This window comes from Corvus kubaryi, unplaced genomic scaffold, assembly GCF_017639235.1.
Source record: "Corvus kubaryi isolate FWS band 111438036 unplaced genomic scaffold, C.kubaryi_AGA036_p1.0 37322, whole genome shotgun sequence".
Classification (NCBI taxonomy): Eukaryota; Metazoa; Chordata; class Aves; order Passeriformes; family Corvidae; genus Corvus; species Corvus kubaryi.
Genome location: NW_024581101.1, coordinates 5,924,665 through 6,068,843, shown reverse-complemented (window position 1 = coordinate 6,068,843; position 144,179 = coordinate 5,924,665). Strand labels below are relative to the sequence as shown.

Here is a 144,179-nt window from a genome sequence, read left to right as displayed (position 1 = left end):
TGCAAATTCTTCTCTCCAACCAACACAATCCATTACTTACAAACTATTTTTGAGATACAGAACTGAGAGCAAGAAAGTTCAGTTCTCTCATCTGTGTGCTTTCCTGTGTATTAGCACTTCACTTTTGGTTGCCAGCAGTATTAATTTGATTTTGATGAAAGACTTTCCTTTACATTGGTATGAGTTACTTGAGTTAAAGACTAAGAGAGAACTTCTTCCCTCCCACCCCAGCTCCCCTTTTCTGTACAATGCAGAACATTGTGTATATTTATAATTGGTTCTGTTCAATAACAATATTTCTACATCTTGACCTGAAGAGGGAAGTTGGAAGCTCACAGGACGTGATATGGAGAAATAGCTTTGTTTAATGCCCTCATTGTCACTGGATGGAAATCAAACTTACACTATATTTTATTGATTTGACTCTTAATAACTATGGACAGTTTTAGGAAGTTCATCCTAAGAGCTCCAAAAAAGAAAAATAAAAGGGCCAAAAAGCCATCTGAAGCTGCAGTTTAAAACTCCTCTAAAAAGAAGGCAAATAATGACCCATTTGGAAAGTATCCCTACAACAATTCATCAGGCACTGGTTGAAGATAACAGAATATGCACTGAATCTCAAAAGGGAGACAGTGTGGATCTGCTGTCTGAGTTAACAATATTCCTTTTGAACCCTGTTTCATGGCCACAGGCAGTAATCAAATAAATATTGATATTTGTTTATTCATGGTTGAAAACCAGAACAGGGATTGCAAACATAATTTTTAGGAGCAGAAAAGAAAAAAGATTTTTTGCAGCAGTGTTAATTATACTGAATTCAGTGTGCATTAATACACAGGTATTTGAACAGATATTTTTTAATAAGAATAAAACAACATTAAATCGGTGATCTCCAAAGCTCTGTTTGGAGCATACTCCCATAATTCTTTTATGGTTAAGGGCTACTCCCATGACATGGAGTTCAATAAGAGCAAGATAAGGGCATACATGAAAATTTTCCTCTCCTTTATGTTCTACAAAAGCTTGCTGAGCATCTTTAAAACAGGCAGTGAATACATCTGTCAAAGTTCAAATACTTCTGGAAAGCATCAGATACAATATTTGCTTAACAATCCAGGAACAGGTTTCTCATATTCTGACAAAAGAACCCCAAACTAATAAAACCCAAAACCCACTAACCACCCCCCAAAAAACCCCAACAAAACTCGCCCAAAATAAAAATGTATAGCAATTATCTAGTAAAAAACCCCTAAACCTGAGAATACAATAGAATAAATTTGGTGTAACAGGAAATGTCTTTTACATGTTCTCTACTCTGGGGTACAACTTTGGCAGGTAAAACACCAAGCTTCTTCAAGCACTGTAGATAGAAAAGAAGCACGCAGACAACCAGAAAGTGCAAGGCAGTAGGGGTAGGCTGGATTCAGTCATCCCTGTTAATATCCTTACTGGGAGCAAGCAGTGACTGCTCCACTCTTCCTTGCACAGCCTGGCTTTTGAGGGCCCACGCTGCTGCCCAGCAGCTTTTTCACCAAAATAATTTTCATGTGTAGGAAACGGCACATCACAAATCTTTCAACTTCCCCAGTCTTAGCAAGACAAGCACTTACTTCCCCTCTGCTTCAAACTGTGTAAATATACTTCCAGAAATTTTATCTAAACCAGTGGGAAACATTTCCTTTTCCACTGTTACCTAAGAAACCACATGTACCTGGGCACGTGGTGAGCATGCTGCTTTTTAACGGATAACTTTCTATGCTGTTGACACTACGATCTAATTCAGAAGGCATTCTGAGACTGGGAGACTTTTACCTTGATGGAAATAAACACACAAGTCAGCGCAGATGTTCCTCATCACTGAGTGTGAGAGGCACAATGTAGTGCAGAGGTTTCCACCAGTGTCCACTGCTGAAACAGGAACAGGCATGTGCAGCATCAGGTCACATCACCTCTGTAACATGCAGAGCTGTAAGAACCACTGATTTCTGTCTGCCATTCAGACTGATCTGCTATTATTTACCAATTCTTTTTCTCTCTCCTTACATAATGCAGAGGATTGTCTTGGGAAATGGCTTTCTTCTATTACTAAACTTTTTACATCCCTCAGTACCAGTTATTCAGCTATCAGAATCTTGTATTTATTTCTTCCCTGCCTGTCCCCCAGAGGCCTTTGCAAGCAGGTAGGGAACTGAAGAAAAACCCCACTGATTTATAAATCAAACATGCAGCACAAAAGCAGAACATCAGCCCAGGGAAGTCACTGCTTAAGGCAGTCAAAGCAGCTCACAGGTGTTCTCCAGCAATGAACACTTTCACAGGCACTACAATGGCTCTGGAGCACATAAAGTTAAACACTGGTTAATTCTCTAACAAATATCCACTTGAACAGGCAGTTCCTGCTATCAATAAAATCTTTTCAGTGAATAGGGAAGGCTGAGTTTTGCTGCTCCAAGAGTAAAGGACTGGGCTCAGCTAGGGAAGGGCAGTGACAGGAAGGGTCAGGCTGGAGGGACCTCAGAGCCTGACTCGTCCTCACCACCAACACAGGCAGAGGGTGAGGTGATGGTGCTGCTCCTCCAGGAGCACACAGCCCACGCTGGAAAGAGCCTGCTCCCCTATATGTTGACCTTTCCTGCTGTACAGCAGCAGCAGCTCATCTCTCCACAGCTCTAATGCAGCCAAATTAGTCAGAAAAACCATTCTGCTGCTCTAGGCAACTACATGCATGGCTTTGTTTTTTGCAGCCATGAAACTTCCTGTAATGCTTCTTTCTGTTTGGGTGCATTGCAAAGTGCAGCTCCATTCTTGAAATCCCACCATTAAACAGCATTTCTCCTTAGCATCAGCATCCACTTAACATAAAGGTCACAACCACATACAAGTCTCTTTTATTGTTAAAGACAGGAAAATTCATTTCTACAGGCCTTTTTTTTCTACAACCTACAATCATATTTCAGAAACTATCCAGTCTGCAGTCAAAACAAAAGTTTATAGTCCATTCTTATTTTCATCCAGTACTGAATATTTAGATGTTAACAGTGTTACATTTTCACAGCTTTTTTAGTTCTGCCCCCCATCTGTAAATAAGTCATGGGAAGAAAAAAAATGTGATTTTCCCTTTCAAGCTGAGCTGTCACATAATAAAATATTTCATCATATTTGATTACATTAAGAATCTAACTTTCAATGCATATCCTCACTTCCAAAATTTCTGAATATATGTATGTTGAAATTAAGCAAGTGTGACATAGTTCTTGGTTCCCTTGGGAACAATATTCAGAGCTCATTTGAGTTGTGACCTGCTTATGCTGCCAGGGAGTATTAGTATTTTTGCTGGATCTTTAGAATAGAGATATGGAGTGAAGGACAAAGGCAAAAAATAAGACTCTAAATTCACAGATGAAAAACAGATGAGATACTGCTCTATTTCAGAAGGCAGTGTTGGCTTTTTATAGAATCTGCCCCATTTCAAGAGCTCTGTTGAAGAGATTACTCTTTTTCATAGTAAAATGAAATTTTAGATGAATGTTTTATTTAGATGCATGGAGAAACTTACAGCACAATTTATGGTCCAAGATGTCTAAATAGGTTTCAATGGAAGAATTAAGAACGCAAATTAACTGTAGAAATTATTTTGCAAAATGGATGGCAGTTAACAATGGAATATAACCACAAATCCTGCAATGTTGCCTTTTGTCTCCTGACACAGCTCAGTCATGAGGAGCATCCACTCCACTACAAATGGAATTTCTGCTGTTGTCATTTCTGCTCCAGCACAGGGCTGCACACAGCTTACCCATGGCCTGGCCCCTGTTCGGTAGAGCAAGTAGTGCTTCTATATCCTTCCTTCGTCTAAACCTGACTGCTAAGCTTTCCATTTAACATGTCACCCTCTCACTCCATTGCCAATCACTAAATCCATACTTCTGGACACAGTTCACATGTATATTACTCATATTCTCCTCCTGTGAGTTCCAGGTAGGATTGGGCCAGGCAGTAATTCTCCATCCCTCTTCTTCAACCTGCCATGGGTTCCGTTTCCTCTCTTCCAGTCCTTTCCTCACAGCTCATGGAGAGCTGATCTGAGCTCTCTAAGACACGTATGTAGTTTCAATTAGTGCCATTTGATGTAGTGACTCACTAGAGTATTTATGCCATTTCTGAAGTAAATAAGCACTTTCCACTTTCCAATTGTAAGCGCTGCCATAACAGAAATTACATTTCAAAATCTCTTCCTCTCTTCGAGCTGGCCTGGAAAGGTTTGAGGCCACACCTGACTGACAGTACAAACCTTGGACCTATCGAGCACATGGTCACAGGGTCACCAAAATAAACTTTCTCTGAGCTGCAGCTCACTGAAGCCTTCCTCAGTTACCATTTGTTTCTGGGTCCAATAACAAAAACCAGCTGACAGGTCAGAAAAAGCTGTTCGACTCTGCTTGGGTACAACAGAGTTTTCCTCCAGTGCAGATCATCAATACTTTTCTGTTCAGGCAGCTTCATTTTCAACACTGCACTGAATAGTCTTAAGCTTATTAAACTGCCTCATGTTACAAGCCTGAGACAGCTGTACTCAAACATGAAAACGAGTCAAGGAAGAAAACCAAACCTGTTCCTCATAAGACCTTCAAATATGTTCCTAGGAATGTGTTCCTATTAGTTTTCACTACATATTTAAGTTTGCCTTTCTTGTCTTCATTTTTTCCCCGCAAAGAGGCAACACTGAATTTGTTCCTCCTGAATAGGGATAATTTATGATCACCTTGTTTAATTTTATTATTTTGCTACCTTAAGTTCTTGTTTACAATGCCTTTTCTGCAGCAGAACAAAAATCCCTTTAAAGTTCAACCTGCTACATTAATAAACTGTGTTCTCAGTTTTAGCTCCATGTTAAATGGAGCTGCATAAAATTGTTATAACACACCCATAAAACAGCAGCAGATGCAATATGCTCAAAACGATTATTTTCTTTTAATTTTGTAAGCATACAGAAAGTCTGCATTATGGTCTACCCTTAAGCACATCCCTGCTGTAAATTAAAGATGTGCCAAATCAGCTCCAAACACATTTTGCAGTAAACAAACAATGAGACGTGGGACACTGCAAAATGAGAGCAGCAAGACATTAAGGCAGAGTTAAAAGCAGTGGCCAACGCAGAGCAAAGCATTTGACAAACCCAGAAGTGGTTCTGCATCTCTGTATATTTGAGCACCACAGCCATGTTTTGATCAAGGTTTTGTACAATGTGGATAAAGTCCATTAAGACAATAAGCACATTATCATTTCACTCCCCAGTGTTATCCTCTGTGACTACAGTGAAGGGTCTCAAAGGCTCGGAAAATATCTCAGATGTCAGGGTACAAAATAAAGCGGAATTGACCCAAAGAGGATTGTGTTCCAAAGAATGAAGAGTTGCGTGCTTTTCTTAGCAACAGTAACAAAGTTTCTGCGTGATAGACAGTTCTGTCAAAAGTCCATTAAAAAATCCAGGACAAGTTATCTGCTGATCAGTAGAAAACTGAGTAAACTAATACAAAACCTAAGTATTTTATAGATTATATACTAAATACCAAGGCACAAACCAACAAAACCTCTAAAAACGTAGAATCAGATCTAAAAGAAAAAAATATCCAAAGGTAACAACAGAACATTCACATTTCTGCTTTTGTGCTTTCAAAACAAGTCCATATCTATAGATAACATTTGCATGTGTTTTTCAAAAGATGCATTCACTAACCTAATCTGCTTTAATTTAGCATTGAGAAAGCGTTCAAAATTCATGTAGTGTTTCATAAATTTGACAACACTAAAAATTGATCCAAGCTTCAATCAAGGTAACAGGAGATTGTACACTGACCTCAATTAGCTTTGGAGCAAGCCTTAGGAGAATAACAAATCCTCTAAACAGTCATCATCCGTGGGTACATGCACAGAGAGTAAAGCATAAGCACCTCTAGAATGGGCAGAGTTACTCTAACTGAACACAAGACCAGCCACATCTTTGTCTTTTTTTTTGTTAAACAATGATTTCATTAAAAGTCTGCTAAGTCAGGCTTGCCCTATTGCTGAACTAAACCTCAAGGTAATCTTAAAAAAATTACACACCAAGAGAAGGAAAACAGAGCTGGTGACCTGGAGCAGCTGCAAATGCAACAAAAGGCTCTGAGTCGGGCTGATCTCCATCCCCCAGGGCTGGAGCTGCAGCTCTGCCTGGAGAAGGTCGTGTGAAGAATGGCAGTGACACCAAAGCACAAGCACGCCTTCCTTCTCCTTCACACCAGCTCCTCACTGATGATTTGTGAGCTCCTGGGACCCTGGCTCTCCACGTGGGCAGCCACGGAGGTGGTGCAGACACTGAGACACAAGTGGGACGGTGTGGGGGTGCTGGGTGCTACACCCCACTCCAGAAACCACACTGGACCCCTTAAAAAAGAAACACCTCCCTCGGTAAGCCTTGGTACACACCTTATCAATAGCCAATAAGCAGTGTTTGATCACTGCCTGCTCTCTCTGGGTACAATCTGACATTGATTAAGACTCTAATCCAGAGTTCCAAAATTCAGCTTGAGTAACCACAGACAGCTGTCAAAGGCACCGAGGAAAGCAGAGCTGTCACCACGACCAAGAGCAACAGGGAAGAGAAGAAAATTGAATGCTAATTATTTGTCATTAGTTTCTCCTTTCAAAGAAAAATTGCTGACTTGTTGGGATAGTTAAAACAGCAGGAGCAGCATGTGGTTCTAGCGCTTTATACGAGCTACATTACCTCGAGTTCAGGGTAGTTACCTGGTAAAGGAGGTTAAAAAATCCTGCTTAATCAGATAAAGAGGATGTGGACAAACTGTCAATAATTTTTCTATATGTAAGTCCTCTGTACCATTCAAAAGATGCCAGTTCTAAACAGTACCTTCCATCTTTCTGACCCTCTAGGCTCTTAAAGAATCTTTCAATGGAAACAGGAGTTTCTTCCAAGGATGTGCTCTTAACTTCCTCTTACACTAATTCTTCCTGAGTAGTGAAAGTGCTACAACCCCTCAAATACTTCACACTGCCATCTAAAGAGATCACTTTTAAGACGCCAGGCCCAAGGAAAGTCCTTGGAATTTCTGATGAGACTTCCATAAATTTACAAGTTAAATCAGTTATGAAGAAATTGTTCCACTCACATTTCAAAGACTATTTTTTATAGACACACACACACACACCACAAAAAGAATGTAATGAGAATTTCTTTTATTCATGAAGAAAACAAAAGCAGAAAAAGTCACATTTGAAAATATAACCAGTTTGAATCAACACATTAAGGAACTTCTGGCACATACTGGGAAACTGAGGGGAAAGAGGGGGAAAACAAGAGAAACATCAAACCTTCAGCATATATAGAGCACTAAATAGCTAAGCAATGTAAAGCCTCAACAACACTAATAAAAACAGGCCTTGTGAAACATGATGTATAGAGTGAAGTGAATTAGAATGTGAGCATTTGTAATTTGGTGTAAGAAGAGTGAATAAAATGCAAACTGCAGCGGAAGGAGAGCACACAGCTACCCCAGCAGGTGTGTACAGTCACATCCATGCTTTTTGGCTGCGTTAGATTTCAGTCAGCTCAGAATGAATCCCTACACTCACCAGTGGAATCCCTAATTTCTGACAACTATAATGGACAGAATATTATAATACGCTCAGTAGTTTGCAGGGAAAGAGGAGGGAAGCTCCACCTTCTACACCACGTGTGAGTTATTTTAACCAGCCCATACCGAGGTCCTTGAGCTGCCAATTGTCACAACACAAACTATTGAAACCCCAAGCTATTCCTCCCTAATTTACACCACAAGGAACCCTAAGTACTAAAATTCTTCTAGCATTTAACAGAGGCTGAGGCTTTCATCAGCTGGAAGGTTAAATACTGGACAGCAATGCCATTGGTAGGGGATTAGATTTAATCACCTTATACTGAAATCTTCGTGTTTTAGAGTTTGAGGGAAGAAAAAGCTCCACATCTCCACTGAACTCCAAAGTACACGTACATTAATCATAGCTTATTTTTTTAAAATTTCTTCTGGATAAACAAAGGTTTTAATTATACAGGTCCCGGTTTGTTCTGTTTGTTTTCTAATTAGAGAAAAATGGCAAGGCTCCCAATCTAAGCTCTTTCCCTCTGAAGAATTTAACAATACATTTGGACAGGCACATATATTTATTTGGAGACTGCACAATGAATAAAATCCCACTTGCACTTAACAGAGCAAAGTTTGCCAGAATTCAGTATGTGAGCCGAGGCTCCACACTCTGCTAATGGCAAAAATAGCTCTCCCTGCAGTCCAGTAGTGGATTATGTACATTCCTGTATGTGCCTGGAAACACCCACAACACCTGTTGTTTATTATAAATGGCTGCATTGAAAATAGACACGTTTCGACTGTGAAAGGAGGAAAAAGAAAAGAAACAGGAAAAAAGAAAGAAAAAAGTTTGTGTGCGGGAAAATAAGGACAAAGATGGTAACTGTGAATTCAGAAGTGTTTCTGCTGGAAGTACTCAACTGCAAAGTGCAGCATCCAATAACTTTCACCTAAACCCCTCAAAACACAAAAACTTTCTGTGGAGACATTTAAAGATTATTATTAAGGCAGGTTATCAAGCAAAAAGAGGTGAGGAAACTGAAGGAGGCCAGGAGCAAAGCCAAGAAATCTCAATTCTAGTGACAAGGCAAATGACCAGAATTCTGTACTCAGTTAAATCCGGACTAACACATGCTGTGCAGAGAAAATTCTCTCTGTATATTTAACCAGTGTAGAACTAAAGTCAGTCCTCTTTCCTCCAAGTCGCATGGAATTGCTTTTCCGATTCTACTTGCATGAGAATATTGAAACACTACCAAGTAACAGGATATGGATGTGAGCACCTTAAATGATTATTTACTCAGAAAGAAAAAAGAAACCAACCCAAACCCCACAAAACACTGAAAATCTCCTACAGTTTTTACCAGTCAGTACAATGAGATCTAACTCTGTGGCCTTTTCCTACCCCCATTTGTTTAGGCTGAGTCATTTTCCTGAATGATCCCCTCCCCTCTACCCTCTCTTCATCTCCAAGCTTTTCCTCGAGAAAATGTCTCTGCAACTGACACAAGCACCTGCATTGTTTTTCCTTTGTCTAAGCTTGTGAGGTGATAATGGAAATTATGCCAGCAGGAATTTTGACTTGATCCATTCCTACCAGCAGGACACTGGTCTGATCTCAGATCCTGATCTGGCTCACCCCTTCTGGTGAAATAGGTCAGTGAGTATCTCTCACTCAGTCTTTGCATAAGAAGTAACACCAATAAAATTACACCACAGATTGGACAGTGGTTATTTCTTTTTCCTGAGAACAGCCAGAGCAGTCCACAGCTCCTCTGCACACAGTGAGCCCCTCACAGCACTCATTCTGCTCCCCCAGGATCTTTGTGATCCAGCCAGGTGTTGTTACCATCCTCTTGGAACTGTGAGAAACAAAAGCCTGGACAGAAAAGACATTCATAGGAAATCTGCATGGATCCAGACATTAAAATGAGACCTCCAAAGCCTCCCAAAGATCCAGCCTGTAAGGTTTTCTCCTCCCTCTCTTGGCAAAGGTCCTCAGTAAAAGGAACTTGCCTGGTTTTATTAAGTGTCATGACATACTTAATGTATTAAAAAGGTCCTGTCTGTTTGTACTCAGCCTGGGACAGGGTCTGTCAACTCCAACCCTCTGCACATCAACCTGGGCTCCTACTTCAGCCTTTCCTTTTTCCAGCCAGCTTTCCTAACATTCTTCCAAATTAAGCCATATTTTTCCCATTTCTTATACCCTACAACCAACCATCACATCAGAATGTCACCCCTCAATACATTTTTAATATTTTGTCTCTCCTACAGTGCACTCTGTGTACTTTCCCAATTCTAAAATTGCCTTTGCACTTTTCTAACCCATCATAACAGGAAGCAAACCTATTTTATTTGTATTTTTGTATAACTTGGCTTTGAGTCTGGCTTCCACACTCATCAGCTGAAAGGCAGAGCTGCTCAGAGCTGTCAGCAGAACAAAGTCAAGCTGAGCTGTGCCGTGATTTATGCAGGTAGGGCCAGAGCTGTCAGTTCCACTGGCGTGACAGTGGGGAGGAACGGAGGGGTAGAACTCTCACTGCTGAAACTCCACATTCACTACATGACAAACCCAGCTCCGGTCCCAGAATGACAGAATGCAATATGTAATTCCAAAAACACATTTCAGTAGCACAACAGCCGGATGAGTAAATTGGGAGACAATCTATATTAATATAGGAAGCCTGAAAGCAGACTGTTTATTTCTCCCATTTAGATTCATAACAGAGGCTAAAATATTTTGCTTAGAGACACAATAACAAAAAAATGCAGTTTGATTTATGATTTAAAGAGATCACATGCATTCTAATGTTACTATTTATTAGAATTTCTCACAACTGTAACAGAATCTAATACCTTCAGAACACCAAAATGCAGCTTGACAAAGCTACCTCCATTTCATCCCAAGCAGGATTTATGTGGCTGAAGTTGCACTTAGGTTATGAAATGATTGTTTTGCCAGCAATTCCTCAGCATTACCCCAGTCATCTGATGAAAATCAGTATTTAAATATTATGGTGGCCCATACTCCAGCTCCTGTAACTGCTGATCAATCATCTCATTCAGTGAGGGAAATGGAGAGTCCAGAGCTGCCAAGGTGAGACACTCTAAATACAGAGTTTTGTACTGGGGATGCATGCCTGCCTACTCTCCCAATTAACACACACAAAGAGAGCAAAGTGGATCTGTGGATTTTGATTTCAGACACCTTGGAACCGGACTAAAATCTATCGTTCAATTCAATCAGGCAACATGTAAATGCAGCCAGTATTTCAGGGCTGAGAAACCCCTGCACAGGCTGCTAACCCCCCCATTTGTACTGGTGTGTGTCCACTGCAGGACACTTTTCTGAGGAAGACTTGAAAGATGCCCACGTCCACCTGTGCTGACCAAGCTTCTGTCTGCAGCAGGAAGAACGTGTCCCTGGCACTGTGGAGAGTCACTGGCAGTGCCAGCTTCTTCACTAAGCTGTCTTGAGTTATTTCTGTTTCCTTAAAGGTTGCACTGCAGCTGTAAAGCTTTGGAATGGATGACTGGCCCTTACCAGGTTCCAGCACCGTGCCCAGCATAGCTGAATCCTAATCTTGCTTGGGGCCTCCAAATGCTACTGCAGTAGCTTCTTGCTGACACTACCAGAACTATCTTAGAGGATTCTTAACTTTGAGCTTTAGTAGGTATAATTCTCATATGATGCAGGTTATAATGCTTAGAAATAGTATTTTTGGCACTCTCTTAAGTTTACAAGCAAGATATCCATAGCAGCTGCTTGAAGAACTGCCCAAATCAGCTTAATATAAACTGACCTTAATACAAGGGAAAGGATGGGTATTAATCTATTTGAAGAAATCCAGGGAAGATTCTTTAGCACAGTCAGTTTCCCTAACATGATCTGTCCTGAAGCTTCCTTTTCTCAGTTTATAAGGGAAATAAGTCACGCACACAAGAACCACAGACAATTAAGAAGAAAACTAAAATGACTGGTTTCAAGTTCCCTAAATGAAGAGGAACAACAATTTCACCATCATCTCTAATCTTCCCTATCAAGGGATCATGTCCCTGCAGCTCTCTTCATCAGCATTTTCCTTCCAGCTACTTGCTCCATTCCTGCCCTGTCCTACAACACACAACCCCTCTATCAGACTGTAATTCTAAAATGAGAAGTCACTGTGGGAAAAAAAGGGCATTTAATTGCTTTTTTCTTGGAGGTGCCTCGCCCAGTTCTCTGCTGCGATGGATACAACCTGACATGAGCACTGTGAGTCAGGACATCAGCTAGAAAATGTACAAAGACAGCTTTTCTGAAAAGGCAACCTCATCTTCTTTCAGAATGTAAGAAGGGAATCGTAAGCAAAGCTCAGGTATGTGTTATATATTCCTCCTGTCCTGACACAGGTAAAACGTGCAACAGCGAGCAATGTTGTGGATATCATTACACACACAAATTTAGGCACCTATAAATGTGGACAACAGTCTGATATCCTGTCAGAGTAACAAACCTGGATCTTAGACAATGTGTAGTGGAGTTGCTTTCTATTTTTTTAAATGAATGATGTGGAGATTATAAATAAAAACCAAGGAAGAAGTGCTTTTCTGCAAATGGTAAATAAGTATTTCTTATAATATTTGCTGAAGATTCTGCTTTCATACAAGCAATTCACTTTTAATCCATTTACTCCACGTTCTGAATAACATCAGACCTACAGGCAGGCTCTCAATCACTAACACACAGACAAAAGCACTAAGTTGGCTTGAGACATTTAGGATTTTCTCTCATTTTATCCCTAACCTTCCTGTTTCAGGGATTTCTGAACTATATAGGTGTCAGTGAAATACCAGTACATGCCATTCCAACCTGTTTTGCTAACCAAACTAAAAACAAAATTCCCAAGCAAATAAGTAACTATCTCTGAGACAGAATGACAGGATTTTTGTTCCCTAGTAGAAGACAAAGTAGGTAACAGTTGCTTGGGTTTTTTTTTATGGACATGTTCACTGACATGTTTATGAAAATTAGATATTAAAAGCTCAGCACCTAATTCCTCATCCTAAATAAATTCTCACAATTCTCAAGAAGAGTCACGGAATGTTCTGCTTCCTTGAAAAACAGCCCACTAATCAAGCCAGCTTTTTTTATTAAGAATATGTATAAGTTATATTCGACCATTTTTCAGGATGTGACTACAGGATGCTTCCTCCTTTTCCATAGCTCAAAACAGCTGATAGCAGTCCTTCAGTGTTTCAGACGAAGCTAAAGGAGCTTTGCACATGGACAAGCTGATACTTCATTTTACACATACCTGAACTCTTACAGTACAGGTAAAACAACTCTTGTATTTATTTACTTCTCCTCTGAAATAAGCACCAGGCCATGAATGTGCAAGCAAACAATCAATTATTATTCCTCAGCTAATGCAGTAAGTCCTCAGCATTTCATTTTATTGCAAACTATAATGATATGGAAAGGTCAAGTGCCTACTGTCATCCCTCAGCCTGATCAAAGAAATCAAACCTGGGTGCAATTGAATGACAACACTCTCCAGTTCATTCCTTCCTTGGAACCCATTAACCTCTTCCTTTTGAGAGCTCCAACAGATTCTTTTTTCTTTTAATTTAGATCCAAGGTTCTTTGATTACAAGTTACTCTATCACATGCTGCTCTAAAAATGTACTCACCACACAGCCCTCAGTGAGAGAGCTCACAAATTAAACAACAATCTTGTATAGTGGGGATAAAATATCACTATGGAAAATAAGGGGGTCATCAGTGATGGAAATATAATTTAAACAGATTCCTGTCCACTGTAATTGATAAAGGCTTAAAATTCACACATGACAGGAACAAAAAAACCCATCAACTCCTATTTATAATCAAAAGCAGTATTTTGCTGCCTTTGTAACGCTTCAGGAGCATCTTCCTCCACAAGAAATCCAACTGAACTGAACAGAGGAGAGCAACATGGAGTGCAGGTGGTGCAGAGCATGTAGTGCAAGCAAGGGTCAGAGAAGAGAAATTGGAAACGAATACTGAACTAGGAAAAAACTACAGCACCATGTTGTGCCCGTCTTTGCTGACATTCTGTGTCTCTGGAGAAAGACTATTTACAGAAGGATTTACAAGAACATGTAGGGACAGGACATGGGGCAATGGCTTCAACCTTCCACAGGGCAGCACTGGATTAGATATTACAAAGAAATTCTCCCCTGTGAGGGTGGGGAGGCCCTGGCACAGGGTGCCCAGAGCAGCTGTTGCTGCTCCTGGATTCCTGGAAGTGTCCAGGTTGGACAGAGCTGGGACCAACCTGAAACAGTGGAAGGTGTCCCTGCCCACAGAGGAGGGGCTGGAACTATATGGTCCTTAAGGTCCCCTCCAACCCAAGATGCAATTTCAGGTGTTCAAATTAGTGATGCCTTAAATTTACTTTCCTACATCATTTATTATGAATATTTAGCATCTCTGTATTCCTCCTTTTCTTCACTCTTCACACAATACACACAATTTCATTTGCCCCTCCATTATTCTAAAACTAAAGGGAGAAGAGTCTGCCCCAAAGTATGCAAATAACAGCACAACTATGCTTATCTATTAATAAAAATTAAGGAGAGGCAATATGATAGAGTGAACACGATGTTTTAATAGAGGAGCCTTAGGCAGCAGCAGTACATGAACAGAGTACCCTTCTTTTAGTCAAGCAATCCATAATACATTGCACAGGCCCTGTGGGAACTCACAGCAGCTTTTCACTGTCAGTTCAGGGGAAGGAAATACAAATGCTTTTTGCAGATGTCTGTCTGTAACACTCCTGTGAGTCCTATAGTGGTAAAGTTCTCTGTTTATCCCTCCGAAACAAGATTAAAAACAAAAGCAAACCAAAAACCCCAACCAGGGCAGCAACTGGAAACTGGTGGTGTTGTTCCCCTGACTCTCCCTCCCCAGCCAGCTGCAGAGCCCATTTTCCTGGCTGGCACTCAAGCCCCTGAGGGCTCCGAGGCAGAGAACTCTGCTGTCCAGCCTCTCCTGTTCCCTTGTGCCAGGAAATGCAGGTGAGCATCACCCCGGCTACTTCTGCTCCTGGGCTCTGCTTGCTCTGAATTTTCCTTCATTACACTTCTTCAGTGGGTTATCATGGGAAACAGCACACGAGGAATAACTGAAATTTAAGAGTTTTGAGTTAGAACTGGGGATAAAGGACTGAGCAGTGCATTCACAAAAAAAGAGAAATCTGTTCCTACCTCCAGCAGACCCATTTTGTAAAAGCAGTAACAGCTCACCTCAGAGTTACACGGATTTCCTGCCTCTCGCTGTGTCCAGCTGGAAACAGGACGAGGACTCTGTTGTGGAGCACACAACTTTACTGGACTGAGCTGTTCCATGGCACTCAAGGCCTGGGAATGAGCAGTGCCCTGTTTTATTTACCCACAGAGTTGCATTCTCATGGTCTCTGGGCAGTAGATTGGCTACTGCAATAAGATTATTTGGAATTATGAGTGGCTACCTCCATTTATTTTAGAGGATTTAAGACATGCCAGAATCTTCTGATGCATAAAGGACTGGGAAGTTACAAGTTTGTATTTCAAAGGGATCCTTGCTTAAAATCCTCCCTTTACAGATTGACAACAGCTTAAATATTTGATTTTGCACTACTTAAAAAAGGTCTGTTGCTAATAGCAATATAATCACTAAAGCAGCTACCAACCACTGAATGTATGGAAGAACATATATGATAGCACATAAGCAAAAGTTGCAGAACTGAAGTTCCTTAGAAATTATACAGTCCGAAATGAAAAAAGTAGTATTTAATAAATTTTATTTTCAGGTTAACCGATTTTATAACCTAAATTATTTTCAAACAACAAAGCTGAAGAAAAGAAAAAAACAGAAATCAAGGCTTAATTTGATCATTTCTCCAAATTTCATTTGACTTTGAGCATGCTAAAAAGGAAAGAACAAAGATGCAAATCCTGATACTATTTCTTTGTAAAACACAAACAAAAATATTTTGTATTAATAATTTAACTAAAATATTCTTCATCTACTCTAAAGCAAGAAACACTATGATGCCTTTTTCAGTGGTATAGTTGGCAATTAAAATTACTCTTCCCCAAAGCCTTAACGATTTCTTTGTTTCTCCTGTGCACGTGAAATTCCCCTAAGGAAAATAGTTACCACCAAAATTCAAGATGCTCTGTCTCATATTCCAGAGACACTGATAAATTTTTTTCATTAAAAAGAATTCAACACTTTGTACATCCAGTACAAACAGAAGCTGGGTTTCACATATCAGGTTTTGATCGAAATTTATGCATCGACTTTGCCTATTGCAACAAATCCATGCTAGAAAGAAATGAAAAAGCCTTGCAAGGTGGAAAATGCTTCATTTAAATACTGCAACCCACAGGATCAGACCTTTAGCAGCCCTAACATGACTTTGGTCCTTTGGTCTGTTTAGGAATATAGAAGTTTGTATCTTTGCCTCTATAAAGTTCTTTTTTGTAAATACAAGGTCAAGTAAGAGTAGAAAGCTTCAAATTCAAATAATTTGCATAGAAACAGCAATATTGTATCAGGGTACTTCAGCCATGGCAAGATAAAGAAACCCCCACACCTTGGTGATTGAACCACAATGTCAACATTTTTGAGTCCTGACAAATACAATTCCAGTCTTCTTAAGGAAAAAGAAAATGACTACAGAGATAATAAGCAAGATAATTGTGCTTTAAGACATCTTAGTCTACGTAATCTACTGTCAATGTTGTTCAAGTGTGATGATAGCACCTACTTGTCTCTAAACAGCAGCTACAGGTTTGCCATCACCGTCTCCTCTGCTGCCTCCTTGTTTCACCAGCTGCGCTCCTGATTTCTCCACACAGTGAGAATATTCTCTGGGTACACCAGAGACAGGAACTGGGAAATGGCACTGATTGAAACAGCTGCTGGGGGATATCCAAGGAGAGCTTCTAAACCATTTCCAGGGCCTGACTTGACCAACTGGAACCATCATCTTTCAGACCCACACCAAACCCACACTTGCTGTCACTTAGTCACAGAGAAATAAATGAGTACTCATGCATGAATTCTTTGCAGAAGCAGCATCTTCTAAGGCAGTGGTTCCAGAGCCACGTTGAGCTCATAAACTTCTCTAAAGAAATTCTCTAAGGAGTCTCCATCAGCTGAAAACACAAGACCCTGTAAACATCCGTGACCAAGGAAGTCCACAGGTGCATGAAGAGACTGCACAGATTTACCTCTGTCCCATAGCTCCTAACTATTGAAAAAAGGAAATTTGTGTACAGCATTTCTTTTTAAAGCTCCTGAGAGTGTTCAGCATCTTAAAACCCACTGCCAGATTGTTGTTCACTGCGAAAACCAGCAGGTCTCTCCCTTCATTAAAGCACACTGATGCTTCAGCAGGGTGAAGAAAAGTAAGGAGTTAAAACGTTAAAAAAATCAGCATTCAGAAAGGATGAAAAATGATGAAATGCTGTAATAATTTAATGAGCTCACCTAGGCATATATAGCATGTACAAAACCACAGATTTAAGTGTGCCCTCTTGGATATTCTCTTCTACCAGTACCTGGTGTGTGCTAGTATGCCCCCCCACCAAATTTCCTGTTTCTAATGGAAGCAGATTTCACTTTATGAATATATTTCTGGAACCGGAAAAAGGTAAAACATCAAAGACCTCTCATGTCACTAACCTGTCTGTTAAAAGAGGATGCAGGAATTCTTATTAGAGTGCATTGGCCTGTTTAGCTCAGCTATAATGAGATGAGGCTTTCATCATTTCCCTTTTGGAATCAGTTTCATTATTTGCTGAAATTCACCCTTAAGATATTTTTGATCCTAAAATACAACATTAAGTCATCTTTTTTTTTTTCCAATTTTTTTTCCTTGCTGCTTTCAGGGTTTACCTTTCACGTTACTGCATACAATCACTGTCCTTCTCTGGTGTTTGCACCACTCAGTCACTTGCATCTGGTTTTCCACCAGACTTAGAGCAAATATCTCAACTACCATAAGTATCTATGGAAAAGTTTAGAGCGAGGTCGTTAAGTATCTAACTCATTTGGATATATATCCCTTTTACAGTTTTTTATCACACAACCAGTCAGGAAATCAGATTAATGCAGTCATTTGGTTAAGTATGGCAATATTAAGACTAATATTGCAGCATTTACCTTGAAGAGATTTGTGATAATGAAAACTTGTCTATTATGATCCACCATTTCCTAGCACTACCTACTGCAAAATCTGCTGTTCTGAACAGCAGCAATTAAAGGCTGCAATCTTCAGCATAAAAATTTTATCTGAAGAGCAGCACATCTACTGGTTCCTAGCTCCTCAGCAGACTCACATCAGCATTTCCAGGATTCACTTTTATATGCATTATCTAGGAAAAGACTTTGCCAAACTTATGAGACTTTGCCATAACCTGTCTGCCCCTTTTTGCAAGGCTGTCTTCAAACCCTAATATACAGAACTATTAATTTTACCAAGGACATTTAAGTGCTTATATATGAGCCTTGATTTTTTTTTCCTTTTTTTTGTTAGTCATCATCTGAATGTCATAAAAATAAAAAACAACAACAACAAAAAAAACGTTCATCAAAAGAAAAGTTTTTCTTCAAGGAAAAGGTTTTTATCTCTGTAAATACTATTCTTTGATCTCTAGGCTACTGGTGTAATCCAACTCATCAGAAGCAATCAGGAGAAGTCCAATGGAAACTCACTCACTACTACATGAAGAAAGGAGCTTTGTACTCAGTTTCCCACATTTCTCAAAACAAGGCAAAGCAGAACAAGTACCAGGTCCAGTGAGAAGGGTTCACTGATTCTTCAGAAGAGAAAACCTGATACAACAACAGAAGCGACAGTGCTCCAGGCACTGAAGGTATGCAGAGCTTCCAAGGAGCACTGGCAGCTTCCAACCATCCCTGAGCACAAGGCTGGACTCTGCACCTGAATCAGTAACCCCTGGGAATGCTCTCCTGCAATGGTTTATAGGAAAATCTGGGTGTGGCCACGTTCCTGTCCACAGCCAAGGGACAAAGGCTCCTGGCACCCCCTCAGCTGTGGGAGGCCTTGGTTCTCCCACATCCCAGAGAGCCTCCAACATTTCCAATTAAATGCCCCTGCCCTTCACATGGTTAGCTTGTTGTACACTCCTTGGAGTATTGAGCTGCCCTTTTTTTTTGGAACTTTGAAAGCATCTCTCATGCTTTGGCAAGTATTACAATAAATTATAAGTGGCCTGAGAATTTTTAAATGTACATTTTTTGGCTGTCCCCATCCACATTAAGTAACTGCAGTCTATCATGTTCATTTCATAGCATCTGAGCACCATGGACAAGTGAATAATTAGCTTTAGCAAGAATAGCCAGATTTATGTTAGGAAAAATTTAACTCCTAGAAAGCTCAGCAACTCGAGATGGATTTCTCTCTTCATGCAACACTAATCTCAGTTCATATTTCCCTTGTACTTAAGACAAATTGGTGAAAACGGACATGATTTAATTAAAATCTGAAGCCTTCACAGTGCTTGTCTCCTAAATGAAACTTGTAATGAAAATGAAAAAGACTATTTCTAAAAATTGCAAGCACTAGGATTTTTTTTTTTTTTTACGTTAATAAATAACTTATGAATAGATTCTTCCTGGTAGTAATGGAGGTAGGTAAGAATCAAAAACTTTCAGGCTTCTACTCACCAAATAGGAGATGCTTCAGCAGAGCATTGCTCCATGACTCCCCCAAACCCACCACAGGAAGGGTCACAGTCACTCCAGGATTCCCACAGTACCTGCCCAACACAGCCAAAAGGAACAGGCCTGCAAGGGGCGTGCTGCTCTCAGCATTTAATGGAACAAACCACCAGTATCCCAGCAAGGTGAAAATTCACCTGTCCTGTGAAAATTCAGAAGGTTGGGATGTTTATTTTCCTGCCTGTCTCCTTCCCTGAGGGATACTCAATAAAAATCAGATGGCTAAAAATATTTTTTTTTTTCCCCATGTTGACCATTGTTGAATTTCAGATGTGAATTTAAATTTCTTTTAGCACACAAATACAAGCAGGTGATTTCTGGCTTGCTGTTTTCTTTTAATGCTTGTACAGACATAAAATCAAGTACCTCAGGGTTTGGCTTTTGAGCAGCATATTTTTAAATTTTCTTCTTTGGTATGGATTCTCTCTTTGACTTTGTAAAACATCTGTTAAAAAGTGCACTCCCTGGACCTCTGCAGAATGCAGCACTGTGCACATTTACACAGAGAGCATCTGAGAGGAAAACACCTCCCCCCTTTGCCTGCACCAGCACTCCCAGATTTATAGCCAGGTTCAAACGGTGTCTCCTACAGGGATATGTGTGGGCCATCCAAGTTAAAGCATAAACTTGAAATAAAGACAAAAAGAACCCCCAGCATCACAAGCTTTTTATCATAAATCATCTGCAGCAAGAATATGCTACAAAATCTCCTTTTATTAAAAGTCTCCCAGCATTTGCAACTTCATGGCTGCAGTAAACTGTGTAAGAAAAGGGCATTGCTGAAAGGTCACCTAAGTATGCACATAAAGGTGGTTTCAGAATGCAGCATGCAGCCTCTGCAGAACTGAGGGGGAAATCATAAGGAAATTATAAATTGTAAGAAATCATAAGGCTGACATACATCGCCAGCAACCACGCTCGCTCGCTCTCTCACTCATCTCAGTAAGCATAAACTGGAAGAAGGGTCTGCTTAAAGAAAACCTCCTGGTTTCTGTTAAGTGTCAACAGAAGTTCCCAAAGGGACTGTCATCTGTCCAAGGCTCAGGTCCAGTTATCTCTGGGCCACAACTGCATCCCTGTTTTCCAGCCTTCCCATCACAGCACGTGAGAACGTGCCAGCAGACAGCCCTGAAATATTCTCCTGTGCCAGTCTTTCGTTTCCTCCTTTAGCCATAATCTCTCCCTTTTCCTCCTCCTTCCCTGCCAGATTGTTTTTCCCCTTTCTTCTCTTCCACTATGAACAGCATTTTTTGTGTCCTACTTACTCTGTTCCCTGTTGCAAACAGGTTTTTGTTTCCAGCCATCCTCTACCTCAATTTCATTCAAATATTTTGCTTTTCCATCCTCCAGAATCCCTCTTTACCAACTGCCTGACCAAACTCCAGGAGCGTTTGGAAAACACTCTCAGGCACACGATGTGGTTTTTGGGGCTGTCCTGTGCAGGGCCAAGTCTTGCACTTTGATGATCCTTATGAGTCTCTTCCAACTCAGAACATTCTATGATTTTAACTAATCCAGCACACCCTATGCCTCTCAATCCCTCCTTCCATACAAAATCCGGTCGCTTATGTGGAATTTCTTTCTCTTCCTACTTGTCAAAGCAGTAATAGCCTCAGATAAAGTTCAAAACAGGCAGGCAGTCTTGCTCAAAATAACCGAAATATTTGATTCTTCACACAACTTTAAATAAAGTATTTAATTAAGTACTTCAGCACACAGTTGTGTAGCTGCTAAAAAGCTTACATGGGCTCAACTGCCTTTTTCCTTCTGTATATTTTCCATTAAGGGCTATTAAATACAAATGCAAAACCTCTAAGTAAGTCCTGAAGCCTAAAGTTACTGAAATTAAAAAGTATTATGGAGAAACAGCTCTGCAGTCCATTTCATCCTTACACTCCTCTTTGCCATCCACAGCACGCTGTACCAGACACAGGTTGGTCTGATCCAATAAATACACACAGTTGCATGTTATTTTAAGTTTTGTTTCCAGAGGAAATGCCAATTAAGCAGTGACATTCTCCATCTGCCTGCCTGCCAGTACTTCATGTCCCAATACAGTTTTGGAATCAGTAAATTAATTTTGACAAAGTTTTAAGAGATTATTTAATTCCAACGGGCCCTGTGAAGTTTGGCTGCTGGTGAAGTGAGTCCCAAGCCCACTGGAGCAGTGAAAGCACATGCTGTGTGCAGCAGCATGCTGCCCACCCTGCATGATCCCTTCTTTAAGATATCTATATCCACTTCCAGCAGCCCAACTAAAGAGCTGTTTCAGAGTTCCTAAGCCACTTGTTATTAAAACCAGGAAAACAAAGATATTTGCTTTTTTCCCAGCTAGTGTCCTTACAAAACAGAAATGAAACAAAAATCATTACAACAGAAAGTGGCACTTTCAACAGGATCTTGACTCAAAGTGTGTAAAAGATTACATAGCTTAAATCTGAATCACCATAAATAATAAAGCAAAAGTATTTTATCTAAAAAAACCCCAAAAAACTCCCGTCTGTCTTTGATACTGATGTGTATTATAAAGCAGAAAGCCAAAGGAGTAAACGGTTTATTTAATGATGATGCTGTACTTTACATGCAAAAGCAGACTTCTGGTTTTTTCAACCTACCAATAGCAAACAGAGAAAACATGTATTATTGATTAGTTGTCTTCTTTTGAATTAAAAATAAGTGTTGAGATTGTCCACACTGTTACTATGAATTTGAAGCTTTCTCAGGCAATTGTAAATACAAATCTGATTTCTAGAATGGAAAAGCAAGATCTCTATTACAATTAAATTTTCATGGTTAAAAAACCAAACCTCGAACTTAAACACAAAACCAACTGCCAGAAAGAGGCGGACAGCAAGTGCTGTAGCTTCTGGTGATAAATTAGCGGGTTTCACACACAGGTAGCCAAGGAGGAAGAGTTACACACATGAGAAAGATTTCAGAGAGCACAGGCATTCATTCCACAGCCTCCCAAAGCTGCAAAATATCAAGCTGTACTTCTCAGCAGAACATTTGCCAGCTCTCCTTTTTTTCAAACCAAATTTCTCCTTTCATGGGAATTTCCTGCTGTCAAATTATCCAGCCCCTGGACCACCCTCTTGGTTCCAGCAGCACTCAGCAGATAAGTGCTGCTCGCTCTGTGCATGCAGAGCCTGGGCTGCTGATTAAGGACACTCAGCTCAGTCTCTTGACGTGACACCCACAAGTGTTAAACTGCTTGACCTTAATCCCTACTAAGGGCTCTTGAATCTGGGGCCAGTTCCTTTGCTAAATGCAGCTGCACTTGATTAGCCCCAAATGTAGTTCTTCCAACTGAGTTACAAAATACTTTTTGCTTTCCCTCCTTCCTTTCTCTCTCCTGCACCTCCACCTGCTCCAGTCATTGCTCTCTCTGTGGTTCCCCTTTTGCCTCTTAAATTTCCTCCTCTCTTCCTTCAGAGCCCATGTCTGAGATCTCCCCACTCCAACCCTGTGAAATCCCCCCTCTGTGAACCACTTCACTGCACCCAGGCTTTCTCCCTCTCACCTGAAGATTCCCCTCCGACTGTAGTAATACCTTTTTAAGCTTTTTCTCACTCCTCTGCCCACAAATTAAGGCCTTTTTTAGTATCTTGCCTATTATTCTCTCTCCACTGAGAAACGAACACATTTTAACAAATCAAGAATGCATGAAAAATTCATTCATGTATTTGTACAAGTCTTTTAAGACACAATTATGAATCCTTGATTTGCCATACTTTAGAAACTGTCCAATTAATAGCAGAAATCCTAATTTGTAAAAAGCAAATTGACCTACTGTACTGTTCAAGATGGTATCTTCATTTAGAATGAGTTTAGAGAGGAATCCAGAAGGATGTTTAAAAAATAGACAATATACCATTGGGAGATGTTTTATTCATAGAGACATTGTGAGAAAAGGATTGAAAACATTGAAGATGACTTAATTATAATCTTGAAATTAATGAAACAATTATGTCTGTTTCTCTAGGCAGTGTATGAACTTTTAACATAGGCTGCGATCAGTACCAGGCTACAGATTTTGGGGGAAGAATTAGAAGTAACAAGGTTTCAGATCTAGTCTGCTGTTTTCTTCCCCCTTGTACTTGTCTGGTTTGTTTGTTTAGAAGAAAACTGTAAAACAGTAAGAAAAAATACATCCTTTTTTCCTGAGAATCCCCTGCAATTCTGGAACAGGCTGTGTTGCTCGACCTTTAGGCAGCAGTACAGAAATTCAACAGAGCACCAACTGTGGAAATGCATTTTCCACATGAAAGGAAGGACTTGAAAATGAGGGGCAACCTTTTCCAAACCCCAGCGAGGGCGTGCAGGGAGCAGGGAGGAAGAACAAACCCCTCCATCCCGTGCCTTCCTGTGAGGCACAGCTGTGAGGGTGCAAAGAGCAGCAGCAGATGGAGCAGCACTGACCTGGCACAGGAACAATTATTCCATATAAAGGAGTGGCCAGGGATGGACCAGTTCAGTAAAGGGGGTCAAAGGCTGCTGCCCAGCAATACCTGTGAGGGGCAACATGAAAGGCACTTCCAAGGACTCTCATAATACATTTGGAAATATTTGCTAAAAACACTGTAGAGTTGTGATTGCTCTGAAAGCTGCGACAAATCTGCAATTAATACCTTCTGCTTTTTAATTAAGCAAGGATGTAGTGAGGTGATGTAGTGCAACTGGAGCTAGTATGTTATGTTCTTCATCTCACTTCTAGGCACAAAACCAGTGTAAACAGATTGATTGGAAATACAAAAATAATGTAATATGTATGATTAATGGCAAAAGAAATTATACATAGATATGTATGGTTTATTTTTCCTTTGTTCATTTTCTTCTTATTTACCATTGAATGCAGCACTGATGAAAATGAACCAGTGGCTTAAATTAAGTCAAAGTTTTCACGGTCAGGGTATGGCCAGAACTATGGAGCCCAATGAACATATCATGGCTGCTCCTGTAAGAAGACCATGTGTTAAGTTAACAAAGGTCTTGGGTTTTGTCTGATCTGTGTTGGACTGACTAAAAAAAAACCCCCTGGTTTTGACTGTTAAGCTACAGCAATTGTCTGAAGACCACCACCTAAATTGTGGTGTTACTTCTATTATTAGATATATTTCTGTAACTCTTTGATGGTAATAACAAATACTTATTCTGTGCAGAATAAACCACCTATGATCCCAGTATAATAATGCAATGTAAAGGAGCACAGGCACTGGCCCTCACACAGGAGGATGGCAGCTGTCAGCCATCGAGCTCTGGTTAAGTATTGCTCAAATGGCCTCTCTGGCAAAACCCCATCATTACTCTGCTTCTGTTCTTGGTCAAGGAAAGAAAGAGAAAGAAAAGGGAGAAACAATAAAGTATCTATTCAAAATTTCAGCATTTGAGTCTGTCATGCATTAGTGAAATGCAGAATTATCTTTTTCTTCATCAAGATCTCAAAAAGTTTATACATGGTTTCAAAGCAGAGAGTGGAGGAAGCTGTTTGTTTACTGACTTCTGCTGTATAGTGGACATTTGGGAATTTTTTATTATAGTTTTGGCCTAAGCTAGCTGACCTGGAGCAACTAATTAATTATTCCATGCCTTAGTTTGCCCATCTAAAAGAAATATATTATCACCTGAAGAGCCTTGGGAGGTGACTTTGATATTTTTTAATAGAAGTGCAAATTCATATGGCAGGTTTACAAATTGCAATACATTTCAAACAACTGGAATTTAAATAAGTCTTCTTTGATCGTCCAGAGAGAGTTCTGGAGGTTCTCAATCCCTGGTATTAAAAGTAGATTTTCATATTTAAAGAATCAGTTTAACAACGATTCCCATTATAATGTGAAGTGTCTTCTGTCTTTACTATTTGTAAACAAGCAATTTCTTTATTAAGAGGAAAATGACTCTCCAGCTGCTTGAGGCATGTGATAACATTGTAGATGAGTTTTGTTTCTCTTTTATTCATGTTAGGGTTTATAACTGAGCAAGACACAGCTTCACTTTTTTAAAAATCGTGGTATCGTATAGGAAACGATTTCAGAAATTCTCAAGATGATTCCTCACTTATTACTTTGCAGAGGGGAAACAAACAAGAACCACAATACACCAGCTGGGCTAAAATCTCTTCAGCTTATACTCTGACCCAGATGCAATTTCTTTTTAAATGGGGTGGGAAAAAACCCACGCAATTCGCAGAGTTACCTAAGTGTTAGAAACATAAGTAAATAAAATGTTTCAGCTATTAGATTGTGCCTCAGACGTGGTTTCCAAATTAATATGCCTTAAAAGGATGTTTGAAATAGCAACATGTGCCTGGCACAGTGAAAAAAGTGGTTTTTAAGCAGAGAAATAATGAAGTGGAAATAAAATGTAAGGTCAGTCCAGTATTTTGTATTGAATCACTTCCATGGACAAGGATATTGAGATCGTTTTGGGTGCCCTGATCCTCAAAGCAAATCTGGTCCTTTGCAATTAGTGCAGGAAGTCCATTTTCCCAAGAGGAAAGAAAAGGTGCAAAATAAAGGGAAGTAGTAGTCACTGTCTCTTATTATTCTCTTTAAAAAGATCTGCCCTAATTGCAATTCAATAATCTCAGCTGTCCTTGAACAGAAAACATAAAAGGCACGCTGCAGCACATACACTGCGTTTCCCAGAGCCCCGTGGGACCAGCAGTCACTGCAGGGCAGCCAAAGCCCAGCAAATTGCTGCTTTTACTGAAATCTGTCCCACAGAGGTGCTGGGTACTGAGATTTATGGTCACAGGCTCCTGATTTACACTGAGCAGACACCAGAACCCCAGCCAGGCAGCACCTGGAGAGCCATTAAATGGCCAGGGCAGTATTCATGCAGTCCTGACAGCCCTTCAGTGTTTACTAATCCTGGGGCCTGCCTCATCACTTTCTTTCAGCCACCACATCAGTAGAAAACACACAGCTGAGAGAAGTTAAAAATTTAATGGATACATCTCCATTTAAAAAATCCTGTCATTTTAAAAAGGTATCATCATCCCATCACCTTCATCCCATCCACTCAGACCATCTGCAGATTCCATTGCTCCACAAATTCTCACATAAACACCCTGAGTGAAATCCCAGAGAGGGTTTCAAACCCTCTTCACAGAGATGATGCAGCACTGTCAAGGCTGCTGCTAAAGGCACAGCTGTACAGGGATGACTGGCAGGAAAATGAGGCCTTTAGAACTAGGGAGAAAAGTTTTGTCTGTTTTGGCATGTAATAATTATCACTAAAAATATTTTTCAAAAGCAATGTCATCTTTCATATTTAATGATATTCCTCCAAACTCAGAGCAGTGGAGCATTGCAGCGAGGGTTGGGTTTTGCACAAAAACCAGGTGAAGTTTGTGCCGTTTTAAAGCAAAGTTTTATTGGAGACTAATTACAGAGAGCTGAGCATGCTTCCAGTTTAAAAGTTACTTAATCCCTCATGGAGACCTGTGCGTGCTGACTTTCTTACCTTCTTTCTAAAGTGCAAGCTGTTAAAAATGCTAATTGTCTGAACTCACAAAACTCTCTCTTAAAAGAGAAATAGCACTGTTTTGAAAGGCAGCTTTTGAATATGACTTTGATTGTAAAGAAGCCTATTTAGAGAAAATGGGATCCATAAATGTCAACACCACCCGTAGTCCGCTTGATAATATGCCTGCTTTCTGACACCAGCATTGATAAGCCACAGGCACACCAAAACAAACATCTCTTTCTTTATCTGTTAGATAGAACTTGAAGGAGGTGGTGGTTACCAGGAAACTTTCTGTTCCTAATTTGTTTCAACAGAAATCTGCAAATGTGAGTTTAAGCATCAAACAATGCTAAGTAAAACTCAGCAGATAAGCATTTTCCTTGAAGGAGGCAGGGAGGTTATGAGAAGCCTCCTTGGGTTTGGGGACAATCTCTGTACAACAGCGCAAAAAACATGGAATTTAGAGGCAAACTGTCCTTGGAGCCTGTTGTGACCACGAGAAAAAGCTGTGTGACACATTAAATGAGAAATAAGCACTCTGACAACGCAGAACCCAATCTTCTGCCTTCTGCTCATAGAAAAGACATGACAGAAACAGCCTTCAGGCAGGCAGAGCACCTCAACAGGTTATGAAATAAATGCACTGAGACAGTATTTTACATTGAACTACTGGAGGTAAGTTATGGTTATTCCAATTACGAAGAATGAATTTTTGGTATTGTGATAAGCGCAGCTAAAAAGAACAAAGGAGGAATAGCTATAGCTAGCAAATTTTTTGTCTGCTAGAAGCTTCCTGGGGAAATTTTTAATAATGGATGCCATTCTTCTACAGCAGTTTTTGTCAATCTATTATGATGACACAAAATGGTAGCTTAAATCCAAGAAGTCACTAAACACTTAAAAGCACACAAAGTTGTAAAAATTTTGTAATCATTTTTGAAATGAAAGGTGATCTTAACAACAGAAAGGTATCAAAATGTTAGATTCTAAAGAACCTTCTTTTTATATTATTTGTTTCTTATTTTGATTGCCAGGTTATTTGTAGGCAGAGAAAAAGACACAGGGGAATGAGAAAGGAAATCTGAAGTCAAGCAGCATCACAGTCCTCTATGAAATATTCATTAGTACTCGAACAGGACACTTTCAATGTTGTTTTGCATTAAAATCTTTTAAAGGGAAGAAAAAAAGGAAAAGAAAACACACAGATCACAGGAGTTACCATGCAAAAAGTGAGGTCAATGATCCGTTTAGATCCAGATCTCACTAACAACGGCCAGGACACACCTGGACCCAGGGCAGAGAACACGCAAAGGGTCTCCCCACCAGGCACCACTCTCACAATCCCAAACTGGGAAATCACCCACATGCTGTTTTGTTTCATATTTCCCCCCACCCTCCCCCTACAAAAGTCAATATATCTCAGCCAGGCCAAGCCTGAACATTCAGGGACATCTTTCCTTCAGACTCTAGGAACTCCTCTGTGGTTGCAAGAGTTGAGTGAACGAGAGATCTAACATCCAATTTAATAGTTCCCCACACCAGTTCAAGATCGTTTCCCACATATGTTAAATGTACTGTCCAATTCAGCTTCAAATAAAATCAAGGCAAAGGGCTTCAAAACCACTTCAGACAGATTATTGCAAAGTCTAATATGTTTTATTGGTTCTAAATAAAAGGCTTTCTTTCATTAGCCTAATTTAATTCCCTCAGTGAGTTTCTACTTTTTTGAAGCAACCAAAATACTCACAATTACTCCATGGTGGTTATAAAAGAGCCTTTGAATATGTACTGATATTTCCTTCCAGTTAGCCAGCTTTTAAAAATCCAAGCCAAACTCTCTGTTACTGTAAATCAACACAGCCAAATTGAAATTAATGACAGCAAACATGAACCTGGCCCACTGCAAGGATCCAGGAGGAGGTGGGATGGAAAACATGGCCTAAACAGGAAACACAAGTCCTGTGCCTCCCCTGCTCCTTTTGCTGTCAAAGGATGGCAAGAGATGGAAATCCAGTTCCATATGAAGAAATCACCTGGGGAATATTTCCCAATTTCCTTGGGTCACTCACGATTGAATATGGAATTCCCCCCCTTTCTCCTTATGGTTAAAGTGGTGGCTGCCTAAGTTCCACACAGGTGCTCAAAGGTGAACTATTGCTGAACTTCAGACAGGGATTTATAACCTGCTTTCAATGATCTCAGAGATGAAAACTGGTAGAAATAATTTCTTCACACGTTTATTTTATGTCCTCCTTCAATTAGCAGAGGTGCCAACACTCTGCATGCACCAACTGAACTCCCTTTTACCTCTTCTCTTTTTACTTAATAAGAGAATTGTAAGATTCTCTGGAGCCTTGAAACATGCATGAAATGAGACACTACTTGGACATGAGTGAAATTGTCTTCATTTGGTTGTGGTTTTTTCCCCCCCTAAATGATTCTTTGATGAGTTTTTTTTTAATAACCATCACATATGATCATTAACAATATTGATTTAACCACAAATGAAACCAAACTCTTATTAAACAGCTACTGAGCAGGCAGAAAAGAGGCAATAGAAACAAAGCCTTCCCCTGGCCAAAACTGCCCTACTTACATGACTTAACAGGTGCTGAAAAACCTCATCATTTGTAGACACAGTAGAAAAATTCAACCTGTATCATTTGCTTTGAGACTACTATAACAGACATAAAACAGTGGCTGAAAAAGATGGGAATCCTTGATTTTGATAAAGGAAATGAAGACATTTGCCTGAAGTGTTAAATATTCTGACACCAGCTTCACAGACACATATTTCAGCTAATCTAGAATTGAAATTGTGCTAATACAGTGCAACTTGAATCCTATTGAAATAATTACTCTGTGGAGTTCTACAGAAATGCCAGAATCATACTAAGATTGATAATTATTTTTCTGAAGCTTCCCACATAATTCCATTTGTAGAATCCCTGAATAAAATTGGACAAGATTGTTTATACTTTTTTTGGTAACCTAATTTTCCATGGAAATGGTTGCTTTACCTTCTAACTTGGATTTTGCATAATATCAATCTCTTCCCTTCTTCTGACATTCCCTCTTAGATGAAAGTCAGACAAAGGGCAAAAAAGGGAAATAACTTCTCAATCTTCCTTAGCTGAAAGGTCCTGCCAGGACATGGATGAGCAAAGATTGCCTTCCTCAGCATGAAGAAAAGACAGATGCTCAAGACAGAGATTTTCAGTGTAGACAGTCTGGCTCAGAACTGAGGCTGTGACACTGCTTCAGCTGCCAGTGGCTCAGAGCAGGGGGCTCTGATCCTCATCCCGGAATCACCTCTACAGTTTTTGGGTTAGGGTACATTTTTCCATGGTTTTGACACCAAAATGTGTTTGTGTTTGCAAAATCACATAATTGAGTTTATTGGTTCCATGAACAAATCATTGGCTGCCTTGCACATGAATCATCTCATAAAGACTGGAGAAGAAGCTTATGTTGAAAGTCATTTCTTCTGGTGTCACTTGCAGAAAGTTGATTTGTTCTTAATGCAGAAAGTTCATTCAAAAAACATGCTGCTGCCTAAGAAAATCTGTGACTAATGAAAAAATCCTTAAACGTGCCTGGTCAAACTAAAATCGACCTTTGCTGCTAAATTCTCACAGACAATGCAAAATAGATGTGACTGCTCGCACTGAAGAACACTCCCAAAGTATAGAGAGACTGACAGCACGGCCAACTTCTTTTTAAATTGTGAGAGCCAAACAAGAAAGATCACATTCAGTAGTTAAAAGCATTTTTCCACTTAGTCATATATTTATATGACACTTCGGATAGAAACCAGGCCTCTCAAAATTCTAGATAAGAATATCTCATGAGAATGAATATATTTTCAGCTGCCATCTGTGATGTCATTACAGCTCCAATCTGTTCAAAACCAGAAAGTCAGGCCTGAGTGAAAGTGTCTCAATCTGATTTTCATACACCTTGGAAATAGTTGCCCAGATTTCCAATTTAATAACGTTTTGGGTCAGCTATAAATGCTACATTCTGTAATTGTCAGGCTCGTTGCCTGCATGATGGACCACGAGTCAGGTTTCAAATGTTTGCTGCTGTAAGTTCTTCAAAAACAGGGTGTTTGCCCAAGTCCACTTCTGCTTAGAAAAAAAAAATTAAAATGCACCAAGTGGCCAAAGGGCAGAGATAAAATCCCCAGCCCTGCTGCAGAAGTGTCTGGGTCCAAGAAGCAGAAGATTCCAGTCCACACAGTGTCAGGCTTGCCCTGGCACACTCTGTTCTGATTTCCATTTCCAGAGCTTTCAGGCACAGGGCTCTTCACACTGACTTGTCCTTGGCTCTTCCTAACTTAGCCAATTAAAGACAACAAAGCCTGCTCATTTAAGAGAAGATTTGGGCAAATTTTCGTGCTTCAGGACTGTTCCCCTCCCTTCATTGTCTCCCAAAGCTTCAACTTCCTTTCTACAACTTTTTGGACAAAATAAACTTTAGTGGATTTCTTATAGAAATGTCAAAGGAAAGGTTAAACTGCTCCTGTCGCGTTCATCAGAATTATTTTCTTCCTCCTTTCATACTTTTTCTGTGGTATGAAATAAAGAAGCAGATCATTTGAAATAGTACTGGATGACAAATAAAGGAGTTTTATATTAACTCAGGGAAATCTGAAGTTAGATCATGTACAAAACCCCTAACAGTTGACACTAGAATTTTCTCCTTATCTATCTGATTTCTGACATTCAAGAACGTGGCCTTCAAAATTAATTTCCTTTTGAGCCTGATTTTTTTCTGTTCCTTCTTGTTTAACAGTTATTAACTATCTCATAAGCACACACTGTACATCAAAGTAGAGAACTACCATAACACAGACCTTTATTTTTCTCCATTTGTTCTACTCTGTATTTTCATCTCATCTGATGCATATGCTGCCAGGTGATGCTTAAACAAAATTCTTTCAAGTTAATAAAATTTTCCCGTATTTATTTATTTTAAACCAGCACCAGTTATCTCTCCAACTCCCGCTGCTTGCTGTACCCTCTGTGATTTCACAGCAGCTGACTGGAGTCGAATTTGGCATTCCTAAGCTTCTAAGGCAATACTCATCCTGCCTCGTTCCATTTAATTGCACCTCACGTGCGAGGGAAAGAGTTGTAGAATTTAGGAAGAAGGGAATGGCATCTCTTCTGATGCTGCTGATTTCAGGCAGCTTTCTGTTGTGGTTTGGGTTGGTTTGTTTGGCATGCTGAATCAAGACAATATAAACCAGGCCCATGATGAATTACAGGAATTTCCTATCATGAAACTGGACAAATAATCACTGAAAAGGAGCTTTTCTACCTGAAGCAGAAGCACAGAAGATACTACAGGTGTCAGGAAGTGCCTTTAGCCACCCACTTGCCATTACTTCTTGGGAGAATTTAAGTACTTCCCGTTCCCATCTGGAATGCAATTCCAATAGAAAAACTAGAGGCAAACAGGAGGGATGAAAACATAGCCAGCCCACACTAGCTTTTGAGTCTCCTAAATTACTGAGAATTCAGATCCAAACTCATGAGTTAGTGACACAGGCTATGACTAAAACATACATATTACAGTCAAAGGATTCTGAAAATGAATAAGCCTAGTATCAAATAGCTTTAAACATTAGGAAATCAAAGGGAGTTTTGCTCTAAGTGCCCTTATCAGCAGAGGGGGCAGTTTGCCTTTTAGGCTTTTGATTTTTCTACCAAGGAAGTGATTTGCCTCTAAGCTGGATGAAAGAAGAAGGTGCATGACTTTGAAGCAGGTGTCTGAATACGTCCTCTGGCACTACTCAGCTTAGGAGATGCACACTTCTCTCTAAATTCACCCATCCAAATATTACAGTGTCATTTCTGCCCAGGCTTTGCTCACAGGGATCCTGGCAGTCACACCTACAGGAGCAAGAGCTGGCAGATGCTTTTTATTTGTACCCAAAAGGACTAATGACAACAAACCTCTCCATTTTTACACCTACAGCCCTGAGTACCTTCCATTAGAAATTTACAGCACACTCCATTATCTTAGCTTCTTTCAAAGTACTCTAAACCCACCACAGAACTGTTTTACTTTTATGAGCCGGATAAAAGTGAAGAACTAGGAAACACCACAAAGAAAATACAGGCATATTAAACCCAAAAGTTAGTAGCCATTAACATCCAATATTTAGCCTTGAGAGAAGTGACAAAAGGCACTGAGTCCTAACTCTCTTCTGTCTTCTTTTTCTCTCTTTTAACACTTCTCCCTTTACCTTGAAGGCTTTCTACCTCTGCTTGCAAAGCTCAGCAATTGAAAGCAGAACTTAGGGACTCCATTCTTTCCCCAAAGTGAGCTCCTGCAGCTGGAGCAGGGAGGTTGGTCCAGGTGACCTCCAGGGGTCCCTTCCAACCTGAACCACTCTGTGATTTTGTGAGGGGAACCCTTTCCTGGGGCTCTTTGTGTTTTGGAAAAGCACAGATGCAGCCTTCACACAAGTCAGGTTTTAGGCATAATACTCCACGCATAAAAAGCTGATGCAGCTTCTAATTCACTGAATTAAAACAAAATGAGAATATCCATGGCCCTGAGGAGTGGGCACAAAGCACACAGTGAACTTAAGCCTCACCTGCACCTATAAACCTTGTCTACATCCAATGCCACCAGGGCAACAAAGCCGGCTCTTGGCAAAATTATTTCCAAGGATTTACAAACAAAATGGAAGGAAGAGGCTTTCCATCTGCAACTATAAAAGAAACAACTTCATTTTAATTCTTGAAAGTCACAGAGGCAAACTGGCTCTTGATTAAACCAGCAGAAAGGTATCCCAGACAGAAAACTCCAGCACCATTCCAGTGATCCCTGACAGCATGTCCTGCCCACTCCATTCCAAAAGTCCTCTGGCCACCCCATTTTGTAAGAAAGAATGCTGGGATAAGGCAAAGAAGCAGCACAGAAAGAAACCTACCTCAATAGTTTTGTTGTGATGGGGCTTAGTCCCACAAAACCAAGTTTTGTGAGACAGAAAATTAGGAAGAAATATATTAAAGTTCTCTACTCCCCCCAGTTTTACATTTCTTACCTGCATTGCAGTAATGCCCATGTCCATCAGTAAGACTAAGGGTTGTAGTAGCCACTGTTAAATATTTATGGGCACTACCCAAGGATTAAAACACTTGAAAAACTACAATAACTTACCCTACTCTCAGGTACAATCTTTGAAAGCTGAATTATAAACATAAAAGCACTTTCAGCTACTTGAATAACATACAGAGACGTGAAAAGCACCATAACCCAGATGAAAGATGTGTTGCTTGTCAGTACCATTGGCTTTTTCTTTTTAATCCCTACAACTTTTCCTACCTCTCTCTAGGAAATAGAAGAGAAAGGTGCATGCTAAGGGGCTAAGAGACACTTCATCTTGCCTTCCCACTCATAATCTGAAGATGACTGTCAAAGGATTTTTAATTTCCTGTGCTACAGAGATCAGGTTAATCTTCAGTGATAGGTGTTAACAAAATCCTATAAGCAGAGCTAAGTTCTATGCACTGAAACCTAAAACCATTGGCATCCATCATCAGTAATTACTCCTATGCCCAAGTAAACCTTTTTATATGACAATCACTGCAAATACTAACTCTTAAGTCTGAAGTGCATGTGTGGCTACTGAACTAAGAGTGTTATATACTTACAATTTGTTCTGAACAGGTAGCAAGACCTTTGCTTTTAGAAACTTCTGGGTTGTTCCAGAATCTAAATCCATCTGTAATATGCAAGAATTCTTGAGGTGAAAGACACTTGTACCAGAATACCTAAAAATTATTACCATGAAGACCACTGATTAGATCCAATGAAGGCTTTACACATCTCTCTGCCTACACAACATTCACTCTTGAAGTTATTTACACTTGTACAGACTAAAGCAGCACCTCAGAGTCTGCTGAATCCTCCAAACGTGCTACTTGTGACCATTAAGGGACAGATTTCAAAGCTGATAATACTACAGAAACTTTTAGCCAAGTATTTGCTAATAAGTGCATTTTCCAGCCTGCGTGTTATCTGCTTGTGATACTCTACTACCTGAAAATATTCTTCCTTGAGATGCTGGTCAATTGTGCTTTCTGCCTGAACATTTAAATGTGAAGTCTTTGCTTTGTCTTGATTCTTGATGTCTCATTTGTTGCTTCAGGTGCACATAACAAGTTTACTATGAACATTTGCCAAAGTCAAAAATTTACTGTACAACCTAATCAGGAAGGAGTAACTGAACACAAGAAAATCATGCCCCATGTAGAGGTAATCACAGAATTATTGTAAATGCTCTTCTGTCCCTAATGGTCAGTATTCCAAATATTCCTCTTGAACAAAGTTCTGCAGAACCCTGAGTAGAAGGGTATCAGGGACCACAAAGTCAATTTCTCATTCAGCATTAGTCCCATTATTGTATTGTGTTTGATACGTGGATTTAAAAAGTGTATCTGCTTCAGCATTCTAGGACTTTAGGAAAAAAAAAAATCTCACATTTGTAGCCTTCTTTTATATGCTGGTTGGCCCTGCAGAGTGATCTAAGAGCGTAGTGTCAGATCCTGAGTACCATCATTTTTAAGAATCTAAATCCTCTCCTGTGCTGTATTAATTTGAAAGTCAGCTCTCATGTCAGCTGTGAGCTCAGTGTTTGAAATAAATGTTCCCATGCTGACATTCATAATGACACAACACTGAGCAATGGCTGGCCCTTTGTGAGAGTTGTCCAGAGAACTGCTTGCCATGGTACCACTGAGCAATGGTACAACCAAAACAAATCTCATTTCCTTTAATAGCTCACACAATTTTTGGCCAAGGAAGGTGCATTAGGAGCACCTGCTTCCAATTCTTGGCACCTTTTCCTGCGGCCTTGCAATGGTCCCCCCTGCCTTCCTGCAGGTTGAATTCCCTCTGAACTACAAATGTCTGCAGTATCAGCAACAAGAGGAGCTAAAGCAGTGGGAATCAGAGGCCAATTCGCCAGTGAGGGGCAATGGTAGACAGGCTCACACCAAAACTGAAACCAAACTCTATTTTCAGTGTCTCAACAACAACAAAGAAACCCCCACTGTGTAGGAATCCAGAATTCCCTTTTATCCACAGTTTCTACATTCACCACTATTACATCATTTCTCATCTCGTGTTATATCATCCATCTGGAAATCCCAGTAGCTGATATCTCCTGTAATGCTGTACAGCCATTTCTGGCACTGATAAATCACACACTGCAATGCTGAAGCACTGCAATGGCAGCAGGAAAGAGATTAAGAATGTAGATTACTAAGGGATTGGATTGTGTCTAGAATCTTCCGTCACTCTCTGGGAAGGCTTCAAGCTCACGTGGCTTTTTTTGGCTCAGTTTTTGACATTTAATGTTTTCTAGTAGCCTTTCTATGCCACTCCTCTGCAAAACAAGTCGAAAGAGAGTGGGGAAAATTATTTATTGGGCTGCTTGGAGGAAGTTGATTTTCTTTTAGAGCATTTATCAAATTCTTTCAAGTCTCTGTGGTTCAACATATTTAGCTACATCAAAGCCAAAGCATACACTTTTGAGCTATTCATTTTCTGTTAAAATCCACATTCTTGGATGCTGAAGTGTTTACTGCCCTTTTTCCAAGCTTAGGAGTTAGTGGTCTACTGGCTGTATCAGTACCAAAACTATTTTGGATGACTGCAGTCTGCAAGAATATTTACTGAAATTATGTACTAAGGGAACAGGTTCATTGTTTACACTAGGAAGATTAAATTAAGGCTAAACATTTACAGGAAAGTTCTTTTTATTCCTTCTAACTCTGCAGCCGTATTCTCAGTCACACATCAGCTCTCAAAATCTGAATTTATAACAAGAAATAAAGCTGGTGTCATTTGCCATCATAGTAAAACACCAGGGTTCACACTGTACTTTGAAGACAATGGAAATGTTCCCTTCCAGGTGTCGAGGTTTCCTCACGCCAGTCTTCTAAACCAGCAAACTGCACCCCAGATGCCCATCTCTCTACTCTCAGCTTGTCTCAAACATCTGAGATATATCACCAGATGTCAAGCTGGGACCTAACAGCAGCAAAATATTGCTCACCACGCTGCACATGGAACGCAGACCTGCTGTAAATTTTTCCACTGCTGTTGATTACTCATTAGTACTTCAGCTGATTAGAGAAAGCATGAGCAGGAGTTGCTGGTGGAATCCTTATTCCTCAGGGTTGCTGTACTCAGGTTTGATAGACACATTTCCAAAAGGCTGTGCATGAATTGAAAGCAAACAACAGTGGATGAAGCAGGAGATGAGAATTTCAAAGAGAAAGGTTCACCTTGAAAACACTATGATTCCTTCCACTTGTATCTGGGATCAGTCTCTTACCACTTACCTCACTTACACTTAAGAGTACTTCATGTTCCACATGCTCACGTTGACAAAACTGAGAGTAAAACGTCTACTTTCAGAGGCTACAGAAAAGCAGAATGAGCAGAGAGCAACTTTCCCAACTTCCTATTTCCAGAGATTCCAAAAGCCCAAGTCATGAATTACTACTGTGGCTACAACAGCACAGAAAAGTTCAAATGTGACGTGTCTGACAGCTTGATACACACACGTGGCCAAATCAGCACTCAGCACCTCCAGGCCACTGTTGGGTGGGTTTCTCCTCCTGCTGAGCCACTCTGTGCTGAGGGGTTCCTGTCACCAGCAATCCCTTTCCTCTTTCAAAGGCAGGCTGATTACACAGAAGCCTGATATTAACAGAGCTAAACAAGCAGCCTGCTGCACTAGTTCACATGCAGCCATCACATTTACAGCTCTACCTCGCAGTTTGGGGAGAGCCAGAAGAGTTCCCACCTACTACACTGGGAAAGTAATTCAACAGGCTTCAGTCCTTTTTACAAACTAGCCTTCAGCTGGCAATTTTCACTGCAAAACTATTATAACAATTTTCTAACTGGGTCGGTTCAAATAACTGTTCAAAACATTTTCCAAGTAAGAAGCATGCAGATTTGTCAGTTTGCGTGTCTAGGAAGGTTTTTATGGGCTATTACTGTATTTCTGACTCTGTGTATGGACGATACGCCACCAAAAAATCCACTTGCTTCATTTGTTTCATCACAAACCACCATACACACCCTCCCCACCATCACTGACACCCAAAAAACTCCCCACAGAACTGAGAATAGAGGAAATATTTAGTCCCTAAACAAGCACTCACCACTCACTGTGAAAGAGGTGTTAAAGGTTTTAAAAAGAACTCGTTAAAGAAGAGAGAGCAGAATTAATGCCCAGTTACTGAGTACAATTAAAGCCATGAACGTTCTTTCTGTGACCAAAAGGACAAGTCAGTCTTCTCACCCAAAAATACATCAACAATTCAGTGGGATCTGGTCACAAAGACAAAATAAGTTATGGCAAAGCAGGTTATTGCTTCAATATTTAATACATCATAGAAAAATATACCTAATCTAGCGTGCTTCTCACCATGTAATAATGAAAATCACTCTTGGAGAATCCAACAGAAAAGCCATAAATCTGCATGAAACCACAATTACTAAAGATGCAAATTAAGACTTAAACTGGAAAGCAATAGAATTCTAGTCCATTTAGAGTGTTGTGGACACTCACTGACAAACAACCTTCCTTACTGGGTGCTGTGTTTGGCTCTGTCAAACAGAAAAGACAATCTGGGGGGAAAAATCAAGTGAATGGTAATTTCCATTCAGAATACAATAATCAAATTCATTCTACAGTATAGAAGACCTATATATCTTTTTCCTATATTTCTGTGGCTGCTGTACAACTTTGGTCTGCTTGTTGAAAGAAAATAGTTATAATAACTTAAGGGCATTAAACTTCTTGGTTCTCCTTTTATTAAAAACTTCTCATCTATCATGAGAATTCTACTCACATTCTCCTAATGTGCCTGAAACATTTTTTTTTTTCTGGGTTCTTATTCCAGAGGTCTTGACTTGTTCTGGTAATTTGCAAATGCTGCCAATCCCTAGCAACAACTGTGTTGTAAAGTTGTGTATTTTTTTCTTTTATCATCAAGTTACATTACAGAAATTTAGTACCATTCAAAGGATGTGTTTAATATCTTTCAGAGGTACAACACTAACAACAATGCAGCTATGATTTTTTGTAATTCCTTATTTAAATTTTGGCTGGCTAGAAAAAGTACACAAAACATTATCCAAGTTGACAAAGGCCATTTATCACTGACTTTATTCAAGAGTAGAAAGAATGAATTTTTTAGGTATTATACTAATTACTATTTTCTGAAAAAAAGAAAAAATAAAATATTTCAGTGAATTAAAGTACAGAACAGTGAAGCAATGTGATCAACAGCTCCAGCTCCAAGAAATATGAATTAACAATAATCTAAAAATTTATTAAGAAGCTGATGCAAAAAACCAGTTCCCAAGAGTTTCAGTAAAAAATATTCTATGATTTCCAAATTAGATATATGTTCCATTAGTGGTTGTACTAAACTCCCATGGCTTTTGGCTCTGCACATTTTACTGTAATGTATAATAGAATAAACTATGTAGAAACCTGTTAGGAGTCAATGGTGGTAGAAACTGTATTAAAAAAATAGATGAAGAAAAAGATTACTGTATAAGGGTTTGGCATAAAAGGAAGGAAAAAGCCAATGAAAATTGTACAAATTCCTGATGAAGGAATCTGATTTTGTAGCCTTCTCATATATTGAGGAGCTATTTGGGGGTGGAGAAAGGGAGGGTTTGGTTTGAGGTTTGGGGGTTTATGTTCCCTCTGCCCACAGTGGTAGCCACAAATCAATGCAATGGAAACTAAAAATAAACAGAAATAGTGACATCAATTCCCTTGCGTCGCAAGGCATTTCTCTTCTTAAACATCTCAAGGAGAACAGGTATTTGCAACTCAAGATGAGGGAAAGCCATGCAGAACTGACAGGCGTGTTCCCCGGGTCTGAGTGCTGGAGATGGGCGAGCTCAGGGGCTGCTCTCACTCTCACACCTGCTCGGAGCTGGGCAGCTCCCAGTCCCTGGGGGCAGCGGCAGGAACCCAAACAGGCTGACAGGGAAGGCTCTGGCACGTGGCCCCTTTTCTCCTGACCCTCTCCTACCCTGGACATGCACGGCATGGGCAGAGCCAGTGCAGGAGCTGCTGCTGATCCGTCAGGTCCTAAACCCTGAACTTTAAAGGCCGTTTGTCAGGGGGATATGAACAAATAAAATGCACCATAAAGTTCACCCCCTTCTCCCATCTCTTCAAAACTTTGCTTCATGAACTTTCAGAGACTGTTTTGCTATTCCTGCATAGGAAGGCAAGTACAATAGCCGCAAGGTCTTTTGAAGAATGGTGAAAGAAAGCCTTTTGAATACCTCTGTGGACTGCAAGAGATCTTTCTCTTCCCAGGAAAGTGCTGAATATACAATCAAATGCTAAACAGTGCTACAGACACGCTTATATTCAGAACTGTTCCATAGAGAACATAGAGAAAAATTATCTCTTTCACAGGTCTGAAAACTGTAAACTCTAATTTTACACAAGAGCTCAACATCTTTGTTAATCAAAAAGACTGACTTGTAAGACACACACATGTATAAGTCTGCGTGAAATAGATCATGCTCCTCATCAGAGACCTTGGTACCACTTGCCCTGATACACCACAATTCCATAAGTGTAAATAAAGCACATGGTAAATGTGTTACATTGTCTGTTCTTTGATTTGTCTTGATTAGAGATTATCACAGAGTTCTCAGGTTCTGTCAGAAAAACAAAACCACTTAAGTGAGGACAGTGCTCCCAGTTAATCTACTGTGGCACCCCAGTCTGAGCTGCAGCCTTCATTTTGCCCAAGAAGTCAGAAACAAGCAATCACAAGATGTACTGTGATTTTAGTTACTAATTTATATTTATATTTGGAAGTAGATGTAAGCCCTTTCCCCTTTTGCATTTTTAAAAGTTTGTTACTTATTTTTTTGAAGCAGATACACATGAGTAATCTAATTTGCAAGAACAGAAATACGGGGTCAAACCAAAGATCCCTCCAGTTCAATACTCCAGCAGCTGCCAACAGGAGATGACTGAGGAAGCTTGTGGGAACACGACAAGGATCCAGGGACAGAGTGTACACACTGTTCTGTGGGAATGTTCTACAATCCAAAGAACCAGGGGTCAAGAACTTCTTGAAGAGAAATAATCTTTTTTGAATACAATAACTCTTAATAATTTGAATTTGTTACCTCCTGTCCAACTGCTTTGAACCCACACAAATTTTATTATCTACACACAATGCACTGGATCAACAACTTCCACAGCTTAACTCCATGCTGGGTGAGGAACTGTTTTCTTTAATCATACTGAGCCAACCACTTGCTGGGCTTGATAGATCTTAATTCTCATACTGGAAGAGACAACTCTCCCTGTTCTCTTTCTCCAGCTAATTCATACTTCCTCTCTGTTTTCTTTTTCTCAGCCTAAAAGCTCCCAGCACGAGCTGCTTAAAAACAAAAGTTCCACTCTTCTGATTATCGTGCAGCACTCTTTTCTAGATCTTCTGCAGTTCTACTACACCCTGAGACAAAGATAAATCAGCAGACACTACGAGATGCCCATGTAGGAGATAATCACGTTATTTTCCCCTCTCTATCAATTTCCTAACATTCTGTCTTCCTGGATTTTAACCACTCTTCTCCATTATTTCCATAAGCCATGAGAAATATCAAGATGTTGTTTTGGACACTGTAATTTTTGTTTATAAATTTAGGGCTGTCCAGGATACCTGGAATGAATGTGGGGAAAACCATGACATTTTACTTTTCAGGCACATACTTTTCACATCATTACCTATCAGACTTCAAATGTGCTTTGCAGGTGCATTTGCCAGCATTTCACAATAAATACATTCATCATACTTCGTCTTCCTGGAAGAGTAATTCTGCTCTGAAGGAAATACAAGACTAACAAAAGCAGTTATTTCTTTACTCGTGTTTTTAGATCTGTGTGAAAATGGGTCCCCAGCCAATACAGCCAATGCTAGACTGCACAGAATGTGAGAGGCAAGCTGAAATCAGAGCGTGCTGCTACCAGGGGCTGTACTGCAGCATCTCCTTTGTGGTATCAAATAGTTCCCTGTAATGCACGGCCCAATTCCATAAAAGACATTGGCATTTTGACTGCATGGAAAGTTATTAAATCTCAAAAAAAAAAAAAAATTAATAAAATCTTGTCTAAGTCTTCTAAATTCAATAGTTTGCAGTTTTAGACAGTCTTGAAGTCCTCCACAACTTGCTTAACCATGGCAAGTTATCGATGCAGGGTTAATTATAGGCAGTAATATGAACTATATTTAAAATACTGGGTTATTTAACTGTACACTAATATTTAACATATAAAATAGATGTTGAAACATATTATGGCCAATAACTGTATCAAACTCAATGGAACCCAATGCCAAATTTGATTGGCATCAGTTAACAATCCCCTGCTTTCCAGACAGAAAATATCAACAAATGCAAATGCTTTATTTTATTTTCACCCCATAAACAGTCATTTTATAGCATCTATTAAGCATTAAAAGTAAACACAATCACAACTCTGGAATTTCCAGAAACATGTGGAACACATTTAGGCAGCTCCCGAGCAGAAAAAGTGCCATATTACTAAACAGTTTGCATTTTTATGTATTCCTTCGAGAATTTTCTGTACAGGCTTCTGTTATCAGAGTGGCAATTCCCATCTTTGTTTTGTCTCTAACAACCTGCCAGGATAATTAAACTCACAACTCAGCATGTCTCAGTGCCTGCGGAATCTTCTGGACAGACATCAGAAGACTGGCATGGAAGCAACTCATGTCCCTTTAACGAAGAGGAGAAAATCTCCAGCACCAGATGTCCAGTTAATCCAGCCTCAAAGGCAAGAACAAACGCCAGCCGCAAAAAGAACCAAACCAAAGCAGAAAAGAGCACGTCCCCCTACCCCAAAAAAGGAGAAGGTCTGCTGGGCAGATCCATCTATTCTATTTGACCTCACCCAGCACCAAGTGCAAATCCTCAACAAAAATGCAGAAGAAAGAAAGTCTTTGCAGCCTTCATTTCAAGCCCCTTGGTCCTCACAGAAGTGACCCCCAGCTCATGATGAAGGCGCCCACACAGCAACACAGCTGTTGCAGATCTCCACTGCTATTTCACCACGTTCCCAGTGTCCCTCCCAGTGCACCACCTGTACAAATCGCAGAAGTTTAGCCGGGGAATCACTTTAGACACTGGAATCTCCCAGCAGCAGTGTCAGGTAATCACCAAGCTCTACTGCTTGAGAAATCTCCCATTCTCTCATCTGGTCTATGCTCTAGTCTACTCCTAGGCACAAGGAAACTCTTAAACTATGAGTTCCTCCCTTGCAAGGCCCATTTTGTCAAATATTCTCATAAAATAAAAATTTGGCTGAAGAAATGGAGTTTTATATAGATTATCAGCACAAGAGCAGGGAAACATTTGGGAGCTGTTTGGCCAGCATGTGTGTCTGCCTGTTCAACAGCCCCCTGAAGACACTCAGCAAGGAGGGTATCTATTTTCACCACTTCTATCAGACTCATTTAAGGACATGTTTTGACTCAGCTCTTTCACACTTAGGTCATTCTCCAGGAATAAACTGACTGGATTTTCAAGTTTTTCTTGAAGAGATTTGCTCAAACTGTTTTGTTCTGTAGAATTACCCACAGTAATCAGCTAAGAGTCTGCCCAGCTGACCCCTTGAGCTTTTCCTTGGCTCTTCAGAGTGCCCATTTTAGGTAGCTCCCACTCAGACTATTGGCTTTTGCAAATTAAACACATGGAACTCAACGTTTACTTGATATTTTATAGAAATACTGTTTCTTAATCCACAACTAGGTATACTTCTAGCACTAACCAGTGGCACAACAATGAGGAACCAGGCAGATTTGTCATTCACTGAGTAAAAACAAGGACAATGCAACTCCCCCCACCTGAAGGGGAAATGTGCAGCTCAATTGTTGGGAGCGTGCTCTTCATCCAGTGCAAAAAGATGCTCAAGATACTTATGCTGAGGAGGTCCATTATAAGGGGAACAAACTTTAAAGCCAGAAAACTCAACCTTGTAATAGAATCGGAACTAGATATTATGGAATTTAACAGAACACTAAGGAGCCTTTTTTGTGTATTTGGGTCTTCTATCCTTTTTTTTTTTTTTACTTTTTTTTTTTAACAGAAAAAAAGAGAAATTAAAGCCACTAAGAAGTTTGAGCAGCTGGATGTTGATCAAAACTGTCATCCATGGTGCTGAGAAAGTCTGGAAGATTATCCTTTCCCATATTACTGCTCAAAACTTAAAAATACTTAACAAACATGCTCAGTAAAACTCACAGAAGAACAGGTACTGCTGGAAATAAAAGGTCTATTTGGGATAATCTCCTACTCTGTGACATTGCCCAGGACAAAAAGCAGCCATAAATAAAGTTAATATAAGATCCATTTGCATCTTCTCCATCCAAACAGCCCACTACAAACTACAGGATGTGACCGTGTGTCTATACAGAGCTGTTACATTTCACAGATTCTTTCCCAAAAGAGGCTTATGAGTTTGAACAGAACAGCAAAGACCATCTGTGGGGCCCAGACTGGTGTTTCCATGTGGCACTTTCTGTGCTGTGCACAGCATCCAGGCTGATGCAGGAATTAGAATACCTAGAACCAAGGTTGGTAATAAGTATCCTTAATTAGCTCCTAATGATTTTTTCTGTAATGGACAGGAGGAAGTTCCAATGACATCGTGAATGCTTTCCTCAAGAGGGAAAGAAAGGACTGCAGATTTTACACCTGGAAAATGGGATATAGCTCTTTTCTCTCAGCTGGTGTCATGTGCCAAGAGATACTTAGTAAAAAGTTTTAAAAGCCAACAGATTCCTTATTTCTGTATTTCCAGCAAGGCATCATTATTTCTACTGTTCTCCAGGGTAAACCTCACTTAAGCTTCGCCCATTTAATATAACAGCCAGAAGAATAACCAGAAATCATTTAGAACTTTGTCTGTGACTTGCTCAACAGTGTTAAATAACAGCAAAAGTTTGAGTGCTTTGGTGGCAAATTGCCATCTGCCCTGAGCGTGTCCCAAAGGCTCTGGGAAGTGATAGCTGATTTTTCAGTGCTCTGAACTTCTCTTAAAAGTCTTTCATCCCTTATTTCACAAACAGTAGTAGGAGTCAGAAAAAGTGTATTGTAAACAGCTGTACAGTCAGATCCCCTGCTTGGGTCACACATTCCCAGCATCTCCTCAATAATATCAGGACAGAAAGGAAATAAAATAGCCTGGAACAAATCCTCACTCTCAAAACACTGAAAATTTAAGAACAGTGGAAGAGCAATTCTGATTTCAAGAACTATGTACTAGCTGCACGTAAAATAAAAGGTAAACTAAAGCTCTCTCACAGTGAGACACACCCACTAAAGCTGCATGGGTCAGCATTTGCAATTATATTTTTTAAATATTTTAGGCAAAAGTAATAACAAATATTTTCTTTCTTTCAATCTTGAAGAAGTCTTTTTTGAAGATCAAAGGATATGAAGTTAATTAATTTTGATAATAAGCTCTGTTTGGTATTTTGCAAATTTAAACAGCATATTTTCCAAAAGAAAAAAAAATATAGATTTTATATAGGCAAGTATAAGAAAAGCAACAAAAAATGGTGTTTTGGTTATGAAAAAGAGGGAAGATATCAAAGGTTTGGAGTTTTTTGAGGGGCATTTCTTTCTAAGTATGACCTTAATTTCAGGGAAATAGTTGGTCTTGAACATGAAGATTCCCCTCATCTTTTAAAGCAGCCATAAGACATTTTCTGAACGCTTGTCAGAAATTCCTGCTGGTTGCCCATTTGTAATCCTGCAAGTTTCCACTGCATCCTTACACAGGGATTATTTTGAAGCTCTCTAATTAGAATAAAGAAGGCCTTGATTCAGTAGAGTGCTTAAGCCACCAAGTGATCATATTGTTAAGATTTAACCTTTCCCACGAGACCCATCTTCTGGCGACAAAAATAGAAACTGTAGCAAGATTTGTTATGTTATATTCATTACTCAAACATATTGTACAACAGTTTATTTGATAAAACAGCAGTGGGGATAAAAAAAATCTTCAGTATCAGCCCCTTCATTAGTGCCCAGCTCTGTGCACTACAACATCAAGGGACTAATGCCTTTCATTTGGATACAAAATCAAACAAAGGAACAACTTTCATACCAAAATATCACCCACGGGCTGAGGATGGTGGGCAGTCCATAATGTATAACTGCTACACACCAGGGTGCAAACCAGCACTCCAGGGGAAAAAAATAGAGTGAGGGCTTGCTGAACCCAGTCTCAAGCAAAGAATCACACTGCCTTACAAACATTTTTGCATTTCTGAATTATATAAACCAAGTGCATTCACCAAACCTATTCATGAGTGCATTCTCTTACTGTCACCTAACAGTTTAAGAATTTTCAGATGCACAGATTATTAATAGCAACCTTCATCTACAAAATATCATGTAACAAACTGCTTACTGAGTGAAGTCCACTGGTGATAAAAATAATGGGGAAATACGCCCTGGTTTGCATTCTAATATTGGTTCATTCAGAAGAGCTCTGAAAATGCCACACATTGAAAAAAAAGAAGATAAAATAACTATAAATTCCAGTGAAAGATTAGTTCTGCTATCTGGTGCCAGAGCCTCTTGGCTTTGTCAGGATGTGTCATGTTTGCATTTGCTGCTCAGTGTTTCAGTCATCTTCTCCCATCAAACACTGCACAGTAACAGCATCCAAAGGGTTATTCTATGATGGAATCCACAAGAAGTATCCCAACCCGACTTTTTTGATGAAACCCATCTATTGACATTAAAAGCTCAGTACTAGATTAAACCAAAAGCACCAGCCACATTCCAGGCCGATTGTTAATTTGTTCTCAGCTGGAGTCTCCATCCAGAGCTATTTGTCTGATAGAACTGGATGCCTTTCAAATGCATTCTTGCATCTTTTGAAACATGTGATGTTTGCCTGCACGCTTGTTCAGCGAGTGTAATGACCATGGAGCTGCCTCTTGTACACTTTAAAGCCTGACTTTGCTTTCCAACACAATTTGTAACTTTTGTCTCTATTGAAAGTTTTTAGGAGAGGAACATTCCACTACATAAGATCAGCTATCATTAATTTTGTTCTTTTGCATTTAGTTATTTTAATTTTTATTATCTTCAAAAAAACAGATGATACAACTTCACACACATTCCCATTCGGAAATGTCCATTTTATTTTCTCCAGCAACGCTGCCTTCAGTTAACAAGTAAAGTGTAAATGAGATGAGCTCACAAACAATTGAGAAAAGTTACTGCTGTGCTCAAGATATTAAAAACTTTATAAAAGGCAATAAAGGTCCTGCCAAAGCAAAAACATGCAACTCTGATAAATTCCTTTGCAGTAAGTGAGAAACTGTCTCATACATACATATATATAGATATAATATATATATAAATATGAACGAAGATCTTGCCTGAAGCTACTTATTTCCATTGTTAATTACAAAACTTACTGTGGAAAGCAAGGAATGACAATCTGACTCACAAAAATGCTTAGTAATTGTTAAGAATTAAGAAAAGAACTCATTTAATTTTAAGATGTATCTCTCAATTAGTGTTATTTTTGTGCATTATGTTTAGCGTGCAGAATTTTCTCCACAAGGAATCAGATCATATACATCAGTTATCATTTTGCTTTGCTACATATCTGTGACAGAGTTACACTATGAAGGAAAAAAATAGACCCTTTCGGCTCCAGGGGAAAAGGAGAGCAATCAGTTAAAAAAAAAAAAAAATCAAGGATGACAACATTTATTCAAAGAAGTCAGTCTTCCTACTCCATTTTGACCTCATGCACAAGTATTTTGGTTTTGCTTTCAAAAGTCCCTAATTTCAATGCACCTCAAAACAAAATTAAAGTCAGGTACTTGCACTGTGTTTTTATTGTGGTCATTAATGGATGGATCAAGCCTCAGCAAAGCTTGAGGCTCCTGCAAGCAGATAATATGATCTGGTGTAAGAACAGAGTAATTATAAATTGTGGGATTTTAGCTACATGCTCTTCAGCCACTTCTATGAATTTACACTGAAGATTTTCAGCTTTTATTAACAAGTAAAATTCCACAGCCATCTCACCACTCTTCAGTGCCAGAGTAACATTTATATTCCCTTTTCGAAATCATAGCAGGTGAGCAACATAAAATAAAGTCAAAGTGAAGGCCAGTGAAAAATATTAACTGCCTGTGATTCAGGAAGCTAACTCACATTTGTAAGTAGATTAATCGAAAATAGCTCAAACATTATCATCCTCAGCTGCCTACACTGCCCCTCTCCAAGATTACTGCCAACCCATCAGCAACAACAAGAAATGTAAACTAGAGCAACTCAGTTGTTAATCTAACACATAATGATGAACTGAAGCTGGCATTAACATCCATAAGCTATACCCCAAATCCATTTTTTTTCAAAACAGTTCTTTAGAGAAGTTTTCAATAAGGAAACAAACATTGTGCCAACCCTCAAATGCCAAAGGACCACTCAAGCTGCAGGACAAAGCACCTGCAACCCCCCACAAACTCATCCAGGTACTCCCAGGACGTAGCCCCTCTACCCCTCTCATCCCAGCTCCGAGGGCAAGGCTGAGAGGGGCAGAAGGGCAGGGTAAGGATGGGCTCCCAGAGGTGACCACACCACAGAACCCCTCACACCGAGGGTGGCCACACAGCTGGAACCCCTCACACCATACCTGCTCTGCAGAGGGAAGAGAGGGCAGCAGCTCCAGCAAGAGCCCAGATCCTCTGGCAAACCCGGCGGGATGAGGCAGAGCCAAGGCAGGAAGTGGAGATGGGTTTGGGAAATGGGCATAGAGTGCCATGGTTGGGTTGGGTTGGGTTGGGTTGGGTTGGGTTGGGTTGGGCTGGGCTGGGCTGGGCTGGGAGGGCAATGCCCCAGCTGGGGCAGGTCAGGGCAATCAACACCTACCACCACATTCAAACCCCCACTGGGAGTCTTTATTTCCCAAAGGTAGGAGCACAGAAACACAAACCAATATCCATTCCATTGCAGAGGGAAGCAGCAGCTAATGAATAGTGACTAAGCAGTCTCCTCGTGCCACACCATCACATAACTGGAAATCTGCTCCAGCTGAAGTTTTTCATTTGTTTCCATCTGCAGCCCACCCTGGGAAGGCTGAGATTACAGATCAAAATGCACAATCTTTTTCCAGAGCAGATAAAAGAAAAATAATATTCTGTGGTCATGTCACAACATTGAAAGCCAGGTAAAGATGAGCGTTACTAAGAAATTACAAAATGAGTCAGAAAACAGAAGCTGGAAAAGGGAGAGATATTAGCCCTGGCTTTAAATTAATTGACTCTTCCACCACCTACTAATAATATCCAGGTTGTACAGAATCAATTTACTGTCCTCCAAGGACCAATCTCAACCAAATTTCTTAATAATAAAATAAAGGGAAGAAGAAGAGGGAAACAAATAAAACCAAAATGATGCTACTTAAAAACAAGCAGTATGATTTTTTTCTTGACTAATTCAAAATTGGAGCTCCCTGTCTTAAAAATTAAGTTAAACCAAGAAATAAGGACAGTTCAAAAAAATAATTAGACATTTCAAAGAATGAGACCATCTCCATAATTACATAACGTTTTTCCTTTATCTCAAAAAGGAGTGAAGATTGTATTACAAGGTATAGGTCAACAACTAATGAACAAGATGAAGGATAAATGTTTTTAGAGAGACTCAGGCAGCCATTTGCAAGGGGAGAAAAAAGGAAATGGCAAGCCTCTTAACCTTTGCAGTTTTAGCTCACAATTAATCTGGTAGGAGATAAGAGGCCCATAATCCTTTTACGGGTTTTATCAGAAATAATAAGCCAACAAATTTACAAAATGCATATGCAAACCAGTGCATCCTAAGCTTATTAAAGAGGAAGCAATCCCACAAAAGAAGGTCATAACTGAAACATCCTGTAACAGATGCTTAGAGAAAGGAGACGAGAAACAGGGCAAGCAGAGAACCACCCTTTCCTCGTTCATCCCTCCCAGGTACAATCCATAATTTTAGAATTCCTGTGCTACAGGTTGCTTTAGAAAATTATTTCCAGCTGCTCCCAGTGGACCATTCTTCCATAAGGGCTGTGTATAATCCTTTTTTGAACCCATTTATAATTTGGCCTCTGCAATGCCAAAGTGCAAAGTCTTCCATCATTTATTTACATGTTGTATGAAAAAAAATACTTTTGTTTTCTTAAACTTCCACATGACAAATTTATTGAGGTAGAGATTAGCTCTTAAAACAGAAGATAGTTTAAATGGCAAAAGTGCTAGGGACAAGAATACTTAGGAATAATCAATAGCACCTGTGCCAAAACAATAATTGAATTGCAGTAGTTTGCCTAAAGACAGAAAAATGACACAACATTATAGCAGTCATCAGGAAAATGAAAAGCTGTTGCAAAGGGGAATGGAATTATCTGTTCCTCATGGCCACAGTGAATAAGCAATAGGTTTAAAAGGCATAAGGAAGCTCAAAGCTGGACATTAGAGGAAAAATATCCTAATAGCACCACCATCCTAATAGCAAGGCTAATCCAAGGGACTGCTCTGATAGTTTCCCTAGTAGCAAACTGGACGAGAACCTTTCAGAAATGACACAGATCTGTTCAGCTTGTTGTAGCAAGGAGAGCTGCACTAAATGACCTCTTCATGTCCCTTCCAGTGCAGCACTACACAATCAGAAAGAAAGGAAGTCGATACACATCTGGTTCCGTGGTTTATTTCACTCGCTCTCAGAGTCGTGTTCAGTTGCTGACTTTATTTATATCACCAGTGAATACCCAATTTTCGGTGCTGTTCACAAATACCCAGCACTGTGAGTACCTGAAACACAACAGAGCAGCAGACAGTGAGGGTGCACAGAATTCATCACGGTGTTACACAGTCCTACAACCACAGCCAGGCTGCTTTTGCACTGGCAGTTCCCAGACACTGCAGCAGCACCTGCTGGAATCCAGTTTTCTGTACTCTCTAACTTCCTAACACACATTTGAGAGCAGTAATCTGGCTTTCTGACAGGTAGGACACTTTTCCCTTCTGGACAATATCACACCGGTCATGATAAAAACTGTAGTTCTCAGGGGAAAAAAAGTCATCTAAAACTAAAGATCCTGTGGCCATCTAAATCTAAATTCCACGTTTTCCTGCAAGGAATGGAAATTGCTGAAACCATGTCTGTTTAACACAACATGCAGTAAGAATGGAGCTTTGGGGCTTAGCCTTTCTAGTTACATATAGTGAAGAGAATCAGATAATTCTGTATAAAACAGGGTTCAGTTTAAATGGATTAATATAGGTAAAGCTGTTTGCTTGCAATAAAAGAGTACTTTTAATCCAAATACCTTGTTTTGCTTTTCATTCCTGACCATATTTCACATCAAGGTATCTCAGAGGCCAAAATTATTTACAGAGTTAGTTAACAGTAAATATCTTACCTCGTTGGTATAAATCAGGGATATAATGAAACATCAGCTGCTACTTAAAGTGCTTGGCAGGAGAGTTCATCTCATATTTATGTGCAAGCATAAACTTTGTGTATAATTGCAGTAACAATTCTATTGAATTTATCACTGCAAAGCCACAGATAGAAGTGTGCAGCAAATCTCATAATTCTCATAGTAAATGTTTTATATGTTTTCCAAATTGTTAGTATTTTTCCAAATCTTCCAAGCTTGGAAAATACATTCAAAAAAATTATTATAAGAATCTTGAAAGAATTGAAACACAAGTCAAGAATTTACAATAATCTTATCCACAAGCCTTTCAATATACTATATTCTGAGAACTGCTTTTCTTACCTCGCCACTGAGAAAGAGCAAACAGATGCTCAAAGGGCTGGAGCACCTCTCCTGTGAAGACAGGCTGAGAATGGAGGTTGTTCATCCTGGGGAAGAGAAAGCCCCAGGGAGAGCTCAGAGCCCCTTCCAGTGCCTAAAGGAGCTCCAGGAGAGCTGGGGAGGGACTTGTGCAAGAGCCTGGGGCGACAGGACACAGGGAATGGCTTCAGACTGAAAAGGGGCAGGGTTAGACAAGACTTTAGGAAGAAAATCTTCGCTGCGAAGGTTGTGAGAAGCCCTGGGAGAGGCGGCCCAGAGCAGCTGGGGCTGTCTCACCCCTGGCAGTGCTCCAGGCCAAGGTGGATGGGGAGCACTGAGCAACCTGATCCTATGGAATGGGAGAAATCATCCTTCTCTACACACAGAAACCCAAATGCTGAACTTGAGCAAGGGCTCTGCAAAAGTAGGAGCTCTGAGGCACTGAATATCCCTTCACTTTTCCAATGTCCTTATTGTCTCCTTGTCTACCAGCTATGTGTTTATTCATTATACATTGCTTCATTTGTTATTTTCCTTTATTCCATTTCCTATTTCAGTCTCCTCATTAATTTTTATGCACTTTTATTTTCATTTGTATACTTTTCATCACTTCAATATCCTAATATTTCAGCAGTCCAATTAGCTACTTCCATATCTTAATCACACTGAGACTCCTTATTCAGCTATAAATATAATTTTATTACTGCTGTTTTAATGACTAAGTGTTATAATAACTATTCTATATAAAACAATTTCTCTTAAAACTTTCCCCATTTCCTTCACTTGTCTATAATTCATTTCATCTCTCATCATACTTTCCATTTTGTTCAGTAAATCCTATATCATCCCCAAATATTTCCTGCATCGAAAGCTAATTACCTGGGGAGATGGTAAACTTTCACTGTTTCACCATAAACATAAGGAGCAAATATTTTCTCCACATTTATCAGACTGTCCTAAACTTGCTAAACAAACCCAAACCTGAAGACAGAGACCATTTCCACTTTAAGAGGCACAATTAATGTCTCTCAATTAACATGAAAGCACAGCCCAGATGGGCATTATGAATATAATACACAGCTCTGTTCTGAATATCAATATCATAAATAAAGAATGGATCTTAGGAATATATGAAACCATTACTTCTGAACTGAAAATCCAGCATTATTCTCATCTTTAATTTCAGAGGGAGCATATACTTGCAGTGAAATAGTTAATATTTATTATATTTATTAATTTAGTAACATTCAGTCTTCTACAATCCCCATTATTTAGGCAGATCATTAACTTCTGAGATGCTGATGCTTCTAACTATCAAATAAATGGCAATGAAAGTCTCCAAGTCAAAACTGATTGATCCAATTCCTTGCAAACCATAAAAATTTCTTCCATTCTAATTATCCCCATTCTGTGAGCTGGAAGATTTGTCTGTGGCACGAAGGTGCAGGAGCGAGCAAAGTCCTCTGCAGGAAACACGCACAGAAATGCTCATTCCATGTTATCCTGGGTATGGAAACAAAAAAGAAAGAGTATTTTAGGTCATTCTTATGCAACCCATTCAGCTTCAACAATCAGCCTTATTTGGTGGTAATTCCTCTTCAGCTGCTATACTTTTTAACTTTAATTTGCTTTGATGAGGGAAGGATTAAAAGCCTTAAAGGAAGTACAAAGTTATGCAATTTTAACAGTCTGCATCTAAGTAGCCACATCTATTTATGAAGCCCCATCACACCGAACTCCTTCCCAGGGGGCAGCAGGACCTGCCTGCAATATTTTTTTTAAACCTGCTTCATTCCTTCCCCAGTCCACTGCTCCTGTGTGCTGAGGTGGCTGTGGTTGTTCAGTGCCACACTTTCAGCAGTTTACTCCCTGCAACCCAAGCCCAAGCTCTTGTGAGTGCTACAGCCTTCTGCACTGCTGCAACCTCCTGCAAAGTCATCTCTGCTTATCAAACAAATCTTCCTGTGCAGATGCTTTCAGCTCCTCTTGATATTTTGTCATCTTTCATCAATATTTCATCAATAGAGGTCTGTGTTCCTAGGGGATAGTATCTTTATGATTTTAATTACCCAAATTGGAGACCTAAATCTGGTATTATATAATATATTGAATTATTTCAAGACAAGCCAGGTGGACATTAGACTTACTGATGCATTTTAGACTCAGAAGCATAAAATCTTGATAAACCAGATCTAATTGCATTAATATCACCCTCAATTTCTATCAGCTGAACATGTGATTGTGTTTTACAAAACCAAAACTCGGTTGCCATCCCCAAAGGATACCAGAAAAATGGTCTTGTCAAGTGTATGCTTCCTAAAATCAAATTCCGTAAATCCTACACAGATTTAAGATATAAATTGATAATGTAATTGATAATGTAATTGTCTATATCTGATAGCTTGTATAATAGATCACCTGCAGATCTAGCAGCCATGGAACAGTTACCTTTCAGAGGTAAATAAAGTAACTTTATCCACTGCTGAGACAGTATGATTTAATTTCACAGAAATACACAAGCTCATGCTTGTTTACACTATGTTAATTGACATATCTAATCACTACTGATGTCTACTTTTTAAATGCTTTTCTACTTTCTACTGAAGTGTACCACTGAATATCTTAATTTAAAAATTCTTGGCATACAGATTTTGGTCCTATTACAAAAAAATTTAGCACTGATACCAAGAGATGTTGCTCAAATCTGTTTCAATAATAATTTTTAAAATGGCTATTGTTAAAAAATGAGAGATGTGTTATTTTACAGATGTTTTTCTTCACTTCGGTGGTCTTCTCATCCATCAGAAAGGTGTCTCCCCCTCCAGCCTTGTTAGGAAACTTTAGTGTCTTAACCTAACTTATTATCAATACAATTACACTTGTCTTGATTTGATACTTTCCATTACTCTTGCACGTTTGCATGGATCCGTTTTTTTAACAATACACAATCCATTTCCTTCTTACTATCATCACTCTTCCTGTATTCTCTACAGACTTTTCTCCTGTTTCAAATTCAAGTAGTTGGCAAGATGCTGTCAAAACCTGGATGTTTCAGTATTGTCTCAAAACCTTTTGAGACATAAAAATATCATTTTTTCATGCTGTTTGGGACTGTGAAGTATTACAAGTCAAAATTTAAAATTTCTCGAGTGAAATGCTTGTTCTGTTCATCAGAGTTTCTCTGTTTCAGGACAGTCTTTTCAATCTCAGGGTACAAAAGGCAGAGCAGAGGTCAGCTGAGGAGGAGAGAAACCTCTAACAGGAGGTCATCAAAACCATTCAGTAGGAGAATAAACAAACGTTTTAGGTCACCCACTTCCTCACCACCCAAGAATCACCCAAACCTGTGCTCCACTGAGCACATTTCCTTTCCACAGAGTGGAACCCAGACCTTCCACATGGCACTCCCAAGGCACAGCACTGACACTGGGAATTGCTCGTCCAGCCAGTCTGGGATGCCATCAGTGGACTGATCCCAGTGTGTCCATCTCAGTGTCCCTGAGCTGGGGGCTGCAGAAATTCCCTTGCTGCAGCTCCACCACAGCCCAGACACGCTGGGCTCCTCATAAAGGGCTGTGCAATGACTCTTTCTGTGCACTGCACCCAATTCTGTCAAGTTTCTCATGTTCTGAAGCTCACCAGGAAGAGTAGATTTTGCACTGGTTGGACATCACAAGAAACATTCTACATGCTAGGATAAAAGATTATGTCCAGAAAAATCTGAGTGATTGAAAGGCCTAGGCTGAAAAAATCCCCAAAAGAACAACTTCAGAAGAGCTAACTAAAATTTTGGAATTTTTAAAGTCTTTTCCTGGAAACTCTGCAAGTACTTATCCTTCAGATACAAAGAAATTTCAACAGACATTCTAACTGCACTCATCAAAACTTACTACTGCTTCCTGCTCTTCCCACAAGGAATGAGTGCCAGTGCACGCATTTTGTTTCTATTTCGTGATTATAACTGTGCAATAATTGGTTATACTTCCCATCATACAAAGATAGAAGAATTGTAATTACTTCATAGATGGAGTGGAAAGACACACTGCTCCACTGCTTACAGAGTACCTTGGTCTCTCTGTACACATTCCTCAGAGGATAATAAGGCTTAGGAGTTGAAAGCATGTTTGTATTCTTGGGTCAACAGAAGTACCATATGAAACTGAAAGAATGGAAATATATTAATCCTGATTTAGGGATGAAACCCTGACAGTGCTGAGATATTTACTGAGAAAGGCAATGAGGTGTTGGCAGGAATGAAAATAGATACAAGTTTGCTTCTCAACTTTCTCTGTTTTGAAAGACAGAGAACTTTACCTGTCCCCTAAATCTGCTACTCTACCAGACCCAAAGTACCTCATGCATTTAGAATAACAAAAGCAATGATAAAGACCAATCTCCTCACATTCTCTGTGGTTCTTGCCATGGATTCTCAAAGCAATATCCATTACTTTAGGATGTCACGTTTCATGGGGCACGTTCCAGGGCACGGAATTCTCTGCCATCAGACTCTGCTCTGTGGAGCCCTGGCGGAGCTTTGGGTTTGGTGCCAGGCTGCAGGAACAATGCCTCTTTGCAGGAAACAGTTGTCACCAACAATGACAACAGAAAATACCCACAACACCCTTGCTCCAGCAGTATCTTATTTCTGACTGCAAGGAGTCATTTCCTCCATGAGATTGTCTGGCAGTATTTACAAGATAACAGACAATAACTGTTCCGTGCTGCTCAGGTGGAAAGAAAGGGGTTATAGAAATTTCAAGGCCAAGTCTAGGTAAATATGATCCTTGTATTTCCACTACAGACATCTAGACACTTCCAGCTGTTGAAATTATTGCTAAATATATTTACAGTCTTTGTACAATAAAAAGCTTTATTACTTTTACTACAGGCAGAAGAAAAAAGCTTTAAATCTTTAGTTCTGAAGCAATATCTCCTGTCTTAAAAGCAATGAAGCCTTTCAAGGGGAAAAACCAGCACACTTTAAAAAAGGTGGTTTATGATGTTGTATCTTTGTTGCAATTTTGGTTCATATATTTTTATTAAGTGTAACCTTTATATGTAAATGAAATGATTATCCAACACGAAGTATGTTTTCATAAAGTAAGGATAGGTTTTATGTCCTCAAAGATAAAGCAGCATAAACCAGTCAGGCAGCCCAGCATGTACTTGATGGCTGTGAAATGAACTATTTGATTTCCTATTACGGCCTTAACACTCTGCACTGTACCACAGCTACCAAACCCACGCCATTAGACAGCCAGCCTTTCATCAGGGAGCCCAGGAATATAAATCAACCTCTGTATTTCTAATAGGCAAAAAACCTCATTTTAAAAGGCTTGGAAAGAAACCCTACATTGTGAAAGGTAGGGAGAGGGAAATGAAAATCATATTCTAAAAACCCAGGGAGAGATGAATGTCCTCAGCACAAACAAAAGGGTTCAGACCCACTGTGCTCAGTTTATATGTTTGAGGTTTTATTCTCTCCATTTTCAATTGCAGCAGGCCACCTCTAGGAATAGAAAGGAAACTTTACAGCTTCTCTCCCACATGACTGGACTGGGAGGCAGCACACAGGGCTCTGCTCCTTGGCTGGCAGACAGATCTGAGGACATTTCACATTTTATCATCACTCAGGACAGGGGTTTCTGCAGTGGCAACCTGTCACTGACCCAAAGAAGGGCTTTACAGGATCAAGGGAAATAGAGGGAGTCAAATTTCACATTTCAATTTTGTGTATGGCTCATATGCTATGAAAAAGACAACTAGAGCCATCAGTTCAATCAACAGCATAAAATTATTTTGAGTGAGAGAGTAGGGTGATTTTTAGGATTCGTTTTTCTAATACTTACCATGACAAAAAGCATGGCAAGCTTGGCATAAGCCTTCCTCACTTCAGTTTGGATGCAGGATAAAGGCTGCCAAGGAATGCTGGATGTCCAGTCTCCTCTGGACAAGAACCTGACCACTGCTGGATTTACTGAGAGAAAATTATAAAATTACAAATCTAAAAATCATGCATGTCTTCACTGTTCTCTAAAACTCCTCTTTGGTTCTGAGGATAAAGTCTAATTCACTATGGGATCACCTGGCAAGCCCATGGATGCATCTCCTTCTAACAGGAGTGAAAGTGGCTAAAAGCCAAAGAATTCAGGGCACTCCAATCCCAGATGGCAAACTGAACCCATCACTGAACATCTTTTTGGGTAAGCAGCTGTCATAAAAGTCTTTATTAATAAATTGATGAATAAAATTGTTCTGCTCCTAAGCAAGGTTGCTTATTCCTGAACCAACAACTCCACAAAAGAGTTTATACAGAAATCCTGCTACTTGTTATATAAATCTGATCTTCACAGATTTGTTACCTCTTTATTTTCTTGTTAAGCAGGTGTACAGTGCTGAGCACAATGACTCCTCATTAGATCCTGTAAATGCTACAAGAACAAAAAATAAAACTGCCACATGGTTTAAAAACAACTGACTGGGTCAGACCCTGTATTTTTTCTGATTTTACATTTTTGTGGTCTTGGGCACTCCTTTAATTTACCATCACAAGAGAATCTGTCAATAGAAAGAGTTATGAAAATAAGATAGGATTGGAGAAAAATAACATAGATTTTTTTACTTTGGGTGATTAAATTCTAACTGACATTAACATATGACAACCTGTTAGAATTATTTGTAAGTCTTTACAGTTTTATAAATAGCTTTATCTCTTCATTCCACACGAGGAAAAAGAGAAATATTATTTATTGTACCTTTCTACCACCACAGCATGGAATAGTTCAAAGACTTATTTTAAGTTTTGTGGAAGTCCCTTGATATTAAAGGGCTGCAGATACAAGATGATGAAACCTCCTTTCTATCTGCTGGCCCCCCGCTGTACATGTGTTCCGGAGCGTTTTGTAAAAGAGCTCGCTCTAATCCACACAAAGGAGCACTTCCCTTTCATTGTCATGCAGTTGGAAAGCTGAAGCAAGCCATCATAATTTCATTAAATAGTGCTGAATTCCTTAGAAATGCTGAGGATGGCTTGTAATATGGAATGTTTGCTTTATGAATGGGCTGAATATTTATAATATTTGGTTTACACCATGGGTTTTTTTTCTCTTAAAGAATGAAATATTTGGTTTTGTTCTCTTAGTGGAGCACAAGGCAAATTATATTAATTAGTCTATTTACATGATTTCCTAACTTGGAGCGGTGAAAGTTGCCTTTAGCTAGCAAATAATTGAAATTACAATTGCTGGAGATATCACAAGTTTGTTTTTTTTAATTATATCAAGCCCCATCAAGCTCTGATAGGACATTAATAGCTACTTCCCTTCGCTGCTGTTGTTTTTTCTCCCCACTAAGCCATTCCAGCATACTCAACACCATAAAACAGAAATATATGACAAGAAACAGTAATCTTCCAATTTTATTCCCCAGACTTCAGGTTTACTAGTACATCCCTTTGGGAACATAATGACAGAGCTTTTCTTTCATAAAGACGCTGGAAATAGATTGTAGTCTAGAAGTTATCATAAGATTTTGGGTAAGCAACCAGTTTTGTTAGAAACAAAAGAGAAGCATGAAAAATACAGAAAAGCCAACACAGCACAAATATATTTCAGTACTGCGGGAAATTCTTGGGTATGGATATTGTTTTCTTCTTTGCTTTTGGGACTCCAAGGGGAGGAAGAAGCTCATTAATTCAACATTTCATTTCTAAAATAGAGGGAAAACACAGTCAAACACAACAGTTTCTATGATAAGAGAATTGTAGACCGTCTCTTATCAGGCAGATGCAATCTAAGTTTATATCAGGCTTGATTTTAATTAAGTAATAGGCATTGCATATTTTTAATAAAGCTGTGAATGACATTTCTTCCTCCCAGTCTAACGGGAAGTGACTCCAGGAACTTTAGACAAAAGACTTGGGAGCACACTGCAGAGCTTTTGAGGGAGAACATGGAACTGGGTCCAAATGGCCATATGAAGAAAAGGGAATGCAGACATTCCTCTTCCAACAAAAACTCTCATGATAAAGATTCTCCCATGTCTACCTGCTTTCAGCATTTAGCCATTTATACAGCAGATAGCAAATGCATACAAAATTTAAGTGAAAATAGATCTCTTACCCCACCAGACAGAAAAGCAGGACAGGAAGGCAAGGGCACCGTCCTTTCACCACAGAATGCCATAGGCTAAACACTCGAATGATTTAACATTCACACATGTGGGCAGCTTTTAGGATTTTTTTGCCTGTTTCTCATTTTGTATTTTTTTCAGGCAATTCCAGCTCCTGAAATGACACTAATATGTAAGAATTTCAGTTTGGTTGGAGGTGTGATATGCTGCATTTTTCAGATTAAGTTTCTAGCCAACTCTAATATCTGGGACAAAAATAGTGAAACGTAAGAGTTAAACAGTAATGACCAAATACAAACAAGTGAAGTTATTTCTGTCTTTAGAACACCATAGTCATGATGCCTTTAAAGAATTGCAAATAGAAATGTCCCTTCCTAAAGTGTTATCTGCTAATGATGTTAATGCAGCTGCATCATCCCCAGTTCATAACCTTCAGTGTTCACCATCTCCAATTTTATATTCCCACCATCTATATGCCTCATCACAACTTTATTTTCTCACTTCAAACTTTTCACACAAGGCCCTGCCTTGACCCTGTGGTTTGCTCTGATCATAGATGAGGAGAGAGCACAGAAAAAACAACTGTGATGTTTTTGTTTTAAAAAGAGAGGCAGAGTTGTGGATTATTTTTTCATCAAAATATGTCTAGAAGCTTCAGAAAACAACATTCAGTGGGTGTCTATGAACAATCGTCTAAACTCACTAGATCATGATGAATGCAGAGAAATACACTTGTGCAGCTACTACCGAATGTTCAAAAGTTTTCTATTTCTCAGATGCTTGGCAGATGTTTAAAACTTCACATCGGGCTGAACTATTTCAGAAAATCCATGAAACATGAGAAAATCTGAGCAAAATTCCAATAAACATTTTAAAGACTTCTGTTTGGTGAACTGAAAATTCAGTTAACCTCTCAGGAGTTACTGTGCCAAATTTGGAGATTAAATTCAATTATAGAGTGAAATGGGCATTTTTATTTCTGCTTTGAGTGCAAGTTGCACCCCATTGTTGAAAATTAAGTTGCTTCCAAAGCCTCCGTTACAGTTTCAAGGAGAGAAATAATGGCTGAACTTTTCTGTACTTGTTGCCTATTAATTATGTGAGTGGCTCAGAAGGAGGCTGACAGAACAGGGACTCAGATATGAGGCAGGTCACCAATGAAGATAAGACACAAACCCAGACATGTGAATGCACAGGAGCAAAACTCATTTTAGCCTTTCAAGCCTACAGTAAATCCATACCTGTCCATTTAGATACAATAAATCCCTTCCAAAGAGCAGAACTTTCATTTTCAACAATAGACTATACAAATTTGAATGTTCTAAATAGACACTGTTCATGACTTCTTCGCTGCAGTAATATCAATGTTCTTTTTTTATCTCTGTCCTTTGCCTTGTCTGTTCCGTGTCTCTGTCACTAACACCGGGCTAAGGAAAAGCTCTGCAGAGCAGCAGAGGAACTAAAAAGCAGTCTTGGAAGACAACTGACAACATAAACTAGAAAACCACTGCTGAGTATGAGTGTAACTGCACATTTCAAGTTCCGGAAGGTCATTCAGTGGAGAGACTTTTAACTCCAGGCAGTTTGCTGTAGACACCAGACATTTCTTATCACTTTGAGTTAATCAGCAATTTCTCTGTTTTTAAGGATTACAGACACTGATTAGCACAAACCTCTGGTTTTTCTCCAGCAGTCTGCCTCCAGAGCCACGAAAGCACATTAGTGTGGAATACGCACAGCTTTTTACCGGCTAGGCTCGTAGTTCAACGCCTTAGAAAGCCTCGAGCAGCCCACAGAGGCAGCACGGGCAATCCAGCATTTCAGTAGCTGTGAAAGAGGCAAATGGTAGCTGCAAAGCTGATACCACCAGCAGAAGCAAAGAGGGAGAAATATAGTCTTCGGTTTGGCTAATTCCTGCAATTAGAAGCTTTCAAACAGAAACACACAAACGTTCACAGAAGGATTGCAAAGCCAAAGAGGGCAGGCCCCGTCGCAGGCCCTTCCTTTATTGGGAGAAGGGGAAAGGGGCGGACTGGGGGTGGACCCGGGGTGACCGGCCAATCAGACACTGCTAAAGAGTTTGGGTAACATTTGGCTTTGCCCACGCTTGGAACAAAGGAGCTCAGAGCACATGGCTGGGACAAGTCCTGGCTTGTCTTGGGGAGGGGGAAGGGAAGATCAGAGCAGGCAGCATCACATTAGCACAGGAGTATTTCTGTGAAACAGCATCGTCCCACAAGTGCAACCTCAGCAAGGCAGGAGCCCAAGGCATGTGCCCAGTTTTTCACAAGCATGGAAGCATTTAATGCAGGATATTCCAAAGGATGAGCAAAGGAAAATGAGGCCTGAGTTCCTTGTTTCCAGCTCAAAAGAGGATTATACACTCTGCTTATGTCTTAATCAGAGATACTTTTAAAAGATATTTTATGTTATTGTATTATTTTGTATTCTTTCTGCTGGGAAATAAAAACTGAAAGTGATACACTTTTTCACTCATCTGCATGTTCCATCCTCATTAAGTGAACTCTGCTGTATTCTGTGCATTACTCTTGCGTAAATTAGAGTGTGAGGAGGTATGACCTTTGTTTCTCTTATCATTGGGAAGAAAATCAATGTGCCTTTTTGCCTTCATGCACACGTGCATACATGCAAAGGAGTTAAGCACTGGGTATTCTGATGCAGTCATTCCACCGTGAGCTGAAAGACTTGAATCAAGAGACCATTAATTTTGATAAATAAAATTAAGTAAAGGAATAAAGAAAAACCGCATTCAGTAAGAATACACCGATTGTAGGATCCTAGTGATCGAAACTCACAAAAGTCAGCAAAACTCTCAGCATTCTTCTGAGTGTGACATTTCAGCTTGAAAATTTTACCCTGAACAAGCTGACTTAACAGCATGAAAAATTTAGAGAAATGTAGCAGTAAATGTTTTGGACTCATTTCAGTAAAAACACCATCAACAAAGTAGAGGCAGAACAGAGCCCCAGGTAAGGGAATAACCAAGAACTGTGTTTGTATGACACTGGCAAGAATGGGAAAGTGTTTCAGTAGGGCCAGCTGTAAAAAAGCCCAGTTTAGTAGCCAGGATATTGGCCAGGCTTTGGGAGGAAAAAATGCCTGAAACCTTCCCAATTTTACTAAAGAGTCTATAGCAACTTGAAGGCACCATGTTTCTCTGTGCCCCAAACCACACCTGGAAAACAAACACAGCACTTCCCTACCACAAGAGGTTGTTGGGAAGGGAACACGTATTGAATAAATGGTTCCAGCTTTAGGGAGACAGAAGAATAAGGAATGGACATGCCAAAAGAGGGAAAAAAAAAACCCAATTCTGACTAGAAGTCTTAAGTATTACAATTTATAGCATGAGTAGGCAATAAAACAGAGAGGGAAAGAATGTATTAAATAGGGAGAGAAAGTTTATTTTGACTGGCATGTTCCTCTGCTGTAAGAAATAAATCTGGTTTTGTGAGAACTAATCCTGCTATACTGTATTTTTTGCCTCTGCTGCCAGTCTGCTGTTCCTTCACTGATATAATTAAAGAGGTGTCATAGGACCTACTTGCTTTCATACTGGGAATAAGGAATAACTGCTGATACAAGCTAACAGCTGGAAGCATGTAAAATAAACATAAGCTAAGCTACTGAAATCGCGGATCCTTTTAAAGAAAAATATCTGTCTGCCAATCACAATTTAAACTCACATGCCATACAGCCCTAAAATAACACTTAGGAGGAATAATCAGGACTATATGTTATTTTGGGAAGGTAATGGATTAGAAAGATGCATTGTTTTAAATCAGTCATCAGCTGAAGGAGTGGCAAATCTTTAATAATGCCAAGATTGGTTTTGTAAGTGAATAAACCAGCAAAAAGCTGGCTGGGTGCACTAGTAATCTTCAAAGCTTGATTGCTTTTTCTGATAGCTTTAGAAAATTAGTGGATGAAAGCATGTGTAATATATCTGGTCTGAGTAAAACACTTGATGTAGTGTCTTACAAAATCTCTACTTGCAAAATTAATTCAAATTGGCTTGGACATGGAGTACTGTCACTTGGATTTAAAAATGGCTGGCTGAGTGCAAATAAAGGGTAATGAAAAATGGCAATGTATCAAGTTGGTGGGAGGTGTCTGGTGGGGCTCTGCAGGGATCACTGTTTGGTCCTGTTTATTTAACATCTTCATTAACAATCTGGAAGAGGGAGTGAAACAGCATGTTAATTAAACTGACACATAATAATAAATCAGGAATTGCTCCTAATGCCAGCACTAATACTTCACAAAAACACAGCGTACTACCAAGGTTTCTGGAAAGGTTAAACGTGGCAATACAAAGACTTCGCTAAGCTGTTCTAATTGCATTCTACCTTTTAAAGAGAATAGTTTAAAATACACACTAAGTGGGAGTCAGAAGCCTGCTAGCAATCCAGTAATTTAGAGCGTGATTGCAGTGTATACAAACTCAAGTAACTGGAAACTTCCATGGAAAGACACAGTTTCTTTTTTCCCCCGATGCTTGCAGTGCATTACATTCAATGTTAAAGATTAAGTCAGTTCAGTTCACTCATCCGATGGAAAACCAGTATTTGGGGGGAGGGTTGTTAAATCAGTTTTGAGTTTTTTCTACATTTCATGTTTTACATGACTGCTAAATAGAATGTAATAGAGGATAGAGAGGGACAGGAGGAGCTGGTGACAGGATTGCATCTTCTCGTATCAGTTAAATTGGGTGAGATAAAGCATAAACCAGCCCTTTAGGTATAGATTTATAGTTTCATAAGACAAAATTCAGCATTTTAAAGTAGTGTTTCCACAATGGCAAGACACAAGTCTACTGTTAAAACATACTGGATTTACTTTAATTATAAATACTTCTAAAAACCCCTTCAGATAAGTAAACATAAAGTTGTTCACTGAACAGTGATGAAAATTGATCAAAGACTACATAAGTCACAGAAAAGTGTTTTGAAAATAGGTTGGGATGTTAGTGCTCAGTCAGAGACACTTATTTCTGTTTTATAAACATGCATAATATAAAACGAGATCTTAAATAAGAGTGTTATTATCTCCCTGCTTTGAATGATTTATAGCAGCTTCTCTGGGCTGGCCCTTGGGCTGCTGCACTGCATTGAATCATAAATGTAGACTCATTTTTAAAGGACAGTTTGATGCTACTTCCTGAAAGGTAAGAAAAAGGAAGAGAACTTTTAAATCTCCTTTACCGTACTGAGTTTAAATTGTTCTGGGAACTTGTGAAGTCCCAGAAAACACAAGAGCAGTTTAGAGCTGTGAGAGTCTCACAGCCATAAAGAGACTTCCTGCATTAGCAGGAAAGGATTGTAAAACAATAAAGGGAAGGAGAGGAAAGCTCTGCAGTCCCCACACTAAGTGCTTTGTCTCCTCAGCCTGTTGTTGCAGCAGAGCCCTGCAGTCAGGCAGGGACAGATGGAAGCCAACTTCACCTGTGTGGTAGAGCTCTGCTCCACAAGGGAGCTCTGGGAACTCCTCTTCTTCACTGACTTGAACCCGTCAGGCTTTTCCTTTAAACCAAGCACAAAGCTTTGAAGGCAACCAGAGCTGCTGCAGTGTTTTGATGCCATACTCATTAGGTGACTTTTGTCCATGAGCTAGACACTGACCCTCATTCATTCAGAGGGGTAAAACCTGAACCAGCTGAAGTCAATAGCTACACCAGTGTAAATGAGAACACAGAAACCCAAGTTAATTTGTCAATATATAATAAAATATAACGGACATACAAAGGCATTTAATGTGCTTTAGCTGCAGTATATGGAAATTCTCTTGGCAGCTGTTATACACCCCTACAACTCTCTTGCAAAAGTATAGTGAAAAGCCACAAAAACATTGAGGGTTGTTTAGGTGTCAGCTATTGTATTACACTTTTCTCAACTAATTTATTCTCCGTGGTCTTGACCTGATTGCCCCTATCCATTAATGGCACTAGTCTTTAGTTTTATTTTTAATCTTCTCTTTTAAACATCTCTTTTCTCTTGTTGTTTGGTTGGGTTTTGGTTGGGTGGGTTTTTTTATTATTTCCTTACTTTTTTAACTCCAGTAATTTGTGAAGCAGCTGCATTGGTCATGAACTACTTGCATTTTATTACACCTACAATGATTTTTGAACAGAAAGAGTCTGCTCATGGGAACACTAATCCTTTCATTATAGAAATAATTAAGCTCTTTTATTTGCAAGATGAAAATCTTTAGGGAACATATGAAAACTAGCAAAGAGCAATTTTTTTCCTTTTTTTAAGAGAGAAAAATGATGATATAAACAGACCTGCTAGTGTCTGTTAAACTGTGGCATATGGAAAGGCACACAAACTCTTAGAGAAATCTTTCTTCCACTTGGCTCAGGAAAAAAAGGATAACCTATAGAACTTTCAGTATAAAACCACAATGGCACATTCTTGTGAGGTGTTTTCCAAGCCTTTTCAATAGTAATATGCTTCTGTTCTTTTATGGTAAATGTTAACCTAAATGTTGTTATTCTTATTTTTCTATAATTATCTTTAGACTGTTCTTGTTTGCAAAACATACTCTTCCTCAGTAAACAAAGCTACTTAGATTAGATTTTTACTTGCTTCCTGTAGGGTTTTTTGCAACGGTGCATTTTACATGTGGCAACTTCTGTTCCTAAGCCTCCCATATGATTTGGTGCTGTGCACTGCACTAGATTCACACTTACAGGATCTAGCACATCACCACTCGAATATTTTTGCAAACTTGCTGACATAAAAGTGTTGTCCAGTCAGCAGATTTTGCCTCAGAAGAGAGAGGAATATGGGCCTATTCCTTTGCTGGTTGTGTCTGATGAGGATGCCGTAGGGGAGAGGGAACGGCCGAGGTCAGTGGGTTGTGAGGAGGAGTATTTAGAGAACAAAACCCAGAAAACCAAAAGAAACCAGACTCCACTTTTAGCTCCTGCTCCCCAGACCAGTTGCTTTCTGCACGTCTGGTGTGAGGCAGGTGGTGGTGTGCTGGTTTGATGTCACACCTGATGGAGTCCTGCTTTCCTGGGGATGGCTCAGCACCTGCCTGCCCATGGGAAGAGCTGAATTAATTCCTTGGCTCTTGCTTCACCTATTAAACTGCTTTATCTCACCCCACGAGTCTTCTCACATTTACCCCTCCGGTTCTCTCCCCCATCCCACTCTGGGGGAGTGAGTTGGTGCCTGTGTGGGGCTGAGCTGCTGCTGGGGTTGAACCACAACTGCAGGAAGGGAAGTGGAGGAAGAGCTGATCATTTACCATGGGATTATCTAAAAGGAGGCAAAAATTGAAACAAGTCCAGATAAGACGGACAGAGGAGAAGAGAAGATGTTGTGATTAACAACACCATGCCAAAGGGCTTCGGAAACATCCCTTGCTAAAGGTTTCTAAATAAATTCAGTTGTTTGGGGGTCTAGGTTAGCTTTTATGGTGGAGGATGCTTGTACTGGATCCTATATTCAGAAAAAACTGGAAATAAAACTTCACTAAGTTACAAGGTTTTCTGTTTCTCATCTATTGATGTCAATAAAACGAGATTTTATTGCAAATTTGAGAAAGTGGCAATAAAATGTCAGCTAAAATATGATGTTGATAGACATAAAAACAATGCACAATGAGGGAAAAAAAAAAAATCTTAATTTGCATCTACAGTGTTGGGCTCTGACCAAGCTGCATAGAAATATGTTGCTGGAATTATGATAGACAATTCTGCAAACACATCAGCTCAGAGGCAAACACAAAGCAATTGAATTTTTAGAAAATGGAGAGAGAACAAAATTGAAAACATCATTGTTTTAGGACAGGAACCCATTCTATGCTTTTGAATCCTTTGTGCATTACAGGTTATTCATATAGAAAAAGTAAAACAGTAAAACAGTACAAGGTATAGTAGCATAGAAAAGTAAAATGTGGGGAAGTATTTCCTTACAGCTAAACTGAAGAAGTTCTTTTTCCAGTGGGCACAAAAGCCTCCAGGTTTTTATCAAGGCCTGTAAGTCATGAGTGGCATGGAGTCAGTGAACAAGAGTTACATTTCAGCATTGCTGGAACACAAGAACCAGAGTGCATCAAAAAACCCCAACAACCGATGGCTTCGAAACAAGCAAAAAGAGGTAATTCTTCATTTGGCACATAGCTCTCAATAAAACACAAAGTTTAACAATGAAACTTGTTGCTTCCAGACTCAGGGAGTGTTAAGACAATGGGAGTTACAGCACTGATTAGAGGAACAAGTCAAAAAAATCTACCAGCACTGTGGAACAGAGCCCTTCCTTTGGTGAGGATGGTTAGAGGATGGCAGAGTATCACCACATTACTGATAAATACATTTCTCCGCATGCTTCCTACTGGCCTCCACTTGGCAGCTCAACAGACCCTTGTTCTCAGCTAGACCCTGGGTTAGAGAGCCCTAATTTCTGCTGTTTCTGTTTTTACAGAGGATGGAGAGAAAATTTGCATCCTTTTTTGGGGGATTTTTTCTAAAAGATAGAACGTGGTGTAATAAAATTCTTGTAATGAAATATTAATCTGTGTGTACTTCACTGGGAAAGTATTTTAAACTGTTAAACACTTAAAATTCAAACAGAAAAAAAATGCTTCATTAAACAAGAGCAACAACACTGGACACTTTATTGACAGTATTTTCTGACAGCATAGCTGCTACATCTTCTTGTCATGGTGAAAAACTAGAGAAGAGCAAAGGTTAATTAAAGTAATACAAGCTTTTTAAAAAGCTGCTCCTAATTTTGGGCTTACCTTTTCTCTGAATGAGATCAGTGGCAGAGTTCCAGATGGGAGGTTGCTGATCATGGCAGTGAGCACTCAATTCTGCAATTGTTCTCTCAAGAGTTTGTTTGTGTTCTCATGTTCAGAACATTCAACATCTCATTTAACACATGCTTATTAAATATAATTATTTTCTGTCTATTTAAGTCAGACTTGTATTCAAATGTTGATTTGGTTGCTGGAAATCAAGTAAAACTCCAGCATCCAGCTGAGTTATCAACTGGGAGTAAATAGGATAAGATGCCACGAATACTGACCTAACAGCTTTTAATAACTACCCAGAAAAGATTCCCCAGTTCTGCTGTGTATAAGCTGCTGCATTCTGCTTTTGCACTTCCATTTACTATCCATTTGCAGGCTGGAAAAAGAAAAAAAAAGAATGAGAAAGAGCATTTCTGAAACCACATTTTGAGAATATCATTTAGACCGGTATTCAAACAGCTTTGTTACCTCATGGGTCAAATGAATCCTTTGATAACCTGGTGCAGAGAATCCAGTCAGCCTTAGGGGTACAGGAATCTTGATCCCTCACTCAGTGCATGGCCAACAAGGATAAATTGCTTTTAGGAAAAACCAAGGGCCTGGCAGAGACCTGTGGGGCACCATGTGCAAGAGAGCAGGGCCAGAAGGGCTCAGGCTGTGCAGTCTCAGCTCCTTTCTCAGGCAGGTGTGGGTTCATCTACACAACAGCAGCGCTCCTCTGGCTTTGGAGGATTCCCTCTCCTCACAAATGTTTTTTGCATTTTGGGGATTCTTGATGAGTACCATCACATGGATGATGAGTGCCCTGATGAGCACAGGGATGATCTACAGAGAACCTGCAGCTTTATCTACAATGGATCTCTGACTTACAGAACACAACGATTTCTGATACTTGTCAGGCTGGGGAGAGGAGTTTTCTTCAGTAAATGATCAGCAGTCAGACAAGATCAGCGCTTTTGCTGTGGAGCGACTTGCAGCAAGATTTTCTGTGCCTTAACTGACTTCCAAGACACAGAGATGATCGTATCAGACCTAAAATGTACATGAGACTTTCAAAGGGATCGCCAAAGAAGTGATGGCAACTACTGTTGATTCCCATCAAGAGCTAAACCCTGTCCTGACTGATATAAAGAGTACTTCCACAGCCTGACACAACTGAAGAAGCAGCAATAAAAATCCTAGAATTCTTTCCTTTCCTTCAATATTCAATGATAGCCCGGCAGTTGTTGAGAAGAATACACTGAGGAAATGACTGAATTCTGATACAGAACATCATTATCTTACCAGCCAGAATATTTAAACAACTCATGGCAAACTAATGCAATTTCTATATTCAGTACTGTGATATGTTGATCTGTGAGAGCAGCTGCCAGGGATACCTGCAAGGGCCTGGAGCAAACGTGCCCAAATGTGGAGTTTCCAAAGTACCATAGGAAGAAACTGCAATGTTTAATTTAATTAAAATATATTCAAATAAACAGTAAATTGGAAAAAAACTGGAAAAAGATGGTCTCGTGTAATCCCAAGACTCATTAGCTTTAGGCAAAATTCAGTATCAAGCAGTACCCAACAGGCAAGGGGTAAACTTAAATTGCTTGGAATTGCCTTTTTATTAGAGCAACTCGCTTCCCTTGGATACTCAGCCAAAAGACAGGGAAAGAACATCTCTTCTGAATCCTCATGGACAGTACATACTTTAAAACCCCATAGTTCCGCATTCTCCTGAAAAGAAAATATTTGTTTTGGTTTTTTTCGTTTTTTTTGGTGGGGTGCAGATTCCCAAAGAAAAGGTGAATTCATCCTTCCCTTCCCCACTTCTGAAGGATGGAGAGGTTCAGCTGTTCCGTTGCTAGTGTCAGTATATGTTGTTCATCAGAAGTAATTGCAAAAATCTCTACATAACCAAAACCAAAAAAGAAAAGTGTAAGCCTTAATAGAGTGTCCCTCTGAATATTTATCTTTCCATCCTTTCAGTCTCTGAAACTGCACTTGAGACACAGCAAACAGGTTTCCTGGATTCCTGCTGCCCAAGCTGGGAAGATTCTCCATGGAATTCAACATGATATAAAACCAGTTAGTGAGAGTGGCATTTTGGTACTCATTAACACAGACTACAAATGACTGCCAGGTACGAAAGAGGAGAGCAATTGATAAAGCTCAATTTATCCAGTGGCTATACAGGAGATACTGTAAATGTGTAAGAATTGGATTTGGGCTCCAGACTTTCTGGAGGCTCTGTAACAGATGGAATGCTCTGACCCTGTTATCTGCCTGAATTTAATAGACTAAGATCAGTATGATGCAGTTGGCTGTGCTGCAAAAGGATACCAGGGAGCTTTTTAAAAAACATCCCCAGGTATGCCACAGGTATATCACCAGGTCTGAGTTGCCATATGTACTCACTAGTGAATATTTTACCATAATTTTTTCTGCATTTCAGGGAATACTGCATGCTGTGCCTGTTGCCAGTGCTGTAATGTTCCTCTTTCCCTTAATTTCCAACATGTGTGGCATGAACACGTGTCTCCCATCCTTGCCACCCATGACATTCTCATCATACAGCCAACAAGAAGTTCCCTATATCTCTTCTTTACGTATTCCTGAAACGACAATCTCTCAATGAGAGCATCCTAATCTCCAATGAGATGTTACTGAGTCCGTTCTTAATACCTGACCCAAGTCAGTTTGGATCATCTGATATCAAGGATGCTACTGGATTTGAGAAGAATTTTATGCCAAGAATATAGCAGAAAACAATAGAATAAAATCACTGCAATTGAGTCCAAATGTTGAGATAAAATGAGATGTATTAGGAGAAATGAAAGTATTAGGAGAGTCTGCACTATTGTGACTTTCTATATGAGAGTCATTACATGTGCACGTGAATTTCTCCTGATTCTTAAACAAAACCTGAGCTCTAAAGACGTTATAGGTATCTGTAGTTCTTAATCACATGCTGGTGTTTTCCTCATGAGCAGCATGAAGAGTAATCCCAACTATTTTCCAACAGCCTCTATCCTACTCCAGGAAGTTTTTATTCCATCCCTTGCTCAGAAATGTCAGATTAGCATGCATATCCTAACATTTGGACGAGCAGCAGAATTTATCTTTTAACTTTGTGCCCTGAAAACTCCCAAGATAATATTTTTAAATTATTGCAAGTCTGAGCAGCTATTTCAGGAAACACAGAGAAGACAGTATTTCCACACCACTTTGTGAGAGAAAGGTATTAAAGCCCTTTTAATCTTGCCATAAAAAGGTCTAAAGTAATATCAGTGTCACAATTTTAAGGATTATAAATTGCTATCATGGGTTTGCCTGAAAATTCTGGAATTGCTTCTTTTAGCTAAATAACTGTGATGGAATTACAATAGAAGTTCAGCCCAGCTATTGAGTCTTTAAATGGCTGAGAACTATTCTGAAAAAAAAGCATCTGCAGCTGCCTTGCCTGCTCAATAATCTGTGAATTTATTATTTTGGACTAAGAAATATTGCAGACTACTTGGACAAATTAATCATTTGATAATTAAAGGAAAGACAAATATGCTCTCTAACATACATAAAAGTGATTTAAGAAGAAAAATAGCAAATGAAAGCACAGATTTTATTTTTCCATCTTAAAATCAGAAATTAAAATATTTTTCTGGAAAAATTCTGCATTTTTGATGGATAATAATGTTTTTTCAACATAATTATGGCAAATGCTCTTAAATAGCAGTTAAAAAATAAAAATCAGATTGAAATGTGATTTCAGTTTTGTTTAAGGAGAATTGATCAGCTGTTCAATTCCTGAGAGTGAAAAAACCATTGGTTTGTGATTCCAATCTCCTTTGCTTTTTGCTTCTCGGAATGACAGACTTTTAGGAATATCCTTTAAATGTATTGAGCTGCCTTTTTATCAAAGTATGTGGAAAGTCACTATATTCGTTCTCTGATATAATTCAAAATAGGAGGCTAAATTTTCAAAAATGATAGGTTTGAGTCTTATTTTCTTTTTCCCCTCAAGCTTATTTTAATCAGTTTTAATCTATTTGATTGATAGAACGACTTATGGTTTTAAGAAGGAATTCAGCCTCTTAGTGTTTTTTAATAAGAAAATTTATCATCTGTAGAAACAGAAAGTATTTTAATTCTTATCAAGAAAATGAACTGGAGTGGAAAAAAGAGCCAGGTAACTAAAGGCCTGAGGGTCAATAAAATTAGTGTTTTTGAAACACCCACAAAATCAGAAAAGGTTACTGCTGTGCTTATGGATTCAATTAAAATGACATATTTAAACAAATAGCAAGATGTAATGTAGGAATAACAGCATTCCAGAGAACCAGAGGATACAAAGACCAGGAATAACTCTTATTTATTCTGAAAATCTTTGGCAGTGAGAAAGGGCCACTATTCTGCTTTAACCTGTGGACTTGAAGATTGCTTCATTTTGTGTGAAGGGATAAAGTTAGGGAGCTGAGGATGCAGAAATGTAACCTTCACAAAATTTTATTTTGATAAACACCTCAGTTTATCTTTCTATGGCAGACTGATAAGAAAAATTAACATAGTTCAGCAGAGTGCAGGTCAGTGAATGTGTTCGTGCAATGAAAAAATGAAACAGAGTTTGCTCACAAAGTCTCTGCTTTCCCAAGGCAAGTGGGAAGAAGAATAAAAATAATAATAAATTCTCTAGTCTGAGAATTTCATTAGAAAAAAAGTTACATTTCTCTGAAAAGTACATAGGTAAAGAAAAAGCATAAAAACTTCTATATTAATAGCAAATGAACAGGAGGGCATCGTGGCCAGAGGAATATGCAACAGTAACTTGGATTTAAGATGAAGAGTTTCCAGAAGGAAGTTAATAATTGTATCAATATTGGAACAGTAAATTCAATTTCGGGGATTCTGAAGTAGCAATGAATTTATGTTACATTGAATATTAATAAAAGCAAGAGACAAGAAAGAGGACAAATATAACTACAAAAGACAATACTGAGGACATTTTGGCTCCATAGTTGAAATTGGCAGACGTTAGGTCACAGAGAAAGAGTCCATCCAGTGACAACATATCTAGAGAAATATGGGAATTCAGGTGATTTTCCAGACAAAACCCCTGCATTAGTCCCAGCAGAGAGAGAGAGAGTTTCATTTTAGTTCCCAACATGCAGCAGTAAAATGTTCAATAGCAAGGCAAGTCTGCTGTGTCATGTTTATAAAACACACCAGTTTCTGTCATGCAGCCAAACCCAACCGGGCTCCACATTCTCTGAAGAAATTAAATCTCTGAATTCCATAGCATAAGTTTAGTTTCTTTCCTGGTTTTTCTGTCCTCTCACACACAAAGGAGGAACATCAAATACTACATTTATTTCAATCAGGACTGGAGTATCTTTAGAGATACATGTATAATTTACAGGAATTTAAATAGTTCTGAGGGAGGACGTGCCATGTTGCCTAATTAAAAATAGTGGCCAAGTTCTGCTGGACGGTGAAATTCCGCAGGAATTCCTTTGTACTTCAGGAATCTTACCTAGATTTTCTTGTCTAGAGGATGAGATTTTGACCAGACCTTGCAAAGCAGTTGTAAAAAACCCTAGTATGTATCTCTTCAAGTTTTGTACCACTGAGAAACCCAAACAAACAAAAATCCACAAACATTCCCTCTCCAAAAGAGAAAGAAACAAACAAAACAACAAAAGCAACTACAACCAAACCAAAACAAACCCTCTGGAGTATTTAGTACTTGCAACTGTGTTTATGTTGGGGAATTTCTGAAGATGATACAGACAGAAGATTAAAAAAATGCAATTAATGACATGAAGGTGCACTAACATTTCAGCTGACATTTTCATACATGATTTATACTTTGCCTACTACTCAGATGATGAAACAGTCAAACTATCTTAGCCTGAAGCACAAAGAAAGTGAAAATGCTGTATGTCCTCTGGCTTAGAGCTTTCCCTGGGGTGACTTTGAAAGTGTTTTCTATACTTGAAGCAAAAAGTAAAAAGTGGGAAAAAAGTAGCTTATATAAAGACAGGTTTAAAAGAAAACAAACCAGCAGCATTTTAATTTTTGTAAATGTTGGGTAAACTTATTGAAGGAACTGCATTTGAAATAAAGGCCCCTGAACTCAGAATCAAGGTGAGCAGCAGCTTTATCTCTAAACTCGAACAAAAGTCTGTTATGGTAGGATTGTTTAAATGCCATGGTTTTGATCTTGTTTGACTACTTTTCAGACTTTAGGGTATTGATTTGAAAATAGAAGAAAAGCTAGCTTATATTTGGTAGGGAAATGTATTGATCAAAGTCTGAGACCAACAAACTTCAGCCTGACCTGCTGAAATTACCAAAAAGAGAAAGGACTTGAAAAAGAAAAAAGGATGCAGAGAGAAAGGTGGAATAAAGTTTTCTGAGAATAAAGTTTTCTAAACTTCCACAGTGCAAAGCAGCAGCCAGGTGAGGTCAGTTCCTGGGGATAGAGGATACAAAGAGCTCTGATCCTCCCAAGGGAGCACTCGGGCTCTGTTGGCTGGGTCAGAGCACCCAACGTCAGGAGGGGACAAAGGCACTGCCCCCCTCAGAGAGCCTGCAGTGAAGAGCCCTGCGAGTTCCAGGTAGGAAGAACAACTCTTTTGACATGGGGGTGCTTCTACCAGCACTCACCCAACCCAAACGCAAATTTGTTAAATCAAGGGAGTGGGAAATATCCACCTTTATTGCTGCAAGGAAGTCTGTGAAGAGCTCTTCTGCACATCCAATGGCTATCAAAGTTCCAGGGAAATCTGAGTGAACCAGAAACTTTTCCCAATTAAGATCAAAGCTGAAACCAGCAGAAATAAAGGAGGGGGAAAAAGAAAAGAAGAAAAAAACTGAGAAACAAACCCTGGAGCAATGAACAACATACCAATAGAACTGCTGAAAGCATCAAGTAAAAATCAGTCTGGTTTTTGCACAAAATCACCAAGAGTCTGGGTCCATTCAGAAAAGCATTAATAGAATGCAATTTTTGGTGTAAAGATGTTACAGTCTTTTGCTATGAAAGGCTTCTATGACATCTAAAAATGCAGAGGGAGGAATTCTGCAATTCTGTCAAAAATATGCATTGAAGTTTGTGTCTTATGAGCAAACAAGGAAGAGGTCTTTGTTACCAGATGAGTTTTTTAGATTCATTTTTATGTGGTGTAACTTTAATTAAAACAAGGGGTTTCTTAATGAATTTAAAGATTCACTATGCAGCAGCGAGATTGTTTTGGACTTTTATCAAATGCAGATTTAGCTGCTTCCTCATCTCTTTGGGGATTTGGAAATTTTAAACCAGTCTGAAATTTCTTTAGAAGTCTTTAAGTGTATTTTGGTAACATTATTAATAGAGTGTCTTTAATTACTGGGTGCTTTCAGTGTAATTATGGAAATGTTCCTGGTACACAGTATTAATTTCTTCCAGTACTTGGAGGTTTGTGCACTGCTGTGTCACACATTCTGATGCTGTCCACAAACACAACCAGAAGGGGACTACAGACCTGGTTTAGAGGGAGAAAGAAGCTCAGTGATGAATTTAACTGCAGTGCTTTCTCCATCTCAAACAAAAATATCCTGTCCAGGAAATTGCTGTGTTTATTTGGGCAGTGGTCTCCATTAAACTTTCCCAGCCTTCCCAGGATCTGTTGTTGGAAGATGTGACAAAGCTTCATCTATGTTTAATGATAAGCAGAATTTAGCAATAGCAGAATACTGTCTAAGCTCCTGTAGGACTTGGGAAATGCATTTTTATCAATTATGTATTTGATACAAATATAAATATGTGAGTTTAGTGTAACCTTTCCCTCGAACTCTTATCTAAAGCTTTATTATTTCCTATCCCCAGAGGCAAAATAACTTACCTGTGACACTTGGCACATTTCTGGAAAAGCCACCATCAAATCACCTAAAGCAGTTGTTTATTTACATCCTGGGTTTCAGCCCTGGAAGAATTGTCAAGCCTGTGATTGTTTATTCTGTTTTAGGAAGAGAAGATTGAGTGGAGATGCACACGAGTCTTAATGAATAACTCAAATAAAACTTCTGTTGTAACAATCAGGGGAGTTTTTACCCTTTCCATGCACAAAAGAGAAAAAAGTGTGGGTTAGGTGTGGGTTTGTTTGTTTGTTTTTGTTTGAGGTTTTTTTCATTTTGGCTTAGAAAGAAAATAGAGGGAAGTATGCACATTCCTATCAAAGGAAGCCATATGTAAGTCTCTATTACGACCATCACAAAGGGACTCTTGACCCTAAGTTCTAGAGAAATTAGGAAAGAGAATTTAAAAAAAAGCAAAGATACTTACTCGTTATTTCTCTGCCTTTCTATAAATAGGTATGTCACCAATGAAGATTTTCAAATTCACAGTAGGCAACTGGGTAGAAGATAATGATCACTGGAATATCAGCTGCTCACTTGGATTGTGGAGATTCTGTTATTTCAAATCAGCTGAGGAATTTTGCACATGCACTCATAATAATTTACATCTGAGCAAACATGCGAGACATTTCCTCCCAAGTCCTGGACTCAATGCAAGGCAACGACAAAAGGATTTCATGCAGTGTTTTAAGGGAGGAGCTGACTTCTCTGATAGTTGTGTAACTACAGCATCACTCTCAGATTATCTAAGGTCTGAGCAAATACGACAAAAGAAGTTCTGCAATCATTTCTCTCCAGCACTATTTACCCAATTTTAAGGCTCAGTTTTCATCATTTGGCTGAGCAGCTTTAATGGAACAGTCACATCCTTGGAAATGACTGCATTATCCTCTCTCCATAAGTCACCACCTATCAAACAAGCGACATTAATAAATTATATAGATCCTGAATAACAATTTCAAATGAAAATCCAGTGATTTGAGCCATCTCCATGGTGACTTAAACAAAGCATTTTACTGTGCAACCATGGGCAAGGTGCTCCATGACAGTTCTGTGGATAGTCATTCATTAGTGACTGCTTGCCTTTGCTGATGTGCCTGCTGGGATGAAAACCTGTTGGGATAGTAACACAGGGCTGGCGATTTTTTTTTTTTTTTAAATATAAAGGCTGCAAACACTCCAAAATTCATAGCTACAGAAATCATACCAAAAGGAATGCCTGGGAGATGGGCCTGATTGTCCCATTTCCCCTGTGTGTTGACATATTGTGAAATTTTGAACTCTGATTTGTAAAGCTGGGGTTCTTTTGGGTTTCTTTTTCATATGTAGAGGTAAAGCAGAACAGACTCCCCTGTGGCCTGAAGACAATCTGATATTTTACAAAACCACATTTAGCCCAATCCCCCAATCAATTGTTATGATCTATAAAAACAAGAATACCTCCTTACCTTTGGAAGAGTTTAATTAGGAGGAAATGTTACATTTTAAAAAGATAATATATAATTTAAAACTTCAACAAAGGTGGACAAAGAAGAAGGAGAGAGCAGGCTTTGTAGATCCTTAAAAGCATTTAATACTCTATTCATCTAAAATTAAGAATCAGACTGTGTAGTAATAAGAGTTAGAAAAGCTCAAATGATATCACTGACTAGTTTTGTTCTCATTCTCTCAATGAAAAATTGTTCCACTGGCTGTCTACAGCTTCTTGTTCTCTGAATTATATTTTTAATTAAGACCTGCACTGTCATGCCTAAGAAATTCGTTTGTCAAGGATTCTTTTCTTGCTATTTCTAAGCACACTGACAAAAATTATTAATACATAAAAGGTTTATAAATTTTGTGATTTGGGAAAGTATTTAGACAAAAAAAAACATGAACAGAGTGTTGTTTTCCCTTTAACAAACATTCCAAAAGTTCAGATTCTAGACTTTGAAAAGATTCTGCAGAATTCTGTCTTTTGGGCTGCCAACAGGTGACAGAGGCGTATTCACAGTGAGGACAAAAACCAGGCATTATGTTGATTTCTCAGCTTTCCTGTGTAACAGACCTTGTATATGATTGTGGGAATGTCTCAGCAACAATTCTCTTGGTTTTTGAGGTAATTTGCTAGTGGAATAAATATGCAAGCAGAATTCCTTCACACTGTTTTGAACAAAGACCCTGAAGGTGTTTGTTCTTGGTGCGGATTGACTGAATGTAACCCAGAAAACATAAATGAAACAGAGAAATTAGGGTTAAGCCTGGTGTTTAAAGTGACATACAGGCTGTGCAGCCTGGAAAGGAGCAAGTCTCCTTATCTCACTTGTGATCTAAGAATGATAACAGATCATCTGGAAAAGAGCCTGTATCTGTGTTTATTGCAACACAGCCAGTCTGAAACCATGCAAGTTAAGTTCCTCCTGGTTCCTTATGGATGCAAAGTTGAAGGCAAACTTACCCAAAAAATTTTGATTTTATAAGTGTGAAAAAGATTGGATGTTTTATTGCCAATTCTGATTTTTTGGGCATTTGTAGTTTTGTTTCTCTGCCTCCACGCTTCTATTTATTTCCTTTTATTCACACCCTGCCTTCCACATTCCTTTTTTTTCTGAAGTTTGCTAGGTTTTGCCCCAGCCCTTCCTTCACAGGTATCATAAGAGTTTAAGTGGAGGGCAGAGCTGTACCAGTCCTTAGTGCCTCCATTGGCAGCAACGTTCCCAGAGGGAACAGAAAACAGCAAAAAGTGTTTCTTTGGGCTGAGCCAATCATTGCCAGAAGTATCTTGGCCTAAAGATCCACCACAATTTACCCACATTCTAATTCTAACTATTAATAATGAATGGCATTAATTATTCCAGCAAGGTCATTCTCAGAGAAGCCTTTCCCAGCTCACACCAAACCTGGCACTGGGATGCCCAGGCAGCACCATTGGCACCAACTGCTGCAACATCCCCTGGATTTGGAAAGCTGCTCCCTGCTCATGCACCAAGAAAAGACTTTCAACCCCCACAAAACAAGACAATGAAGTAAACAACCCAAACCAATCACCACCACTCTCCAGGGATCTGATCAAGAGCAAAGCAAAGCTTTAAACTCTAAATATTTTCTTTCTGAAGGATTACTTTCAGAATTTGGGTTCTCAAAAGAGCCAGAATCACTGCTACTCCAGAAGCCTCAAATACAAATATTTAGTGAGGCAGAGGGGAAACACTGTGAGATCTATATAAACAATGATAATAGTAATAATAGAAATTCTATATCTATCTATTTATCTCTGTATGAATAATGCTAGGGGGAGAAGGCAGGGAACTGAAGGGGAAAAATGGAGGAGGAGAGAGCACCTGCACAGGTAAATAAATAATGGACCGTGCAAAATCAGATATATCAAACAGCATAAATTTCCTTTTCCCCTCCTCATTCAGCATTTTATTTACTCTTTTATTTTAATTTTATTTGCTAGTCTGCACCTTCAGCAGCATACAACACATCCAAAACAGAGGAATGCTGCTTTGGCCAATACTGGACACCACAAGGACGATTAAACTGCCAGGTCCAAAACCACACCAGCTTCATTTGAGCCACAATTTACTCTACCTGACATTCTTATGTTGATCTACTGTTGATGCAATCCATAAATGCAATCCTCAATTTCATTTTCTGGGGCTCTGTCTGTTCAGCTCAGTTCATAAACAGCTCTCATGTTCAAATCACACTATTTATGTAAGTTTTGGGGCTGAGAAGGGAGACACTTTCATTTTTCAGGAAATGCCATTACAGTTTTCTGGGCTATAAATAAAAGGTGAAAGATAATAACCTGAGTTGCAAATTCCTTCTTGATATATCCCTCAAGACAGTTTGTTTTACTTTGTCACCAAGTTAAATGAGTTCAAAACCTTCACCTAGTAGTTCAAAAACCAGAATTATAGAAATGGATTTAGAATTCCAATTCAGTAACTAAATATATGCAGACAGAAACCTAAAAGAGTTTAGCTAAAATCTTTTTTTTTCTCCACAGTTTTTCTTCTTTCTAACCTTCCTACAGTGTTAGTTATTCAGCAGTTAATATTGATCTGAAAAATTCCCCAAAGCTGCAACAAATATTAATTGATTACTTAAAAGCAGATTCAAGTACTGGGAAGGAAGGTGTTATAGAAGACAAAAGTACATGAGAAATCCAACTTTTTTATGGTTCCATCAAAGCATTCAGGAAATCCAGAAGTCTGAGACTTTCTTTAATTAACTTCAGTGAACTCTGCAGAATTACAGAAGTGGAGATTTTCATCCCCTGTTACTTATTTGATACTTTGTTCATTTTGTCCCCAAGATTTCCATTTCATTTACAGAATGAGCTGAAAGACACACAGTAAATGATGTAGGGTGTTGTGGGGAAAAAGCAGCACATAGGTATAGCTCTGGGAAACCAGAGTCTGTGAGACTTCTTTAAGCAACCTTCCTCACAGGAAATCAGTAGCTCTGTGGTGATGGGTTTTTCCCCCAGGGCCTGGACTTGGTTTCTGTGAAAATTCAGAGCATTGATTTAAACACATAAAATTCAAGTTTTCTGAAATTAGCAAAAGCTTTTGTTCTCAGTGTCTTTGGTTTTGACTTTCTTATCTGTGAAGTGGAAATAGGAGACTTCTGTCTCCAAGGAGCAGTATGAGAAGGTATAAATCAAAGGAATGCTGAGAAACACCTCTGCATTGTATTGATGAGAGCTACGTCACAGACAATGGAGTGATGAACAGTTCCTTCCCCACACCAAAGCCCTCTGGGATCCAGTAAGCCAGGCAGACAAACAGCAATTAACAGTGAGAATTAAATGAAATATTGAACCCCTGCTCATTGGGTGAATTACATTATCTTGGTGTCCAAGACAAAGCACAGGTTTTGTGTTAAAGATTGCCTCTCTGTGTGGAATTGCACAGAATCCACTCACACAAGAAAGCCCAAACAAGATTGTACTGGAAACATTAATTTTGCTGCGTGATAGCTTTTAAGTATATGCCTTTTCCACCTTTAATTGTATATTGCCTTTTTTTTTTTTCTTTTTTTTTCTTTTTTTTTTTTTTTTATTCCCCCAGGCATATTTAATCCAAAATTACGATTACCTTCAATAATCATGCATAATTTTTTGTCTGGAATTAAGCAGTACCCAGTTGCTGTTCAACGACTGAGATCATCTCACATTTGTTTCATCCGTATTCTCCCTCAGAATAAAATCAGCAGTAAACAATTCCAGCTTAATTACCCAAAATGTGTTTGCACTGCAAATAGTTTCCTCTGCACTCCCATTTTTGCTCTGCTGACGCCGGCCCTGAGCAGGGAGCAGCAGAAACCACTGATCAGTGTGGGGATGGTTCCAAACAGGAGACAGTGTGCAGTGGGAGATGCTGCCCTCACCAACAATTTCTGCTGCCCCGGAACAGGCAGCCTGGGATAAAGGTGGGAATCTCCTTGGAAGGATGCACTCCGGGATCCTGCTGCCGGAGCAGGAGTCTCTGCTCTGAGCGGGGATGTTCTCGAGAGCATCTCACACACGATTCTGAGCAGACAACTTGAGCCCACCATGGTTAACACCACTTAAATCCTCACCATGCCTCAGGTGTCCAGAGTTTATCTGGGAAACTCAGCTCACCTGTCACCTCGCTCGTACAGAGTGCAATTTATTTTCCACAAAATTAAAGGGAGAGAAACTTTCCCATTATGTTTGGAGTCCCTTAATGCCAGAGCTACCTGAGTCTGCTCCAGCTGTTCTGAGCCACTGAGCAGCTTTTATCAGCAGTAGCTGGTGTGGCTTCCTGTGGCTCTGCTTCGCTGTGCGTGACTCTGCACAAACCCGGTGCACATCAGTCACAGTGCCCGTAGCCCCCAGCCTGCCTGCATCCTGTGCTAAGGAGGGGATTTACAGGGATAACACAGGAAAGACACTGAGCCAGCTGAGCACTTGGGGATTTTTCAGTGTTGGAGAGCTTGGGGTAGTTTTGTGTGCCTGTTTGTCTGCCTCAACATTTCAGCTCAAGTGTTTACTCTTAGATTAAATAAAATATAATTTTATTTTCTCTGACAAGCAGAAAGATTTTAATCATGACATTATATAATATTAAGAAAACATGGGAGGAATCTTTTTAAATTAATGCCCTAAAGTGCAGTTCATTCTTCTTCAGCACATCTCAGGGAAGGCTTGTCATTTTAGCATGGAACTTGTGAGGAACAAAACCTTGCTTGTGTTAGCCCAGCTAATCCATGCAGCACCTGATAACATTTTTTCCTCTAGCCTATACAAGTTATAAACTACCCACATTAAGTGAAGCTGTATTTCCCAATGAAATAATAAACAGAAAGAGTTGGCTTGATTCAGAGGTTTTCATACAAACCCAATGAGAGCAAAGCTCCTGGCACTGCTAGTGTTAAACTGCAGCCCAGGATGGAGGCTGGGATGGCACAGGAGACGTGTGGAAGTGGACAGCTCCATACCCAGGCCACTGGAAAAGTGTCATCCAGGAGTTGATGAGGAACAGCTGCTCTAAATGTGGGACAATTTCAGTGTAGCAGCAAAGTCAGATATTGGTCCTGCTTAGTCAGCATGGCAATTAAAATATTCACCAATAAAACAACAGGAGTATAAATAAAACAGATTATAAAGCTGGAAGGCAATTTCACATTAAGGAAAAAATCCAAGTAGAGTCCTTTGGAGGGGTGATATTTAAGTTACAGGAAACAGATGTATTCCTAAAGGGGTTTGGTTTTGTTTTTTAATTATAAAACTATAATGGCATATTTCAGAAACTTCAAGTAATTATTGAGATTTCACATCTTTAACACTTGCTGGATTTTTATTATTTGAAATTATGTGCAAATTTTGATCCACAGTAATTCTTATACCAGCTCACCAACTAATCTGTTCTTGACCAAAGCCAGCTGTTCCCATTTTGAATTATTCTGGACACAACTCTCTCTGTTCCACAATAGAATTCAGTGTTTTCTGCTCTGATGTATTTTGTTCTTCAGTTGACATTAGGGCTTGGGGTATGGCCATAGCCAAGGAGTATAATAATGAGAGAGACCAGAGCTTAGCTACAAACCTGAGAAACCTGAAGACAGTTCTGTAATCCCACAAAATGCTTTATTTTCCCTTGACTGCCCTCATATGCTACGACAAGAGATACTGAGTCAAGAAATCCTGCTCCCTCCCTCTGGAACAGCAACTACTTACCATGAATAAATCTGTTGCCAAAGTTTCCTCTCACCAACAATTACTTGCCACGCTTTTATTGACACCTCCTCCTCATCCTGAAAGTGCCATAGAGTGAGACAAAGCCCTCACAGCTTTGGAAAAGATAGCAGGGGCCAAATTAGATACACACAGTGCCAGAGGTAAGGGTTGAATCCATCCATGGCTAATTTGTGGACTTTCTGTGAAAGGGAGGGGCCAGGGCCTGAGAGCAGCAGGTGAGCTCTTGGACACAGGGAAGGGTAAAGGTGGGACTAGCAGTGGCTACAGTAGTGATCCTCAGTTGTAATGTGGAAGGAGGAAAGAAGATTAAGTTCTTCAGAACCAAACTGATGGATCTTAGATCTGTAAAACGAAGACATTAATATATAAAATTTGAAGATGGTTTGCTGTCACAAATTGAAGTAGTGTGGCTTGATGGTGTAAATTAGTTAAAATCCGTGTCCTGAAAACGTCAGATTATATACACTATACACCCAGCAAATCTTGTCACTGCCTGCTTTTCCTCCATCTGATGCAAAGCCTTAAAAATATGGATATGCTGAAATCCACAGACATATCTTAAAACCTACACAGAACTTCCTACCAAGCAAGGGTTGTAAAGTCTGGAGGGAAAAACCTTGGCAGGTTTTCTTAATCTGTTTTGATGTTTCTGTATCAACCAAATTAATTCACAAAGAAGGCGCTAACACAGGACATGTAAGCAACCTGCACTCTAAACATCTCCCCCAGAAAGAGACACCTCAAAACTGCTTTGGAAGTAGCAGTTTTAAGACACTTTATTTGGTTGTTTTTTTCCAAATTGTGTAAGAACACAGGGCAATAAACAATCTCTAGTGAATACTATTTGGAGATACATTAAATATAAGGAATGAGCTGCTTAAGAATTATTTTTTGTCTCCCAGCTGAGTTGAAATGTAGTGATTGTTTCTTACTTCTGCTTTCTTGTGAAGAGCAGCAAAGGAAAGACAAGCAATTAATACTCTGAGCAGCAGAAGTAACAAAAGCCGGCCTTTTGTGAGTTTATGCATCACTCCTGATTTATTCTGGCCCCTCACATCTACAACCCATCCCTTTATAATTCCTCAATCTCCAGCTGCCTCATTCCCTCTCTCTTCTTTTTCCTAGACTCCCAGCCCATTCCACGTGTATGAACAATTTCTTTTTAGCCTGCTGAGTGGCATCTGCTCTGGTTTAGTTTGCAGCTTCACACACATTGACTGTTTAGCTGGCTGCTGCTTCGTGATTCAGGAGAGGCATCACCTCCAAATTAATGGCAAGGAAAATAAACAGCTTTGGAGTCAGCTCATGGCCGAGCCTGTCGTTCAGACCTCCACAGGACCCCATGCCTCAGATCTATATCTTGTCAAATGTGGCTGGAATTGGCCAACAAACATCAAAGTCAATGGATTAAAAGGATGAGGAACAAATAATAGTGATCAGGAAGCCAAGGAAAAGGTTGTATAATATGTAGAAAAAGCAAGAAAAAATACTGGCTCTTTTTTAGACAGCACACACACAGTCAGTGTCTGATTCACAAGTAACATAAATCCACTCAGACACAGTTTAAAAGAGAATGAAAAGAAAAACACTTCTTGGTATTTGTTTTCCTGTATTCATTTTTTTCATAGTTCTCCACACTTCCAAATTGCTAAATGGAAAGCAAACCCCCTCCCCCTTCCATCTCAAGGTTTCTTTCAGACAGGTATTTGAATTTAACCTCAATTCCTTCCTGTGTGATACTCACTTGAGTCACACAAGTAGGACTCAAGTACATGCTGAAAGGTACATTTCTAAGTAAAATGTGTCATTCTCTACGTTAGGATGACATTTTCAGTGGTTCCCTGGGTTGATACTTTGGTCAGAGAGTAGAAACCTTGAAGCCCAGTAAAATAAAATATCAGCCCTGAAATAAAAGTAATGAGGTATTTGAAATCTGCAGAGCATTTTCCATTGACTTCTGGGTAGCTCAATGTTTACAAATTCGCATTGAGATGTGTTTTTACAGAGAATTATAGAGATAATACATTTTTCTTCATGCTTATATTCTTGATAAGGGTTTTTAACTGAAGTTACAATCAAATGCAATAGACTGTCTACCTTATAGACACCATTTATTTTACACATTTTCAGAACTAGGAATTCTTTCTGAATACCAGATGCAAAATCAGTAAAAATGCCTCTTTAATGATTGCCAATTGAGATGTGTTCAAAGTGGTTTCCATCTCTCATCTGCAGCCTGGCTGCTCGTTCTGTTTGATACTAGCACTGTATTACTAAAATTTCCAGCAGTTTGCTATTTAGTGAAATTCTGGCAGCATTTTATTGCTCCTGAACTCTATCAGAATTAACACCCACTTGTGCTATTAAACTTCCAAGATAGAAACATTATCTTGCCCTAAAGTCAGTGAGAATTAAATAATACACAAACAAACAACCTGTCATTTGAATACTGGAATAACATTTGAATATTTTCTTGCTGGTAAGCAGAGCTAAAAGGACTGTGTTTGGCTTAAAAGCATTTTGGTACATTCAGGGGACACTGGGGATGACAAGGACTAATTTTCCTGCTAGTGCTGTCTCACTGACTGAGGGCAGGACAGAAAGGTGGAAATTTTCCCAGAGCAGCTGTGGCTGCCCCTGGATCCCTGGCAGTGCCCAAGGCCAGGCTGGACGGGGCTGGAGCACTCTGGGATAGTGGGAGGTGTCCCTGCCATGGCAGGGAGGTTGGAATGAGATGGTTTTAAGGCCCCTTCCAGCCCAAAACATTCCAGGAGTCCATGAAATTTACTTTTTCCCAAATACAAGACACACAGGCTTTCCCCTTCTACCCAAGGACAGAGGGGCAGGCTCCAGCCCTGTGAGGCAAATCCCTCTCAGCCCACCAGGACATTCCCACCAGGGACCATCAGTGCCCAGCTGAAGGGTGGGGTCAGCCAGGGGCAGGAATCTCCCAGCCTCGGATTTCTCTCTCCTGCTTTGGTTTCCCACGCCCACCTCAGCTGCCCAGAGATATCACAACAGAAGCAATCACATATGTGTTCTTCAAAAATTGGTTTTGAAAGAGGCTCATTGCAGATAAACCAAATCGGTACCAAGGCCTCCTGTCCCTTACATCTGTTATCTGCTACGGCAGGAAAGACTCCTCTAAAGATTAACAAACCTTTCAAACAATAACGTTCCAAAATACTTATATGAGCAGCTCTATCACACATTTTACAAATGGGAAGACTGTAAGACATCATTTGACAAGATTGTATAAATGTATGCAATTGCTGTAGAACATTTACCCTAAAGTGCCTCTTCTAAGGATGTGCAGCAAGTGAGCACTAAGAATAAAAAGAAGCAGAAAATCCGTCAGTCCAAAATAACCACATCAAAAGTAAAATTTTATATTAGTCCCCCCCAGATGGCAATTTCTGGAAAAAAAATACTTTGGAAGCATCAAACTGAAATAACATTTTGGTCCAAAAAGTTACTGGAAGGAAAAGGGGGGAAAAAAAGTGGTTTAGAACTACTCAAGCATCCAAATTATCTGGGGTTTATACCTATGAGAAAACCTAAAAAGGTTCTCTTCATTTCCTTCGCTTGGTAGTGTCCTCCCAAACAGGTAGTAATGGACATTTTAAAATTGTATAACCTGAATTCCAAAACCTGTGGTGGGAAGGCATGTACAGAATATTACCATGGAATTCAACTGGGACCTGTGCTCTGTGAACAAACATTCAGCAAATCATTTCCAAATTATTTCCATCTCCCGTGGAAGGCTATTTCCTAAACCATCATTCCTCATTTCACTACATTTAAGTGACAATGCCACAGTTGTCCTTTTCTGAAACAAAAATTACTCCCTTCAAAGGAAGGGAAGAGGAAAAACAGCAAAGGATTTCCTGTACTTGAAATGTTTAATGCATGTGCTACAAACCATTCCCTGTATATCAACACTCCAGCATTAATAGTGGAAACTGTTTCTTAATCTGACCTTGAAAATACTCCATTTCTTCAAAGTTAATAATCAACTGAGGATATTTCTGGAGTTTCTGTAACTTGTGAAAGTTTTTATACTCACCACTTTAGGTAAAATTTTAAAAAATAAAGACACAGTAACAGAAAAAAACACCTGAAAGCACCTCTCAGTGCTTTGCTAATAACTGCTCTACAGTAAATTAACTGACTTTTTTTCCTATGTATTTAACAGCTTCTAATTCAATCTGTATCAGTTTTCTCTGTTCTCTAAAGGCAGATTGCTGGGTGGTGTAAAAGAGAGTTAATTAGCTACAAATACCAAACAGCACCCAAATAAAAAGGATCGTTATTAACGTACAGTGAACAGCTGGGCCATTTGAGAAATTGGTTTTGTTTCTAACAGTGCTCCTAGCCAACCATTTCCTAGACTGGAGAAGGCTTTTCTTTTCACACAAGTGTCTCTGTGAAGACTAAACCTGTTCTACACATGGAAGGCCAAAGAGGAAATGAGCTGTATTTTTGTAAGGATGGATAAATTTTGTATTGGATTGAATTAATAATATTTTATTCACTAACAACAATACTAGTAACACAGATGAAAGAATTAATGTAGGAAGTCATCACTAGATTGTGACGGGGCTAAAAATGTTGCTGGATGATTTTGTATTTATTATTATCACAAAAAAATATGACTTTACCTCATTAGCTAAATTTAGAGCTATTGAAAAATCAATGCCTGCAGAGAGTTAAACTCTCATACTTCCTGTTGGGGTGTTGTAATCTTGAATTAGAAGAGATTATATGAAAAAGCAAAGCTTGAGAAGGAAGTTTTCCAAGAATACCACACACCAGTCTACCCTTCATTTTCAGAAGTGATTGACCATGTAGAAATCTGATGCTAAACTAAAATTATTAAAATACAAACTGTCCCATCCATAAAAAGTGGAAGCTTAAAACAACATAAAAGAAGTTATCAGAGTTTTAATTTCCTATGCTCACTGATATCCCTCATGGATGTTTTATGAATGAGATCCCGGTTACACCACAGAAATTGCACTCCAAATCCAGATGTTGTATGAGAAATCACATTAAAAGTTATTTCAAAATACACTGAACTCATCGCTCCAATTAACTGCCAGATGTTCTGAGTCATCACCACTATCAAAACTCATTAAAGATTAATTTCATTCCTATTTGATAAACTGATTGAAGACTGGGTTCTCGTGGCTTTAGACATAAAACTGCCTGGAACTGAATGGGAAATTGCAGATTGTCTCACCAAACAGGGAGCAGATTTTCAATTCTTCCAGCTACAGCTACTGGCCTGAGCTGTGAAGCCGAGCTGCAGGAACCTCTCTGTTGTGGAGCCAAATTTCTCTGACACCCAGTCATAATGTTTGCTGTCTTCAGTGCCAAATCGACTTCGTGCATTTGGCAGAGCGAGCTCTGAATAATGGGTTGTTAACTTAATTCTAAGCTACAATTTCAGCACAGAATGTAATGATTTACCTGGATCACTCAGTGACTAGGAGCAGTTTGGTCATAGTCACAGTGCAACCACCACAAACACATAATCCCTCGTATGCAAAGCAAAGCTTCCCAAATTTATAGGAAAGAAGATCCTGCAAGGCTGTGTGGGGCTTTGTTGCCAGGTGGGGTTAATCCATAACAAAAATTAAAGCAAAATAAAAAGTCCTCATATTCACTTGGACCTCAGCTGTCACAACACTTCCTAAATTTGGGACTCATTCATATGCAACTTTTCTATTTCTTTTGTAAGATACTGAGCATTTTCAAGGTACAGGAATTCTTTTCACACACAGAAAGTTCTTGTTGCTGGATTTTCTTATCAAAATTTGGTATTAAAAAGTATCCGTAATTTATATAAATACAAAGGTGAAAATCAGAACATCTTATGCCTTGTGTCCCTCTGGTATTTGCAATAAGCATGAATGTGAATATGAGGAGAGAATTTCAGGGTCATGGAGATCCCACCTACAAGTGAAATGCATGAAGTATAAAGGAATTTTCATAAGGAGAATTTTGACAGAGTTTCTATTGACAGAGGAAAGATTCCATCATTCCATTGGTATTCCCAGGGTTCCACAGCTCTCCCATGTGCCACGGAAGGAATTTACCCCTGAGAAAAGATACGGTAAAGGTTAATGCCACCCATATGTGGGATTTTACTGTAATGCCCTTACAAAAACACACTGTGGAGGTCAAACCGAGCGGCCAGGACCTGCAGAAACAATACCTTGGTTTTGTCCTTCTAGCTATTTTCTTTCCTGCAAAAAAAGTACGGGGTGGGGGAGAGGAAAGAGGGAAAAAATAAAAGCAGTTTTAAGGGAGCACATGAAACTTTCAAACCCTCAAACTGTGCCCCTGTGAAGGACGACACACTGCAGCAACCCAGGGGAGACAGTGTTTTCAAAATGCTTTTTTTTTGTACCCTCAAGATTGTCATAATGAAGGTGCAGTTTTTGATATTTTTTGTCCTGTGTTCTTCCCATTATTATATTTTATCTGGATGAAATATTACCATTGTAGGATGTGGCATTTATTTTCCCTTATCAACATAAACACTTTTCTAGACACTCCAACCTGTACAAAATGCCTATGGAGATGACTGTGATTACAGTTACTACTGAAATCATTTTGGGTACAATAGAAAAAGGCAGTTTTCATTCTAGAAGTGAGCTATAAAATTATCTCTTTCTTAGGTTGGTATTTAATTTTTGAAACCTAGCAGAGAAAAAAAAAAGAGCTTGCTAATAAATGACCTTTCCCTCTCAAATGATCTGCAAAACCTGAACAGATTCAGCCCAAGGCGTGAGGTTCACCTTTTAATTCATATGTTTAATTACTCATTATATTATTACTCAGCTTTCAGAGCTGTAGACTTGAAATAGAATTCTAAGAAGGTTTAATCAAGCTCTTTCATTGCAGCTCTAGTGAAAGGTGCTGGAGTTTGGATACGGGAATGAGAGTAGGATTTCAGTCCCTGGCCCAAGCTGCTCTGGGTGTGCTGACAGGGAAATCAGGACATCAGGAGTCACTGGAACAACCCACAAACACGTTTGCTTTAATTTCTTGACCCCCAGCTGCACTTTATTCTTTGGTGTTTTGATAGCACAGTATATTCACCAGAAACTAAGGCAAGGAAAGTTTTGCCTGGGGCAAAAAGAATTTGAAAGCTCAGAGTACAAAAGGAAAATCAAAATTTTTCTGCCTTCCTACTCATAATTATTAAAATACAGAGGTGGGTAACAACTGGAAGAAGAAAATGTGTCTGCTGATGAGGCGCAGCACCAAAATCCATCCTGTTTCTTACATGTCACAGATAGCATCAGCTTTTAGTCAATTTTTCGGTCCAAACCACTTTCCTGATATATTAAAAGTAATTCTTCATCTACTGGCATTTCAGAAGAAGCATAAACCAACATACTTTAAAGCTACACAAATACCAAGCACTTAGAATGGTTATATTTAGTTAATTGTGAAAGAAAAATAGCACACCCCCCATCTATTTCCCTTACGTCTATTCCCTTTACATCCTTACATCTATTTACATCTTTACATCTCTTCCCTTTTTGAAATAGGACTTTGTTGCTCAAAATTCACCATTGTGCTGTCTGAAACGTGTTCTCTCTGAGCAGAGTGGGGCCAGAGAAAAACTTCTGCAGGAAGAACAAAGTCCTCAAAGAGAAACAAACACAAAGGACATGAACATCTGAAAATTGATGCTCCTTCCTCCACAGCCTTTCCAGCATGAAAAGAAGCACAGTTTTATGGCATTTCTCACTATCCTGTCTTCTTCCCAGTCTCTTTGTCTTTATTTTTTCCTCACTAATTCAGTGATGAATTTGAATCCCTTAGCTCCTCATATGTTTTATGTTGCACCAGCCCCTTGCAAACTCTGCCCAATCGTGTTTTTTTCTGTGTCATTATAAAAATGTCTATACAATTGTCAATAACGTAGCAGTAAATGGCATGTCAGGTATATAATAAATAAAGAGGCATTTAGATAATAAAGCAAGCACAAAAACATATTTATTTGCTTAAAAAATGCCACTTTGAAGTGCAAGCTCCATCTTTCTATGAAAGTTATATATTACCTCTAAATGCATAAATGTTCATACATTACAGTAGTAAGTGCATTAAGGGAAAAAAAAAGAAAATATATTTGATGTTGCCATTATCTGTTCTTCAGTTTGTACAGAGAAAGAATTTGGAGAATAATTTTTAAAAGTCTACTCCATTTGCATTATGGTTCATTATTAGCAACTCAGAATGTTACATAGTCTTTTAATTGACACGGAACAATGTTTTATTTACTATTTCTTTATCATAATCATGTCCTATTTGCCTGGTTTTCTAACTCTAAATTAAGTAATATATCAAAAATTATTTCAATTAATCCCAAATTTTAAATCTCCAGGCAGCATTTATTACAAGATTAATGTGATTAATTTCAATTTCCCTATTGCTAAAAATCATCATTTCCACAAGAAACAAAGATCTTGTGTTTCTCCTTATGGACTTTTCAGTGCAGGTTCAGGTTGTGCCTGGAGACCTCTGGTGATTCCTTCTCATCCAAATTCTCCTCTGGCTTCAAATTAAATGTGACAAAGAGGGGTGTCTGGGAAAATGCCATGTATATTAAATTCAAGTTCAGTGAATAGGAGGATGAAAGGAGCAATGGGAAAACCAGAAGGGTTGAAATACAGACAGTAGGAAAACCCCAAGACTGAAGTATGGAAGAATGATAGAATTATTAGACGACACAAATTTTTCACATTTCTATAAATCTCTGTATGCATTTTGCAAATCTGACATTTACAAAGTGATAAAAAACTGGGGGCAGTCTAAACTAAATTACATAAAGAAATGTCAGCCCTTTAAAAAGGAAACCACCAAAGAATCCAGCTAGACCTACTTTAAGTGTATGTTTGTAAAGGAACTGAGGAAGGGTTAGATTGGCAATGCAGGAATAGGTGGCAAAAATGAATAATTTTCTCTTACTGGAATGATAAAATGCTGACCATTTTTAATATCACTCTAAGAAACAAAATGGGTATTAAAATTTATAGCAACATGATGGAAATTTCCCTGTTCATGGCAATTTGAGTTCATTTCTTTTGAGGTTGTCACAAGACCGAGAGAAATTCAGATGGATCTCAAAAGCCATTTCAGAGAAAATTTTCAGGTTCTCTTGCATATATAAACTACATTTGAAATACAATATAATCCAGTAGAAATGCATCTCTAATGATAAAACAAATAAGAGGAAAATACAGGTAATCACAAGAAGAGATGCTTTGATACACCCCTTCAAAAAACCAACAGTTCTTTTGAGGGCATTACAAGACTTCCTCAAGCTTTTGTTCTTTCAAGGATTTCCTTCTGGATTTTTTTTTTTTTTTTTTAATATTTGTGTTATTTTTACTAAAATATTTCTTTTGGGTATCTTAATAAAAACCTTAAAACCGATGCTTGAGTAGTGTTTTTTTCCATGAAGAACATCCTGAAATTCTTAAAAATAATTTCACACCTTGAAAAAGTGAGGGTATACATGTCAATTTTTTCATCAAATAATGCTTTTAAGAAAAATTGGAATTGCACAGACAGAAGTAAGAGCATGCTCAAGTGAAATGAAAAAACAATAAATTAAAATCTTCTTACAAGTCATTCTCTTCATGTTTTATTTCTCATTCAGTAAATCAGCAATCCATGGATTTTCACCTGTAAAATACTGCTGCAGGAAATTGTTCAATATGAATTATAAAGAGAACAGTTTAGTTAATTAAAAGTTTGAGTAAGTAACAAGTTACTTAGACAACTAAATCCCAATTTGAAGATAATTCATCCACTTTGCCTGTCTCATGAAAAATTAATGCGAAAAGTCTCATACAGACTTTAAATCACTTCTGCAGATATGGTTTGGTTGGGTTTAAATGTGCTTTACCAAAACTCATTTGCTTTTTAAAACTAAATAATTCTGTATCCAAATGCTTATTGATGTCACCATATTCTGATCTGCTCCAATTCTGCTGTCAGACTGTTGGCAAGGGACAGCAGCCTAATGACAGCATCCAATTAATGCTGGTGTACCCAGAATCCTGTTAAACAGCACCAGTACAGCCTGCATTTCTTGAATTATCTGTTTCATAACAATTCCCTGTTTCATATGCAGCAGCAGTTTCCCTCTGAGGTCTGATGGAGTTGGATCCTGGCAGAGCAGGTGCCAGCCAGGACAAAAGTCCTGAGAGCACGGCACAGACCCATTGCAATGCCCCAAAATATCCAGAAATGAGGTAAGTATGACCCAGGGTGCTGCTGTGGAATTAAAATAGTTCCACCCCTTCTCTGGGTGGAGCTGTTGGGGTTGTCACCATCCACGCTGGCTTCACTCTGGACAGAATCTGTTGGGCAAATTCTGTTAACTCCGGGATTCCCACTGATCTTGCCAGGAGTCAATCCCAGCGTGACAGAAATGCCACAGGATTCCCTTGGCCTCTCGTTATTCCTCTCCCCTGGAGCTGTCCCAGGCTCAGGCTCAACAGCTTTTTTAAGTTCCCCACTGCTCTCCCTCTCTGTTTTTATCCTAAGTGAGATGTTTCTTTCAATTCATTTCTCTGCACTACTCAACACTCTCAAAGTTTTATAAAAAGAAGCATTATTGGCTTACTTCCCTCGATTTAACTGAAAACTGAAAAACAGAGCTTGGAGCCAGAATTTTCTTTCTGGAAGGCATCCACTGCTTGGAATGACATGCTGTGCAAACCTTCTCCAGTTGTTCTTCACAGTTCCTGAAAGGTTCTCGGTTCTGTTTCTCACTCAAAGTGTATTTTCGTCTGCTATTCTTCTGAGCTTTCAGCTGGATTGGGGAATTAGTCCTGAATAAAAGCTTTCCCAAACAGGAAGGTTTAGACTTCCCATGTAGCAGGAACAGGGGCAAGGAGAACAAATATTATTTGAAAACTCTAAGTGCTCATAATTGTATATGAATATTTGTAAACCAGATACGGAGCCAGGGAAATTTTCGTCTATACAGAACTGATTGAAACAAATTGGTTTTCTAAAATTAACTTTTAAAGAATTTCCATTATGACCTTACAAAGTGTAGGGCTTTTCTGAAACATTCACTGGAAGGGTACTAGAAATTCAAATGACATTATTACAAAGGCGCAAGGCAAAAAGAGAAGCCAGAAAAATAGGACAGAACGATGAAAAGGACATCAAATTAAGCCAGAGGAAATAGCAAAATGCTATGGAATCTATAAAAATACACAATGTATGTGTTTAATTCCGCCAGTAGGAGGAGGATTTTTTCTCTCCTTTTTTGTGACATTCAGGGAAATTTAGCATTTTGTTATGTGAAAAAATAAACCTTAAACTGTTGAGTTGTTCCATATCTGGGCAATGGCACCATAAAAAGAAACTATCTCTATGGTGTCCCAGTTTAACTCAGTTGTAGCAACCTGGGCTCTACCAGGTTTCATAAGGACAGCATTAAATGAGGAAAAACAGCACAAATGACTCTGCAAACAGATTTTACAGCGCTCCACATGACCCTGGCTGTAGTGGGACTCAAACTGAGCCAGCCTCAGAGAGGCACTCAAAGGTGAGGTACAAAGGAGCAAAATCCAGAAATTTTCCGAGGAAATCCTACAGTTCCTATTATTTTTCTCCTTAAAACTCTAAAACGAGTATAAAGAAACCATTTCTGCACAGGAAATCTTTCAAAGCAGGAACGACTTCACATTTTGCAGGTCAGCCTTAAAAACATGAGGAGTTCGTGAAGAGAACAGGAAAAGCAACCACAGCAGATCTGCATTAACATCAAAAACCCAAGGTAAAATGAAAAGCCCCTCACCCATAACTCCTCACGCCACCCTTTATGAAGTCCTCTATGCCAAGGCCACAGATACAGATTCCATCCCTTGATTGTCTCATGACCACTTAAAAGCTGATTTATCACTGTTTGTGACAAAGCAATCATCCACTCTAGCTGGCTCTTTGCTTAAAACCTGTTTGGTTTTCTTTGACCTGCGCTTAAATTAATGTGAATGTGCCAGGAATCATCAAAGCAAGTTTCTGTGAATACTGGCATAAACTGAGATGAACTCCCCTTGTTTCAGGAGCATCCTGGATATAATGAAAGCTTTTGTGCTACAATTGCAGTACACAAGAATGTAAATAATATCTTAGCTACGCTAACCAATTCACCTTCATTTTTAACAGGTGAAAGGCATTGGCATAAAACCTGCATTTCTGCCCCAGTTTTGTGTTTTAAAATATTCCGAAACCAGAGAGCAGAGTAGAAAGTCCCCTCTCGTCCCACAGTGCCTGTAGATTACAACTGAGAAGAACAAAATTCCAAACCGTGCCTTATTTTTCACTCTGTGCACTGATACCAATAGAAACCAAACATGCTGATCAAGATACACAATTGCTAACAAGGCACTTCTTCTTTGCCAAATTAGACTCCAGACATAAAAGTTAAAAACTAGAGAGTCAGAAATAACTGAATATCCAAATATACTGCTAAAGTGATATGATTAATATTCCTTGTACAAAGTTATTTATTTAAATGTATTTATTTAAAATATTTAACCAGGAAATTACCATCGAGATTAAAAGAATTACACTTAGCCTACAGCAACAATATGCTAACACTGCCAGCACTTAGAGGCTAATAATTTACATTGGGGACATATCTAAGCACAGCAGATACTAGCAAGGATGTCATATTAGGGATGTTAGGAGGAGAATTTACCCACATGTGATGAAAGTGAGGCAAAGAGGACAATTCATGTGCAGGAGCAAAGGCACCAATGGGAAATTCTCCAAACAGACGGCGAAATACACGAGGATGCAATGCCCATGGCAGGGCTTGAACTGGAGGAGGTTTAAGGTCCCTTCCAGCCCAAACCATTCTGGGCTTCTGGGATTCCATGAAAGCAAACCCTCCTGGTGAGTGCCAAATGGCTCTCACGGGGAGGATGACACAGGATGCAGGATTGTAACTGGCTTAATTAAATTCTATCTTGAAAAAAGGAGCATTTCTTCAATGAAGTCTCTTTCCTTATGGCATGTCCTTATGCCAGCCTCCAGGCTGATCTCAGAGTGCAGAGGAAAACAGCAAGCCTTTGGAAAGGCAATGGGGAAGCTGGCAGGAGCTGCTGGTCCCCCCTGGACTGATGTCCAGCCTGGGGTCTGACTCGGTGCTCAGGGACAAAGGCAGGAGTTTCTGGCTCTTTTGTGCAGCCCGGAGAAAGACTTCGCACTCACACTGGCTAAAAGGTGAGTACATCACACCTGCCAAGTTCCTGAGTCACACAGCTTTTGTTGTAGTGCTTTGCTTACTTATCAGTTTTGAGGAGAAAAAATTTAGTGTAGGTATTCTTACATCAAGAGAAAGAAAATAAATAGCCTTTTGCTAAGGCCCCAAAATATTTCTTCTCAGACACATATTGCCTGCATTTGCCCATCCCTGGCCTTGCAGAGACATCCTGAATCACCCAGGAATTCCCTCCTAAGCTTTTCCATACACTGCTCAAGAACACTGTCCCTGTTTACCCTGGGAATGACATCCTTCCCTCTCCTGTCACTAGGAACAGGTATCTGGAGTACAGACTGTGCTATTAGACAAAAGATGTTTTAAATAAAAACATGGAGAGGTTCTCATCCAACCCCTCTATTCACCTCAGTTTTTAAACTAACATCCTGTTGAACTATAACATTCTGCAATTTCATGTACAGAGTAGACTTTGTCCTCTGGAAGATTAAATGTGTGTTCTGTCATTGAATGCTGGTCTGCATCGTCTGGAACATCCTTCAGTGACAATTCCTGCATATTAATAGCAAAACAGTTTCCCATGCAGGGAAGTAAATATTTAAGTTTAAACTTTTTTTCCCCCCCCCCCAGAAATTTACAAAAACCCGGCTCTGGCTCAGGAAATGCCTCAAGAACTGATGGCTGGTACTTGGAAAGTGCTTACAGGGACCCCCACTGGCTGTGTTCCTGTCGTTGTCCCCATGTTTTTGCTGCTGTCCCTGTAGTACTGTACTCTACATGATAAAGAAAACATTAGAGCCATAATAAATGCTGAAGTCTTTGATAAGAAGTAGTGCAGACTCAATTATATCTTCATACAATTCATATTTTGAAACGATGTTTTTTCAAATTGGAAATTTTAGACAATGAGAAGAGGGGGAAATTGTACGAGGCAGAAGAGAAAAAGGAATCCATTTAACTTGTGTTACCAAATGCGAGAATGATTTGTAGATAGCAGGTAATGAAGGACTCTGGGGTCCTGTGAGCAAGAGAGCACTGATAACGCAAAACTTAAAAAATACAATTCCTCTAGAATATTCCCTATAAATACTTTCCTTTTCATAGAGGCAATAAATGCTTCTGTACCAATTATGTTTTGATGCCAGTCTCTACCGTTTGCACTTGACTTTTCAGCTTCCATCCAAGTTTACAGTTCTCTGAATGCAAATGGGATTTTTCAGAACAGGAAGACGGAAACCTGGGCTCTCTTTCTCTATTGTTTCCTTTAAAAAATAATTTCAAAAGAAGGTAATAAATTTTACTTATCTCACTCTTGAGAAGATCTCTACTTCAATAAAGTTAAACTGTGGAAGTGCCATTTGGCACAGTTTGTCATAACCTAAGTAGTGCCCTGACTCATTTCATCCCTCCCACCCCAGGGCATGATGAGCAGGCAACACAGCAGACAAATCCCAATTTAAACAGAGATAAATTATTAAAAAGCACTTCTATAGGAGACCATTTTCTGAGAGTGGTTCCAAATGATATAAATCACTTCTTTTAAGAGCCCTTTTCCCCCTGACAGTTCTGTTTCCTCTCCCTGTGTTCATGTGGTCATAACAAAATACTGTGTTCAGAGAGCTTAAAAAAATCCCATTTTTCAGCTCCTACAAGAGGTACAACTAATTATGAGAAGAATTGATTTGGCATCCACATTTAACACATCTCTAAGCATAAAAATTATCTTATCTGGGGATACTTGGCATTTATTAATAAATGCAATACAATTTATATTACATCATTCTGGACATGTTTCAGTCTACCTTTAAGAAAAATTTACCTATTTCAATCTTGCAAATTCTGCTTTATCTCCCAATGTCACCCAGAAGAATTGAGAGAGTAGTAAGAAATGGAGTAGGGAGCTCATAAGAACAAATTGGATTTCTAATTTAAAACTGGAATCAAACCCATTATTCAGTGTTATATTATTTTATTCTTTTGGAGAAGGGCAAAACCTTTCAGCTTCTAAGTTATATATAGTTTTCTACTTCCCCTCCCTACTGACAAATAGATTAGTCGAGGCAATTTCTCTCCATTAAAGGTTTTGCACTTGACACTGTAATGCAGCCACTGTTCGAGTTGCCCTTCAGGGGAGCCCTTTTCAATGCAAGGTAACAGAAGGATTTGCATTTGTCACTTCGGTGGAACACAGCCCTTATTGCTCCCTCCCCTTGTCCCATCTGATCCTGCTCAATCAAGGAAACAAAACATCGCTGGGGATTTTTCCTTTAGAAAGCTAATTTACAAATTTATACCAAAAAAAAAAAAAAAAGACAGGAGCTTTTGAGATAAAAATAAAAACCAAGAAAAAAAAATTTATTTTGAGGTCAGATTAAGGAAGTGTCAAATTCTATGAGCTGTAATGACAGATTAAGAGGCATGAAGCATGTACAACTGAGCAGGAAAGAGGGACAGGAGACTTCCCAACACAAGGCAAGAAAATTTTTTTTTTCTTAAGAGCTTCCCAAGTTCAGATTAGAACTGTAAAAGCCAAACCCATAATATATTATGTAATACACACTGAGCCTGGAAAGAATTGCCCTTAGAATGACTTATTTAAAAAAGAAAATATTTTAGAATAAAACCACAAAGAAGACAGAATTAATGTAATTAACATAGAGAGAGATCCTAAAAATGTATCTGTTCTTCATGTAAGTATTGACACCAAAACTGATACTTTCCCTCAAGGCATTCTGGATGACCTATCTGTGCCAGCCCGGGCTGCTGACCCACTTGTTTGCCTCTAAAAACAGATTCCTATTAAGACTTCACCAGGAAAACATGACAACCTCTGAAGATTCACTGCCAAAACCTTATGCCTTCAAAATTGTTTTCTCTCAATTCTGACTCAAAGTAGACATTTCTTTTTTGTTTGCTATCAGCCACAGAAGCCAAATTTTGGCTAGTGGCAGCTGGAGCAAATAACGGATTAGCCATGAGGAAAAATGTGGTGTTTAAGATGCACTTTGCAAGGTTTCTTTAAAATCAAACAAACAAAAATAAAAGATATGATTCTCTACTAAACCACACATCACAAAGCAGAAATATAATGATGTTATCTGTAATTAATTCCATTAGTGGTTAGATAAATGGCAATGAGCATTAAGCCACGGAGATCTTTTGTTAATAGAGACTTCTGTAGGGAGAATCCTCCTAGGCCAATGAAATACCTGCAGTGATGGCACAGTAAATCTACAGACAGAAAATTTTACCTGTTCCACAATGGGCAGTTTATCCATCAGACTGCTAATCTACAATTTGAGATACTTTGGGTACTGCACAGTTTTCCTTTCCCTGCTCAGCAACAAAGTCAGGTTCAGACATGGAACATTCATGGGTAACTAATTCCCAATTGTTTCAGGGCAAATTTGGCATTCATGATCTTCATCATTTTATGACTCACATTCGTTGTGAAGTAGGGATAACATCTTTTCTCACCTCCTATGTATGCCATAATTATACAGAATATGTCTGAATTAATGCAATTATTACTGTAACCCCCTATTCTTTAAAACAGAGATCAGAGAAGCACTTGGCAGTTTCCATGTAAGTCACAGTACAACTATGGCAAATACGATCTCTTGATTGCAATTCATTTACTTTGCCCCAAAAAGAACTGAATAAACCTTTTCTAGTTTGTAGGAGCTTGGGTGGGTCGGACGGTCGGGACGGACGGAGACGAGAGATCTCTGAAGTCAGATCTTGGGACATGTGGTTTATTGCAAAGGGCGTGGGTACAGGGGCACTGCTTAGAGCTGCAGCTGGCAGCTCTGAGCAGGCCCAAGAGAGCAAGAGAGTAAAAGGAAGAGCGAGTAGGTAAGAGCGGAGTAAGAGTGAGCAAAGAGGAGGTAAGTAAGAGAGTAAGCGGGTAAGGGAGTAAGTAGAGTGGATGGAGAAGTCCTGGTTACAATACAATAAATCATCTTCTGTACTGAATATTCTAATTGTCACTAACCAATCTAATACAAGATACAAATCCTATAGCATTTACATACAGCCTATAAGAGTTCTTATATTACCATAGAGTGTTACATCTTAACTCCTAAAAACTACTCTTTGGACCCCTTCTGCTGAGCTAGTAGGGTCTGCTCTGACCCTTGGACCTGCCTGCAAGCAGAGGGTATTGTTCCATCAAGAGGGGATTACCTTCAGTCGGCCATACCATTGTTTTCCAGTTGTTCAGTAACTAAGACTTGGTATCTCAAAGGTGGCCTTCGTTTCGATGTCGCTTATAGTTTTCATATTCCCAAAATCTTTTGTCAGGCAATCATATTTATAAGGCTTTCCTGTTTCATCTTCCCCAACACTAGTTTGTCCACAGAGAGAGATATCCAAAGCTTCTCTTGATTCTTTCAAAGGGCAGGCCCAGTCAAGAGCTGAATAATGCTTTTGTGTCTCACTGAAATGCTAACCCCAAATTCTCCCTGTCCACAAAGCTGGTTCCTATTTTCTTCTCTTCCAGACAAATCTCATTCCACTTGACATGGAGGTATATATTCAATAACAATGTCAAGTTTGAATTCTACCTTTGCATTAAATTTAATTTTGTGCGATATTTATTAAATCTCTGGATAAATTCCCCACACTCTACAATAACCAGGATTATGCCCTTTGTCTCTCATCCAAAACAGATTACAGTATTGATTTAGATGAGGTAATAAGGGGAACAAGTTTTGCACACCCTAAAATGACTTGTGTGGGAGTGCAATAATTACAGGAGGTATCACACCTATCCCACACTGCTCTGTTGTTTACCAGTGCTACTGTGAGATAAGTAATAACAGGTATAAAAGGAATTGTAGGAGAAAAAAATGCACATCTATTACAGTAATTTCATGTGCATGTTGGAAAGAAAACACACTGCTTAAAACACCTGAAGTTTTCTGGTATGTGCAAGGAACTGGGACGTGAACAAGAAACTTTCCCCCCAAAAAATTTCATATTCAATTATTTTCTAATCATATTAGTAGCTCTTCTTTGTACCTATTCCAGCTTGAAGTGATTTCTTTTAAAAGCCCATGATCAGAGTGGTGAATAAAAGTTCAGCTGAGTTCATCACAATGTACATGTAGATAATGAGTTTATAGTGGCAGTATTGTTCTAATGCCAAACACATCGTGGTATTTAGTGCCGAGCTGGAAAATATCAGCTTTTTTGACAATGAAGGCACAGGAAGGCCAACTGACAGATAAAGGGCACAAACACTACAATTATTCACTCTGTTGCATCACCAATTTTCAGTGCAATGCCTAAAAATCGCAGTCCTGAGCAGGGGGTGAGATGTGCACGGCCCTTTACAGGGCAGAAACAGCACCTCAGGATTAAAAACTCCCCAGTACTGTCAGGACCCACAGCTGGATCAGCCCTAGGAGATGAAGAGGCTCAGATCCTGCCCCTGGGCATGTGGTACAAATGCACAGTTCTGCTCAGAAGCCTCTCTAAAGACAGAGAGGAGCTTTGGAGAAATGAGCTAACAGGACACAGATTCAGGGAAGGGAAACGCTGGTAGAAGCAGTGCAGTTATGGGGGTTAGAGAGAGTTTTAAAGACTCAAAGGCCTAATTTTGAGCTCTGCCTTACTGAAAAAGGTCTAAACCTTTACTTCCCACCTCCCAGGAGAGGCCACTCTCTTCCTCTCTCTGACACAGAGCAAATAGAAGATACATTTAGACAAAAAAATAGCAGCAGGGGAATTTAAGCTCTGTACCCTATGAACTCTGTATTTAATTCTTTGCTACCAAGACGTGGATCTCTGAAATCCCCAGGTACATTCTAAACCCTGTGTTTTCATCCTCCTCTGCTGGGAATCTCAGCTACAAAATGGGTACAACTCAGTGGAAGTCTCGAGTCAGGAAGACTCAATTCTTACCTATTAATTGACAGCATCACAACTAAGTAAGAAATTTAAGGGATGTCCAACTGCTTTGAGACAACGTAGTTCTACTTAGTCAATGCAACTTTAAATGCTAAACATTAGTAGGAGTAAATTTTTTTAATAACATAATGTACAATGAAAGTTACAGACACCTTGGTCTTCTGAAATAAGATTTGCAACCTCAAGAAGAAGAGCAGAACAGGAGCGTTCCAGTAAGCTATTAGTGATTAGATCTTTGATTAAAAGGCACTTCTAGCAGGAAACAATCCATTGCCACAAAAGCAGTGGCATGTGTAGCCACTGAAAATAGTCCAGTCAAAGGTCAGCTAGGTCCTCAGTGCTAAGAGGCACCCATATTTTAATGGGATAACTGCATTCTTTCAGAATGGAGCATTCACTCAGCCTTGGTCCCGAACCTCTCCCAGTTTAAATTATCCCAATGTGAAAATCAAATTTTTATATCAATAGCAATAAGCCACAAGTCTTGGTAATGATGACAGTCAAACAGACATCAAGCCATAAATACTGAAAACAGCAGAGCATTTTAGGAACAACAGAGAAAACAAATAAGCCCAAAAGCCCAGATTTTTCCTGGAACTGACTGAGAATCTCCAGGCAATCACCAGCAGCACAATGCACGGGATGGGGGATATGGCTTCAAACCTTTGAGCTGAAGGTTCAAAGATAATGTTTTATTTGTTCAAACACACTGCAGGGGCTGCTTCTTTCCCCCCATTTTCTCATTAACTATTTCAGATCTGCTCTGATTTTCATGCAGTGGGATGAAGTCCTTGTGCAGAGTTCAGGCAGGAGATGGCAGGGGCATGGCAATGGGAATAGAGGGGCCTTTGGAGGTGCTGCCCCTCAAACCACGGTGCCCGTGGAGAACTGCACGAGGTGCCACAGGGCTGACTCCAGCCAGGTGTCCCACAGGCTGCACCCATTCCTTGCAGGTTCCACAGCCTGACCACAAAAGGCCAAAATCCTTGGGACCTTATTTTAAGCAAATTGAGCAAAATGAAATATTACCACCAAAAACTAACAGATAACTCAACGAGTCAATTGCAAAAGAAACACTTCCAAGGAAATTTCATTCATAAAGATTTCTGAGAAGCAAAACATGATCATTTCCAAGTGATAAACTTCACTGTTGTCATATTCTTTTGCTAATTGCTTTTGCTTTCTTGTAAATTGTTTTGATTTTTCACTTTCAATTAGTAGCCTCAGCAAGGTGTGAACTCAGAAAACCTTGCTATTCTGTTTTTCTGCTCCAACAAGTACATTTCTACATTTTTGTTTTGAGAACGCTATTTGGATAAATTACTGGATTGTTTACCTGGAAGGCTGATGGAAGTGATATTTTTCCCCCCACACTGACACTGTGAAGTGGTGTAAGTCTATTGAAATGGAAAGAGTTAGGCCTATTTCTACCAACTGAGAATCTATTCATGTAAAACAAGGCAAAATTTTCCCTCTGGGCTCTATCTTTATTGATAATTCAAAGTAGTATCTAAAATCTATACTATAACAGAAACATTCCCCAGGAATTTTTCATTGAAAAAATCTGTTCCTTCTGCTCCGAGTCCTCTCCTTATGCCTATCCCAGTTAAAGCCAACAAACCATGCTCAGCATGATCAATCTCCAAAAAGAAATGTAGCATGTCTCGGCATTAATGGTATGGATCAATAGAAGAAGCACATTATAAATCCAAGAAGAAAATAGAAATAAAGCTTAAATAGCATTAAAATCCATAATGCCTTTCTTTTACAAGCCATTTTTCAGGAACAGTGTGTCTTATAACCCACATGTGAAATTCTACATGCGAAATTTTACAACACCATGTGCACAACTTCAGGAAATGAAAGAAAAAAGATATAAAATTAAATTTAAACATCAACTAGAATTTTAATTATTTTAACTAGAATTTTAATTAATTATCACTGTTTAATCTATGAAGCTTTACTGCTCCGTATTTGTAAGCAAGTTAAATGGATTTGGAGAGGCAGAAATATTAACAACCACTGAATTCTCCTACTGAAAATCATGGCAACTGCGAGAGCAAATTCTCAACCTTTATTTTCAATGAACTGTCTTTAATGCTATCAGTTAATTTAAACTTTGATCAAAAAATCCAACCCCTGTGCTGACAAAACCAATTTTTAGATGTAGCAGTGACGATGGGAGACCGCAGCTCACGGTTTTAAGAGGAGTTAAACCACGATCTAACACAAGCCTTGCAGCAATCCAGTGGCCACCCTGTTCTGCTCCCCTTCCGGTTCTACAACACCAAATCCTTTCAGCCCCCAAATGAACAGGTATTCCTTCCACCTTTCTGTATAAATGCAGTACAGTGCTCTGTACTGAATGATCTCTCCCCAAACCCCATTTTTTGATACACTAAATTTGTATTCTTATGCCCGCTGTCGTACGGGGTTGGTCTCAAACATTGAGTAGTGATTTCTGAAACACATTCAAAAGTGACACCTCAAACAAGTAAAAAATCCACTTTTCCTATCCAGACATTTCATCATGTCAACAAGAGAAAGATGCTTCCACCAAAATAATCTGCAATTCACATCCAGAACACACAGGACCAAAAGAGTGCTTATATGAACTTTTGCTGAGGCCAAGGCAAGAGAGCACGAGTTCCTCCAGTCAAACTGCACTTCTTGATTTATCTAAAAACCTCTGGCCTGGAAGTTGAGGACAAGATTGAACAATTTTGCTTCTGATAACATTCTTCCTGTGACCTGTGGCTTCAGCTAAGTAATTGTAGTGGCCTTGACAAATATGAGTTAAGCAGTGTTGCCATGCCAACCCACGTCCTTCTCTTTTCAAATATTTTACTGCTACCACACTGAGCTTGGAACACACTTCCCACCACTCAGACTCCAATAGGCTTCTTTGGACCTCAAAATTATGTCAAATGCTACAGATTTCACTTAGTAGGACCAAGTATAAGCATTAATCATCAATATATTCCCACTTCTCATACAAATTATTTTGTATAGCATGAAGTAGCAAACGTGATGAACACTGCTGGTATTCAGCAACATAACAAATTTATGTTTACTGATATTCCAACTGGAGAAAGGTCATTAATTTCTCTGGTCAAAACATATCAATACTACATAAGTGATACACAAGGAGTTTGTATTCAGATGATCTTTGCCCAGATGAAAAATGAAAAAGATGTGTAGGTTTTGAATTCTGGATTAAATTTTGCCAGTGTAGCCTTGCAGCCAGTTTTAGGAGTAAGAGAGAGGAAAACAGCAAGAGTCCAATGCATGTAACCCAAACCACATGCAGCAAATTTGGATGTAAAGTGGAATTCCACACCAAAGAAGAAATATCAACATATACAGCATTTTAATAAACATATTAAAAATGAACCAATGCAGAATTTACCATAGCAAAGAAGAAAGTATCAATATCCTAATTGTCCCAGCAAAGGTCACAGGGCACTATTGATTTTCTGTACCCTGTGCTCATGCCACAAGTGAAGCTGTTGACCTCAGGACCTGGAGGTAAAGTGGGAGGTACTGGAATATTTGTGTTTATTTTAACTGTATAAAATTTGCACAATTAGCATCATCATAACACAATTAATGATACTTTTAAAGTGTCAAGACTTCAATTCAGCTAATAATAAAATTTCAGCTTCAAGCATGAATTGTGTTTCCTTTTTTCCCATTACAGGATTCAGCCTATGAAATTGATGGAAGTTTCCTGCAACATATTCCATGACTTGGATGCAACCAATAGGTAGCACCAGCCAAGGTTACTGATCATTAAAAACCCTCTTAGATAAGCAGAAACTTCAAGCACATATTTTGCACAATATGTATAAATGTATACTGTGGGCCTAATCCTCGTTTCTAGTCCTTTCCTGTTTTTTATTTATTTATTCATAAAATACCAGCACTGTAGAATTGCAGCAGCATACCCAGCATGAGCTGTTGTTTTGGGAAAACGTTACTTCCTGCAGCTGCATTTGCAGTGCTTTTACCAGCACCACCAATCATAAAAGCATACAGGAGAACTTTGCAAACAGTTTTTTCAGTCTAAAAATAGATCATTCTAGATTAGTATTCACCTATGCTTGTAAATAAGTCAGTTTGATTTTCAGGCAGGCTTTAAGGGAAATGCGATTAACGTAATATGAAAATAATTCAATTATTCACAAGAAGATACAATTATCATACAATCAGTGTTCAGGAATCCAAATAAACCAGCATCTTCATATTTATATTTAAACAAAGAAGTCCAGCTGCCAATGATAGAAGATTCAAATACAATTAATTTATTATAGAACAAAAGACGTGGTTCTGACAATTTGAAAAGCAGGTACAAGGAAAGCAGCAGAACTGATAATGACTCTAATGCATGCTTTGATTGCTGGAGATAGAAACTGCACTAAAGAAGCCAAACAGAACTAAATGACAGCTTGTTCTGCACACTGTGGACCCACGGGAAACCTGCTCTCATCCAGACTCGTGTCTGGTGAGATTGTTTGATCTCTAATGGGTTCTAAATAAAGCCTTTCTGCACGGGAGCAGCACAGAGTGCAGGGCTGGAGCACTGTCAGCTCACAGCAGCCCTGTCCTGTGGAGAGCCTCTGGTTGAAACTCCAGGTTTCTGTGACCTGCAGGAATAATGGGATCTCCTCCACCCAACCGCTGTTCACTAAACCTGTAGGAATCTGATATACTTAAGGCTCTCAGCCTCTTGTGATATTCTTCTCTGAACTAAAATGTGAGGCGTGGTTGCAGAAACACACACAGGCACCAAAAAAACCCCCGAAACCCATCAACCAACCAACCAAAAAATTATCAGTCAAACCTATTTTCCTTGGAATAACTGGGTTAAAATATGTAAAAATGTACAGGGTTTGGATGTATTAATTAGATTTGCTAACTGAATAAGACAAAAATATTTGGTAACATTTTCATTCATTTGAGAGAGAAACAACTGAACAAAGACCGTAGAGCCTCTAAAGGAAATCTCTGTGAATGCAAATAGACAAATCATAGAATTATTAAGGTTGGAAAAGACCTCCAGGATTGTGGAGTCCAACCTTTGACCCCTCCCCACGTTGCAAACCAGACCAGAGCCCTGCATGCCACATCCAGTGGTTTCCAGAGCACTTCCAGGGGAGGTGACTCCATCATCCCTCTGGGCAGCCTTTTCCAGTGCTTGGCAGCCCTTTCAGTGAAAAAATTAATGAGCTAGAATGTACCCAAGGCAGTGTGCAACCAGGGCTAGGAAAGAGCCCTGCTTGGTTCCTAAAGAAGTTTAACGGCAGGTGAGTTTCCCAAAACGGATCTGAACGAGCTGGACAATATAGATTTTATACCTTAGGGAAAATGGTGATTTTTTGTAAATGTAAATAATTGTATTAATCATGTTCCTCACTTGTTGGGAAATGTGTGTGCATTTCATTGAAATTGAGTCCATTCAGAACCACCAGGCTGGGCACAGCTCATCAGAGCAATTCACAGGGACCATCATCTTTCTCCCTTAGTCCTCCAGAGAAAGCCACGGATGTGCTGTGATGTGAGTGGGACATCCCCAGACTTTCACCTCTAGGAACTCTCATCAGACCATTCCCTGTGCCCTGCATGAAAGGCTTCAGGTGGCTCCAAACCAGGAATGCCTCCTGTGTCTGGGAGCTTTGGGACCTGCATTACCGGGAGCATTTTGTACGGTCAGGTACACACAAAAAACTCTCTTATCATTCTGAGCAATATTAGAAAAAATAATGTTTGAAAGGGAAGGAACTGGGAAGGGAGAGGGAATCTGAAGGTTTCATGTGACAGTTTCATCATGATAAAATGAGATAAAATGGCACTGACACAGTAATCCTGAAACCAAACCCATCTAAAGAATAATCACAGCTGAATCTCCAATGGTCTGTTTCAAAGCAGTGCTAATATTCTTTGGGAATGAATACCCTGGACAAATATTTCCAGAGTGAATGTCAGGATGGTTAACCACATATTCTCAGCAATAATCTTGTGTTTATTAATATAGAAAATACTCAAATATATTCCCATATATTACAGCTGATATGACTGCAGTGAGATATGCTCCCAGGTATCTCCCAGTGTTATTCTATTTCAACAAAAGGCTGTATCAGAATATGTTCTATAAAAATGGAGTTCTCAGAGGAAGAAGCACATTAAATTAAGTTCGGTTTAGGACAAAGTTATTTTACATATTTTCTTAAAAGCCCTGGAAGGGTTTGAAAAGCTTAGTTCGTGCCTGATGTATTTTCATGATGAGTTTGAGTCAATGTGTTCATGTTTCCATGAAGTAAAATACCAGCTAATTTCAATGAGAGAGTTTATTGCAACTTGTGCTTTGCTAGATAATACCAAATACGTGACTACAGGATAAAATCCTTCACAACTTCACGTGACTAGGGTAAGTAAAGAAAAAGGTAAACTTCATGGTTCGATAAACGATTGGGTGTCTTTTCTGATGTAAACAAAAAATAATTTAATGAAAGATGAAAAATTATGAATACACTTTTGAAACAAAACCAAAAGACTGCTTTTTGTCGAGATATCAAAAATGTCAAAACTCTTCAGAACAGAGTGTTTTGCAATAAGATGCAAGGGAACAATCCAGCCAGAGTTTGAGCTCCTTTCCTCTGGGGAGCCTGGAAACTCACAGCTCCCACTCCCACACTGCCTTGGAGTTACCAATGGGAGCAAGCTCCTATTCCAAGTGACTTCTAAAGCTTTCCAGTCCAAATCAAACCTGAAGTTCATACTGGAAATTCATTGGCATAAAATATTCATTCCAACCCAAGTGGGTAATTATCCTCAGACCAAAACTATTGCTTACCAGAGTAGTTGCCTTCTTTGCTCTGTTCCAGCTCTGAATTCTTGCAATTTATTTTCAGTTGTGCAGTTTAGTTTGAGACCTTTTCAATACACGATACAGCAAAGGTGAGGATTTATTTTAAAGGAATCAGTGTACATTTCAAATGCAGAATGAATCCATTATTGTGTACTTTTTTTCCAGTTTCCTCATCTACCTTTAGCTCCTGATGCTCCTCGAGTGTTCTTGCCCTCACAAAAGCAAATAGTTACATGGCACAGTTTTTCTGGCTTTGGTTTTTTCCTGATGCTGAGATGTAAGAGAGAACATGTGCTCTGAGCAGAGAGGTTTCAGAACCAGCTGCAATAGGGAAATCTGCATGGATTTCCCTGATATATTTCCTAAACACATACTAGATCTCAATTCCTGCTTTCATTTTACGAAGCTTTGTGGAATGAGGTGACACAATTGATTTCAATTTGCTATTTTGAGCAGTAATTGAATTTCAGCACTGAGCAACTAAAATTTCCATAAAAAATATATTTAGAAATTATTACTTGACATGGCTAATTTCCTCATAGGCTCTGCCATTTTCAGTGTACTAGGAAAAACAACAAACACCACACACAAACCCCATCAAATCCAGTCAGAAGTGTTTAGCCAGTCTCAGTAACATGCCACGAGCACAGGAGGAGATGCAGAGTTGCATCTTGGCACCTGCATCTGAAGACTCACTCTACAAAATCAGCTGTCCAGAGACTTCCCAGCTGACCAGACCTCAGAGCAGATGGAAGAAGATGATGGTGAACATCTGCCTCTATCCAGGCTGTTTCACCTAATCCTTGTACAGGGCTTTGGAAGTCATACCTACAATTTCAGAACTGAAAATTCACCTTTAAAAAAAATATCAATTTGTTCTACAAGCCTATCCATAGACACTGAATATTTATGATTTACTGAAAGCCAGATAAAGACATCAGAAGAGTGACAGTTTGGGGCCTGGAGGTTTTACAGTCATCCAAGTGTATAATGTACATTATTACATGATGAAGTATGGCCAGTACCATCTCTGTGTCACTGAACTAACTGGATTAACAGCCCAACAATTAGAAACCGTGTTTTTTAGAGGTAATTCTCAGCACCTGTGAAAACTGCATGTCTACCAGTCAAAACAATTACAAAATGAAACGTTGTGAGTGCAGTACTGCCACAAAATTATCAGACTGTTTCAGAGGAATAGAAGATCAAGTTCACTCAACTAAAAAAAAAAAAGTTAAGCTAGATGAGTCCACCATGGGCTTTTCTCTGAATTTTGAGTTAGACTTTCTCTTAGCCTTCAGCAGTACCAGTCACCAACACAAAGTTAAAAACTCGTGCATATATTTGCAAGACCAGGGACTACAGAAGCCGTCTAGCAGTCAGACAGGCCAAGTTTTCCCCTTTTTATTTTAAATTTGAAATGCTAATGTTAATTTTTGTATTTTAATATTTTCTGTATCATTTCAATGAAAGCTTAAAATATTTGTTGTTCCAATAATAAAATAGAAATTATGGTAACTACTGTAGTTTGTCATAGTGTTATTTTTAAAATAGTTAGCATTCTTCACCTTTAAGGGTCTGATATTTCCAATGGCAATTTTCATGACATCTCTGTATTTCTTTGGGACTGATGTTTGCTCTGAATATTATTAAAATACTTATTAATCAATCTGAAATGCTGAACTAATTCCAGTTAGTGCAAGACAGATGAAAAAAGGCATTTTGCAGGCAACTGGGAGACAACTCGGGGCATGCAGCTTTTTTCAGCCAGCTGAGTCTGACACCAGGGTATTTCATTGGATTCTCCTGAGAGAAAAAGACCCAGCTGTGCTTCTCCTACAGCACATTCTGCCAGATGATCCAAAGGCCTGGCAATTCCAGAGAGACTGGAGCCTTGCCTTGACTATGAAGGGTTAGAGTTATGCCATGTCTGTTCCAGCACAAGGTATATCTTGTTATTGCCACTGATTCATTATTTATAATTAGGAAGCACTTGCACTGCAGTTTGAAAAGCAATTAGAGAGTCAGAAAATTCCCATGATTTTGTTTGGTTCTCTCTTCTTTCCTCTGTTATAAGTGGTAATTAGAAATGAGAAGGAGGCAAGGAGTTCTACTGGCTTCACCATCACTTACTGCTGAACACAAGAAACAGACTCCATTCTTCCTTCATCTCCCTAAAAGCTTTTCTTTTTAAAACCACCAGACACAAAGAGCAGAGTATTTGTTAATCGGGACAATATCCATCCAAATTTGCAGTCTTCACTTGCTGTCCTAAAAATAGGTGAGCTTGAGGCCATTCTTTCCAAAGGGTAAACTGATTTCATACTCATTTTTCACAGATAAACCAGAGGGGCAACAAATGCTCAAATAAAGTCAAATAAGGAAAGAATCCTGTCAAAGGAGGATTTTAAATGAAAAGAAATTAGGTAAATTCAAACATTCTGTCAGGACCGAAATGAAAAAACAGCTTTTGAGCACCTGTTCGAAAAGAAAACCCAGGACTAAATTGATAAATGTGATATTGGCAGGGCTTTTCTGTCCCCTCACTCCACAGGGGGATTCCACAGCCTGTGAGGGAGAGCAGGCTCTGCCTGCACTGATCTGAGCTCACATTTACTGTTTCTGGAGACACTGCCCTAGGTGGGCTATTGATGCATGCTTTTCTTATTATCTTATATGGAGTTATTCCACCCTGCATGAATCTTTAAGGCCTGGAGAAGAGACTGATAGCTCTGTGCCCCATTTTCCTAGGTGAGTTACCAAGTTAGTGGCTTATTCCCTCTCTGGCTTGGAGATTATATAAATATTTCATACAAATATATTTGCTGGCTCCAGCTATAAAAATTCAGAAAAATCCATTTGAAATTACTCACAACTTCTTTAACTGGGTAGTGGAATATACACCTAAAAATCCACTCTCCAGCAGGTTCAGAGAGGGGATTTGGACAAGGATTTGGATAGATAATGACTCTCCATCCTCCTGAGAACTGGGCTTGGGTCTCTCACATCTTGGTGAGAGCTATTACTGCTGATCTCCCTGGGAAAGAGAAAGGATACCTCTTTTTCTGATAATGCTGTGTCTAAGACAAAAAGGAGCTTTCAGAAAGCTGCTTTTCTGAACAGTTTCAGAAATTGTTCAGTGGTTTTGGCCCAGATAGTTTTGAGGCAATGGAAGGTTAGACTCAAATTTGAAATGTTTCTTCTCAGTTTTAGAAAAAAAGATTCTTGAGTTAGTTTGTCATTCTGAAGAATCACAGGTTAGCAAAAGATACAGAACTGGGCAACTTTCCCTAGTTTCCTTGTATTCTATTTGCAGCTGCATTCAGGCACCTGATCCATTCCCTTGTTGTCCTTACACCTCAACCCTGACATCAAAGAACGTGTGTAAGAAAATAACTGCTGGAAAAATAACCTAGTGATGCCCATTAAAAAACAAGACAACTAAAACCAGATGGTTAAGCACCAAATTTTCAGCAGAGTCCAAGTTTCTAAGGTATGTTCCAGAGGAATAGCAAAAATAAACAGCTGAATGTAAAACTCAGAAACATACGTTCACATTAATAAGAAAGTGGCACCACTGGGGTGTGTGTGTGTTTATATAAACACACGAGAGTGGGTGCACTCCTCACATCCCAGGTTTGTGTGTTGGTTCTCTGAATGGACTTGCAGGCTATTCTGATGTTATGAAGTCAAACATTCCCTTACCTGCCCTGGCTTTAGGAGCCATATGTTCTCATTTCCAGTCCACTGAGAATCTCCCAGTTCCATATGCACCATGTAAATGTGAATTTACATTTGTAGGGTAAGCACACACTTGTAAAATTTAAAGCAACCTGTCAGAAGCTTAGAATTTCATTATTTAGAACAGAACTGCAGGAGTTATAGCCATGAACAAAAGGCCTGGTCTTAGTCTTGGGCTGTGGTCACAGGTAGATGTGTGGGAGCTGCAGAACCTCCACCATGTACGTGGCCAGAATTATGGGGTGTTTCACAGGAACCAGAGACCTGGACAGCTGCATCTCCAGGCCATCCCATGGGAACTGAGAAAGGGGTTTGATTGTACCAAAGAGGTCTTTTGCTAAGATCATGATGTTTTCTCTCTCAATTCCCTTCAGCTCCACGTGAAACCAAGACCTAACATATGCTGTGTGCAGCCTGTGCTCGCCTGCATACCCGTGCACATTGTCACTTTGTGTTATCCCAGGAGCCCCCTGAGCACATGGGGAGCAGAGTTTCATTGGGTTGGAAATTCATGCTTCAGCAAACACATTGTCAATTTGATGACCATCTGTAACTTACAGAATTCTTGTTTTATGCTGTGGCAATGAATAAAGTGGGGTTTAGATCTCAGAGCAGACCCAGTAAAGTTCTGGAAGCTCTGCATTTCATGGGGTTCGTAAAGCCCAAGGATTAAGCATTGTATGAGATCTCTTACTTCAGGTGAGCACATCCCAACACAGTTCCCACACCAGAGACATTGACATTTGCAGGTGAGTATTGCAGACCAGCACAAAGAGTAAGAGAAAGCAAACTTGTAGGAGTACCAGGATGAAGCATTAATTGCCTTCGTATTACTCTGGAGAAAACCAAATTTTCAGTGGTGGTCAGTTAACAGAGAGAGACACATTCTACCCGAGTTCTTTCCTCTGAGTGCAAATAAAATGTGCATATATACACGAGCAATAGTTACAACAAACAATTATGTCATAAGGAATCTTGGCTTTAAAAGCAAAACTTTAAAAGAGTGATAAGGGATGAGTGTAAAGAGTATTTTTCAGCTGAAAAAGCATTTGCAGCATTGTTTATAGATTTTCTATCCAGCATCCAGGACATACACACCCCTGAGCAGCCACCACTGCTGATGGTTTACTGCAAACACAGAAAACTTAGGCAAGCATGACCACCTTATCAGGGGCAATTTAGGAACTGAATTGTCGGCCTTTGTTTCCTTTATTAGCAACAGCAGCCATCCTCATTGTCTTGTTGAAATGGAATTTACAAGGAGACACAAACCTGTGGTTCACCTGATCCCTTCCTAACCCCGTTAAGAGTTTTCTTCCTTCCTGTTCGCTCTAATCCCCGATGAGGAGATGGTGCAATATTAGTGAATTGCATTCATTATTCACCTGTCACCCTGATAAATGATTCTTCAAGAGGGGAACCCGCATAATACATCTTTACTACTGTGAATCAGGGAAACCCAGAGCAAAGCCGAATCTCTTTAGCTGCATTTGCATAACCTGGGAAAATATCTTCTCCTAAATCATTTCTGTTACCTTTCTTATTTGCTCTCTTCTAGCAGGATTTGAACACTGGCATTTGAGAGGGATGCTAATGAATTCCCCGAGGATTATAATAAAGCTACAGTAAATAGAGTTACCTTTCAGTCACCTCTCTTATGCTTACATCTGTGTGCAGAAAGGACCTGAATGGAAATCATTTCCCTCCTCCTCCACAGGTTACTGTGTTGATTTTGGAAGGTTTGTACTGATCTCACTACAATGGTAAAACAACACAAAACAAACCTAAAGAAATTCCAGAAACGTTAGGGGAAAATCCCATGTTGGAATCTAACAACAGTTTGTCTTTTACCATTTAGAATCATAGAATAGTTTGGGTTGGGAGGAGCCTCAAAGATCCTCTCATTCCGCCTGCCCGGCCATGGGCAGGGACACCTTCCACTATCTCAAGTTGCTCCAAGCCCCAATGTCCATCCTGGCCTTGGGCACTGCCAGGGATCCAGGGGCAGCCACAGCTGCTCTGGGCACCCTGTGCCAGGGCCTGCCCACTCTCACAGGGAAGAATTTCTTCTTGATATCCCATCTAAACCTGTCAGTTTGAAGCCATTCCCCTTCATCCTATCACTCCATGTCCTTGTCCCAAGTCCCTCTCCAGCTCTCTTGGAGCCCCTTTAGGTGCTGGAAGGTGCCAGGTCTCCCTGGAACCTTCCCCACCTCCAGGTGAACACCCCCAGCAGTCCCAGCCTGGCTCCAGAGCAGGACCTTGTTGAACTCTCTGAGGTTTCCACAGCCCCCCCTCTCCAGGCAGCCCAGGCTGCAGTGCCCATGAGAACAAACCTTGGTGGACTGCTGAAAGCTCCTCAATAGGACAAAACATTCTACTCCAAAAGTTACACTTAAAAAATATATTCCCCTTTGAAATCTGCTCCTGTTCCTTGAGAGAAGCTTCTTTATTGGTTTCAGGTTTCATAGCATTGGTTATGTGAGAGAAAGACACCACTCTTGCAGTCAGAGTGCTCCTATTCATCTTCATGTGCTAAGGACAGGCACAGAAAATCCACCATTCAGAGGAGTGAGGGGAAAAGGGAATGGCACTCATGCTGTAACCTGCTTAGCTCAGATGGAAATAGAACTCTGGATCTGGATCAGTGCCATGCTCCCCAGATTTATAGCATTTATAGATATCAAAATTATATAATTGCTTTTAGCTGCTTTGCAGCAAACTGCTTAGAAACGTGGAAATTTTGACTGTTATTTGTTGCACCAGGGCAATCTTATAACCCTTATCACTCTCTAGATAGGATCTTGTGAAAATTTGCCGTATCTGCTGCTATTTGTACAGCATTTTAAAAGTTTTTATTCAAACAGACCTATTTTATAGAAGCAGGCTTAAAACTTTCTTAATCAGGTTTTCTAGCCTTATTTTTCATTAATTTTTTCAAACTTTAAAGTGCTTAGGGTCAGTACCACTTATTCAGTCGGGAAGTTGGACTGCCCAACCACCTTTACCAGAAAATATTTCATCCACAAACAAGTCTTTTGTAAGATCCTTAACTGGGCTTAAACAGTTTTCTTTGCTATTGTGGAGACCTGCACTGTGGTATTGAGTTCTGCCTGAAAGATCTGGAAATTAATTTTAAATTATTTTCACGCTCTCTGGATTTAAAAACATCAACATTACTGGCATTAGGCTCAAGTACAGTTAGTAGCCTAATAAATATGACTTTTGCTGATATTGGTAGATGGCAGAGGGCTCTGCAGCCTGCTCAGTCCTAAGCACTGCGATGCCACGTACAATAAAGTCCTGACAAATACTCAATGCCACACATTCAAAGGGAAAAACTTGGATTCAGATGTAAACTTAAGTTTGTAAACGTTCATATTTCCCACAGAACTCTTCTATCCACTTAAAGGACATTTATTCACTGTTTCTGCAGGGTGTATAGGAAGTCCAGTTCCCTTTATTTAAGTGGAAACCTCCATTAAAACTCAAAAGGCTGTCACTTGCTGAAGGTATAAATCAGGTTCAGCAGTTGCTGAAATTAAGCAAATACTTGACTTTGAAGCTATCCTCAGTTTTGTCAGGGTAATTACACATCCCATAAGGCCAGGTGCACAATATTAACGTGTTTGTGAGCATTTGCATAAGGAAATTTGGCAGTGGCATAAAGTCTAGACAGATTTTTAAGTGCTAACGAGAAGCCTGAATTCCCTGGATTTTATTGCAAGGCTGGCTTAGTGCTACTGAGCTACATTGCTGAATGGACAACTCCATAAGCAGTGGAAAATGGTGTTTTCTCTTGTTTATCCCTTACAGTTGCCTCTGACTTCTCTATAGTCCTGCATTTCTTCAATTTATCTTTATAAATTATACTTACAAATATATAAATTTATATAAAATAAATTTATAAAAAATAAATTCATAAAAATTTATCTTTATAAATCTTCAATTTATTTCTATTTTTTTACCAGAAATTGCCACGAGTATGCCAAAAGAAAACCAAAATATCAGCAGGTTAATAGAACCAACATTCTATTTATATATATATACACACACACACATCTCAATCAGTTTGTGTACATTCCAGAAAACCTGGTAAACTATTATAAGCAACAGCAGAAATCTTAATTGAGTTCTACACTAATAATGAACATTAATATTCCTCTTGAACTAATCAAAGAATTAACAGTGATGTGCAAATTATATCTGCATAGCATTTATATTGTTGAACAGGCATTAGTTGTAAACTGTTGGGAGGATGCTGAGAAAAAGGGAGCAGCCTGACTTCAGTGTGCTTTAGCTGCAAGACCACAGTCTACAGCAATTAATAAAAAAAATCCTGTACAGCTCTGGTTTTGATAGCTAATATCAATGCTATTATTTCTATTGACACTGACAGTGAGAAATCCCCAAGCAACTGAAAAAAAAATGATTTTCAAACAATTTCTCCTCCCCAACTCTTGTTTATATAATGCAAGAGAACAACTGAAAGGGAAGAAGATAAAGCAGATGCATCTTTCTACATCACATTTTGGAGCTAAACTTATAGGATTGTACAACACAAACAGCTTCCAGCAGCAGCCCATCAGTGTGATAAATGCTGCCATTCTATCACACACAGCTTTGACACTGAGAAAAATAAGTTCTGAGCTCCCTTCACTGGAAAGGTGAGACACTTGTAAGAGCAGAGAGTAAAATCGAAGTTACTGAGCAGCACATTCCTGTACAAGAATTAGCATTTCTTACTGGCGTTGGCAGCACTGCTGAGATTGTAAATTATTCACCATCTACAATCAACATGCCAAATTTCAGTGGAAACCTCGGTGCTTTGTAAGTAAATTTTTATCTCAGCCAATCGTGTTTGACATGCGATTGACTGAGATGTTTCACAAAGGTATCTCTCCAGCTTCATTGGTAACGCTCTACTTGTGCTTTCTTAAGGAAAAATTAGCTACTTGCATTTGAAATTCATGTCATAAATTCCTCAGTATTCAGATTTGCCATCTCTCTTATAACCTTGTTCTATCTTTAAAATCTTTGGCTTCGATGAACCTAGGAGAAACTGCAAGGAACTACAAATAAGGACCATCCATTTATTAACTTTAATAAAAGTTATCTTGATCCACAAGGCTCAGACATTTAATTAAAGTAAATGGAAAAGATGCAGTAGAAAATCAGAGTAAAATTTAATATTAAATCAGCCAAAGGAAATTCAAGAGAAAACAGAGGGGACTGATAAAATGCCTGATGGATGGTGAAGGATATGATAGTTCAAGGAGAGGGGATGTCATGCAATATTGTCCCAGCCCAAACAAAAGCAGAGCACACAGCTGCTGGATAACTCATTTACATGCACAAGTGCTGACTGCAGTGGCCACAAAGCTTGAGAAGAAAACTCCCGAGGTAAATTATTTAAGGTCTAGAGCTGCAGTTCACACTTTCCCTGCTCTGACTCTGGTTTTTGCACACATCCTCCCACCAGTTTAAGCCACCAGCTCAGGAGGGAGTGCCAGTGGTGGGGTAGCAACACGAAGTTACTGCAGACTCCAGTTCTCCCCCAGGAGTTTGACTAACCAGCTGGGGGAATGAGTTGTGCAGGATTTTTTACGCCTTCATAGCAATATGGACACGAGTGGCTCCACCAGCACTCGAGCAGTCTCGCTCTGCCCCCTCCAAGCCCGTCTGTTATTTCACTGAGTACTTGCAAGAGACATTCTCATTGTTGTGATTGGCTTGTCAAGCCTTCAAATTCCTAATTTCTCCGTTTTGATGACTAGATCATTGCTATAATACTAAGAACAGTGCAGGAAGTGAGTGAAGGACTGACAATCTTTCATTTTTTGAGACACAAAATAAGCCTTTCCTGTCTACAAGTCAATCCTGTTTTATTCTTAGCTTCTCTGGAGCACAATTTCTCAGATAAGAACTAAACTCTTTAGTCAAAGACTAATAAATACTGTAGCAACATTGTTCGAACCCTTCCTTCTTGGGTTGTGGTAGCAGATTGCAATTTGTCTGGTAGCATCAAAGTTCTAAAAGTTTTTGTTTAAAAAGCTGTCGTTGAGTAAAAAAAAAAATAGAAATCTATAATTTAAGTTACATAGAATCCCTGATATTCTCCTGAGGCAATTCATAATCTAAACATAAGCAAAAGCTACCGTGTAACATTTTTCAGTCAGCATCAGGCATGATTAAGAAGGTATTTCTTAAAACAGTGAAATAGAAAATTACATTTTACATTGCAGTTTGATTAATGTTAAAGAAGCAATATTTTATATTCCTTGCACAAAACAGGCTGAAACACAAATATTAATACTATCTAAGGCTTCAGTGTGGCTAAATAATTCATAAAAGTTAATTGAATTTTGTTGGTTGGAAAGGGGATAAGATTGATTCAGCAATGAGGCAGATGAGATAATCCCCTTCAGCCTCTGATATTAGGACTGCCCTTTTCAGTGACCTCCTCCAATTTGTTCCCTAATTACACATTGATCAGTCAGCAAACAGTTTCTAGGGACTCTCTAAGAGCTGCTGACCCCGAATCCCCGTGCATGTATCACAGTGGGCGCGGAAAAGTCAGTACCAATTGAAATGGTTAATTTACACATGTCTGCTGCAAAGGTACTTATTCTGAGGTAAATATTTTCCTGACCCCTCCAACCACCAAGAGCTGTTTAAATTTTCCTTATGTTTTGTATACTCTAGTTATTTTGCATTGTCCACTTGCATGTTAATCTATAATTCACTTTATCTTGCAATACAGCATTCCAGAAAACACAAAGATAAATGCATGCAAATTCGAAGAAATCTGAAGAACAACCAAATCAAATAATGCTCAGTGAGCTGAGAGAAATCAAAACTCTCCCCAGTCTAAAAATCTAAGAAGACAGAATGTTTGTTTCAGTGATGTGAAGAATTTACCCCAGTGTCAGTGTCAGTACCTCCCACCACTCAGACTGTGATGGACAGAGAGGTAAAAAAGCAACTCAACAGAACTTCCATGCACAGTTTTGATTAAATAAAAACTCTGATTTACAGGAAGAAACTGTAGCAGCAAGAGTTGTTGAGGAAAACCAGAAAATTACAGCCTGGAAACCATGATTATTTAAACTATCTCATCTACAGATTAAGGAAATTTATTTTGGTCCTACCTAAATCCCCGATTCAAATCCTAAATTGTAGTCACTCATTCACTTGGTGAAATACTGTAGCCTGGAGAACACTCTAAACCCAGAATATTAAAAAGGTCAAAATAATATTAAATTCGAGGCTTTGCAAAATTAAAGAACAGTCTTTGAAAGCACTGACTGGGCTGAGCTCACAGAGAAAACCAGAGGAATTACAGCTACGTGGTGCTTTGCACTGAGAAGGATTGTGCTTAAGGGGAGTGCTGATACTACCCACTTGTAACAAAATTTAGTAAAAAGAGAAGTGGCTAAATATTAATTCATATCAGTAAAGATTACAAAAGCAACACAAAAGAGAGACTACTGTGAGAAACATCAATCCTCCTTCTGCACAAATTATCAGGAGGAAAAATAGGAGAGCATTAAACGACATGTGCTGTGATTCCCCCAGTTCATTCAGAGTCACTCAGGCTGGGTAATAGGATTCCTATACCATCACTCAGGGAAAATTCCGAGTCCATCTATCTGCACAGAAGTGTGTTATTTGGGGTTATTTAATAAGCACTTCTCTAACAGACAGGCACACAAACACAAGCATGCAGCCATTAGCTTGGCACAAGCTACTTAAGCTGGTTTTGATACTCCCCTTGCAGCTCTCTGAGCCAACAGCACCATACCAGGTTAGTTTTAGGAGTGCCAGTTATACATATTTTCAGAAAAGCAGTAGAAGCTTCTTTATCCAAAATTTCTGAAATGTGAAAATGTTGATCCTAACATGTTTATTTTATTGTCTGTTTAAAAGGCAGAAGAGCAAATTTACTGGTATGAAGAGGAAACTTGATATAGTGATAAGTACTCTGTTAATTCACATGGGACGCCTTTCTATTTCAGAAACTATGGCCAGAACCAAGCAATTAATATATCTGATTATAGGTTCTTACCATGGAAGAGTTAAATCTTATAAGATCTATGTCTCACTCATCCTCTGCTTTTAAATCACGGTAGAGCAACTACACAAAACAAAGACTTCAGGCTGTTTCCAAGGTGATAAATCAAGAAGCAATATTACATGTGGCAATAAGTTCACATTGCAGTTACTTAAGCTTTAAAATCTTCTTTGCTAGAGGATCTGCAACCCTTTCTCTCTCATGCCTTCCTCCCTTCTTTTTTTTTTCCAAATGAGGGATTATGCAGGGTAAGGAAATGCAGGTGGATATTTGTACTGGCAAGAGTAGAAGAGGCACCTAAATGCAAAGACAAACTTTCAGGAAAAATACCTTTTGCCCTGCAATGCTAAAACCTTCAAAAATTGCAGCAGGTTCCTGCCTTGAGGAGGAACACAGATGGCTTTGTGCTCTTCCCATCAGGCAGATTTCCAGAAGGTTCTATCAAATTTCAGTGATGGCCTAGCTTTCCTCACAAGGCAGTACCTAGCACTCTCAGACTGTTTCTATTGGCATCTTTGCAAAGGTTACTGTTAGAATGACCAACTGATGTACACTGCTAGTTATTGTTAGATGTGTGAATATATCCCACGTCCTAACACAAGCTATGGCTGCACTCCAGTTCTCATTTGGAGTTACCTGCAGCTCCCATGAGAGAATATTTGAACTTTGCACTCCTGGGGAACACAGGGGTTCCATCCATCATTTTACAGAAGCACTCAGTGGGGGGACACTGAAACACAGCCGGCCCCAAAGCCCCAGAAGTGATGGATCCCTTGGGAGTGACCATTCCTGTGTCCCACAGAAATCCCTGTGCCCTGGGACAGCTCCTTCCCCCAGCACTCCCAGCCAGCCTGGGCTGCTGCAGGGACACCCATCCTGCCTGAGTCTCACCTGGAGTGGGGAGCACTGGCTCTCTACTCGAGTTTTCTGAGGTTGTAGGCACTGCTGTCACTCCTGCGTGCAGGTGAGACCTCAGCTTGCATTATCTCAAGGCTGCCCCTGCTTATCTATTCCCAGGGATGCCTCTTTCCACAACGGATTGCTCCTCTGCTGTCAGCTGGCTGAGTTGGAAAAGTCTTCCCATTGAACAGGAAAAAAAGATTCCATATTTTTTCTCATTATATTCCATCACTGCTTAATGATAGGAAGCTTTTACAATTCATAAAATAGTGCCATGTTCATCTAATGTAGGTAAAAGAAAGAGAACAGCATCTGAAAAATAAAAATGTTCTTGAGTCTCATTCCAGGATCATAAATTATGTTTTTAAAATACAGTCTTCAAGCTTCATTTTTTTCTATGTTTTCACTTCATGAAATAATAAATGACTGATTTTTGGTCATGACAGACCAATGTGGCAAGCAGATAGAATGAAAAGTTGATACTGTAAACCACTTTTTTTTTTTTTTTTTTTTACTCAAAAGCCTCAAGTACTTTTTATAGTGCTTTATTTTTTTTTCTTTTCTGGCTGCTTATGTCCTGAGCAATTGCTTTTATGAGCACAAAGTGCTGTTTTTAGTGGAAGTCTGGAGGGGTCTGCACAAGAACATTAGGCAGGGTTGTGACCCAAGAGACTGAAGCTTTGATCCAGTAATGAGATCATCAGATATACTCCCAGCAGTGCTGCAGATGGGCTCTACAATAAAACAGAACTAACTACAGCATCAAGAAATGCAGATCTAGAACAACCACACACACAAAGTTACTGGGGAACATAAGGGTGAAGAAATAAAGGCTGGAAAATGACTTTCACTCTGAGGACTAAATGATTATTACAATTTCAACTTCAAAAATACAAATTGCATAAGTCATTTGCATTACAAATGTTATCTTGATATCCATGCAGTACAAAACACAGATTAAAAGGAAAAATTGAGCTTTCCAAATCCTGGAAGATTAGATGGGGTCCAATCACCTATGAACTACCTCATTGAACTATATCATGAAGGAAATACAGGTATAGTTTTTAAGAGAGAATTTATTAGTTTCACTCTTAGTTATGAAAGTCATCAGGCAGCAGATAAATTCTGCTACACTTTTTGTTTCCACAGTAGGAGGATTTCCAGGCCTCTAAATTGTTTTAAGGATAGAGAAAGGACTGTCAATACAGTGACTTTTTACACTGTGACAATGGGAACTGCATTTATCTATAGAATAATGCATTAGTGACAGCTCCTATGCACAGCAGCCAGTTGGTGATCAGTTATTGGAACCCTGATTATCCCAAGCTGCATCTTGTTGCAGAGAGACTCCTCATCTGTGTCACCTCATCAATTATCACTTAATAAGAAGTGTTACTCCTCTTTCAGTGTTCAGCATGGACAGAGACAAATTCTGACATTAGCATAATGAAGTCTAATATCTCAATAAAGGGCATGAGTCAATGACTGCCATGAGCCACGTCCTATATTCAGCCAGTCCTTTAGAATTCCCAGGGGAGACATAGTCAAAGTATTAAAGGGTTCAGATGGTGTTTAAAAGGTGTTTAAATTAAAATATGCAAGTGAAACAGAGTAATTTAGGTTGCTTTAAAGTCAGGATCTGAATATTGCTGTTTGCCAATTGCTAGTCAGCAGTTCTGCTTCTGATTTTATCTGAAAACTATAAAGAAAGAAGATTTCAACGCTCAATTACTCAGAACTGTTCCCCCTGCACTGTGTGCCAGGCAAGCCTTGTCAGAGAGTCTTGTGTTTTACTTGTGTAAAGCATTATCTGCTTTATCCTTAGCCCAGATTTTTGAAGCAACTTTAATTAGTGTAGTTTAAGGAAGATTCATCTGTTCTAAAATTTATACCTGAGCTGCTTGCATCACAGGCTGTCCATAATTATTGAGGCTTTTTTAAAGAGCTGTAACTTATGTTTCACATTGTCTGAATTCAAAAGAATAAATGTGTAATGGTTATGTTAGAGACACTAATATTTATGAACACAGAAGTGGGTATTGGTTTGATGCATGTAATAAAATGTAGTAATGCATGAAATACAGGCAGTTAATGCAGATTGCTTCTTTTTATGGATGAAAAAAATAAGGAAGTCACATATAGACATACATTTAGCAACACTCCAGGAAAGTTAAATGTGACATGTCTCTGCTGTTCTGCACAATGAAGGATTACTCACCAAGCACAGGGAGAGGGGAAAGAATGCAATGTGGCCTGACCACAAAACTATCCCTAACAGCAGTTTGGACACACTCAGGTGTCCAGGACCTAGAGTGAAACAGCACCAGCCAGCAGCCCCAGCTGACCTGATCACCAGCCCTTGAAATCCAGACCACTTAACACAGACATCTTTTCAATTAGCAAACGCTTCTTTTCCTAATTTTCCACCCATGCTGCAACTCTTGTCTTGAGAATACAGACAGGAGCTATGGCAAGAGAACTTCTGAAGGGGACAAGAGCTCACACCAGTCATCATCTCCCTGGGGTTTGGAACATCCCGCAGTGAACCAGCCACTGCCTGCTTAATTAAGGAACAAGCAAAGCTTTCAAGTCATCTTTACCCCAAACCTAACATCAACAACACCCAGGTGACTGGTTTTTAAACCAAAATTAAATGGCTCATAATCCTGCTAGCACCCACATTCCTTCTAGATCTCTGAATACAGCAGTAAATTAACATGGAAACCTTTATTACAAATGGTTACAGCCAACACCTCAAGGGAAGACAATGAGAAAATGATGGTGTATGATCGTAAGTTCTGTTTTACTCAGTAGATATGTGATCAGACCACTCTTGCCTGGCATATCCAGGACCTAGATTTAATTCTTCCTGTAAAAGCATTTCGATTTGGCCCTTCTTCCTCCCAGGAAAAGTCTCAGATCACCCCTTTTTAGTCTACACTTTGCTGTTCCCAGTCTATAAAGTGGAGGAGGAGGTAAAATATAGCAGAAATCTTTTCTCCAGCGTGACTGTTTTAGCTATGGAGCCATCACATAATTTATTCATTTTGTCTTTTTAAGCATTTTGCACAAAAACTGAACATCTCAGCTGAAGGCACTGAAACATTTGCTTCACTACACATATGTACAGGAAACTTCCTTTTCCAAAATTTACTCCTAATTCAACAGAATTGGCTGGAGACTATAAACACAAAGGTAGAGAGAAATACTCACAAAAGTGCTCACCAGCACCTATAATTGCACTTTGATTCCAGCTTTGATGTTCAAGTCATGTATGTGTCTGCCTTCAGCGGTCAGAGTGTAAAGCTTTTATCAAGATAACCAACTCGTGAGTTTTGCACTGTGACATCTGAGAAAAACATTATGTCTCATACTTCCTGGAAGAAAAATGATTTCCATTAAGTCAGGTGTACAATAGTCATAAAAGCACAGTCTAATACTGTTAAAGAAATACTCTGACATCCCGCTGATAAGATCATTCTACCCTTGCAGAATGTCAACAGCTAATCATATTCTTTATCTGCACAGATATTACACTGAGAAATTGACTTTGCCATCTGGCTCTCCAGAATTTTTATCAGGTCTTTTTAATTAGGTTCAAATCATTGATTTCCATTGTTCCCTGGCTTCTGTCTCTTTCAGACTGAATCCATTTGCAGTGCACTGCAGCGTTCTCAAGTGGAACCTAAAATGAATAGGATTTTCCCACAGGTTTTCACACTTTACATCTGCTAGCTAAAGTCCTGTCATGCTTGCTTAGTGGTGCATATAATTCAATTTTTGTTTTATTAAGATATGAGGATGACCAATCTATTAACAAAAAAAAAAAAAAGTAAATCAAACAACCTTAAAATATCCATATGAAAAATGAGCCCAAGGCTTATAAATTAGAAACATCTGCAACGAGTCCGGGAGGCTGGGTTGCTGTAATTGTGATGAACGTACTTAAATCAAAGTTGTAAAGACTTTCATAGGCCAGGACATATTTCTATGTTAGATTGCTTTTTCTGGTCTGCTGCAATGCTGAAGGCATTCATGTGGCATTTCAAGTTCAGAAAAAACTTATAAGATACAAATATTGCTGCATACCTCCCATACAGACACTGTAAATTTCAGTTCTCAGTGCAGAAGCTCCTGCAAGATTATTGATTTTAAACCTTACACAAAACAGTAATTAAACTCTAAAGTAACTTTGGTAATGTTAATCTATGAGGAAGACACTCTTCTGGGTAAGAAAAGTCTTTAGGAATTTGCCTTCATAAGGAAAATTGAAGTCCCTAAATAATTGAAGACTAATTTGATTTTCAAAGTATGAAAAATCCAGATCTGAGCTTCCCTCAGAATTTAATGGATGGAGGGGTTTGGACAGAGACCATGACCTATTTTTGGTTAAAAGAAGAACCAAACAAAGCAAAACCAACAGAAGAAGGAACAAGCAAACACACCCACGACAACTTGGTGTTACAATTTAAAAGCTGAACAGCGAGGTTTACATTTTCTGGTCATTTAAATAATTAATTATATAAAAATGTTTATGCATTTTAAAAATAAAACACAGCAAATCCTTTGGGAAGGAAACCAAACCACTGATTCGGGGTCCACACAACAAGGCTGTCAAAGATTTAAGTTAAAATGACAAGATGCAGCAAAACTCCTCCAAATGTCACTCACAGGGCACTGTGCTCACATTTAAGGTGCAAGTTTATCCCAGACTTCCTGGGCTTTCTCACTGATGACCAAAGAAACTTTGGGTAGGAAGCTGACAAGCTGTGTTGGCTTGGGACTAAAGCTGGAACTTTCCTGCAGGGCAGGTTCCTGCAGGGCACTGGTTTAGTTTCTAGTTGAGACGGGAAGGATTTGTCACTGGAACAATATGATTTCCTTTTTTCCCTCCTAGAAGAGAGCGCAAAATATGATGGTGCTGCTTGTGCAGGGATACCAGGATGTGTCTTTCTCTTGATGCAAACAGAACTTTCACTCTGGGCACATAAGTCAGCCCAGGTACTGGACAGCACTTGGAAATTCACCCTGCAGAATATTTATCTACAGAGTGTCTGGAATCAAACAGAACCTGCCTCTCGCTGAAGAAATTACAGCCCTTGGAAAAATTTTTCTCTAAGGCTGCACTAACCCCATATCCACTTAATAATGCATCAATAGCAGAGTTTACTTCAAAACATACCAGAGGACCTGCAGTGCAGCAAACCCAAGGCATGAGGATAAAAATGTGGTGATATTTGCAATTAAAGCCAGCCAGCACACAGGGCTGTCCATGGGGTGGGAAGGGGAAGGAGAAGGTGCAGGACAACTTTCCTAAGTTTTAATTGCAAGGAGCTCTTCCACTTATTGGAGTTGTCCATCTGGACACTTTCAATGAGATATTTGCTTGGGGACTAGAGCAAGAAAAGTGGAAAGAAAAACCAGGGGTATGTTCGGTTTGCTGGTTTTCCCAAAATTGAAATTAAGCTGCCTCACCTTTAATTCTCCTGCTCTTATGTTTTAAAAAAATCCCAGACACCACTCTCAGTCTTCACAGCCTCACCTGTCCTCCAGCATCTCTAAGATCTTTGTGAATGGCTGTGAGATTGATTCAGCCTGTTGGGTTAATTTAATATGGCCCAACTTTCTTGAAAATGTATAACCCAGCTCTTCTATCTTCTCCTATTAGAGCCTATTTTGCCCTTTTGGCATTAAAATTAGCTGCTTCATTCAAGAAATCACAGTTGGCCTTTTTAGTTCAGGAAAAACATATCAAACACTTGTACATCTGAGATTTCTCACTCAATAACTTCTCATTTTTCAATGTGATTTTAAAAAAAATGTTTTCCTTAGTGGTAGCAGACAGAAGTAATGTCTGAATATTTTACAGAACTGCATCCCTTTTTGTACACTCACCTTCCTATTTCTGTACCTATGCCTTCACCCTTGGTAACCTTGACTCTTCCGTACTTCAGTTTTAGGATGATTTAACAACTCCTGATATATCCAAATTGGCCTCCTGCTACCCTTTCTGTGCCTCTTTCTTCTCCTTCCTCCATTAAAAGAATTAAAACCAATAAAAGCTATTGTTTCTTCACAGTGTCTTTAACCTTATTTCACCCCATCTGGGTTCACACGAAGCACAGCTCAACACTCACTGAATTTTATTGAAATCAATTGTTTTTTTCATTATCTTCCTTTCTTTCCTAAAGAGCACACACTGTTGTTTTGTGATGCAGTTTCCAATTTTGTGCCCCACCAGCACATTCTCAACGAGTTCCTCCCAGGTGATTTCTCTCGTGTCCCAATTTCCCTTCCCTTTTTTTTACTTCTCCAATCCCATATGTAATTTTAATTTATGCCTTTGTCTGGTGTTTTGGTTTGGATTTTTTTTAAAAAAAGCCTTAACCTGTGAAAATCAACATAGTCTATATTTTAATTATATACACTGAAAAGATTAAACTGAGCTAACAAACCTGCAGTTTAATGAGTGTTCACAAAATGTCCCTAAAACCCAGGGTTCCATATCTGGGGTCTGTATCAGGTTGAAGAAATCAGAGGGATTTTACTATTTTTTCCATACTTCTACAGACACTTAATCCCTGTTGATGTTCTTATAGTAAGGGAATATCCCCTCACTTTGCATTTTTGGTTCATTTGGTTTTGGTTTTTTTTTTTGCAAGACATACTCCTGTAAAATTCAAATTCCATTTAGGATTTATACTATGTGAATTATTCCTTCAAGTCTCTGTACACCAACTACATCATAAGTTTGACACTGTGCTGAGACCTCCAGTTCCTCTCTCTCATTGTATATATTTTTCAATTGCTTTCTTATGTTTTTCATAGGGATCCAGACACACAAGATATTTGATAGAGCAATATTATTCTTCTACTTGTTCCTCTTATGACATTATTATGAATAAAGTTCTCTAATTTATAATCCCTCTTCACTTGGTTCTTTTCACAGTTACAAGTGTTATTTCTTGCTCTAGAGGTTACTCAGCCACTCAGAAATACTTCAGTGATTTTTTTTTTTAAATTGGCCAGAGATGTTTTTGATGATTCATTGTTAAATGACTTTGCTTCATCCTGTGATAATACATTCGAATACATGGCATTTTCTACCCTGTGAGGAGTTCCCTGGCTGGTTTTGGCCCTCAGAGAGATCTGTGCTGAGGATGTGAGAGCAGTGCAGGCAGAGCAGCTCCTACATCACTGAGATGCAGCCCGAGTCCCACGTCAGCCTCCATAGGAGATGGAGATTGATTAGCTCAGGTGTTCAAATGCTGTGACAGGTTCATGCTTTTACTGCAGAGGATGAAGAGTCCTACAGGAGGACTGCAGAATATTCTTGACACATTTTTGCTGCCTCTTATAGACTGATAAAAGCATAGCCACTGCCACACAGTTCACCTCTTCAGCTTCTTAAACAATTTTCCCCCTTTCAGTGAATCTGCCTATATTAGAGTCAAACAGGTAAGCTCAGCCAAACAAAGCCCTCAAGTATTTTACCCAGTTGAGAGCAATAACCAAATGCTCTCCTACAATCACTTTTCTTCAAGGTGGGAGAATGAAGAGCCAGGCTTTCATCTGCTACAAAGCTTTCTCTGCTGTGAGGAAATCAATAACAGGGGTGATGACTTGTCAATTATCCCTTCAATGCATTTTCAGTTTCCCTGCTTTTACCACGGTTTACCTTCTTCCCAATTCACTTTTCTTCATGGCTATGCCACTACCCAGATACTCACAAGAATGAGAAACCTTTCCCCATGACACTTGAAATAACCAAAACAATTTCATTTTACTCTGAAGAGTTCGTGAACTATTAGCTGTAATTTAAGAACTGTGCCATTAAAGAACTATATACTGTATCTAAAAGGATAAAACTATTACCTCTCCCATGATTCTTTTCTCTGCCCTGTGATGAAAGCTATGCTGGTGATAAAGAAACAAGCTAAGAAGGAAACTTACAGGGTCACTTCTTCTGCAGCATCCCCAGCAAGGAGCCGTGTCCCAGGCCAGGCTGCCCTCGGGACAGCCCGGAGCAGCAGCACCCACAGCTGGGCACAGGCACAGCTGCACCCTGACCTTGGCACCTCCCAGGAACAGCTGGGCACGGCTTAACTGGGAACCACAGCTCCTTGTGCCAGACCCCACACAAACACCACAGCTCTGCCCCAGAGCCTGAGCTGGTCATTCCATGACCATATATTGGAAACTGATCAAGAGAAGCATAATTTTAAAAAATCCGTTATGTGTAGAAGATAAATAATGCTTTATTCATTTCTGGGTTTTTCTGAATATATTCAGTGCCTTCAGGTGATTTTTTTGAAACTTCTTCCTTTTTGACTTTTCTTTTTAACCAAGAGTTCTCATCAACAAAAAGCCCAAAACCTCAATAACACCCATTAGCTCCCTCTGAGCTCCACACACACCCACTTGCTGATTCAGCCTGCTTGATCCACATTGCCAAAAAAGTAAAAATAATAATACTTACACTAGTCAATGATGTGCCTGCCTGGCAAAGCCGTGTCCTGTGTGGCCACTTTTGGCAGCAGGAACTGAGCTGGAGCACAGTGTGCTTTTCCAGAAGGCCAGCACTCTCACACCATTCCCCAGCCTGGCAGGGCTGTGTCGGAGCTGTGGCAAGTGGAGGCATCCATACGCTGTTAACCTTTTCAGACCACTGCAGAACAGATGGTCCCAGATTAGCTGGTGAAGAGCTGTTAATGTAACTATCCATCAATGCCTTTAATTACAGTTTGCTTGTTTTCAAAACAGCCCATATTGATTTTCTTTTTTTTAAAGCAGAACATAAAATAAACTGCTCTGTAAACACCGAATAGACTTACAAACACAAATAGACCCAGCCAGTGTTGTTCTTTCTCACCCTGTGAAAGCTCCATGTGAGCATGTCTGTATAAAATTATCAAAAATATACTGTAAATATGAGTGATCTTAAGGTGTGTCAAAGGTTCCTTTGGACCTTCTCCACTGAGAACAACATTTTAATCACCTGTTCCCAGAGTCCATAAATTATGCAGTGTGTAAAGAATTCTATTACAAAAAATCTTCCTGCCTAGAAAATGTAATTTAAATAAAATGCATCATTTTCTGCTTTGGGAAAGAATAGACATATTTCCATAAAAACCTTATGGATGAAAAATTACCTCTGCCTTTATGGGGTTAGGATATCACTTTGGTAAACTCTCTGAGGATATTACAGTGAAAGCCATTTCATTTTTATTTTAATTACAGTGAATTACTTGTTAAATGAAAAAAGTCTTCCACAGATAACACATTCACATACCAACCACACTTTCTTCCTTCAGGAACCCGTTGATAGCCAATCCAGCTTAATGAAGTCCAGGGCATTTTATGAGCATGTTGCCTGTGCAGCCAATTCCCTCAGTCACACGTGCACTTTCTAGAGATGAAGTGACATTTCCTCTCACTGCTCCCAGGTAACACCAGGTGGAAGCTGAATCACAAAACCCTGGTTTTAATTTTTTACTATTTTAATGCCACAAATCCAGATTCTCAAGATATTGCACGGGTTTTTCTAACAAAGGCACTCTGGAATAAGCTGCAAATTAAAGCATTAAAAAGTTTCTGAAAATGCACACATCCTTGGGAAGATTTATATGCATGAATAAACTAACTGAACCTGTAGCTGTAAAGCATTTTTTTTTTTATCTGCAAGGAAAGGTTATGTTTGGTGTAATAATTTTCTTTAATGTATGATAGTTTAATTCTTACAAATAAGGATTTCTATATTTAGAGAAGAAAACTCTACAAGAACTCTGAAAACTGTCTGTGTTTTAAGAGAAAGATTTACTTTTGCAAGGTGAACAATGACAAAAAAGAAGTAATTTTGGGATCTCTGCCATTTTATTTCACTGATTACCTGGAATGCCAGCAAATACCGAGGTTTTACTTCCATGAAGGTAAACACTGGTACATGAAAGTATGAAAAGTGCACCATGGCAAACTCTGGCAACTCTGCTGTGCATCAGCTGCATTTATCTGCTTAAGACCACATGACACTGACCTCAAAACCATAGGCTAAAATTAACAGTGAAGTAAAAACTACTTTTCATGTCTTTCTTCACATCTTGGTCATTCCCCCAAAGCCTTTGTTCCAAAAAGGAACTATTTTGTTTGGGTTTTTTAAATCGAGAATTCAAATAGTGTTTTATTACTGTTTATCCTTAATAAAGGCAACAAAACTGCAAGGAAGGTGGAAGGGGAGTAAGGAAAGAGAATGGAAAAAACTAGTCCATGGTATTCCTCCTGAATTATTGGCAGTGTCAAAATGGCAGGCAAACCTGTAGGTATTTTGCCTCAGGGTCTACCCTTGGCAAGGCTCAGTGAAAGCAGAAGGGGAGAAAAGTAATGCAAGGGATGGTAAAACAGAAAAGGCAAAAAAACCACCTCCAGATGCTCTGTCTGTAGGCACACAGTTCTGTGTTTGTACACATACATATGTCCAAATGTGTGTTCACACGCATCCTAATCATGTGCCATACAGTTGCATTTTAGCAACTTGCTAAAATGTGTCAATCCATGCTAAGTGTGGCTTAGCAGTATAAATAACATTTCAAAATAGTAAATGTTTAATAGGCATTTTGAACCCACTGCAAATATACATGGCCAGGACTTGACCTGGCAGACTGAATTAATAATGGATCAGCCCGTCCCAAGGTCTCTTTCTGTCATGGCCCCTGAACCTTTTCTTCAATGACTGCTCAAACTCAGTTGTAATTCATTCTGTCGCCTGTAAATTGCTCGACATTTTTGAGGCATTAAAGCTCTTCTTTGATTAGTGATTAGGGTGTATCTTTATCTATTTTAGAGTAGTATTTTAAATGAGAGTTCTCTGACAGGCCATGGTGTCGTTCACAGAAAGGTCATCAGTTCCCTCCTGACCCCAGACAGCAAAGGCTGAAAGTCAGAGCTGCCCAGTGGCACATTTTATTCTCTGTATGCAGTGAATTGATGGGTTTGGTCCAGAGCTTCAGTGGATAAATATCCTCATCCCAAACTGTCATCAGAACTGGTGTTATAATGTCATTCTCAGCAGAAGGTCAAGGGGTGAGCTGGCAGAGAGACTAAATTGTGTCTGCAAACCTAGAAGGAAAGACAAAAACAGACTGACTGGGTGGCCTACAAAAAACCCACCCCATTCCTACAGCTGATTCAGGGTTGATGCTCCAAGATTCTTGACAATCTAAACTCACTTTCCAGAAGAACACACCACTGGCAGGATTTCTAAGACAGTGAACCGTTGATAAAATGCGATATTTATTAGCAGCTATGAAACTTACAGATCCAAGTAGTAAATAATATTTAGGCTGTTGCAATCTCCTCAATCAGCCTGTACTTATAAAATCAACTAATTGAAATTAGGAAATGAAACAGCTGATCTGGTCTTACCTTTCTCCAACCTCCTGCCAGCAGAAGTTTAACCTTTGCTCTGCAATGTCCAAATAATTGCACACATTCCAGTGACACCATTTCCATGGATTCTTTTTTTCAAAATTTTTCTTTACACTTTGTTTAGATGTTTTTCTTCAGAATTATCCAAATTTGAGCTTATAAGATTTGTTAGTAACCATATGTGGTCACTTTTTGAACACCTGGGTTTTCTTCTGCTCCACTTTCTGCTTTTTGAATGCCATGGGGAAGAAATTATCGATATCAGATCCTTTTCTAAGTTTTTCTGGTTTCCAAAGGAGCTATTTAGAGTTTGCATGATGCATTTTCAGACCAGGACTGTACCATAGTAGCACTAATATAGAGTAAATCATGTTTAAGAGAACATTTTATTCTAGCATTTGCTCCTTGTGCACAGCTCACCCTCAAGGGGCAATTCCTTGCACATACCTGATTTTGGATGGATTTTTTTCCTGGACAAAGGTTCAAAGAATTACAGTCCTGTATAGTGTTCCTACCCACTTATAAAAATAATTGAATGTCCTTCTTGTTTTAGTTGAGAACCAAACCCTAGTGCTGTGGAAGTCAGAGGATTACAGGGCAGTGAGGTTTGTGCCCCTGAGAATGATATTCTGATGATATTTTACATTCTGTCAACTTAGGGCCCTTCTTCTAGAAGTTAATTCTGCACAAATGAGAGCTCCTCAGTGGACAGCCTGTTTGACATCAGTAGAAACTAAAGAGAATTTAGCAGTGGCTGAATACAGTTTAATACAAGCTCTGCCCCTGGTGATATTTCTGCTCAGGGCACAACGAGCTGTGCCTTGCTCACCCCCGGCTGGGATGGATGGGGGCTTCAGAAAGTTGTGGTTGTCTGTAATTCCTCTGAAACTGGGATAATCCAACAGTGTCCCATGCTGGGAAACACCCCTCAATCGTGGTGCCATGCTTGCTCTCCTAAATGCAGTAAAGGATCCACATAACACACTGCTCCAGACTGCAGGAATTCTGTTTAAAAAGGCAGGTAGGCAGGAAAAGACACAAACTCCTCCTCCTGCCACATGGCAAAAAAGCAAAATAAACCACAAATATAAGTATTTTTCAGGGGAAGGCACTGATCTTAAAGAGAGAAGGGGTTTCCAATATGAGTGAGCTCCAGAAGATGAGTGAACTGAACCAGTTCATAAATATCTTGGCAACCATACGCACTAATATTCAATAGAATTAATTAAATAATTGCAAAGCTCTTCTGCTCAAGTCACTACAGGCTATAAAAGAGAGCTGTTCAGGTTGTTTACTGACTCGGACAGAAATACAAAGATAAGCAGACATATTAAAATGTATAACCAAGCTCTCTTTTGTAGAGACTGAGTTTATTTTAACAGTGTCAATAAATGTCTGCTTCTATGGGTTCAGCAGTAATGAATATTCACCAGGAGGTACATTTTAGAAACAAGAACCAGAGAAAACCTCTATAAACACAAATGGGAAGATTAGATGTGGAGTGAAAATTAAACCTCTCAGGAATTTCCCTTTAATTTCTATAATTTATTAATTTGGGAAAAGCACTACTTTCAGTTTTGTCATAGGACAGAAATCCAGTTTTATAGAAGACTTGAAAGGTAACCAATTTACTTATTAAAAATATAGGAAACATGAATGACAGCATTACTGCGTTATTAAAACTTAATTTTAAAATATAATTTATAGGATGAAAACTGCTCTTTCTTAATCATGCTCACTGCCATGGAGCAGCTTTAGTAAAGTATATTATTAGATAATTTTACTTTCCTGTTAAGAAATTAATTCTGAGTATTAAAAATTGCTTGATATATTATACATATATCTCACTTTATAGATGGACATATATATATATATATGTTTTTAATATAAATATCTTTTTTTCCTTTAGAGCCTGGCCACAGACTTTATACAGGAGGACCACAGAAGAGAGGGCAGCATGGGTAAGACATGTCAGCCCAGTGGTAGGAAAGGAGCAAGGGAGAAGGGAAATACCCAGATTAAGCCATCTTTTCATAAGATCCTAAAATCACGTTGTTTGTTGAGACTGATCCTTGCCAGGAAGAGACCGGCTGGAATCTAAATCCAGAGTCCTACAGCTCAATTAAGGTGGGGGTGAATGAACCAGACCTCTTCATTGCAATCATTTCCTCTTAGCAGGGACGTTGTTCCTTCAGTCTCAGTGAAAATCCAGTTTTAACAGCGGTGCTTAATTTATTGCCAAATTAAGCAGGCAGGATTTTCAAATAAGAAAAGGACAAAAAGCATGTAATTCAAATGCAGCAGTGCTGTTCTCTTATTAAGATTGGTCTCTCTACACTTCCAAATAAAAGCCAGGACATAGTCAGAGCTGACAGCTAACATTATCTGACCTCTATATATGTTTATGAATATGTGACAGATTTATTTTAAAGAGATAGGCTAAGATGTTTCAGATAAGTCACTCTGAATCAACTCCACACCGTGATTAAATATTACTGATAAGTGTCAACTACCACAGTAAGCCCACTAAGAAAAGGCAAAAAATAAATTTCTCCCTCTAAAGTGGAATGGTCTGGGCTCTTTTAAAAGTCTCCTGTACAAGAGCAGAGGACAAATATTTGACAAATAGGGATGTCACAGGACTCTTACAATATAATTCTACTATCACCTTAATTGTCATGGAAAATGCAGTGAGATGAACACTGATATGAGCATTACTAAAATTCTGATCACTAATATTCTCAGGAACAGTGTTAATTTTACATGCTAATTGAGTAGATAAAGAGAATTAATATCCCTGAGGGAGAAAAAGAGGTTGTCTGAGGTATGATATGCCCCTCAGTCTGCAGTCAGATGTGATTGTGGATGTGCTGTGTTTCCATAAGCTGCCAGACACACTCACTTGCTTTCTGCTTGGGGTAGAGCTCATTTTTTTCCTTTTTAATTTTAGATGGTTTATATGTGGAGTGAAGCCCAGTGTGATGGGTTGCTCTTATGAGTGTAATGCTTTATTAATATAAATAGCACTTTCATTAGGGTATTATGGCAAGGGGGTACAATTAGAGGTGGGATAATTAACGTGGAACATGCAAATCTTTACTTTCAGGGAATGCTTAATATAGGACACTGTGCAATGTTGCCTGACTACAGTAATACCTCGGTGCTCTCTTTTAATCCTCGTCACTGAAAAAGGAATTTATTCCTGCAGGTAATTCAAATCAAACTGCAAATACTGCAGTGAAAAAGCCCCCACCACAAACACACAGGGGAAAAATACAACAACAAAACAAGCCAACTGGCAATTTATATCCTTACTTAAGCAGAAAAGAAAAACAAAGCCAGCTACTAATTTTCTCTTTAATAAATGAAGTCTACTGATAAACTTATTGATAGACAGATATTCTGGCAACAGATTGTCAAAAACATGTCACCAGGCCACGCACGTAACCCCCACTCACTGACAAGCTGTCTGCAAAGTTAATCTAAGAACCTGTAAAATATCCCAGGTTTGGAGTACAAATATTTTAGTGATGAAGTAAATTCAGAACAAATTAAGTGTTATTATTTGCATTTTTAAGTGCATACAATTGTTAAATATGCAAAGACCGAAATTTAATTCAATATTAAGAGATATTTGTTATCTCTAATAACAGAAAACATGTATTCACAGCTCCCCAAGCAAACAATGCACAGTTACAAATCCAACAGCAAGTGCTGCTTCACGTGCTGCCTTTGGAGCAGAAATGGACGTCTGCTCTTCCGTGCCAAACGTTGCAGTGCTCGGTGTGAGTTTAATGGTTGAATTTCATTTTGGGGGGAAGATTTTGCACTGGTTGCTTATCACCAGACTTAAGATTTACCCAAATCTTTTCTGAGAACTTGCTCCATCACCAGGTTCCACATTGTGCAGGCACCACATGGGATAAAGAAGTTCGTAATTATTTCAAGGGTCAGATTCTGTTTCTTCTGCTCCTCCTAAATTCTTCCTCTGTTCCAGCAGTCCTTAGGAAGAAGAGGAAGGCCCTTGTTAAGCAAACCATGTCCTGCTGCACCAGTAATTGCTTTTTGGTTGTAGCAGCTGCTCAGTCGTGTTAACACCTCCTTAATGACTCTGGGAGATACTCAAACCTGAACGGACTCAATCCTGAGCAACCTGCTCTGTCTAACCCTGTTTGAGCAGGGGTTTGGACTGGGTGTTCTCAAGAGGTTCCTGAGAATGTTGTTTTCTTTTCAGGTGTTTTACTTTCTTTATGTTTATTGCTAGAAAGCCTGAGATGTAAAATGAAAGTTGCACTTAAGTCAAGAAAGATCTTTCTCCACCCTCTTGTTTCCAGATGATCGAGCACTAAACCAAGTGGAACAGAGGGTGTGTGGTCACTGTGGAAAAGAACCAGCTAGAAACTTCCCTTTATCTCGAGATGGTGTTTCTCTGGTTGACAAGCTACTCTTGATCCCTGTTGGTATTTCCTGTATGATGTTGCTGCCTGATCCAAGAGGACACTGCTGCCTCAGAACTGGCTCAGAGCTCCAGTAGAGACTCAGCTGCATTGAGAAAGAAACCTGGCAGAAAGAGCAGGAGGAAGGTGTTCTGCTTGGAAGAGAAAACATTTGCGAGATGTGCACTGGTAGGAGATGGGTATCAGACAGAAGGGGGTCGGCAGATAGCATAGACACAAGAAAAAATAAAATATGTATTGCATATTGACTCCAGAATTCACTTACTACATTGAGAAATACACAGGACGTTCTCCCACTTCTAAAATTTCCAGAGTTAATATAAATGGACAAACATATAATAGAACAGGACATAAAATGTCCTAAGCAATGCATCTGCTCTATACTGAAGTGAAATATGTCGATGCAGAGGCTTACATATCCCTTAGGCCAAAGACTCTTTCAAATGCAATTTTTGGTAGCTAAAGCAACATTTGCCTACAGCACCTGTCAAGCATCCATTGAGAACTGAGTCATGTGATTTCTCAGTACACGTCATCTTGGGCTGCTGTCAGGATCTGGTGGTGCCCTGATGTTGAGTGCTGCAGCAGGAGTGTACTCCAATTTTGTTCAGGAAAAAGATACTTTGCTCAGAAGATCTTGGCCACAATGAAAGGAAAGGCAAAGCCAAATCCTAACACAGGAGGAGGAGACAGACCTTCCACACAGGCTCAGGAGTTCCAGATGTTCATGGCACCACCAGGACTCAACAACGTTTCTTCTCCTGCACTCTGTGTCAGGATCAGCCGATTCCTCAGAGTAAGGTCAGAGCCTCTGTCTTGGGTGGTTTAATTTTCCCTCTCCAGCCACAATCAGGCTGTGTTTTCCTGTTAGATGGAGTACAAGAGGCCCAAGCTGCCAGCTGCAGTGGAGATGGCCCCTTCTGGCTGGAGAAATCCTGCTTTCCATGCTGCCTTCCCTGCACCACCCGGAGTCACATTTGGCACAGCAAGGGCACCAGGTGAGCTTCAGTGCTCCAAAGGGCTTTGGGGACCTCCCTGGGATGGCTCTTCCAGCTGCAAATGATGCACCTCACCTTATGCAAAGTGCCTGTATGGAGCTATAGTGGCTTGGCAGCTCTGCCCCAGTGAGGTGGGCCAAGCAATTAACAGGCACAACATCAGATGAAAATGGACACGGCTGCAGGCAGCCAGGACTCCCTGCATTCTCATAAAGCCTTTTAAAAAATTCAATCAGAGCTAGATTTCTAAGTCAAAAGCAGGAAACTGTTTATGTCTCTCTTAAATTTACACACCTATTGGTGAGACACAATAATAATCATCTGCCTGTTTTTATTATAGATAGATATGGAAAAGACAGGAATTTAACAGATTTATGATGTCAGAAAAGAGATCTCATAAATATATATTGGTTTGTAGTGTTCCATGTTGAAAACAGCTACAAGAATGCAGCAGTACTTCATTAACACGCTGGTAAGAACTAAAATGAGATATGAGTTAGGAGTCCTTGGACTGCCCCCCTACCATGTACTTGTACAACTATAAAGCACTTCCCAAAACTGCTTCTTTCCTGTCCAGTGGAGTTCTGGAATTGGAGCAGTCAGGTACTGAGGAACATGCCCACCTGGATTACCTAAAGGGATCCTTTGTGCATTTTGCCTGATACTTCTCCTGTTTAGTTTTCAGATTCCAAATAAAGAAAAAATTATTTTCAAAACATGCAAATTGAACATTCATTAGAATGGAATCTATGTAAAGACACCTTCCAGCATAATTTGAAAAAATCAAGACAAAAATTAAATAAAGAGACCTTCAGATTGAAACAATTAAATCAGCGAGGCTGCCCCAAAGTGCAGTTGTATATCCCAGTCTAAGCAAGACATGCAGTGTGCTATTTCTGCTCTGACACATCAATGTAAGCATAATTTCACTGAAACTGGTTTAAAAGCCTCGATTTCCAAAGGAAATGTTTACACATTTTCATAAATGTTTGCTTTGCATGAGAAGACTTCTTGTTATAAACAAACAAACAAAAAGTAGTACAAACTGAGTAAGATTAGCTCTAAGAACCAAGACTAGCCTCAGATATCAATTTTTTTCATTCAAAGACTCTATTATTCCTTCTGTTACAAAAAAAAAAGGCAATTAGAAAAGTGGATATGACAACAGAAACTAAAAATAGCAAATAACTGTTTGAACAAAAGTCTCTTGATTTGCCAGAAGAACTTGTTTTTGAAAAGCAATTCTAAAGTATTTCCTATGTGCTTCCTTCAGTCATGTTACATGGTAAATGAAAAAAATTTAAGACAAATTTGACACTTCTGTCAAAATTAGCACATTGTTCCTCTGTCATACCTTTTGTGGTTGGCACAGGTGGGAGTTAGGATTGACTGTAGGAAGAAGAGCCGTGCTCAGCTGTAGATTTAGAGGATGCATTTCAAAAACCACTAGTGAGTCCAACATCTACTACAAAACTTTATTCACTCTTCAGCACAGCGGTTCTGTTTCTGAAGTTAAGGCCAAACTCACCAGGCATTTTAAAATTATCCGGTGAATACCAAATGTCACCTACATACCTATATGGGGCAACTACACAATATAGACTGTCCTTTAAAAATTCCTTTTTTGGGTGTTTTCTCCCCAGATACTGGGAATATCTGATTTCTTTTTGTCCTGACAAACCTGTCTTGTCCCATAAAGCCATTTGTTCCCAGTGCAGCAGCACAGAAACACCTCGGGCTGGCGCCTCTGAGGAGGGGCCCCCCAACGAAGGAACAGTTTTCATACAGATAATTCTGATTTTGTGAAGGGCTGTTTGAGGCAAGCTATGTGGAGAGTGAATACAACCAGCACAAAACAGCTGGAATCACAGACCGTTTTGAGTTGGAAGGGAGCCACAAGCATCATCAAAGTCCAACTCCTGGCCCTGCACAGAACAACCTAAAAGTCACATTGTGTGTCTGAGGGTGCTGTCCAAACACTTCCTGAACCCTTGGGGCAGTGATCCCTTCCCTGAGGAGCCTGTTCCAGTGTCTGACCACCCTCTGGATGAAGAATTTTTCCTAATGTCCAACCTAAACCTCCCCTGAGTCACCTTCATGATGTTCCCTCAGGTCCTGTCACTGGTCATGAAGGAGAAGAGACCAGAGCTTGCCCCTCCTCTTCCTCACACAAGCAGGTTGTAACTGCTCAGAGGGAAAAAGAGAGTCATTTTATTGTAATTGAATATTTAATTATGTATAAAATCTTATCAAATATAATGAGATGAAAAAAAATCCTGTATTTGCATTAATTGGTTGACCATTGCCACCAAGGAGAATCTGGGCTGTAGCCTCCCCCTTGGTGGTGGTCACTCCAGGCCAGGCTGGGCACTCAGTGCACACATTTTTGTCAGAACAGTTGTGCTGCATTTGTGTTGGAAGATATTTGTATTCTAACAGCAACTTGAGATCACCGGGGCAGGACCTTGGTGACCCTGAATGCTTAAAGACCTGTTAGAGAAAAAAACCCCACATTTCAAACTTATGACAGTATTTACCTTTCAAAGAAGACAGGAAAACAACAACATCTATATGCTGACCTGTGCTGGTGTGGAGAGGATACCCTGCGTCCTTTGCAGCTGCTGGTTGGGTTGGAGCGCTCTGCCAAACATTTTTCCTTTCCAGGACAAGACGACACAAACAGAAACTTGTGCTCAGTCCTCACTTAAAAGTTCTTCAAGGCTGTAATACCTGGGGAGGAGGAAGGGAAGGTGATTGTGCCAAAGTGCTGCTAGTAAGCACACACTGATGGAAAGGCAAACCTGAACTTTTTGGATCAGTAAAATGAGCAGGAAGTAACCAAAGTCTGAACAGCAGGAGCGAGGAGAATGAGAACCTCCCACTCCAGACACAAAATACTGCAGCTTACAGCTTCATCTTGTGAGACCCTACATCACTTACAAAGTGGAGTCTATAAATTTATATTATTATCCAGGACATGTTAATAGAGAAAGCACCCAGGCTTACAGCTCCCAAAATAAAAAGCAAAAAGGCAAACGAAAATCCAGAAAATCAAAACCTTCTCTCCAGGACCATTGTCACCCTGCAAGACCTTGGAGTTTTGGACAGTTCTTCTGTGGTATTAAAGCCTCAGTGCCCCTCTGACCAGCCTGCAGTTCCAACAGCTCCCCAGCTCACAGACCAGGTTTCCTCATCTGTTCCCTCACTAGGCAGTTTCCATTGTTCTAATTTAGAAGACAACCTGAGACCATCAGTTTCCTTTAGTTTAACCAGTCTATTTAGCATAGCCAGTGCTTTGCTGAGCAAAAATCATATCCTGTTACCTCTTGCCAGATCACTCTTGTATCTGCTCTCGCAGAGTGTGTGATCTATGGCACAGCCCCAGCCAGCAAGTGGCAGATTAAATACAGACCGAGCAAGAGTGCTACATGAAATTGATAAAATAAGTCTGGATTTATAAATTATACATACATTTCCCAAATTGTCATATCTCCCAATCTTCTCTCTGCTGTTTGCCAGATTTTCTCCCACCAGTCACTGTCACATCACAGCTTCTCCTTTCTTTTTTATGTCCTGATTAACAGGACATCTATATTCTCCCTTGAGCTCTCTTCCTCCCAGCAAGATTATTTTCCATATCCCTACAGAGGGGCCAAGAAAGCATTTGTGAGCCTGAGATGCTTCTTTTTCAAGATATACTGTGTGATCTAATAAAAGATAATACTTTTTCTTATAAATGTAGCTCCATGAGCACAATTCAAATGCTTCAATATAGGTTCAGAAAAAAATCTATATGAAAACAATTTAATCTTTGATTACTTTTTAAAAAAAATCCAATTTAAACATTTTTCCCTATATGTTAGGGGATTCTATTAATCTTTTGAGGGGAATGGTTTGACTCTTCAAATATTGATAAAGACTATAGATTTTGCAACAGGGAAAAAACAACCAAACATGGAATGATCAGACTCTCCTGGTAGTATGGATTCTTTAGTGATGTTCAGGACACTTTTGAAAACCTCTGTGTTCACATACACCATTTGCACCTCCTGCTCTATCTTAGAACTTACCCATCAGAGTCATGAATCTAGAACAAATACAAAACCAAAGAGTACTCACGGTGTTTTGGGGTTTGGGTGGGTTTTTTTCACCAAGCTTTACAACTCTAACTTCCTTGCTTGGCTCTCAGTACTCGGAAAGTGCTCAGAGGCTGTGTCAGGTGTTGCAGTGTGGCTCAGCAGAGAGCCCACGGCTGCAGAGCTCTGGAATGCAGGTGGGTTTATTTGCCAAAACACAAACAACAGAGAAGCACACAATTTTATCAAGAAGCAAGTACCACTGAAGCACCACATTTTCCCAAGAGAACAATGTATGAAGCTAGAAAATGGTTCATTAATGCTGAATTTCCCTCAGTGCTTGAGAAGAACCAAGCCACGTGTAGCTGCTGCAAGTCCTCTTCATACTTTGTGCCCAGTTTCACAGTTTTATTCAAAATCCAGGGCAGGTGCCCACAGGTCTTTTTGGTTTTTCTCTGCAGTGACTTCTCCCGTACATTTCCATCTTGAATAGATGCCACTTTGTTTTCCAAAATGTCTATTTTTGTGATGTGGATATTGCACACGTGAGAGACCCACACCAGCCATATAAGCATCACTTTACATGATGGATTGATAGGAAAAAACCCTCTTGAAAGCAGACCTGCCTTGCAGTTTTACTCTTTAATTGCACACTCTGTGTTGCTTTTGATTTTTCTTTTTTAT

At 39.3% G+C, this 144,179-nt stretch overlaps 1 long non-coding RNA gene across 2 annotated transcripts; it reads right to left on the bottom strand.

The window, feature by feature from the left end:
- Positions 1–50,663: 50,663 nt before the first annotated feature.
- LOC121665282 lies at positions 50,664–131,203 on the bottom strand. Of its 2 annotated transcripts, none has more exons than XR_006016313.1 (4): positions 131,023–131,203; positions 68,986–69,065; positions 51,758–53,278; positions 50,664–50,783 (listed from the first exon to the last, which is right to left on the bottom strand). It is a non-coding gene; the product is annotated as an uncharacterized LOC121665282 (long non-coding RNA). The 2 variants fall into 2 exon arrangements; XR_006016314.1 differs by lacking the exon at positions 131,023–131,203 and adding an exon at positions 75,386–78,035.
- Between the last annotated feature and the right edge of the window lie 12,976 nt (positions 131,204–144,179).